Raw genomic sequence first — 144,179 nt, forward strand, 5'->3', positions numbered from 1 at the left:
GCTCACTTTTGAGGGTAGGGGAAACCTGGAAACAGAGAAGAGCCCCTTGTCTAGGGAGAGGAGGTTAGACGGGAAGATATGGTTACATGGCAAGGATATATAGACATACGGAGATATAGTCTCTAGATATGCAGTGTTTCCTTTTAGAGATCCAATATCATGACGTTGCAATTTCTTTCCTCCATGGCAGGCATTAAAACTCCCCCACTCTCTACCTTGCTCCCCTAGACTGTGTGTTCTGGGGAGATACAAGATAGCTCAGCTGGCCCTAACTAAATACTATTGCAGGGAGGGCATAGGAATGGCCATCTTCCCAAACCACCTTCTACTTTAAGGTTTTTCTTTTGGAGAGAAAATGTCACAATAGTAGGGGCTGAGGAACCAGGAAGAGTATTCAACACAAACCTGAACAAGGAGTAAAACTTCCCTTCTGGTAACACCAATTACCGTGCTGCTCTTGGCCACTCCTTCTCACTGTAGCTTCAAAATTAATTCTTTCATAGCAAGTGACTGATAAGGCACCCAGCCCCCCTTCCCTGCTCCCCAGTCCCCAAATCTGTGATGAGCAGCTACCTCGGGTCACTTCTTAACCACTCAAAAGCCTGAATGATAGAATAACTCAGGTAGAAATGGGGACTGAATTTCCTAGTTTCTGTTTGGGGGGGAGGGGAATAGAGAAAGAATATCTCAAGCATTAAAAAAAAAAGGACCAAGCGGCCAGCCGCGCCTGGCTCGGCCCAGCCTGGGTTTCTCCAGCCCCTGTCCCACTCCCTCACAATTTCTTGGACACAAAAGAAGTCCAAAGAAAGCAGCAAGCATCAACAAAGGCATATGAATGCAATGCAGAAGACTGAACTCTAAACAGCCATGTTATGAGGTTAAAAACCAAAGATAATATTTCCATCTGGCATATACAACATACAACATTAATAGGAAGTCATGGCAAGGTTGGGGTGGGGGTTGCTTCCTGGCTGAGCCTGTGTCTCACTCTCAAGCTGGGAGGAAGAGTATGGAGAGGGACCCCTGAAGACCCAGGAGAAAGAATTCAGCAGGGAGGGGGAGAGGGAGGGGAGCAGAGCCAGGATGGGGATGGGAGCACCAAGCTCTGGGCAGTGAGTGTTGGGAGGAGGAACCAAGTTCATGAAGAACAGGAAAGGAGTGGGCTAAAGAAGCTGGTATCACCCCACCCCATGGCCTAGTGGTTAGAGCCAGAGTTAAAGATCATGTGTTCATGGTGGAGTTGGTCAGAGAAGCCCAGGGAATCTTTGGGTGTATCAATCAGGCAGAAGATGAGGCAGGGTTGGGACAATCAGATGCCATTCCTGCTACAAGTCCTAAGACTTGAATTGTTGATGTGACAGTTGAAGGGCGAGGGCATCTAGGCATTCCTGATTCTTCTCCTGGTGGGAGAAACTCTCTCAGGCTCTTCTCTTCCTCCAAATAAAATTCCCTTTCATGGGGAGAGGAAGGCTCTATCTTTAGGAGTTGTGGCACCAGGGCCCGGCACTTTTCCCCTGTAGTTTCTGAAGCTTCCGGAGCTAGGCTTGCTAAGTGGGGGCCGATCTCCTCCACACAGCTATTCTGTGCCTCATCATCTCTGGGATAGCTGCTAAGCATTACTGTCTTGCACTCAGGGCCTGGGCATCCTTGTTCCAATGGTCACAGAACCCTGGGGGCAACCTCAGGCTCCCCAAGCTGCCCCAGGCTAAAAGGGAGGCCTTAGGGTAAGCAACTGCCCTTGCTTTCTAATATGGTGAAGGTGTTCCCCAACCCTGGTCCTGTCAGAGCTGTTGGCCCTCCCATGCCCCATCCCTGGAGCTCCTGTGTGAAGGGGCACTCTGTGGGTTTGGAGAGGAGGGTGAAAAAAGGAGGAAAAAGAACCCAAGTGGTACATGCGGTTGTGATGTTCCCTACTGTGCTGATGGAGTACAGGTACACCAGGATTTGGGGATGGGCCTGGGGGGAGAGGAGGGAAAGGGGGATCAATAACATGCCCCCAAACCAACCTCCAAGATGGAGACAGAAGGGCAGGAGCTACACCCTCTTCTTTGGTAAAATGAGGTGCCAGTGCTACAGAACAGACACCTGAGCTTGGGAAGATCCTCAATTTTAAAAGCATTTGATACAGGAAGCCAGACAGGGCCTATAGAGCTCCTTAGGAGCCATAAAGGCAGCCAGGCTTCAGAGCATGGCTGTCAGTGCTAAGCTAAAAAAAAAAAACAAACCAAAATTCCAAAGTAGGAAAAAGGGCCCTAATGTACTTGCTGAAGGTATGCTGAAAATGAGCTGACTTTGAGTGTCTGAAAAAGGCCAAGCCCACAGAGATGAGGAGCTGAAGGCTGTGTGACTACAACCGTGATGTCTGCAGCTTTCTGACAAGGAATTGTCCTTGACCCCAGGAGGAAGAGAAAGTTGTCTCCATCCTGTGTGTTGGCTTTCTTATCTTTGGGCCTGAAAAACATCTGGCAAAGTTTAAAAAAGAGCAGATCACATCCCCTGAATTGAGACCTGGCTTATGTGTAATATGGGGAGAAAGGAGTGAAAAGTGTCCTCCTAACTCTCCATGGCGGCTATTTCTGGAAGACAAGGTGGGAGCGGGAGTTAAGGCTGACTCCCAGAGGGCAGGGGGCAGGCAGACAGCAGCGGCGGGAGGGCTTTCTTATTGAAGGGCTCTCAGCAGGCCTTCCGCCTGTGACAAAATTGCATAGTAAGTTCATGAAAGACCAGAAATCACACAAGAGGCTGGGAGTAGGGAGAGGATTCCTCCTTGCAATCTAACCCTACCTGGGAAAGGCTAACGTCTCCTAAGCAGCCAAGTACCCTCCTGGGACAACATTCCATTGTACCCAAGAAAACCCATGTTATGCCCCAGCCCTTCAGGCCGAAGAAGCCCTGGGAGGGAAGCCAGCAAGAGTAGGAAAAGGAGGGCTGGCCTGGGAAGATGATGGTGGTGCAAGGAAGAAGCTTAGTGGGATGGGTATTTCAGAGTGCAAAGCCTCAGTGGATATGTGAAGCTGAAAGATGAGCAAGGACTAAGAACAATTTAGGAAACACAGGTTTCTGTAAACATACCAACCAACCTTGGTGTTGGGCTGCTTTTATCTGCAGACTTATGGAAAGAGAGCTAGAGAGAAGAGTGTGGATAGAAAGGAAGTGAGAGGGGGAGAAATCAGCAGATATAGACATGCACATGCATGTTGGCCAGCTAACTACTGCACAAGGTAGAGAAGCTAATATCTTAAGGACTTTGTGGAAGAAATTTTAAATTGCATTTTCTGTAGACATATATGGCTCCATCACATCCCAACAATGTGAGCTGAGGTATGGGGGGCAAACAAGAAGTCAGCCCTGGAGTCCTCTCCCTCCCCACTGCAAGGCAAGGCTGAACGGTTTAAGGCCACAAAACAAGGTTGCCAAGGCTCAGTGAGGAGAAAAAAAGCAAAGCCCATTTGGGCAACCCAAGATGCTTAACAGAGAAATATTTGGACTGGCGGTGCTGGTGGCTTTGGGGGACCAAGCTAGGCTCTGAGTTCAGAGAGGGTGCAGGCACAGGACGGGAGCTGGATAGTCAGATCCTACCCTTCTTCTCCGGGCAGTCAGACGTTAGCATGCTGCTTGGGCTTGAAAAGGTGACTGCTACAGTTTGGTAGAAGGGAAGAGAGCAGAGAAACTCTCCCAATCCAGTGGCAGACAGGTTAGTGTTAAACAGGTGGGCATGTGTACACTACAGCGGGCTTGGAGAGGTGTTATTTCCACCACGGAGGAAGACCTTTTGTAATAGGGGGATAAGAAACCACCTTGGGGTGTCAGGTGGCAGTGATTTGATGCTTTGGGCTTGGAAGCCCCTTAGGGTACACAGGTCAGATGTGTATGACCCATGCGGATGAACAGAACAGCTCCATAACTGTCTTTTACTCACTTAGAACACAATTTCCCCCCCTGCCATCCCATGTGCAAGGCAGGTAGGAGGAGAAGGTATGATGTCTCTCTCAGCTTTTGGGGGGCGAGCTCTGGCCAGGGATGTCTCTTCTGGGGGAGGCATCATCTGCCCGCAGACTGGGACTGTGGGGTCATGATCACATGCGACTGTATGGGCATGGTCAGTTCTGTCCTTTGGCTGGCCATCTGAGTGAGGACTGACGTGGCGACGGCTTCGGCGGCAGAGCGGACGCTGAGGCCATTGCTGGCAGCTGTCGCTGAGCTGTGCTGGATCACTGGGGCTGGGGAACCCGTTGGCTCTGAGCTCTCCTTGGGGCTTTCTGCTAGGAGTAAAGGAGGGAGGGAGGAAAAGGAAAGAACTGAAATTAGAACAGAGACCAGGGAGATAGACAGGGCTAGCCTCTCTCCTGTTTGCCCATGGAGGTCAGAGAAAATGAAAAGTCTATTAGGGAGAGAGACAAACATGCCTCTGTCCAGGGTATGGTTCTGAATGCCTAATAGCATTCCATGCTGCCTACCCTTAGCTGGAGTGAAGCTGGGAAAATATAAACAGGGTACAGACCAATATGGACGCTCTGTTCTAGGCAAGCTCATCTCATCTCTATTTCCGACCAGGTCACTGGTGCTGTAGTGGAGAGTGATGGGTCCAAAAATCAAGACGACCAAAAGTTTAAATCTAGCCTCCGACACTGGCTTACTAGCTGTATGACCCTGACTGAGAGAGTCACTTTACCACTGTGTATCTCAGTTTCTTCATCTGTAAAATGGGGATGATAATGATAGCATCTACCTCCCAGGGTTGCTGTGTGGATCAGATGAGATCCTAAAGTGCTACATAAGTGTTAGCTGTTACGATTATTAACAACTTGTTACCCCCAGTTGTGACACACTTGCTCCTTCTACCCATGTGCCAGTCTCAAAAGGCATTTTAAAAGAAATATGTCCTTCAGGAAACTTTTGATGACTCGATCTCGCCTGTCTTTGACCATTTCTTTACTTTTTATGTTCTCTGAAGACTCAAGTATACATTCAAGAAAAGGTAAATCAAATCACTTGATCACAAGCTGATGTTTATGTATTTGCTGGGAGAGAAGCAGTCAACATGGCAAACTTTCTTTTTAACAAGTCAAAGGCCTACCAAGATCCTTTCATTAATTATCCATTCATTAGTATTAAATGCCGGGTAACTGCTTGGGCAACTCTACTTAGAGTTAACATTTTAAAGTTTAGGATAAAGCAGAGACTGCTTATATTATTTTGCCTAAAAAAGTATCCTCAGCTGCCCAAAGATTTTCACAGCAGGACCCTGTGGTTATGGGTGAAAAGCTGAAGGCCAATAATGGGGAGTGCGGAGTGGTGGTGAATACAAAGAATTTGGAAAGACCTTTATGAAATCATGCAAAAGAAAAAAAAGGCAGAATCAGAGGAATGGAATCCATACTGATGGCACTTGGGATGGGCCAGCCCTGGGACTCCCTCCCTCTAGCAAGGCTGAAGCCTCTGCCACTTTGCTGAAAGCCCAGAGAAGATAAATGACTTGCCTAATGTCTCCTGGCCAGGATGTGTCAGAGGGAGGATAAGGGTAAATCTTCCTGGTCCAAGGCCACTAAATCATTCTGCCTCTACATATAACTTCAGTTACACAAGGAAAGATAAATGAGAAAGAACAAAATATCCTGACGGGGACTTAGAAGGAGAGACCAAAAAGTTACGTTTTATATGCTGAAATTACTTTCAATGTAAATAGCTGGTTGTACTGAAGTTTAACATTGTTTTAAGTTAATTATTGATAAAACTTTTTAAAAAAGTCTTCTTAACATGGATCTTCTGGTCAGAGAACTCTGATAAATAATTGTAACGAGAGCCAATGCCATGGGAATTGCGATGTGTATCTGAATATATGGTGTATTATTACCAATGAATATGTAAGGTCATGTGGTCAGCCTGTCTGATTTGTGTAGGAGAATTAATTGTATAAAGACAATACAACGACAAAGGCAAAATGTTCCTTGGTTTTATTAAAGAGAGCCAAGAGAACAAACCACACGCTGAGCGCTGTAAAGTAAAAGAAAGCCCCTCCGAAATTCTCCAGAGCTCTGGCCAGTCCAGAGCTGGGAAGACTCAGGGTGAAACAGGCCTCTTGCCCTCTTGGCAGAGAAGTGATGCAGGTGCACACAGAATCAGCTTATCTGTTTTCACACTTGACCAGTGTGGATCTGTTTTGCTTAACTACATTTGTTAAATGAGAGTATTTTTATTTGGAGAGGGAGTGAGTTAGTGGACAATGACAGGGTAACCAAAAAAAAAAAAAAGACAGAAAAGAGTAAGGAAACTGAAAAGGTACACAGAAGAAAACAAAACGAGTCCAATAAGGGGATATAGGGAAACAAGGCAATTTGTTATTACCTTGTTAAATTTTAAAATACACTTAAAAAACCAAAATGTATATACTGGAGATTCAGGTTCATTTTTTGTATCTTGGGCAAATCACTTAAAATCATTAGGCCTCAGTTTCCTCAACTGTAAAAAGAGGGGCTTGGATTAGATGGCCTGAGGTTCTGTCCAACTTTTGATCATGATCTTGTGAAATGTCTTTGTTTGTTTTGGTGACTAAGTTCGTAATAAGAAAATGTTACATTTAAAGCAAAAAGAGACTTTTATCTCTTATGTGTTGATGCTAACAGTTTTCTGTGGGCATCTATCTTAAAAATTTCTATGGAAGTTAATCAGAAAAGATAATCTGATGTATCAAAGTTTTCAAAATGTATCAAATGTCTTATCCAACTTTTCCAGAATGCATCCGATAAAGCTGAATGAATAAAGGAGGCCAATGTGTACATTCACTTCTATCTACTTCTGATTATTTAACACATATTTTAAAGCTCACATTGACTTCTTCCTGTCCTGTAATTCTGAACCACCTCCCCTTACCCCTAGTTTGTTTGGACTATACACTAATTTTATTATAAGACTAAGCAAAACAAAGAGGAAAGCAGAGCATGCGGGACTGACATCACGAAGGTTTACAGACACATGTGACTCTCCTTTCCTCTGCTTCTTAAACAGTCTATGCCATGCCTTCCCCCCATGATTTCCTTCCATGCTTCCAAGAATCTGGTGATGGGCTCTCCCATCATGGAGATAAATCCCCCCTTGACTTCTGAGGACTCTTCCATTAACTGCTAGCCTTCTCCCAGCCTTCTCAGATGCCTCGGAGCCAACCTTCTGGGGAAGGGCTTCTCCAAACCCAGCCAGGGGCTTTTTCTGGGAAGACAGGCCTAAGTCTTCTTCCAGCTTGGTGGGATCTGCCACATACTCTGCTGGTATAGCCTTGAAAAACCTATAGCCATCACCACCTATCCTGTACAGGGCACCAGAGCAGAGCTGTAGTGGAAGCCTCCTCCATTCTTGTAGAAAAGTAAAGTTCAACTGAATGCTGAGCCTTTTTCACGCAGATCCTATCTCTGTATATAGGGACTGATTAAAAGGAGAACTTTTAAATGTTTTTCCCCCCCTTTATTCAACTGTCTGCCTGGCCCTCCTTCCACATTTAGAAGTTATGATTCCCTGACCTTCCCTGCACAGAGAAACTGTAGACCTTGTCTACTCACCAAGGTACCCTTGGGTCTTTTTCTGTAGTGCAGTGACTGGGCAGTCTTTGTGTGCTAACAGCAGCTGTTTCAGCTGGGCTACTTCGTTGCGTAGTAATGTGACTTCATTCTGGATGTGAACAGGAAAGTAGAGATTACATCAGAGAAAATCTACCCCCCTGCACCATGGCACTATGAACATAGGGTTCTGGGAGTGGGGAATGCTATGCAAATGGACTCAGGGAAATGTGCCTGGGAAAGGATGTTCTTCCTTTACTGAGACTCTAAAGTCAGCAGTGTCTTTCAGCAACCCAGGCTCTGGATGCTCATGAATTTAAAAATGTTCCCATAGTAAATCTGAACAAAGTAGAAGCTTATAGTAACAATCTGTAGTTTTTAGGATTAAAAATAGAAAATATGAACAAAGAATGTGAAAAAGTAGCAGTGGCCAAGAGAGGCCACTCTCATCAGCAATGGTCACTGAGACTAGAGAAAACACTGTAATTTTAGTTTTGTTTTAAACACTTCAATGGAAAGACAAACCTCTGGGTTCTTTAAGTCCTCAAACACCATTATACAGAGGAAGGACAGCTTTTTGCATTATGTTTACAGCTAGGATACTGCAGATTACAAAATGAAAGGAATATCCAGTGGCCATATTTTGCTGGATTAATGAATCCATTTAATCTGGTTTTTTATATAAATAATCTGGACTACGGTGAATCCACAGGTTGGTATGCAGGAAGTTTTTACTAATTTTTTACAGGAAAGGACATGTCACCCAATTTGTGGTCTGTTATATCCTGTAAATCTCTCTAGCTGTATTTTAAACTATTTGTCCTGCCCCCATGGGACAATCACCACACACACGATATTCCTCTAACTCAATTTCCTAGTCTCCAGACTGCAATCGTCATCTGGCCTCACTCACACTTAGTTGAATGTTCTGCGATGTCAGTTCTTCTGCCTTCTTTTCCAGTGAGGACACCCAGAGTTTGCGTTTCTGCCGGCACCGAGAAGCTGCTGCACGGTTTCGTTCTAGGAAACGCTGTCGTCGCTCGTCAGGATCCTCATCCACCGTGCGCCGCCTCCGCCCCCCAGTGCTAGGAGTGGGTTGTGCTGGGGAGACCTGTTGTTCAAGAAGAGACATGCTGTTGAAGAGAACCTGGACCCTTCTGCTGCTTTTCAACACTGGGAGTCTGGTAGAGATGGCCCAGATCATTTCAGAAACAGGCAAAATAAACTTAGTTTTTTGTCACTCCCATTTTCCGAATAGTAAAGGGCTATTCAACAATCTCAGAAGTTTGCTGGTTAAGCAGATACTTAAAATATTTTTATGTTAAAAGTACCTGGGGCTAGGTACTGAGAACATAAAAGATACAAGATATGGCCTATATCCTCAAAGAACTTGCAATGTAGAAAGGAAGGAGTCAGATTACAATATAAAATGAAACAAGAGAAGCAGAATGTTATGCAACTGATACTTTTGGGAGGATGGAAGGGCAAGTGAAACACACAAGAGGAACTAGAGAATCAAAGATTGGGATTAAGACCTAACAGACACTTGTCCACTATACCATATCTCTTTGGCAAAGAGATAATTGTGTTTTCATTCATTCAGTTTCCAGTGTTAAATTCCATAAGGAGTATAATCAGATCGATTCTTTCTACTGATTATCAATTATTATCTGTTGTGAAATCTTCAATCCCTGAGTGGCTTCAACTGGCCCAGGACAGTCATCTTAGGCTATTTAATCATCTGAACCCTTAGAGATCCATGGTAATCCTTTTATTAATCTCTTACCAATAAACCCTTAATTTTTCCTAAAGAGGCTGTTCTAAACTTCTTCTTCACTTTCTATTTTATGGATGTCACCTGATTCTTGGTTGTTGGCCCAGCACCTACATATCCCAGTGCACGGCACATAGGTACTTTAAAATGCTTACTCAGGATTAACTTTCCTCCTTCACCTCTCCTTACCTCGAAAACTGCCTTTTACTGTTCTCTGTCCCAGAAGGGGTATAGTCTAACCCTAAAACTATGCTACTGATCCCATCTCTTCCTACTTTTACTAGAGAAAAGAAACCCCTTCCCTCTGCCTCTGGCCTTCAGTGCCTTCCTCTTCATTGGCCCCTTTGCTTCCCACACCTGCTCTTTCCTCAGTCCGCAAATCCCCTCAGACTTAAATTTGTTTTATTATCTTTTGAGAAGAATCAATGGTACAGTAACTTGGACTTGAGTTAAAATCCTGGCTCTGCCATTTGATCATGGGCCAGTCACTTAACCACTCTGGCTCTGTTTTTCTTGTGCACCATAAGGGAACTGGACAAGATGAACTTGTAATTTTGTATAGTATAACTATCTTAAAGAATAGTCTTGTCTCTCTACTAGTCTATAAGCAGGTACCATCTTATCTACATTGTGCATCAACCCAAGTACTTAAATACTTAACAAATATTTGTTGTATGGTTCTAGCAGTCCATTAGTACTACAGGTCTATTTTCCTTCCTTCCCTGCTGTCTTGACTCAATAGTAAAGCATTTTAACGACCTACTACAATCAGCCCTTTAAAGACTTCTCCCTTCTTCCTGGTTCTGCTATTTTTTCCTATTCTGATTATCTGGAACCTTTAGTGACCTTCTCTACCCTCTCTTTTCGCCCTGGGCTTCTTGTCCACAGATGATTAACTTCCTATCACACGTCCCATAAACACTGTTCTAACCTAGGCTCACCCCAATCCACAAGGTTCACTTCCTCCCCCAGTCAAAGACCTTATCTCCAACTTTACTGGGAAATTCAGGGCCCATCTTTTCTCCTCACTTCAAGCGCCCATGTTGGGGCCTACTGTCTATACTTCCTCCTGTGTCTCATTAAGATGAGGTAGCTTACTTTGCTGAATCCTCCACTTGGGCCCTTGATCCCACCCTTCCTATTTCTTCTCTAATCATGGTAACATTTATATAGGCTTTTAGGTTTGAAAAATGATTTGCATGTAATACCTCATATCACCATCACTATCTCCAGAAGAACAGCTGCCATTTACACAACACTTTCAAGTCTGTAAAGCACTTTTCATACATTATTTTATTCTAGTTTCCTAACAACCTTATGAGGTGGGTCCTCCAGGTATTATTGCCTCCATTTTACAGATGAGAGAAACAGAGGCTCAGAGAGGTTACATGACTCACCTGGGCATTAAGACACAAATTTCAACCAAATCTTAATTCAAGGTCTAGTCCTCTATTCACTCTACCAGGAAAGTTCAAAACCTCATGAGTTGGCTTTTCTCACCTGGCACAGCCATCCAATGAGTCACACTTCCTCCTGATTCTCTCCTCCCCCACTTTCTCCTTTACTGCTGCCATGCTGGCACAGTTCCTCACCACCACCCCCATGCTTCACTGCAACTTTTCCCCACTGCTCTTACTTTCGCCTTCTGGGACCAAGCAAAACAAACCTGATCCCCAGCTGAGTGATGCCTTTCTCTCCAGGTCTTCCTACCTCTTCATCTACTTATTCTTTTTCCTTCACTGCTTCCTCTTCAAGCCTGTCTGCCCTCCCTTTCAACATTTCTTTCCCTCTCCTCCCTCACCCTTTCCTTATTTTCTCTGCTTCCTTCCTCACCTATTCCTGACTTCTTCTCCACCCCACCCCCTACTCTCAGAATAATCTAATTTATACCTCTGATCATGTCACTGCACTGCTCAAAAAGCTCTCTTTTGCACTTTTTGCCTGGCATTTAGAACCTTCCATGACTTGGCTCTTACCTACTCCAGCCTCATCTGCCATCATTTCCACTTTGTTTTCCAGGCATGAGCCAAGCTGCATGGCTCACCAAACTGATTGGTATGAATTTCTGCCTCTGTCTTTGTCTGCATGGTCCCTTTTCCTGGAATGCCTCACTTTATCTCCACCTGTTCGAAATCTGCCTGTTCCTTAAAGTTCAGTTCAAATGTTATTTCGTCCCATAGTCTTGCCTCATCCTCCCAGCTGGAATTAGTCTTCCTACTCCACAACACTTAGCATTTTGCACACTTATCTATCAAATTCTTTTCTGCAATTCTATCTGTGTACACATCCCTCTTACTACTATATAGGTTTCTTGAGAGCACAGAATCTGTATTATTTTTCATTTTATCTTCTTTAGATTCTTACACAGGGCTTGCTGTGCATATAGTACTAAGTGTGCTGAGCTGAAATCTTCAATCAGTTGCCTTTCAATATTCCTTGTGGAATACATATTAATTTTCATAGGAATTTCAACCTGCTAGGGAAAATACATACCATGAAGCCCAAGAATAGCTCATGTAGTATACCTTACTATTTCCAAACAAAGAAAAAGATTCAAAAGGAAAGAAGAAATACAATACCTAACAGCTGGGGAGGAGGAGACATTCTGCTTGCTGCCTCTCTTACCAGAACCCTTCTTGAGGGGCAGTCTGGTACAAGGGAAGGACTACTGGCCTTGGCATCAGGAGAGAGTCAAGTCTGAATCACACAAGTACTAGGAGGCTGACCATGATCAAGTCAAATCGGTTAATCTCTTTAAGCCTCAGTTTCCTCGTTTGTAAAATGGGGAAAATAATACATGTATTCCTTACCTCACATGGCTGTTGTGATACTCAAATAAAGTATTTTGCAAACATTAAGGTGTCACTCTTTGAGATTTAAGCCTTCCCTCCACATTTTACTTATATGTATACTTGGTTCTACAGCACAGTAGACAGTACTGACAGCTTCTCTATCTTCTCACTGGCAGCTTCATTTCTCCATTAGGGTTGGGAGCAGAGGAAAAAGGAAGAGACTGATCAAGATGAATCAGTGCGGAGCCGTTTGACTGAGATGGCTCAGTACCTTTAAGGGAGGGCTTGTTTTAATCTCTCCAGGGACTGGCACCAATGCATGCTGCTAGAGGGTAGGCAGATTCCGTTCACAGAAGAGCTCAAGCCCAGGTTTTTCCCCTACAGTTTTACGGTGGTTGGGCTGAAGGGCAGCATACAGCCATCCAATGTTTGGACATGTGGTGGTAACTGACCTAACAGGTGGTGACTGGGAAATGGAAGGAAAAAGGGAAGAGAAGAGGCTGGGCAAGGTATGTAACATGAGAAAGCAGGCTCAGGCTGCCACCTATCTGGTACAGACTAACTGGAACCTGGCCTCCCTTCAGCATCCAGAGAAGTCTTACTCAAGCTAAGGATATTCCTGGATTTCCCATACTATTGGGTCTCAATGCAGAAACAACAGCAGCTGCACCCAAGTCATGATTATGTCTGTAAGAGTAGACTGGGTAGTGGGCAGAGAGGGGGGCATCAGTTATTCTCTGCTCCTGAGCCGTCCTACTAGTCCTAAGAGTCAGAAGGGTAGAGGAAGGAAGGTGCCCAGAAAGCTCAGGCTCTGGCTCCCTTTGTGTTTCTGTTTTCTGGAAGAGCCAGCGTAGAACGGCCAATCTGTTCCCCAACCCAGTGCTCTTCAGGGCCAAGACCCGGCTGACCTGTGGCTGAGCAGGGGATGGGGCATCAGGGTGCTGAGTGAGTATCTGGCTCTGCTCTGGGCGAGCGGTCACCATAGTGCTGGCAGTGCCCACTACCATCCCGCAGCCACCATTGATGGAAGAGACTTGATGGGTCAGAGTGGCTTTTAGTCTCTGCAAAGTAAGATAAGAAAGAAATAATGGTGTGGTTTATAAAAACACTGGACTTACAGAGGAGAGCTAGTACTTCCAAGTCAATTCTCCCAAATCTCCCTTAGAATACACACACCTGGATCCCCCAGTTCTCTGGCTCTCATCCTGGGCAGTTATAGGTTAGAGAGCTATTTGGTTTAGCAGAAAGCTCTTCTATGGAACCTGGCCAGGCCCTAGGCATGTATCTGTTTACCACATGGCCAACCTCCACTTCCCTCCTTCCCTCCCACGGTCTGCCCATCCTCCATCTGTCACCCTGGAACTGAAACAGCCAATGCTCCACTCGACGCAGCCTGTGCTGCCTCTTTCCTTTGGCACAGCTTGTGTACTAGGACGTTAGGGCAAGGAGAAGGCAGAAATATTGGTCGGAGGTCCTTTTGCCCAGATTGCCTGAAAAGCTTAAGTTTAAATGACCAACCATAACTCCAGAGGACTAATGGTGAACTATGCTATCCACCTGACATATTTTGAACATGGACAATACAGGAATTTGTTTTGTCTATTCATATTTGTTACAAAGGTTTTATTTTTGTTTTTTGTTTTTCCAGGGAGGGGAGAAAAAAGAAAATTTTAATTGAAAAATAATTAAATTTTAAAAAGAAAGAAACCTAAGCTTAGAGCAAACACTCCAGAGAAAGCTAGTTTTGCACCTAGCTGGGATGTACTCACCATTTTGGCTTCTGAAGGCATGGGCAGGCCAGAGGGAGAGACTGAACCACTGCTGTTGACTGGTGGACCAGGGATACCAGGAATGTTGGGGACCATGGAGATGGGTCTGGCCAGCTGGATTGAGAGAGGCAAGGGAAACCAGAGGGGAAGATAAAGCTTTTGGTAGAAAGTAACTCTTCAATATTAAATTACTTTGAGACTGAGACTTAGCAAAGCCTCCCCTACCTAATACCCAAGATAGGGACACCCATCTCCTATGTCACAGTGGAGTCAGTCAGTCAGTCAACTGGTCAGCATTAAACACTTACTATGCCCTCTGAGCTAACAGCTAAGGCAAAAGTGTGGTGTCTGCCCCCAAGGAACTTTCCTTCTAAAGGGGAAGCCAACATGCCAAAAACTGTCCATCCAAAATACATAGAGTGTAAGTAGAAGGTAATACCATGACGGCCTCAGGAGCCCAATTTTTCAATGCTATACAAATGTGCAAAACTGGGGCTGCCTCCTGTAGAACTTGATGGATGAAGAAGAAAGTGCTGAGCACAAGAAGTCAGACAGTCAGCAGGCTGGTGGTAGTCAGGTGATTTTTTGTTTTGCCTCTCCTGATGCTAGAAGTTTGCACAGGCTGGTAAGGAGGTGGGGTGTAGTGTTCATGGTCAAGTGACAAAAATGGAGACTATGGGTCTCGTGTGTGTGTGTGTGTGTGTGTGTGTGTGTGTGTGTGTGTGTGTGTGTGTGTTGCGCGTGCGCGTGCATGTGTGTGTGTAGAAAGAGAGAGAGAAAGATTCTGAAGAAAAAGTTGGTAGCTGACCTCCTCCATCACAGAGCTCACCGATATAACAGAAGGCATCTGTACTGGAGGCCCTGGCAGCACAGGCATGGTCTGTCCATTAGCAAGGTGCATGACGAGAGGGAGGGAGCCAGTGGGGGACCTGGGAGAGATGAAGTGCAATGGTTACAATATCAATTCCTTATCAGCATTACAGCTACTTGGGAGAACCCATCTAGAAGAGGTGCTTAGTAGCTCTGTGAAACCTTAGCAACTCTGGTGGGCTAAGAGTGAGAGATGGGGCAAGTTCAGCTGCCACTCAACCCTTTATACCAAGCTCCACAAAACAGGCAAACATACATTGCTTAGATAGGTGAAGAGCTCACTATATCTTCCTCTCAGGAGCTGGAAACAATTAAGTCAACTTTTTTTATCTTTGGCCTGTACAAACTGACTGGCCTTGGACAACTGAATGGCACCAAAGTAATCAGGTTCAATGACAAACTGAACTGTGCCACCTGATGTCCAAGTCCAGTCTTGCTCCTCTTGGCCATCTCCATATCTTATTTTGTCCTGAATAACAAATTACTCCTTCATTTTCCTTAATAGGCCCAGAAAACAACTGGCTACAAGTTTAAGTTTCAACAATCACCTCTTAACCCCTGGGTACCTAGAGATAGGATCTTATACTTTCTTATTAGGAAATTTGCAAGGCATTCTGGGTATAAAACTAATCAAGGATAACAAAGCCCTGGGTAGGCCAGAGCAAAGGAATAGATAGATCTGAAAAATAATCCATAGGGCTGCTGGTTGGTGTTGTCCCACAATACTGGTCAACCATCACTGTGTTAAACTTCATGAAGTTTTGAGACTCCTTTCTAAGTCCCCAACACTTGTTTAGGGTCACAGAAGTTACTAGATTTTTGCTGGGTTTCTTTAATGAAAAAGAAAAAATTAAGTCTTTTGAGGAAAGAGAACATCTCATGTCTGGATGCCTTTCTTTAATCTTTTTTAAAAAGTCAGAGAAAAACAGCCCCTCTGTTTAGCAAATAGCCCTCATCTAGGGAGCATCTGGTCCCGCTGCTTTCCTTTGACCCTTTACTTACCCCAGCTGCCTGTTGGAAGGTGGGGCCTGTGTGATGACAGAGGTTGGGGAGGGGAGAGTTGGATGAAGTGGATCATAGCCCAGATGGAGAGGCAGAGATCCTGGTCGAACAATGGTGGGTGTGGGGGTGGAGATTGCAGCAGGCTTGGAGGTGACCTCCTGAGGAAAAGAGGAGAACTGATCACAAAATGTTTTAAGGGACTGGTTAAAAAGAATTATAGCTCGTAATGTTTGGCACAGATTTACTCGATAGGAGCCAGAGGCTTCTGACAAGGTTACCAGTGATGCCCCAAATATATCATCACCTCATCCTATTGTTTCAGGGACACACACCTCACTCACCCAGTCTAGGGGAATCCTGGGATTAAGACCACTTGGCTATTTCCCTTTCAGGGATGTTGGCTTGATGAATGAGATGACAGCTGGGAAATCACTTGGAGATCTTAGAAGAAGAGGTATTATGTAAATTCCAGGGATTCTTAGAATTATTCCCAGCTTAAATACTCTCACCCTAAACTGAGGTAAACTGTAAAACCTCCTGATGCCTGAGCAACCTCAAACAACCAAAAGAACTAACAACCCTGGCCACTGGCTAGAGATAAGGATTCCCAAGATAGATCTCTTGGTGAAAGGAGCTATGGAAATACAAACTGATGATCACACATTAAAAACAAACCGCAACAAATTCACAATTCCTCATGTTAATTGGCTTGGAATTTGAGCTCCAGATCCTAGTGACATACCAGCAAAATTTAGGCTAGAGTCTTAGGTGGGGAAAAAGCGTCTTCTGATATTGCACTAGAAGCTATCTCTCTTCAGAATACATATATAATGAGTTGTGGGGGTCAGTCTCGTGCAGATTTAGGGAGCGTTCAAAGGAAACCAAGTTTGAAGGAAAATGTGGGACACAGATATTAGAATCAATAATCAGGGACCTATTGCTATTCATTTCCACCTACCAGAAGACAATGAGCTCTCCTGATATAGAATCTTACCTTTTTTACTGGTGGGGAGTGGGGACTGGAGACAGGGCTATCAGGGGGGGATGAGTCTACCTCCACTGGCTCTTCCTCTTTGATTCTGATGTCTGGTGTAGAGGGCAGGGACATATCCAAGGGCCCTGCAGCCTGCTAAAGGTAAACATGAACACAACCTTCAAGAAAAAGAAACACATCTAACCACAAGGGTTTTCTTTGGGAACAAAGTCCTAAAACTAATCCAGCAGTCAAAGCATTTGAAGTGGGGGACAAGAAAAATGATCCCAGACTTATTGTGACTCTACAAATACTGTTTAATCTTTTAAGCCTTCAGGTTCCTCATTTGTAAAATGTAGAGTAGAGCAGTGCAAAAGTATCTATGAAGATGCCTTGGTTCTCTGAAAACAAGAAAAAGCTACCACATATCCATGCTATCTTTATGACTCTTTTTGCTGTTTTTCCCTCAAAGGAGGTAAAATGATTTTGGAGCCTGACTCCTGCCTACTCCTGACCAGCTCTGTTGGCCACTGGGGAGCTATGAACTTTTTCTCCACCAAGTTGGATGATAAGATAGCCCAATTATCAAAAGTAATGAAGACAAGCCAGCTATTAAAGTTCTACAAACAAGCTAGGAAAGATCCCTTCTGGGGACTCCGCATGTGTAGCTGTGGTTCACTTGGAAGCCCAAAGCTTTGGGCTAGGAGCTCAGATAGGCAGGGGTTGGGGCAGCAAGGGCAGGAGGAGCTGATGGTAGAAAGAGAAGAGAGCCAGGGCCTGCGGGAAAGGAAGGAGGGAGGATGAGGGGGGAGGAGAGAGCTTGCCAGGCTCATGAGCTGTAAATGGCTTTGTGGGGAGCAATAAACCATCAGAGGTAATGACCCTGACATCACACCATGAGAGGAGGGTTGGTGTTGCAGGCCGTGACAAAGTGGCTTCTTTGTTCTATTTGTTTCCTACCCCTGGCTTCTCTGTGAGTGAGGGGCTTATTCTTTACTTTTCCTTTGGGATTCTAGTCCCGAGAAACCTCTTACTCTGGGGCTGAGTTCAGACAGTGTTCACTTCTATAGGGAGCAGTTACTGGTAAGTAAGTGGTAGAAGAGGCAATTCTTTTCATCTCTGCCCTTATCTTCCCATTCCACAGGTCTTCAGGTCCTCTAGGGTGCTAATTTATCTAGCCTAGGATTCTCAAAGCCAGAATGGTAAGAGAAAAGAGACAGGACATTCCAGACTGAATTTTGATTTTGGTTGGTCTAAAGCCCCTTGAGGTACAACTGAGAATGACCATGATTGAGGCAGGTCTCAGGCTCATTAAAACACTCCTGGAGACTCCACTGAGTCTTCCCATCAATGGAAGGAAGAGACCACCTCTGTACGTGCTAGTTGAAAACACATATAACAGGTTTGGTGCCTAGCTTCTCCTATTGGAAATATTTGGACTTCTTTTTTCTCCCCCCTTGTACCTACAAGTAATGGTGGGTGGTAGTGTGTAAAATCAAAGCTACAGGAATCCAAACAATAACAGATGGGTAGTGAGGGGCCTGGGTAGCATGAGGTAGGGGAAATCGGTCATTGTTAGTTCTGCTACCTTAAAAGGATGACAAACATGCCACAGAGACCATCCACCTTATTAGTATAATGAGGGGAGGAGTTAAGGGAGGCTCATAAAAAATATGGCTGTGAAACTAATGTCACTGGGAAGGTACCCTAAGATCTAGAGAAAGAATTGTGGTAGATGGCCTCCATTCATTTCTGCAGCCTACATTGGATGGAGGAATCATGTTCAACTGTTCTCATTATCTCCAATACATGTTTCCCTTGTACAAGGGAAGGACAGGCTCCAGAGGTATCAACACCTTCACTATTTTTCTAGCTTCTCTTCATATCTATTCTAGAATATACATGCTAGCCCTATTTCTATTTTATATTATTATGAAAAGTTGCTTTCTCTCAAAAACAGGGATAAGAATGTGGTTCTTGGTGAGGGATTTTATGTATGTGTGTATGCATGCATTTACTGGATAAGAGCCATATGGATGTATGGAAGCATGGAAAGAGAGTTCTGATTAGAAAGACTATAGAAATCCAATTTGTATCTAGAGACCAGTAACTCAGAAGTTAAACTGTACAGTATGCCAGACCCTGGATCTCTGATTCGTTTTTCTTTCCTCCCCTTCTACTAATTTTAACCATTACAATGTTTTCCCAAACTCCTCCAGGGATTTTTCTACTAGTCAGGAAGGCACATGTTGTCTCTCCTGCTCCTACAGCAAGCTTAGTAGCATCAACTGTGTGGTAAATCACCACAAATGAAAAGTTTGGAGTTCCAGGGCAATGAAATAGATATTTTGTCAGCAAAAGTCCCAGCCTCTCTCCCAAATTATTGACAACTTTCACTAAACAACGGCATAGATGGAATCAGAACATTGGTCTTTGGACTCCCACTGCAATATTGTTTTCATTAGACCATCCTGCTTTTCCTTACCCAAAGGATGATGCTACTGACCCACTGCTGGTAGGGTTATTACTGAGTTGGACACTAAGGTGATTTGCCCAAACCTTGCCCTGGTGCCTGTACTTGAAGATGACCTAGTTTGTGGCCACAGAACATAGTGAGCCTGGCCCACATGAAAACCTGAGCCTGCTTAGCCCTGAGCCAACAAGTTAACAAATATAGCTCAAATAAGTCTAAAACTTGCCTTTTTCTCATCATCATCTGCAGCTTTCTTGAACTCCTGCTCAAAGGAGCTGGCCAGTTCATTGAAGAGGCCCACCTCTTCACAATTTTTCAAGAATCTGGTAGGGGTAGGGGTCTGATCTGCAAAATAAGAAAGGGATAGCAAGCAGTTAAGACTTCTGTATAGATAGCAGGGTTATTTAGTATTTGTTCCACAAACTCTTATCCTCTTTCCACTCTTGTAAGGGCTTCAATAAAAATTTATAAATTTAGAATTTACAAAAGCCACATTTTCTTTACTCTATCAGCAGTGTGATGGAGGCAAATCAATTTTAAGGAGCTCCAGTTTATGTAACAGTGAACAGTAATTACTAGGTGAAGATGGAAAATGTTAAGTGTTTATGCAATGCTGTCTTGTGGCCAGAAGGGGGAGCACATCACAACGTTCTGTTCTGTGTGTGCATAAAAAATCCCCACCTATTAAAAAAAACCCACACCTCCCAGAGTAAAATTTTAGGAGGCTTCCAGGCCTGCAGAATCTAAGATAATTAAGTAGTATTTTCTCTTTTTATCTAGCTCCTTGATGAATCTGAAAGGAAAAGATTTGGTTTGGCTACTCCCTGACTGAAACGGGGTAATAAGGAAATTGTGAGGACAATGAGGTTTGGAGAAGTAAGGGCTTTTGCTAAAGTTACCTATCAAGCAATGGTGTCCTGGTATGGAGACAAGGCTCCTCCCTATTCTGGGCAAGCCTAAAAGCTAGGAATAGGGATGGAGGAACGCAGGACAATATCAGATAAAAGGACTGGTCCAGAGAAAGGAAACTGTCAAAAAGAAAACAAAACAAATCACCTCATTTCACAAAGGCATAAGGCCATGCATGGTACATGGTAGAAAACAGGATTTTGGTCCCAGCTCCTGAGGGTTCAAAGTACAATGTCACCTTTGGGGTTGAATTTGTCGTTGTTTACTTAGAAGGTGTTCAGTACTTCTGTTCTTGAGAAGGTACAGGAGGGAAGGCAGGCTCCAATTGGCCTAGTTACCTTCTGGACTAACTTTCAATTCAAATTTAAATCTCCTCCTTATCCTGACTGCTCAATTTTTTTGTTTTCAGCCAACTGGATTTAGCTAGCTGATCGCAATACCATCAAGACTTTCCCCTGTTGGATTAGCCATTTCAGAATAAATTGCATACCCCTACCTTAGGCAGCCTTCTGAAAACAGCATAGGGTTTAAAGGACAAGTTCAGCAAGACATTCCATGGATATAGCCATCTGATGTTTTTTTCTCTGAACAAAACACCTTCTGAATCTGACTGTTTGGAAATGCTGCCACCATTTCCCAAAATAGTTTTAAAAGGTTCTCCAGCACTTTCAGCTGGCCAATAATAGAGGCACTTTCGCTTCAAATCCAGGTATATGGGGTTAATAATATCCTTTGTGCTTAGAGAAGTACTTTACCTTACTACAATATACAAAATCATAACTTAAAGCAGAAGGGGTTGAGGTAAGGGAATGGCCCTCAGAAGAAGTTATGTTGGCCCTCTGCCCAAGTCTTATGTAAACTTTTCCTGTAGCTTACTGCTCATTTTCATACTTGGTTTGTATTTTGTATATTTATTACATAAATATTTACTGATACCTTTTGTTTCCATATCACCTATACTTCCCAATGCATTTCTTCCCTCCTTATCCCTTTCCCAGACAGTCAATCCTTCTGATAAAGAATAAAAGGAAAGAACAACACTTGGCAAAAACCAATCAACACAACGACAAACTGCCCAAGGATAATACACCCAGTGTTTCTCTCCTCTACATCTGCAAAAGGGTGAGGTACAAGGGGCAGTGTCATCCTCTACCTCTCTGGAGCCAAGCTTGGTTATCATTTCAGAACATTCAGTTCTTCCCATGTGCATGGTTGAAGTCCTCTAGCATACCCACCGGCCCCTTGGCCTTATCAGTTCATAAAAGCATTCCTATGCTTCTCTCCATTCATTACATCCATTGTTTCTTGTAGTACAATAATACGCCATCACACTCACATGTATTTAGCTACTCCTTACTGAAGGAGAATTATTACTACTACAAAAATTGCTATTAAATTTTGGCATAAATGAACTTTTCTTTTGACTGCTGCTCTGTCTTAGGTATATATCTAGTAGTGGTATCTCTGGGTCAAAGGCTAACAGACATTTCTGTCTCTTTCTTAGTGAATTCCAATTTGTTCTCCAGAATGGTTTCACCAATCCACAGTTCTACTAACACCTCCAAGTCGTTGACTGTTTCCGTTTTTTGTTACCTTTGTCAATCTGCTGGGACAGCTTCAGGGTTGTTTTGATCTGCATTTCTCTTTACTACTAATGATTTGAAACACTTTGATATGGCTGTTAATAGTCTGTAATTCTTCTAATATCTGTGTAAATCTCTGAACAACATTTGGGGGGGTTGGCTTTTGGTCTTATATATTTTTGTTAGATGGCTATATATCTTGGATATCAGATTCTTATCAGAGATATGATATAATAATTTTTTTCCCAGTCAACCCCTTCCCTTATCCCTGTCACATGAATTTTGTTAGTGATCACTTCTATCCCTCCATGCTTCCTTCTAACAGAAATGAGGTTGAGACCAACAGACACACAGAAACAGAAACACACAGACCCAGACACCCCACCCCCTGCCCCCGTTCTCACACCAATGAAATCATGGGTCTGGGGAAAAAAACCCAACCTATTAACCTAGGATCTCATTGTGAAGATAACATATAACCTCATAGGGTTCTTAGAAGGCTTAAATGAGATACTGGATGTCAAAGAAGTATGTTAGCTTGGAGTGTTATGTAAATATAAACTAAAGAATGCAGTCCATATGTAAATGACAAAAAGAGGGCTATCAAGAGCTCTGGGAAGGTTCTAGGTTCAAATCCCACTGGATTTGACTGGAAGTGGTCTCCCAACCTTTCTCAGCTTAGGTTTCTCCTTTTTAAATACTCAGGCTGCCCACCTGTCTTGCAGGGAGGGCATGTGTAAACACAAAGGTAACAATATGAGCAACACTGAGAACAGAGATATTTATGGTACAGGAAGACAGCAGGATGTCCAGGGTAAAGGGCAGGGGAAGCAGAAAAAGGAACATTCCTAAAAAGCACAAATCTGGCCCTGCCACTCTCCCTATTTGCTTTCAGGGTCAAACACAAACTCCTCGGTTTCTTCTAACCTAATTAATTAATGGCACCTAACCAACGTATCTATTTTTTGTTATTCTGAATTTGACAAGCACAAACAAATGTGCACATTTTCATATATAGATTTCTAGATCTGTATATGAAACTGTGAATCTCTAGCTTTTAAAGAAGTGCACACATTAAACACGTTACTTTCCAAGCTGTCCTGAGCTGTCTTTGTCCTCTTCTGTGTCTCATTAATGATGCCTGTCTCTTCTTCTGGCATCATTATCACTGGCTTCCTCTCCACCACAGACCTCCCTAATTAAGAAATACAAAAAAACTATCCTTCCTTCTAACTAATAGTTAATGCTTTAAACTGTATTTCATTGGTATCACCTCACACCTGTCAGAAATGACAAATGCTGAGGGGGATGAGGGAAAAACAGTACATTAACGAACTGCTGGTGGAATAGAGGACTGGTCCAAATTACAAAGGATTCATGACGAAAAAAATGCTACACACTTAGAGGAAGAATCTGATGAATTCTGAGTACAAATCAAAGTATGATTTTCTCACTTTTTTTTTTTTGGTGATATGGCTAACAGGAAATATGTCTTGCATGATTTCACATGTATGACTGATATGTTGTTTGCCTTCTTAGCAGGTGGGATGAGAAAGAAGGGGAGAATCTGAACTCAAAATTTAAAAAGAAAAGAATGTTAAAAGTACCTCATTTAATTCTTACAATAACCGTGTGAAGTAGGTGCTGTAATTATCCCCTCTGTACAGATGAGGAAAATGAGGCTGAAGTAGTTAAGTGACTTGCTCAGTGTTACACAGCTTCCTGATTCCAGTTCTATCCACTGTTGACAACTAGTCACCTCTTAAGCAAAACAAATGCATGCACTGCCTGTTATCTGAAAACAAATCTCAATTCTGTATTTCTAATCTATCATCTCTCCGTCAGAACGTAGAAAGCATGATCACTGATATTCTAGAGTCATGGCTGGTCACTGCATTGATCAGAATCTGAAGTCTTTCAAAATTACTTTTCTTTATAATGTCATTTAGTCAATCAGCAAACATTTTAAAAATGCCAACTATGTGCCAGGCACTGTGATAAACTCTAAGGAAAGAAAAAAGACAAAAGCCAGTTCCTGCCCTCAAGGATCTTCCAGTCTATAGGGGAGACAACATGCAAACAAACATACACAAACAAGTTCTAGACAGGATAAAGTGGAAATAATTGAGAGGGAAGACAGTAGGATTAAGACGGTTTAGGGAAGGCTTTCTATAGAAGATGAGATTTTCGCTGCTTTTTAAAGGGAGCCAGGAGGTAGAGACAAGAAAGATGAGTGTTCCAGGCCTAGAGAAAATGTCTGGAGATGAGAAGCGGAATGTTTTGTATGTGGAACAGTCTGGAAGTCAGTGTCCCTGGATCAAAGAATATGTGGTAGGGGTCTAAGTTACAAGAAGACTGGAGAGGTAGGAATGGGCTAGGTCATAAAGAGCCAAGGAGAATGCCAAGGAGAGGACTTTGTATTTCATCCTGGAGGTGACAGGGAGACACTGGAGTTTACTGAGTAAGGTGGAGCTAGCTACTGTGCAAATTGTGTTCCTGGTCTGCTCATCTTAACTTGGCTACAATCTACCTTTCTGGATGATTACATACATTCCTTGTCCCCTTGATATAATCTACATTCTAGCCAGACCAGCATGATTGTTGCTCCTCACATATATTGTTCAGACAGGTTATTTCCCATGCTTAAAATGCACTCCCACCCTACCTGAACCATGTAGAATCTCTAGCTCTGCTCCTAGTTTATTCAGGAGATAACTTCTTGAGGAGAACTTTTTAATCTGCAGGTATTTCCCTCATTCCTAAATGACTCCGTATTTACTTTCTATGTATTTTGTATCTACTTATACTTGTAAGCATCAAGTGGTTCCTTTCATGAGGACTTTCCTGATTCCCCCAATTTACAGCATCTGTCCCACCTCAAAATTACCTTCTATCTCCCAGTTCCAGGCATATAGTAGGTACTTAATAAATGCTTGCTGTTTGATTAACTGGTAGCACTAGTAATGAAAAGAAGATCAGGAGAATTGAGAAAAGGGAGTGGATTTGAGGGAGGGAAGAGTAAAGAAAAACTTCCACTTTGGACGTGATGATTTTAAGGTGATAGGTCATCAATGTGAAAATGTCTAATAGGAAGCGGGAGGCAAAATTCAGGAGAAAAGATAATTTTTGAGTTAAAAAGATTTATGAGTCAGCACAGAAGTCATAGATGAAGTTTGAGAAGGAGAAGTGGATAATTTGCTCAGAGATCTTGAAGTTTTAGTCAAAATATACCCCCAGCCCAGGGGAAGAGCAAATCTTTACCTCAAAAGGTCATGTCTGATACGATGATCAGACTAACCTCCATAAAGGCAGAATACCCAGCTATGCTTGCTTGGAAGACCCCTGTCTGGTCTGAAACCTTCCTTTGATATAAAGATAAAATCCTGTCTGGTACACCTGATATGACAGGCTGCTGTTCTGCTTGACAGCATGGTTGAGAAAGGCACAAGAAGGAGAGACAACAGCTGAGACTGACAATGCATGAGAAGCTCCAAGACACTCAAATTTGCTTAGAAAAGTGCTATTGATCCGAATGGCTTGTCTGAGCTCTGGAAATGGGCTCCCAGCCGTGGCTGGGAGAGAGAAAATGGCTGAATTTATGAACTGTCAGCTCCCTGGCTCAGGAAAACTGACACTCACAGGAGAAGTGGTAGCCAGGCGGGGTCAGCTTTCGCGCCTTCTTTTGTTCCTCACCTCATCGGCTGTAGGGAGAAATGTCAAAGGCCTCTTTTGTCTATAAATCTTCAAGAATCTTATTTAAATGGATGCAAGGAAGAAGAAAAAAAAAGAAAAAACTTTATATGCCTACCCACTAAAACCGCAGAACCTGATCTTATTACTAAAATGGGGGGTGGGGGGAAAGAGGGAAGAAGCAAAAAGGAGAGAACAGAAACTTGGGAGTTTTCAGGGTTCCTTTTTTCCTGATTAAATGCAGATCACACAAAAGCTCTTAATGGGGGAAGGGTAGAGCAGTTCTCTGTACATCTGGTCCCTGGTATTAATCTTAACTGTGGGGTGATATTGAAGCACGTGGCTTTTGGAGCGGTGAGTACCTGCAATGATGACTGAGTCTGTCCGGGCTGGGCCAAATTTCAATGTCATCTCATGCTTGTGTTTATGAACCGCCAGGTGGTCCTCGTTTGTAAATCTCTGAAATGAAACAGAAATGGAGAGAGATGAGGGTGGGGGAAGTCAGTGAATAGATGATGCCCTTTTAAAAAATGTCCTATTGGATGTCGAATAGCAGGGACAGTCCCTCTAGAGAAGGTCAAGGAAGGTGAAGAAATTTTTTTTTGTGGGGAGACATAAGATGAAGGGGAGAAAGGATGGGAGTAAGGGCTGGAAGTAGAAAGGCAGAAAAGGCAATAGATAACAGAGAGGAGAGGGGAGGGGGAAGGATAGAGCACCAACTGCTCTGCGGTATTAAGTCCAAACAAGACAAGTGGACAGATTGCTAGTGAAGTGGGGTGCAAGCTGAAGGCTCCAAATGAAAGAACCATTAAGGCCAACTTCTGGAGAACAAGGGGAAAATAATTTTTAATAATAATAATAAAGAGAGAAGCAGGGAAAGGCTGGCCATCAAAATATAGGAAATTCAGAACATAGCTCTTGGTGGTGGGGCTGAATCGGGCTGTTTTATGAGGGGCTAACAGGGAGATAAATTATGCAGGATTAGGAGATCCATTTAACTTCCTGGCCCCTGCAGTGCTACAGCAGGCATCAGTGTAGCCATTTGGCTCAGGGTTTTAATGAGCCGGGACGGAGCTGCGGAGGACTGAAGCCCAACGGCCAGCAGTAAAGGCACAAACCATCCCATCGGCCAAATGCCATCTCTTCTCATCAGGGGCAGGCATGGAGACTGTGCAGGCCGTAAAGGGGCCAATGCAATGCCACAGACTTTACAACAGTTGCATAAAAATACAACTGAAGATGGGGGGATTTTGCCTTCTCGTGTAGGGGGCTTCAATGTACGAGCAATGAGTAGGTAAAACTCAATTCTACCCTTAGCTTCTTATTGGCAGAATGGAATTACTAAAACATAATTCTGCCACTCCCCCCTAGACCTTCTCTAAAGTGGCATGTGTATACACGCAACCCTGCATGCTGCAAGAGCTTGCTCACCAGGGAGACAAGGAAGGAAACAGATCAACACTGGTAATTCAAAAAATAACACAAAAAACCCCCCCACTGAGGCTGCCTGGCTGCTCCTCCTCTATAACAAACTGTCAGCCACACCACGTTTGGAGACAGCAGTTTTCTGTAATCCCTTCAACAGAGCCACAGTTTCATCTGCCTTTTTGCTTCTAGAAATAGTGACTGATGAATTCTCCTTCTTTTCAGTTTTGTCACTGGACCTATTCCTTTTCCACCTCCTCACTTCAACCCTGCTTTTCCACACCTGCTTTTCTGACTGCAATGTTCACTAAATAGAATTTACCCATCATACCTCAGCTGCTTTCCATTTAGGTAGAAGTCTTTTCAAATCCAAATGAGTTACCTCAACCTATTTCTCTTTTTTAACCTGGCAGAGAGGCAAGAAGGAAAAAACATTTTCCAGATTCCCCGAGACCTTTCTTTCTTGGACATGGGAAGTACCATTGTCCTTCTCCTCAAAGCTACTTTGAATCCTGACTGATGGTATGAATTTGGATACGGGAGATACAAAACACTAAATTTAGTGAAAATTAGACTTTTATTGGTAAGGTCAAATGAGATTATGCAAAGGAAGTGATGTGACAATTCAACTCAAAAAGCACTTATTAAGCACCCATCGAATGCCAGGCATTGGGTTAGGTGCAGGGAATTACAGAAGCAAACAAACAATAAGAACAAAGAAAGTCCCTGCCCTCAGTGCCTGCCTCAATGATGATTTATTTGGAAAATTGAGGGCAAAACTAGAACACTGGCATAGAAAAGCCAATGGGTGATGCCATAAACTCAAAAGCATGACCTGATTTTGCTGGAAGGAACAAATGCCAAATATCTCAGAGGGACTGAGACAGGAGCTCAAGCTTCTACTTCTGTTAGGCACTCATTTCTTTACCTGTATTATTTTCCCAAAGGTAAAGTGAGGTAAATGAAAATTGCTGGCCTAACTGGGGAAGGTATGTGAACATGTTTATATAATAAGCCACCATGGAGGGCTTAGAGGGCTGTCAAGCAATGAGAGAAAAAGATGTGCCCAAAACAGATAAAAGAGCGATAAAGATACTAGTATCAGAGAAAACTAAAGCTATTTCTTTAATTGTGCTAGACAGAATTTAAAAAATCTTTTTTTCTGCTAGAAATTCCTTGATATCTTAGAAGTAACTCTTTCTTGTATGACTGAAGACTCCCTACTTTTCTTATTTGTCCTCTAGTTCTTTTTTTCTTCTCTCTGAGACACACCCACACCCACCCTCTCTCTCTCTTTCTTTCTCTCTCATATGCTCTCTCCCTTGGGCCATACATTTTCCCCAAATGAAAGCTGGGGGTTGATCCCTCCCCCACCCCCAAATCTACATCATGCTGAGCACTGCAGAAGGAGAGTTGAAGCCAAGTTAGTTGAATAACATAGCCCTGACTCTCCGCCAGCTCCTGTCATCTCCCCGCTAGTTCTCATACAGCTCTTTGCAACAAGGCTGGGAATGAAAAGGGAAATCCAAGTTTACTGGGGAAGAGTGCTACGGAGAAGAGACGGATGATCTCTTTTCTGAAGTCTGTTGGAATGTGAGATAGAAAAGCCAATGCCTCTCCTCTTCCCAGACCAATTAGAATACATCTATATAGGACAGGCTGGAAATGTGCATTTGGGGCATCTTTCCTCTGGAAATAATCTCTATTTTAAAAAATTGAGTGAGGAAGATTTTTTAGCTGCCTATATGCTACTACAAGAGATGTGCAAATAACCATTCACCTAAGGAAGTATTCATGTCAATTGAATGGTAAAGAATGTTGATCTTTATTTGACTGCTTAATTACACACACACACACACACACACACACACACACACACATTTACTGATTTACTGACCACCTCTTTGGGGCAAGGGAGAAAGTGGACATTAAAATTGAGGGCTACTGAATTTAGGGCTGTTGGAATAGGGAAGCAGCCTAAGTATCTTGAAAGGATCACAGAATCTTATGGTTGGAAGGGACCTTCAGGGCATCTGGTCTAACACATGCCTTTCTACAGTTATTTCCAGTAAGTGGTAATCTAGCTCATACTTGAAACTTTCAGAGAGAAGGAGCCCACATCGAACAGTTCTGTTAGGAAGGTTCTTTTGTTTGTGTTGAATATCCAGTCTAAATCTGCTATTCTGCAATTTCCACCCACTGCTTCTTGGTTCTGGCCTACAGGGCCAAGCAGAACAGATTTGTGCTCTAGCCTGGAAAAGTCTGAAGGCCAATCTGGTTCAACAAACACATCTGCAATATACCCCCTTCCCATACCCACTTTTAGAAGGAAAACAAATTTCCATTATAAGTGGATAATGTTTCCTGCACAAAACCTAAGAGAACTAGATAGTCTAGTTAATATGTCCAAAGAATTCCATATAGAGTTTAATCCTTTTTCAACCTTGAAATTTTTAAAAATTCACTTTCTTAAGTACAAAGCTGTACTAATAATGTAGAGCAACAGGGAAAGGAAAGGAAGGAAAAAGAATAAAAGCCGTTTTTCGTTTTGCTTGCCAAACTGCCAACACATGTTTTTGGACTTGAAAACTTGGAAGGCTTTTAAAAAGGAAAAAGAGAACAACTCTATCCTCATTTTATAAAATGGCTGATGTAGTACAACCATGCCAATAACTGGGCTGAAGAAAGGAGAGGAGAGAATAAACGTTCCCCCATATGAGACTGTTTCATGGAGTTTACGTGCTCTTCTAGTTATTCAGAGATTACACACATGAAACCTGGATGACATTTAAATGAAAATACATTTGGCTACATCTAATTTCTACTCCTCAGAGCAGGAGAGGTAGGGAGAAGAGAGCTCTACTCTCTTTAGTCTAACAGGGAAATAGTGAAGGCACAAAATTAAATGTTATAGCTATGAAGTAAGCAGCCTAAAAAAATTCAGCCATACATTTTATCTATATTGAATTTTCTCCTGGATCTAATCCCCTAATTCATTCACAGAAAGGTCTTGAGGCAGAAATCCTCTCTCTGAGGGACGTCTCTCTCCAAGAGCCTCTCTTCTCTGTATGGGAGAAATTCTGTTTCTTAGAACAACTGATGGAATCATGGCAGTCATATTAGAAATCAGGAGGTCCAGATGATCATGAAAAGGATGACCCTGTTTTTGTACACCAGGAATGTGTTAGCACGTGTTCTTTCTAAAAGGTTTTCTATTATAAGAATAAGGACTAGGGATTTTTTCTTCATTTAAGAATGATTTCTTGATCTCTAAGTCAGCGGCCAAGATAATGTTTATAATCCACTTAAAAGTTCTGTCCCCCAGAGCTTTACTGAAATAAAATCACTGTGCATGGCTGGAGAAATAAACAAAATGAAGTCTTAGGCTAACTAGAGCTGCAGCTTTGTATTGTGATACACATATCTCAGCTCCAGTTCAGGCAGGCAGGCAGGCATAGCTATATGCACATCAGAAGCTCCCTGGCTACAGTTCAGTCCTTGATAAAAGCATTGCGGCAGACAAAATTTCCGTGTGATATGCATTCAACCCTCAGAAAGATTAATTCCTGAAATGCCGTTCTTGGCTATTAGGATTTGTGTAGATTTGCCTCATGTTTAAAAATGTGCTTACATCCTTAGCTATGATTAATTTACTTCCCCTTCCTATTCTCAGAAAGACTGAGGTGGGGGTTGGAAAAGAGTGGAGCTGGGGAAGGGAGGAGAAAAATCAGATGCTTCAGGTTCCATTCACTTTGGTTACTGAGAAATGAACTCTGAATAACTAGACATCAAGGAACAAAGGGACCACAGAATCTTTGCAGGGGGGAGGGGGAAGATGGGAGACAGGACTTTTTGATAGTTTATTTTTTAAAAATCACCTACATTTCCCAATTCAGTCCTCTCCCATCTACTATCAGAATCAGTTTTTACAACAAAGAATAAAAGAAAAAAATACTGTTTATCAAAACTAACCAAAATATTGAAAATATTTGAAATCGGCAATGTTCCACATTCAGTGTCTGTCAGTATCATTGTTTCTCCCCTCACCCCTTGTAGGGGAAGAAGATACTTCCTCATGTTTCTTTTTTGGGGTCAAACTTGGTCACTATAGGAATCAATTTCAGTTGTTTTGTTATTGTACTGTATAAGTTGTTTTCCTGATGCTGCTTACTTCATTCTGTATCAGTTCAAATAAAATCTCCCCACACTTCTCTGTATTCATCATTCCTTATAGCACAGTAAGATCCCACTAAGTTTATGTTCCACAGATTGTTGAACTGGCACCAATTTTGTGAAATCACAGAATCTCAGACTAAAAGGAAGCGAAGGTGCAACCAGGTGACATGACTCACTTCAGCTCACAGACATCTAGCATCGAGGCCAGCTTACAGACAAGATGAGAAAGTCGTGACACTCCTTGTTCTATGGGAGTCCTTATTACAGCTCTGTGGATAGTTGAATGTTAAAAACTGGGACGAGAACCAGGCCTTCTCTTCCTGTTTCTAGTCCACCGTCTTTTCTTACAATGACTCTTAGCATTTTTCTTTTTATTATCGCATCTCACTTTGCTTTACATCTCATTCCTTATCAGATACATCACTCCTCTCTTCCCTATGCAGCTAGCCATCCCTTAAAAAGATCAAAAGAGAAAAAAGCAGTTTGGGAAAACCAAGCTGATCACTTGGCACAGGCAGGACAGGGGAGTAAATATGTGCAGAAACATTAATGGCTAGAAGTGGTCATGTGTGTGTAGAACTCTGTTTCCCCTTTCAGTTCTACCTCATAAAGCCAACACCAAGCTTCTGCTGTCCTTTCCAAGGTGTTGCTGTTTACCAAATGAGTCACATATCCTGCTCAGAATGCTCCATAGCTCCTGAATGAATCATTTCAAAGCACAGGATCACTCAGCAAATAAAAAACAGCCATAGTAGCAGCTCATGCTGCACATAGGAGCAAGAGAATTTATTAAAAAACAAAACAAAACAAAACAAAACCCAGCAAAATCCTTCCCAATTGCTCCAAATGAATAGACTGTCAAGGAAATAAAGAAAGAAGAAATAAGACAGAAACAAGGAGAGAGGAAAAAGAGAAATGGGGAGGTGGGGAGAGAGGAGAAGGAAGAGGCAGAAAGAGAAGGTGGAAGGGAGAGGGGGAGAAGGAGAGGACAAAGACAGAGAAAGAGACAAAGAAAAAACAGAGCTAATGGAGAAAAATCTGGCATAATCAAGCTAGGATGCATTTGTCTATGAGGTTGAAGCAATCATCCATGTTTCAGGGAGGCTTTGTAGATTATCTTAAAGTATCTCTGGCAGTTAACCAAGGCTGTCTACAATGTAAAAGGAAGAAAGAATTTTGGATTGTTAAAACTGTGCCTTGGTATTAAGAGCCGTCCTGCCTACACTCTTCTGCCAACAAGCATATTTAACTGAAATGCTGCAAAGCTGCAGAACCCCATCCAAATGCACAGTTCTGGGGTGGGTTGGCCTGGTGTAGCCATCTGTTCATCCCCCATGTTCAAGGGGGGAATTGCTACCCTGGAATGCCAGCACTTGCCTATGGAACTCAGAGCTGGGTCCAATCAGACATCAAAAATCACTGTTGTAATTTGAAAAGGATGGGATAATAAACAAGAAAATTTCAAAAGGATAAAAAAGTCAGACACTAGGAAGAGTTTCTAACTCTTTGGCCTCAACATAACTTTCCATTGCTCTCCTATGGTCTAGCCAAACTGGCCCATTTGCTATTCAACAAATACACATCCATGCATTCCCACCCTTTCAGTTTCTTCTGCTTAGAATGACCTTACTTTCAATTTTCTCCATTACAAATCCCACCTATTCTTAAAAGTTCAAATGCCATCTCCTACATGAAAAGACTTTCTTGATTTCCCACAAAAAGTAACTTCCACTCCCACCCCAGTCCTCTAAGTCCTTTAAGAAGCTCATGCTGCCAGGGGATAAAGACTACTCAGTCTACCTCCAGCAGTACCCTTTTCATATGGGTATCACAATTATAGAAACTTATCTAGTCTAGCCATTACTGGAGACCTCAACTGCATAGAACAGCAGTGAGAATGAGAGTGCTTGAAACACTGAAATTATACTTCTGTGATCCCTAATTAGAACTGCTCTTTAACCTAGAAGTATCTTTAAAACAGCTGGTTTCAGAGTCCTAGTTCCCATTTCACTGATCTAAAAGGTATGCCACCAATGTGGCAATGTGGTAAACGGACATTACATAATCAATTTGTTTCCCTGTGACACATGATACCATTACTGTGTTGTTCCAGCAAGCAGTAAAATGCTCTATGCACAAATACCCGCCTTTAAAAAAAAAAACCAAACAAACCCCTTTGATAATAACAGCTACCATTTATATAGCACCTTAAGGTTTGGAAAATACTTTAAATACATTAACCTCATTTGGGCTTCATAATAAACCCATTCCCCAACCATTATACAGATATGGTCACATAGTTAGCGAGTATCAAAAGGTTATACTTGAATGTGCCTCCAAGGCCAGCAATCTATCCATCACACCAAGAATCGATTCCTACCGTCCACAAAAGAACCAATTCTAAGACCCATCTCCTCTCCAACACAACCACCTCCACCATAAACCTCTGTAGCTTCACCCTTCTGAGTTGTCATTTGCCCTTCAGGGCAGCTATAACCTAACCATAACCTAGCAACCACAACAGTTGTTGATGTGCAGGTGCCAACTGGAAATTTTTCCTTTTCCCAGTGGAGAACATGGCCGACTTGGCTTCAGAAAGACCTGAGTTCAAATGCTACCTCAGATAATTCCTGGGTATGAGACTCTGGGTGAATCAATTAATTCTGAGCTTCAGTTTCTCATTCTTTGAAAGGAGGGGGTTGGATCTAATCACCTCTAAGGTCTCATCCATTTCTAAATCTATAATCCTGTATATAGAATTTAAAATAAGTAAATACATACATGTTGGGGAGGATGTATGCTGAAATTTTCTTTTATTAACAAGGTCAAAAAAAGTTTGGATTCCAATACTCTGGAGGCCCCATCTTTGTTATAATAAACAACATGTAAATGTTTTTAAGAACAGGAACATTTCTACATTGCTTGGCTTTCTTCTCACTTGGATTTTACATGGCAGAATAACAAGATTCTAAAAGAGTCAAACAGAATCAAGAAATGGATTCCTCCATTTGGGAAGAACCCTGAAGAGATCTGACTAAAGGAAAAGCTATGTTATAAGTCAGTAAGCCACTGAAGAAGGAATACAAAAAGAGTATAAAAACCACATATTTAACTAGTGTCTTAATTGTAATAATTTGCAATTAATTATCAACCTGTAATTTTAGAGTTTTTTTCAAGCAACTGAAGATTTTTTTTAAAAAATATCTACAAAATGTTCTTTTCTTTGCTTACTTAAGATTATTCTCAATTCCTAAAGACTCTGTTACCCCACTGAATCAATCTCTGGAACACTAGAAAAACTAGAAAACAATAAAGAAAAAATTAGATTTAGCCAACATCTATGCCATTTTCCACAATAAATTCAACATGAATAAGATGACTTGAATAGTCACACCATTAAAAAAAGAATACAAATAAACAAACAAAATGAATGAATACACTAATCATCTCTGAAAATGTACTTGCTTTATCACCAGGTCTTCTGCATTCAGGATTAGTTCCTGTCCCTGATCCAAGTTCTGATGCCTTCAGTTTCCAGTTCTCAGTCACATGGCAGAACTCATTTTCATGACAGTTTTCGTTTTGACTGGTGTCTTTTGCCTAGCCTGCTACAGGCAATAGAGAAATCTGAACCACAAAAAATGGATCTAAGTCACAGAGGCTTACCTTGACAGAAATGGACTGGGGAGGACAAAGAATGGAGCAAGTATATGTCATTAAAACTTTTTTAAAATTTTGAGTTCCACATTCTCTCCCTTCCTCCAGTCCCTCTCCCTCAATATGAACTGGTACACTATGATACCCATCATACATGTAAAACAATGTAAAAACATATTTCCATATTAGCCATATTTTTTAAAAAAACAAGAAAAAAGTGAAAAAATATACTTTAATCTGCACTCATGAGGTCATCAGTCCTCTTTCTGGAGGTGGATATCATTTTACATCATAAATTCTTTGGAATTATCTTGGATCACTGTACTGATAAGAGTAGCTAGTTCTTTCACAATTGATCACTTTTATAAAATTACTGTTACTGTGTACAATGATATCCTGGTTCTGCTCACTTCATTTTGCATCATTTCATATATATGTCTTCCCAGGTTTTTCTGAAACCATCCCCTTTATCATTTTTTTTCTTTTTAGCTTTCATTTAGTATTTTTTAGCTTTTATTTAGTATTTTATTATCTCCCATTTTAACATTCATTTTTAAAACTTTTGAGTTCCAAATTCTCTCCCTTCCTCCCTCCCCACTTCCTTCATTGAGAAGGCAAGTGGTTTGATATAGATTATACATATATAGTCATGCAAAATAGTCATGCTGTAAAAGAAAACAAAGACCAAAAAAACCCAAGCCCCCAAGAAAAAATATAAAAGTACACTTCAATTTGTATTCAGACACCAACAGTTTTTTCTCTGGGGATGAATAGCATTTTTCATCACTAAGTCCTTCAGAGTTGTCTTGGATCACTGTATTGCTGAGAATAGCTAAGGCATTCACAGCTGATCGATCACCTTACAATATTGCTGTTACTTTGTACACAGCACATTTCACTTTGTACCAGTTCATATAAGTCTTTTCAGGTTTTTCTGAGAGCATCTGCTCATCATTTCTTATAGCATAAATAGTATTCTATTATAATCATATACCACACAAGTTGTTCAGCCATTACTTTAATTGATGGACATTCCCTCAATTTTTAATTCTTGGCCACCACAAAAGGAGTGCTATAAATATTTTTGTAAGTAAAGATCCTTTTCCTTTTTTAAAAAGGCTTGGTCAATGGGTATACACAATTTTATAACCCTTTGGACATAGTTCCAAATTGTTCTCCTGAATGGCTGAACCAGTTCACAACCCTACCAACAATTCACTAGTGTCACTATTTTTCCACATTCCCTTCGGTATCTGTCATTATCCTTTTGTGTCATGGTAGCCAATCTGACAGTGAGGTAGTATCTCAGAGTTGCTTTAATTTAAATTTTTTCTAATTATTAGTGATTTAGAGCATTTTTTCATGTGACTATTGATGGCTTTGATTTCTTCTGAAAACTGCCTGTTCATATCCTTTGACCATTTATCAACGGGGGAATGGCTCTTTCAGTTCCCTATATAGTTTTAAAATGAGGCCTTTATCAGAGGAACTTGCTGTCAAATTTTTCCACCAGTTTCTAGCTTTCCTTTAATTTTTGGCTGCATTGATTTTGTTTACACAAAAACTTTTAAATTTCATGCAGTCAAAATTATCTATTTTACCTCCTGTGATCCTCTCTTACCTTTTTGTTTGGTCATCAACAAGTTCTTTATCTATAGATCTGACAAGTAATTTTTCCCATGTTCCCCTAATTTGCTGATATCATGCTTTTTGTCTATATCAAGTACCTATTTTAACCATATCTTGGTATATGGTGAGAGATATCAGGGTATGCCTAGTTTCTGCTAGAGTGCTTTCCAGTTTTCTTAGCAGTTTTTTGCTGAATACTGAATTCTTGCACCAAAAGCTTGGATCTTTGGGTTTATCAAAAACTAAATTACTATGGTCATTTACTTCTGGATACTGTGTACCTGATCTATTCCAATGACAAAGATCTCTGAAGAAATCGTGATTTTAAAGACATTCAGATTCTTTACTGGTCATCATTAAACTACACTCTTCTAATACCAGTATTCTAGAGATGGAATATGCAACAAAGGGCCTCCTTCCACTTTCCTGATGATTCTTGTCAACCCCATATACAGGGGTCTTTCACTGACTCTTCTTTTACCCATGGCTATCTAAGTTACTTACTCTAACTGTAAGAGCTCCTCTTTATCCAACTCTGAGACAACACCTACAATTTATTCTGTCACTTGGACAGGACTAAATACTGTTTGCAGGTAAAGCTTAGCTTTCTTGCCTTTGTACTCAAACCAATCAAAGCCTGAAGAAATACAGCTTTAACCCTCATGAACTAGGCAGCAGGTGGGAGCCAAGGCTTCCCTTAACCTCCTCTGACACCTTGCCTATGGTGTAGTTTTTTTTTAATTTAATTTTATTATTACTATTTTTTAATGTTTTACAATCACTGCCATAAAATTAAGATTTTATCCCCCCCACTACCTCCCTCCCTCCCCACGACAGCATACAATTCTGTATAGATTCTACATATATTTTCCTATTGAGTACGTTTTCACTATAGTCATGCTATGTAGTCGAACTAAAATAAATGGAAGAAATCATATAACAAATCAAAACTTGATACACAAAAACACACACACATATGGTATAGTTTTTTATGGAATTCCAGGACACTGCTGGGATGTGTCCATAGGGATTAATGCACACAGGCATATTAGCTTTTTTTTTTTCCAGTGGCTTCATACTCAATAGAATAAATCAGTGGCTTTAATCCTCAACAAATCTTTGAGGATTAGTGACAAATCTTGGCGACTAGTGTCCAGGCCTAAAGAAAGTATAACTGAAATTCATTAGGTTCTAGTTTGATTTCACTGTACATGACTAATTTGCCTATAAAACACGTATGAAAACCCCCCCAAAACAAAATAAGAAGCCTGTCAAAACCTCAGAGAAAGGATTACCTGAATGTTTAACAAAAGTGAAAAGATTTCTTTTTTTGACTCGTTTTTGCTCATGGTGTCTTCCTATCTGACTCAGATTTTTTCAAATGCTTCTGTTCTAAGTTTTCCCATTTCTTCTTTGTTAGTATGGGTCTGAGGGAAAAGTGCTTAAAATTTTTTACTTACCATCCTAGAAATGTGGCAATCCTTAACTTTCCAACTGGGGAAAACATCTTCACTTTAAGGATCCAGGTGATTAAGGCTAGGGAAAGCTTATTTTACTGTATTCTGCCCTGGGATATAAAAAACTAACCTGTTATAAAAATGTGCTAAAGATACCTCTTGATAATAGAGCTCCTGAAAGTAATTTTTATTGAAAGATTGAGTATAAATTATTTTTTAAGCTTAGTGCCTACTGAGTATAAACTATTTTTTAAGCTTAGTGACAAGCTAGGTAGACATACACAGGCCATATTACAACATTATTCCTGCCTTCTAAGAGCTTATGGTCATTTTTAAAGTAGTCAAGCCAATGGAAAGGCAAATGGAAAGGCAAAGTTAGATAAGACAGATGCCTCAGTCTCTGAAGAAAATGCTTAGGAGCTAGGAACAAGCTAATGGAGTAAATATGTCTTTAATTTCTACAAAAACACAGCAAGGGAAAATATTTTGCTGGGCCATAAAGGGATTAAGTCTCAGAAAGTTAGTATCTACAAAAAAGGCTGAAGACTGGTAAAGCGCATCAACAAAATCCCAATTGGCTTGGATTATTTTTCAAGTAGTCAGCAACTGGAGAGGGTACGTGCGATGGAGCACTCTGGTTCTTCCTCACTTTGCCAGATGAATTAAAAAAATCTCACCTCAAGTTGGCACACTTGGTTGACTAGTGATTTTCAAAACCAATCCAATTCAAAACAAAGAAAGAAAGAAAGAAAGAGAAAGAGAGAGAGAGAGAGAGAGAGAGAGAGAGAGAAAGAGAGAGACTGTAGCACTCTCTTTAGGTCTCTTATCACCTTAGCTATTTGATAATCAGATCTGGTTACTGGTAAAGTTGGGTGGAGGTAAAGTGAAGTATTTATCTGATTGGAGGAGCATATTTGGGGGATGGAACAAACTGGCTTACATATAAAGAAAAGCTGAAACTTTTTTTTTTAAACCATGTATTCTCTTTCTGTGTTCTTAGTCTTGAGTTATGGGTATGGTTTTTCAATCACTCCACTGGTAAGAGATCCTCATTTTAAATCTTAGTATTTTCTATCCCAGTACCACAAACTGGCTGACACAGTAGGAGATGGTAATGGAATCAATCGACCTTCACATTACATCATTTTCTCTACTTCTTCGCTGGGAAAAGAATAAACAGAAATGCCACCAAACATGGGGGAGCAGAGAAACGAGAAATCTGAAGTGTGAAATCCTAGTCCTCTGTGCACCTTCCTAACTAAAAACTGTAGGTTTCAAACATAAAATTTTTCTAACCTAAATATAATTGGGAAACAGCTATTCAGAGGGTATACAGATAAAAGACAGTAACAGGTGGCACTGAATTCCAGGCAATTATACTGTTACCAATAAAACCTTCACGTGTCTGTTCCTGAAAATAAACCTCACTTATCGAGACCAGATCAGTGACATGTAACCAAATTCATCTGGTTAACCAGATAAATAACAAGAATTTGAAAGGGAAAAAAACTAACTACAAATATTAATTTGACATTAAACCACCCAGATTATGCCTGACTCCAGACTCGATTTATTTTATATAATGCGTATTTAAAAGAATTCAGTGTTTAGTATTATGTGGAAACTTTCCTTTCCCTGCACAATCTTTTGAATTCTGAGCTCTTCCATCAGAAGAAAAATGTCACTTGAAGAACCTCATTCCCCTGCCCCTTAAAAAAAATACCTATTGTACAAAAGTTAAGCCAAGTTATAACACTGAATGAAATCCTGATAAGCCTAAATCATAAAGCCATGTGTGAAAGTCATTAGAGCTTTAAGAATGTCTAGGAATCAAAGCTATGTATAGTCATATGAAAAAATGCCTTAAGTCACTATTGAGCAGAGAAATGAAAATTAAAACAACTCTGAGGTACCACCTTACACCTATCAGAATGGCTAATATGACAAAAAAGGAAAATGATGGATGTTGGAACCGATGTGTAATGCACTGCTGATGGCGCTGTGAACTGGTCCAACCATTCTGGAAAGCAATCTGGAACTATGCCCAAAGGGCTATCAAACTGTACCTACCCTTTGATCCAGTGATACCACTGCTAGGTCTATATCCCAAAAAAGGGGAAAAGGACCTATTTGTACAAAAATATTTATAGCAGCTCTTGAAGCCCATCAACTGGTGAAAGGCCAAACAAGCTGTGATTGTAATAATATATTACTGTGCTGTAAGAAATGACAAGCAGGACAACCTCAGAAAAACCTGCAAAGACTTACATGAACTGATAAACAGTGAAGTGAACAAAACCAAGAGAACAGTGTACACAGTAACAGCAATATTGTTCAATGAAGAATTGTGAAGACTTAGCTGTTCTCAGCAACACAATGATCCAAGACAATTCCCAAAGACTAATGATGACGCATACCATCCACCTCCAGAGAAAGAACTGATATTGACTGAATACACACTGAAGCGTGCTATTTTTCACTTTCTTTCATTTTTTCTTTTATTAAAGTCATTTTATACATAATAACTAATAAGGAAATGTTTTATATAATTGCACATTTATAACCTATATCTGGTTGCTTACCATCTCAGGAAGGGGGAAGGAATAGAACTTAGAATTCAAAACTTTAGAAAACTGGAAAAAAAAAGCGTATAGGAAATTGTTTGAGTACTCAAATTAGCTTCATTTCTATCTGGGGTTCACTTCTTAGACCTCTTTCATTTTATAATTTTCCTCTTTTCTTAATTCAATTTTATTTTCAGGTCTGAATTCTTTCCCTCCCTTTTTCTCTTCCCCATAAAAAAAGAAAAACAAAACCTCCTACAAATAACAAACAAAACACATTCCTAAATTGGTTAGGTCCAAAAAATAAAAAATAAATAACCCTTAATCTGCACAGTTCTCTATCTCTAGGTAGATCGCATGTTTCATTATGAGTACTCTGGAACTGTGGTTGGTCTTTTGTTGATAAGAGTTCCTAAGTTTTTCAAAGTTGTTTGTGTTTACAATATTATTATTTTTGTATAAATCATTTTCCGGATCTGCTAACTTTACTTTATATCAATTCATACAAGTCTTCCCAGGTTTTTCTGAAACTATCCCCTTCATCATTTTTTATAATACAATAGCATTCTATTCTATTCATATGCCATAACTTGTTTAGCCAATCCCCAATTGAAGGGCACTGCCTCCAATTCTTTACCACCACAAAAAGGGATGTTATAAATATTTTTGTACATGTTTATTTTCCTCTTTCTTTGGTCTTTCTGTAATATAGGGTATACAGTTTAATTATTTTGGGGGGCAAAGTTCCAAACTGCTCTGTGATTTTCTCTTGATTCCTAATCATACATTTGATTTGTGACCTCAAATTTTCTCAAAAACACTTCAATCTAGATTTCCTCTTCGTTTCTATCCTATTTTGACTTGCATCCTTTGTGTACCTATCATCTCCCCCATATTCATTTAATTGGTGACTTTAAAAATCTCCAATCATGACAACTCACCCACCACTGAACCCTCCTTTATAAGAAAGGAAAATGATTAAAAACGAATTGATAAAACAACCACTTCTGATAATGCTTCTTTACCTCTCTACCAAGAGGAGAGATCTATTTTCCAGATTTAGTCACTAAAATTACTCTGAGTTCAGCAGCCTTTAGTATTACTTGATGGGTGAGTGCGTTTGTTTGTTTTCACTTTCTGTTTTAGTTTTTCTTTTCCTCCTCTATTGTACCCCTGCCAGGTTTTACAAGTCACCGAGATTACCCAGTAATCCCTTAAAGCCATTAAGTCATAGAAATTCCTCTAGAAGACCCGGACACTAACGGGTGGAGTGGTAGGAAAACTCTCACATGGAGGTTAGGGGAGTTAAAGTTATCAAATCTCTCCTTGAAACTTAATTCTCTTAAGATGATTAAAGTCTGAAATGATGATGATGATGGAGTTTCTGGCAACCTTAAGTATAAAAACCAGCTCACTAGGAAGCAAAAGTTGCTCACTCCCTAAGACTTCATATCAGCAGACCAGCGTGGCCAACACAGAGGCAGAGAAGTTATGATCACCTAAATCAATGCTGCGTCCTTGCTGAAAATTCATTTTCTGTCAAGGCTAATTAAGTCTTTTTTTTTTTTTAACTGTTAGAAAGTCTAGAAGTGAATGAGATCCAGTCAACAATATTCCATATGCCACAATAAACTTCAAATGAATTCATGATCTAAATATAAAGCTCAAATCATAAGGAAATTAGAAGAGAAATCTTTCACAACTATAGCTAAGGGGAGAATTTTTATTTTACTTTATTTTCAGTTTTAAATTCTCCCCTCCCTCAACTCCTTTCCTATCTGTTGCAAAGACAAGAAATAGAAAACCCATTACAAATATGAAGTCATGCAAAACACATTTCCAAATTAGTCATGTTCCCCGAAGAAAGGAAGAAAAAGAAAAAAGTATGTTTCAGTCTGTACATCAGTTCTCTATCTGGTGGTGGAGAACATATTTCATCATGAACCTTTTGGGACTGTGCTAGGTCACTGATAGATCAGAGTCTTTCACAGTTGATTATAATACTGCTATTACTGTGTAAATTGTTCTGGTTCTGTTCCCTTCACTTTGTATCAGTTTATATGTTTTCCTGAAAACCATCCCCTTCATTATTTCTTAAAGCACATGTGATATTATTCCCTCACATTGATATACCACAACAACAAGGGATATGAATCATCCCACAATTGATGGATATCCTCAAGTTTCCAAATATTTGACACCACAAAAAAAATTTTTTGTACATATGGGTCCTTTTCCTTTGCTCTCTTTGGAGTACAGATCTAGTAGTGGTATTTCTGGGTCAAAGGATATATGGACAGTTTAATTGCTTTTGGGACACAGTTGCAAATTGCTCTCCAGAATGTTTGGATTAGTTAAAAGGAAAGATTTCTAACTAAACACGGGATAGCTGATCACAGATGATAAAATGAACAATTTGTATTACATAATATTTAATGGAATATTTTGTGGAAGCATAATCAATGCAGTTAGAACTGGAAGGTAGACAGTTAAATAAAAAAAATCTTGGTAAATTTCTGATAAAGGTCTGAATCCAAGTTACATAAAGAATTGACAAAATATATAAGAACAAGAACCATTCCCTAATAGGCAAGTGGTCACAAGGAAATTTTCAAATGAAACACAAGCTATCACAACTATATTAAAAACCCTCCAAACCATTAATAATAAAAGAAGTTGAAACAATTTTTGGATTCCATCACACATTCAACAGACTGGCAAAGATAACTATGGAAGAAAATGGCAATTGTTGGGAAGACAGATAAATGAATAATAATGATAATAGTAAAATAATAGCATTTACTATTCATCAGGCACTGTGTGGTAAGCATTTTATAAACATTATCTCATTTGATCCTCACAACAACCCCAACTGGTCAGTGCCATTAGTATACTCATTTTAAAGAAGAGGAAACTGAGATTAACTGACTTAACCAAGGTCACATAAGTATCTGAACTCAGGTCTTCTTGACTGCAGGCCTAGAGCTCTATCCACTATACTATATAGCTGCCTACCGTTAACATACTATTTATTGGTGGAGCTGTGAATCGGTCCAGATGAATCTGGAAAACAATTTGGAATTATACTCCAAAAGTCACTAAACTGTACATACCTCTTAACACACTGATACAATTAAAAGGCATATATGTCCAAGACGATGAATAAATGACCTGTCTGTACAAAATATTTATAGAAGCATTTTTGTTTGAAACAAGAAATTGGAAACAAAATGGGTGCCCATCAATTAGGAAAGGCTGAATCAATTATGGTATATAAAGTAATGAAATACTATAGGAAATGACAAATAAAACTAAAAGAAACTTAGAAAGACCTATATGAAATGATGCAGAATGAATTGGGCAGAACTGATTTACAAGGACCACAAGAGCAAAAAAGAAAACTCCTTTGAAGTCCTCAGAACTTTTATCATCAAATCCGTAACAAATTCTTCTGAAGAGTTGTGAAGTACGCCACTCATTTTCAGAGGCAGTCAACATGTTGATCTCTTTTGATTGACTATGTAACTGGTGAGTTAAAAAGAAAAGAGCATCAACAAAACATTTTTTAAAATACTCAGAAAACAAGTTCAGGAGATGCAAACATACCATATTAGTATCATGCACAATCAACAAGCATTTATTAATATTTATTGATAGCTATGAAGTTCATGATTCTCGGTCTTAGATATTTTTGTTCATCCCTACACACCTTAGATATTAGTATTTGATGTAAAGATTTTCTCCAACTGTTTCTCTTCTTAGTCTATCTAATTGTACTGATTTTGATCATGTAAAATTTTATACAAATAAATTAGGGGTTTTTTTATTACCTATGTTCACACTGATTGATTCGTTTATTAGTTTGTTTAAATGATGTGACCTTTCATATTTAGGTCACTTACTCGTTTGGAGTTTTTTGTGGCATGTAGAGTCAGATATTGCTCTAAATTTAAATTCTGCCAAATCACTTTCTAGTTTTCCAATAACTTGTTGGACAGAGATCCCTCCCTCTAGTAGTAGTTTACATTACTGGATTTATCAAAAACTGCTTTTAGGTCTGTTCCAACCCTTCCCCCATTGAGCTGTAAGATCCTTGTGGGCAGGAACTGCCTTTATCTTTATGTCCCCAATTGGGCCATTTAAAAAATGAATAATTTGAACTGAAGCAGCAGTTGGGGGATATGCCAGGGCATGTGAGAATGAGAAAGAAGATGGAAAGAGCTTGAGGAAAGAAGACTAAGATGATTCGTGTTTATACTATATAGGAAAGGAAAGAGGATTATTAAGAAGAGCAGGATTCTGAGAAAACTAACATGCCACACTGATGTTTTTAATGCCTCCAGGATCACAATGTGTTAAAGATGAAGTGATTTACATGATAGGGAGGGACTGCCACAGCGAGGAAGCAGCCCAGTAACGTGGCTCTATAATAAAATAATGGGGATTCCTATCCCACCCTCTGCCACGTACTGCCTGTATGACTTTGTGGCAAACTCCTGGGCCTCAATGTCCTCATGTTTAAAATGAAAGGGTAAAACAGATGGTCTCTGACGTCCCTTCTAGTTCTAAATCTATAATCCCATGGTTGGTGAAATCACTGCATTACTTCCAATATAACATTCACTGTCCCAGTTCTCACTCCTTCTAATAGAATGCTATCCAAAGGAAAACATTCTAATCAAATTCATACCCCCAGGACCCTCATCAGAAATGGACTTAGAGCTACAGCAATCATTCCAGGTAAGAACAAAGGATGATAACCAGCTGCCTTAGGTGCTCCCTGGCAAAACATGCTTTCTTTTGATTCTGAAACACAGAGAAAAATAATGATCGTATAACAATTTCCAAATAGGATTATGGTAACCAATAGCAGCTCACCCACCTGAATTTGGGTTCAGTAAAATCAGATAGTTAGATTCTCTCTCTCCCTCTCCCTCCATCCCCCTCTCATATGCAACTTTCTACTGAGGCAAGAAAAGCTGGGAAGGGAAATATTGTAGAGAGATTATAAGCAATAATTCTGATCCTGGTGGTGTACAAACTGATATGAGATGAAGTGTTTGTAACAGGTTAACTCTCATACTATAACCAGGAAAGCCTACAGTACGTTAGAATGTTATAAAACATAAAATATTAAACCTAAGGAATCACACACACTGATGATACACCTAATTCTACTGCACAGCAGAAAATCCAAAAAGGGAAGCTGTTTCCTTGACAAAACTCCAATCTAATTATGCTTGAGCACCAGATTTTTCTATTACGCTTTTGTAAGCTGGCATCCCAACCTTCTGTTCATGAAGTGAAGAAAAAGGGAGAAATCACCTCCAAGCAAGGTTCAGTCTACAACATTTTTTTCCTAGATAAAGAAAAAACAAAAAGCCATTCCACTTGAACAACCAGATCACTGTCTATATAGAAGCAAAATGCCTCCCTCAAGATCATGAAAATAACCAATAAGGTACAGTATGTTCAAACCATTAATTGCTGCTCTGCCAAAAGCAGAATCTATACACAGAGCGTTCCCTTCTTAAGAGTGGTTAAGCGTGCATAAAAGGCACAAGAGGCGAAATCTAGCTACAGTTTAAAAAAGTCTTCTTCTCCCAGTGCCACATGCCTACTTCAAAGGCCTGGGTGTGAAAGCAGGGAAGGCTGGAGGCTCAGTATTCAAGATTGGAACGACAGCAGAGTGCTTTCTAAACTAGACCCTGGCATATGAACATGAGATTTCTGGGGTGACCCCTACCCTTAATGACAAGTCCAAATGCATTTTCTCAATGCACAGAGCATTTAGATCTCTGATAAAATGACAACTTCCATGAGATACGAACATAAAATAGTAGCTATATTAATATGCAAAGAATGCCCCTAAATCCAATAATGATGCTTAATAGCATTATAGATGTCTATTCCACTATTTCTCCACTCCAATGAACATACTATGCAAATACCACAAACGAAAACTTTAAAATTATGTCATAATTTTGGGGGGAGGAGGCTATATCTCAAAGAACTGTTCCAACAGGAAAGAAAAATCTTGCTAGTGTGTTGCTGTGCAGATAACAGAAAGGAGGTAACTTTACCATTAAAGCATAGGGTTTAATTTTAAATGTTTAAACATCCTACTAAGTTGTTACTGCTTGGTAACTAGCCTCTTTAGTAGTCAAGCAAATCTCTATTGCTTTAAACTATCATAGTATTTCTCTTGTTTGTAGAAGAACAGAGACACAGAAGTATTTGTGAAGGTAAAGAAACAAAAGACCTCTGGGGAAAAGAATAATTTTTAAAGGACAAGAAACTGCAGCAGTTAAATTCAGTGCTAAAAAGGTTCTTGGAGGAAGATTTGGCAACCACTGGCAGACCACAATCCTCAGTACTGTCAGCAGGGAATTCCCCTGTGGTTATAGTTCCCCTTCTCACTATACAACATGGCAGGCCCTTGACAAATAAGCCACACTAGCAAATGACACTATACAAAGCAAGATAATCAGATATGACCCTTACCTTCTGGGAACTGGCAAAGCAAGACAGGGACATAAAAATAAAATGGGGGAGGGAAAGGAACATAAATTAGGTTGTCGGATTTCTAACCATGTGAAGATGACACCCTTCTCAAAGCTATATGCAAGCCATTATTTCCACTTTGTTCCTTCTGCAAATAGGAGTGATGAAGCCATGATCTTGGTTGTTTTTAGTATTTTCTAACTCTTTAGATAGCACTGTCTTTTTGCTTTCTAAAAGCATATCCCAGATACAACATGGCTCTAGCTCAGAAAGCAGGCTTATCTGAAGCAAATATTTCCAAGCAAATAAAAAAAAATCATAAAGGGAGACCAAGGCAGTTTCTGGGAGATTTCTTCATTTCAGTAGTAAGTCATATCACTTTCTGCCCTGGCAGAGGTCAGTGTTAGGCCCAGCTCGTTGTGACAAGTGAGCCAAATGTCTGGGGCAGGTAACAAATCATCCATCTGAACTAAACTGGTCCATGCACAAATCCCAATATAACTAACTCACCATCCCCCTCAAATCATCAGATCTACTGGATTTTTTTGGTCTACTGTCAGAACTGCCCACCTCAGTTCCAAAGGACTTTGGGGTCAAAATCCACTTCTCTGCATATTATCTCAACACTGACATTTCCAAGGAGATGAATCCTGCAGCCAGCTCACTTCTTGGAATCTGAAAAGCTAGGTCAACCTTTTTCCCCTCTCCAGATGATGAAGGATAAGGCCACAGACCTCCTTCAATCTCTAGCTTTCTGAAAGGTGACAAGATAGACAGTAATTTGGGGAAAGTGATTGGGAGGAAGAGTAGGGTCATGCTGGCATTAGGCAAATATGAAAAGTGGAAGAAATTTGTATCCCATGGCCTGGAAATCCTGATGTCTCACTTCTCTGCTCCCCAGTTACTCAGCATCTCTATGCTGTCATTAGTAGCCCATTTAGAGTTCTACAAAGATCTGAGTTCTACTATGGATGGCATCCTAAGCTCTAAAATTGACACTACTTCTCTCTCATAAAAACTTCCTTTCTCTGTTGAGATCGAGCTGGGTATTAGGGGTGAATAAAATGATTACGTTAATTTATAATAAGATTCTAAGGAGAATAACATCATAACCCTTTTAAGAATATTTAAATTTTTAAAAGATTTGGATTAACCCTGATAACTCTCACAGAGTCTTCAGAGAAGCTCCATGATTCCCTTCTTCCCTCAAGTGACTTTAGAAATGCTCCTCAAACTTTTGCTCCTATGGCATCTTCATTCTGGCCCCCGGCCCAGCTCTTTCCTTGTTTCTTTGCTCTCTTTGGTCTCGGCTGTGACTCTTTTCTCTACTCCCTTGCTGTTTCAATCTGAGGTCTAATCCACTTTCTAGTAACATGTTCACCCAGGTATGCCCCTTGAAATATGAGGTGACAACAAAGGAGCTGGGCTGATGAGAACCCTAAGCCACTAAACTGTTCATATATGCTCATTTTTTCATCATGCATTGATCGTGTAGTAGGTCCATCTTCTCATAAAACATGGTTGTATATTCACAACTTCTAAAAAATGTAAGAGGCATACTGGCTAACACTTCTCTCAAATATATACATCTGTGACATAGCTAATGGTGAAGATCCAAGAAAGGAGGATAAAGGAGCAAGAAGCAGCTTGGAGGAAGGCATGCTCTAAATGTGAAAACAATGAAGAAGAGGAGGGAGAAAAAGACTGCAACAACATTTTAGTGACTGGCATGACCAAAATTAATTAAACAACCGTTTTATCTTTCAAAGAAGGAAAGAGCAGATCAAGATGCTTGCACTGAACTCCTCAGAAAACCATGCTAGCAGTGAAGCTCAGGTTCATTGCCAGTAATATCCTGTCTTTTTCACTGGACGGAAAAACAGAGCTTGCCATTTACAAACCAAATTCATGAGCATGTTGTACAAGCACTAATTTATGTGATAGCTTGGGAGATAACTGCCTGACACCAAAGAAAAATTGATCTATGGGAATAAGAAACTGATATCCCTTCTAAGCTCTTATCTCTGGGATAAGGCAAAAGTCTTTTCCAGAAGCCTTATCTCTAAGAACAAGGGCTACAAGGCTGGTAGCCACTGGCACACAGCAAGTTGCTTTCCATAATGACTTAAATGACAAAGCAAGGCTAAAGATTTAATCTCAAGTTTCTAAGCAGATCCATGGAAGAAGATTTTTTCAAAGGCAAATGGTTTAAAGAACTCTCTTTTTCCAACCCTGGGACTTGCAAACTCAACCTACGATTCAAAGATGGAGATTTACTTAGGCTTTGACATAGCCAGTGTGAGCAAAAGGATTTACAAGTTCATCTAACGGAATTTCAATTTGTTAAATAGAAATCAGTCTCTTTGATCTGATGGCAGAATCTGCAACTCTAGGATACACATGTGGTGTTCACCTGGGGAGACAGCTAATTAAACGAAATTCAGCATTCATTTTCTACTCACTCCCCAAATATTTCTACATGATGACTGTAGTACAGATACTTACCTGGAAAGACTACAAGAAATAAATTTTCCATTCCATTAAATAATTCTTAATGAAAACTTAAAGGCATTCTGGCAAGGGCATAATGCCCAAAGCATTGATATTTTCTCCATGATTCTCAAAATTTCTTTTCCTTTTCTTATCCCAGTATGACTATGTGAGATAAGTTTTAAAAGCCCAAATCCCACATAGTACAAACTTTGATAGCATTTTTGTTTTTTGATTTGTATGCTGCTTCTTCAAAGAAGGGTTTTGAAAGAGAGATACTTACTGCACATCCTGATGTGAAAGAAAACAGCCGTTGTGCTATGATTTAAAGAGCAATCCCTGTGGGGGTTAAATACATCAAAATCTAAACGGACAAAAGAGAACTAATGCTTGAGGGTTAGGACACCCAATTCCTGTTTTAACATTCATTTTACTTATCTTATGAAAAAAAGAAACCACTGAAAGAATTGAGGAAAGTTAGTGTTAAATTTCTAAAAAAAAAATTCAGTCATGTTTGAGCGAATATATCTTAAATGATAATGTAAGGTTTGGCATAGATATCAAAGTCATTGATCTAATGAGATAAGAGCTGTCCAATATTTCATAGGAAATTACCAAAAGAAAAAAAAGATTAAAAAAACCCAAAAAACTCAAGCCAAACTCTTCCACAGCTACTTGCCATGAAAATGCCAATGAAAAAAGGAAAAGAAATGAAAGCAATCTTTTACTCTACAGGATATGTTGCCATGAAACAGTATATGTCTTCACATTTTAGATGAGACTCAAGGGCCTCCATCCTAGTTAAGTGTGTGCCGATGCTTACGTTTGCAACCTTTTTTTCAAAAGGATTGTAATTTGGGTGTTAAAGACTTAGAAACCTGGCTCTAACCAAACTACAGGTGAAAAAAAAAGCCTTAGTTTTTATTACTTAGCTCAATTTAAAAGGGGATGAATATTTTATGTAAGCCACCGGCACATGGTTAAAAAATTTAATTCACATTTTCTTGAGGTGAATGCTAAAGTTCTCTTTCTTCACCTTTTAATGGTTTTCCATAGAGGATCACTTGCACCTTATTCACAATATACACTCTGTTGGCTTTTCTTCTATTTTTTAAAATTTAATTTTTTTCAATCAATAAAAATCTGTTTTCTCTTCCTCCTACCAGGGGTTGGGGAGACAAGAAAAACTAAACCATTGTAACAAATATACACAGTCCAGCAAAACAAATTCTTACACATTTGGCCATTTTCAAGAAATATACATCTCATTTTGCACCATGAGCCTATCACCTCTCTGGCAGGAGGTAAGTGGAGTATTTCATCTTCGGTTTTCTGGACTCATGCTTTGTCAATGCATTGATCAGAATTCTAGAGTCTGCTATGTTGTTAACTGTATAAATTGTTCTCCAAGTTCTGCTCACTTCACTCTGCATCAGTTCACAGAAGTCTTCCCAGTTTCCTCTGAAACTGTCTTGACATTTCTTATGGTGCCATAATGTTCCATTACATTCATATGTCATAATTTGTTTAGCCATTCTCCAATAGGAGGATAGCCCCTTAATTACCTATTTTTGATTACTATGAAAAGAACTACTACAATATTTCTGTATATATAGGTTTTTTTCCTTTTTTTTAAAAAATCTGTTGTTGAGTACACTCAGATATGCAAAAGACACTGAAATAAAGAGGATCATGCCAGCTGATTACTCTTGAATTTCTATTTAGTATTTCTCTTTTGGATGGAATGAGGGTATAGGCCTAGTAGTGGTAATGTTGGGTCCAAAGGTACAAACAGTTTAAGTTTAGTAACTTTTGAGGCACAGTTTCAATTCATTTCTAAAATAGGTACTTGAATTCACAATACTACCAAGAGAACATTAATGAGCACTTTTACTTAGTTCCCCCTCCAACAGTTGTCATTTTTTGGGGGTCAATGTTGCCAATCTAATGGTTGGGAGGTGGAAACTCAAGAATTGTTTTAATTTTCATTCCTCTAATTATTGGTGACTTAGATTATTTTTATATGGTTATTGATAGCTTGGATTCTTCCTTTAAAAACTATTATCTTTTGATCATTTCTCTACTGGGGTATGGCTTATTCCTACACAATTTTAAAAATTAAATTTTCTTTTTTTTCAATCAATAAAATAATCTGTTTTCTCTCTTCTCCTCCCTTCCCCCTTCCCCTTTCTAAATGGCTGAGAAGAGCTCTGCAGTCAGTGTGTGTGGGTAGTAACGGCACTTTTACTTGTCACTGTGCAAAGCCTGTTAAATATTTACAACACAGGCAGCAATAGCTAGCCCGAAACACCCAGTTGTGAGTCTGAATTTTTTTACAAATAAATCTATGACAAGTTTTCCCCAGCAAAACGCCAAAAGACTTTACTAACAGCTTCAAGAGACCTGGCGGGTCCAGAGGAGCAGTTATGGGCCATCTGGTGATTACTTATTATTATTTATACAGTGCTGTAGACATACACACAGATGTGTTATGAATCCACACACAGAGAAGGTTCTAACAAGGGCTGCAGACAAAACATTACTGCTGAGCAAGTCAATCTGCATTAAGGAAACAATGCTAACCAGGCAAAGAAGCACATTGGCCATTTTTTAATCCGTTGCATCAGCTGTAAGGTTATGTTTGACCAAAAAAAGGGGGGGGGGGGGGCGCAAAGAACCAATTTAATGATGCAGGTATCTACATAAGTAAACGTGGTTGATCTAGAACTTTGTAAAAGTAGAAAAAGTGGGAGAGGATAACAGATCTGGTAGGTAACTTTAGAAATTTGGTGTACTGGAAAAAGGAGATGGGAAACACCCCCTCTGCTGGTAGAAGATCTGAGGAAAAGAAATAATAAAATTTTATCTTTTTTTAAATTAGGAAATCCCTGATGAGAACAGTTTTGGGGTCACACTCAAATACCGCGCTGTATTCACAGATAACAAGGAATTCCAAAACTCAAACTGGCAAGCTCCAAGCATTTTGTTATACAGCTTGTGCTAAGCACTGGGGATTCCTCAAGGAACTGACATTCTAAGAGAGGAGGCAACATGTGCCTACATAAGTACATGCAGAGAGTACAACAAAATGAAATCAAGAAAATTTAGGGAGGGAGGATATTAGCAGCTTCAGGGAGGTTATGCTTCACAGATAAAGTGTCACTTCAATTGTGTTTTAAAGGAAAATCAGGGATTCCAAGAGGTAAAAAGAGGGCATCCCAGACACAGGAGACAGCCAGTGCAAAGGGGACAAGGTCAGGAGATTAAGTGTTCTGTGTGAGAAACAAAAAAGTAGAATGTGTATAGGAAATAGTGTATAAAAAGACTAGAAAGGTAAAAGGCCAGATTATGAAGAACTTTAAATACCAGAGTTTATAACTGATCCTAAAGGTGATAGGGAACCCCTAGAGTTATTGTGTAATTATTGTGTATTGTCTTGCACTTTAGGAAGACCATTTTGGTGCCTTTGTGGAGGATAGACTTGAATGAAGTTTGAGAGACACTAATTAGAAGGCCACTGAAATAGTCTGCACAAGAGATTCTGAAAGCCTAACCTATGGTGGTGACTGTATAAGTGGAAAGAAGAGGTCATATGTGAGAGATAATGTGGAAAAAGAATCAATAAGATTTGGCAATTGGTTAGGTAGGTGGGTGAGGGAGGGATGACTAGAAGGATGGCAACGTCCTTGAGAGTATCAGGAAGATTTGGAAAGGCACAGGTTTGTGGGAAAGATAAGTTCTGTTTTTGATGCTTAGTTTGAAAAATCTGTAAGATATTCAGTTGGAAATGTCCAACAGGCAGTTAGTGATGTGGACTGGAGCTCAGGTAAGAGTATGATTGTATGAATAGATTGGGAATTTATCTGCCAAAAGATAATAACTGAACTTAGAAAGCTGATGATGCCACTGAGTGAGAGAATATAAAGAAGTGAGAAGGCCTGTGATAGCGCCTTATGGGTAGATCCATAATTAGTGGGTGTGATGAGGATGATGATGATCCAACAAGGGAGAGACTAAGAGATCCAGACAGGTAAGAGAATTGGAGTAGAGCAGTGTTATGAAACACTAGACATCCATTAAAAGAGTGTGGTCAGCAGTATCAAATGCTGTAGAGGGGGCAGGAAGGGTAAGAACTGAAAAGAGATTATCAAATTTGGCAATGAAGGAAAGTTACCCATTAAGAAAGAGACCAGTTTCAAATTAGTAATGGGGACAGAAAATCAGCATAAAAGAAGCAAAACAATAGAAAGTGATTAATAAAGGACTTTCACACTTCTTGGTCATGGAACTAGAACACTGATTCTTCTCCATTTCCCAGGAATGATTTAAATAGCTACATATAACTTTCTTGCAGATAGGAATAAGAAAAAAATCCACATAATTTGCTAAATACTTGACCCTCAAAAATAAATGACATTCTACAGAACACTATATCTCTGTTCCCATGGATTCTGTCTTCTGTTCTACCTATGAAATCATGGGCAACCTTAGGCAAACTGCTAACCACCTCTTAATTTTCCCCATTCCAGTCACCATCTCATCTATATGATGAAGGTAGCTTTGTCTATATCTATCACAGTCAGAATGAAAACTGAAAAGAGATACATCTATGATGCCCTTTAAACTGGGAAATGGTTAAACAAGCTATGGTACATAAATATAATAGAATATTATTATGTTGTAAGAAAGGATGACTATAATGATTTATATGAACTGATGCAAAGTGAAGGAAAGGGCCAAGAAAACAATATACGTAACGACTACAACTATGTAAATAGAAAGAGCAAAGCAAATGAAAGCAAGTATTACATTATGAAAAGTTTATTCCCAATGGAGGATGAGAAGGTATCGGGGGAGGGGGGCCAGGAAAGAGGAAGTGGGTATACCTATGGAACACAGAACATACAAGACTTTTTCAATGTGTTCATTACTTTTGATGAACTTCTTTTCCTTTTTTAAAACTTGTTATAAAGGATGGCTCTCTGTGAGGATGAGAGAGGAGTGACACACTGGAAAATGTAGGAGATATAAAAACAATTAAAAAATCAGTAACTTTTAAAAATGATGTCTAGAGAAAATTTTGTGTGATCCAGAAAGGTGCTGAGCAAACACAACATATTATTACAGAAAAATAAGGTTAACATTTGGCCTAATTGAGTATTACACAATATATCTTCAGATGCCTGGCAACACGCAAACACTCTTACCAGATGGGGACTGAATGAATTATTGAATAGAGCATGAATTATTAAATAAAAGATTTGAAATGTGTGATGATTTAAAAAAAAAAAACTCTTGGGGGGGGAGGGGAAGGGGAAGGTGGGGAAAGAAGGCTCGCTTTTGCTTGGTGAAAACTGCTTTCACCTGTCAAAGTCTAGAAACACTGCTTACATCACGGTTTGACAAATTCCCAAAGTCAGGTTCATGTGCATTCCTTGTAGCATCCAGTATTTTTTGGTCTGATTTCACCCACTCATTCCTATCCATACTTTACTGACAATAAATGATAACTTGAAGTTCAAATCACCAAAGAGGACAGTGACAGGGTTCCCTTTTTGAACCTTTCCAAAAGATCATTGCATCCAAAGACCACTGATCCAAAAGATCAGTGATGTTTAGTTAGGGTTCTGCCTAAAAATAGGAACTAATGCCCCATTAAAATATACTGCCTCTTCCCACCCCTTTTTGTTTTTTCTTTCCTTGAAATCTGAAAAAATTAATCTGGTTTCCAGATCCTAACGCTGACTTACACTGTCACAAACAGCATTCACTCAGCAAAACTGCTTCTTTCCTTCATGCTACTCAATCTAAGGAGTCTAACATAAGAAATTAAGAAGAGGCTCCAAAGAGGCTTCCTTGCTATTATTTAACCATGCCAGGGGAAATTTGCTAAAAGGACAGAATTTCATGTTTACAATCCCACAGCACTACTTTGCTCCACTCAATGGCAGGAAGGGAGGGTGTGGAGAGCAGGGTCTAGGATAATGGGGATCATCTCTATGGGTCTGTGTTATACAGGCTATAAAACATATACCTTTGTGGCATAACAGAATTTAACCAATCATAGGTGATATTTGTTGCTTCGTATATTACAAAGCAATAGAGATTTAGGGGATAATGTTCATAGTGGCAGAGTATACGAAGCAATAAATGGCTTTGGAGGTTGGTTAAATGCCAAGTGAAGCCAGGACTACAGTGCCATAAACATTATTCCTATTATATGACAAGATAAGGTGTACAACAAGCTTCCCCCTGGCCCACTGCTACCATTGTTCTTGGCCTTGGAAGAGGGAAAAAGAAGTCCAGAGGGCTGTGATCTGACATGTTTCATGGTACAGTTACTGATAGGGCCCCAGTCTGTTTCCAAATTACCCTGAGGCCACTCTGCAGAAAAGATCAGGTGGTAGATGTCCTTAGGGGAAAAGAGACCATGTCAAGTCTGAGCATAAGCAACAATACAAAGGTCAATCAGGATTTTACCCTTATTAAAGACAATGGCAGGTGGAATCATGCAGAATGATTGTGACAGAAATCCCTTTGTTCAATGACTGATAATGGGCTAATACTAATAATAATCCATCAGTGGTATCTCCTCAGAGGCCTGTTGCAAGTGAGAAATGTGCTCCTATATTCAGAGAAGCAGACAGGTCTTAGCAATATCTTGGTGCTGTCTTTCATAGCTAACTCAAAGCTTTGAGCATAACAAACAACTAGAGAGTCAGAATGTCTGTTCAAAGCTGCCTGACCTGGATCACAACTGAATTCAGGGAGTTAAGCATATGATAGAACCTGCTGACCTGTCCAATTTGGACCTAAATTGTACAAAAATTATCCATATGAAGGATGCATAATAAACAAAGACACATGATTATACTTACATAATCAACTACTCAAATAAAATATTAGTTTCAGAAATAAGACTTGGAACTTTTTGCCTTCATATATAATACAACTTTTACATAATATGATCTCAGATGGCTGCTTCTCATAGATAACATGAATGGCTTTGGGAAGAGTCTTTCTAGGTCCATGGAACAACAGAAGGGCTTAATTATATTCCCACTATTTTATAACACTAAGGCAAAGCAATATCACAGATCTGTTATATATAGATGGCACCCTCTACCCATTTCAAAAAAATTCACATAGCCTAAACTTACAAACCCTTTGCCAATCTGGCATCTGGGGTATTGTTTGCCTTAACAACAGTACCCCATTCTCAGGAGACAGCTCCATTAACTACTCCTGGTACTAACTCCATTGAGAGGTATTAACCAGACTATTGCCTCCCTAGTTCCTCTTTGTGAAGATGAAAGGCCTTGGAGGATACAGTCTGCGGGAGAACGTAGGGAAGGGAAAGCACACACACACAAAATCCTATCACCTGTCTTTTAAGACAAGAACATAGACTGTACGACCTTCAGCAGCATCTTTTCTAAAAGTACATGCAGCACATTTAGAACTCAGCTGTGTCACATTAGACTTACTGTTGGGAAGTAGATGATGAACAGAATCCAAAAATAACATCCATTAAAGACCTAGCAACCAAAACATGTTTACGTATCCATTGAAGGCCCAGCAGTTTTGATTATATGGTGGGTAGCAGACTCTACTAGTCTATTTTAGGTAAATTTTCCTCTCACCTTCTCTCAGCATTAATCTATGGTAGTTCCTTAATACAAGGGTAAATAAGAAGAACTCTGAGAAAAGGACAGTGGTGGGTAGAAATGTGTAACTTCTGTGGATTTTTTTACAATTTGCCTTCTGATTTTAAAAATAATCCATTTTTTAAAATGTGGTTTTAAAATTTTTCATTCTGTTTTCTTTCCCTCTACAGTAGAGGTGTCAAGTACCCCCATGTGCCTGGACTAGATTAAAACATAATTGAGAAATATGTAATAAATAAAAATATAACAAAACAGAAAATGTTAAATAGGTGTTGTTCCTTTTTTAAAAAGTCAAATGTGGTCAGCAGGGATCCTCATGTACAGTGTAGTGGCCTCTGTTTCTACTGGAATTTGACACTAACGCTCTCTAGTCTCTAGGGCAACAGGCTTTAAACCTATTTAAACCTAACAACTACCTCTCCTGGAGCTTAGACGGCCTCTGTGCTTTGCTATAATTTCTAGGACAGGGAATTTGAATTATGCTCAGTCAGATGGCTTCCTAGGTTTAAAGAAGGGGCCATACATTTGATTTTATTTTATTCTTTGCTAGACTTTCGTTATTTCATATATCTAGAAGTAAGCCTGTGGAAAATCCTAAGAAACTAAAGGAGAGTTTACTTAAGGAACTATATTCTCACCTGAAGATAAAGTTCTAAAGGAGGAAGAAGGAATGTATTTCTTTTCCTAACATCCCTTGGAGCTTTGCCATCCAAGAAATAAGCAATCTGAACAGAACAGAGGGTTAGTTAGCTGTCCTGGTGTTCCACATTCACTTGATCACTGAAAATAATCCCTCGATGCCCAACCTGGAAGTTTTAATGAAATGTGACAATCAAAATATCAGTGAAGCATTAACTACACAGGAGAAACAAACCAGGGAAAGCTACACTTACATAATTCTTTAAAGGTTACAGAGCACTCTGTCCACAACAGCCCAGCTCCCACTGCCATCATCTAGGGAGGCAGGTCTTGTGGGAAAGGAGTCAGTCATCCTCATCAACTATACTGCCACGAACAGGCCAGGCAAGCCAACCCAGCTGAAGTAGCAGGATATCCCAAAAGAGAGACAGGAAGCAGCTAGTGCCAGTCAGATGAAACTGCCACCACCACCATCACTTTGACTACCATCTCCCCTCAAACGCTGATGGGCACAGCTTAGTACCCTGAACTCAGGAATCTTGGAAATAGTAGTGTTCTTCTCCTCCCCCCACCCCCACTGATCACCAGATTGGCTCCCAGCCCAGCTCCAACTATCATTGAAGAAAGAAATCATTGCAGCCAAGTGGTCCACCTTCATCACCATGCCTAACAATTGCTGACCAACTGCTATCAAAAGGCAGATAGGTACAGGAGCCCTGGGAGTGGCAGTACCCCCAGACTACCAGTTCTGCTTCCAACCAAAGCCTTACAGACTTCATTAAGGGAAGAGACTCCTGTGGGTCAACTGCCAACCAAGTGCCACACTGGAGGGCAGGTGAGCCAAAGTAGCAAGCAACTCTGAAACAGACAGGAGGCAGCATGGGGCAAGCAAGTCAAACCACCTTGACTACCATTTCTCCTGAAAGAGTTGGCCAAGTATCCTGAATCTAAGAGTCTTTGGAATAGCAATGGTTCCAGCTCACCACTCTCATCCTGGGAAGCAAAAATGTGGAGGTACAGCTTGCTGGAGCTACTGCCACAGCTCCTGAAGACCCAGGAAGTAAGGTTCTTGACATCAAAGTCCTTGGGACAGCCAAATAGTCCAACATCACAAAGTGCTATGATTTTATCTCTGGAAATCACATGAAAGAAGAGGCATGATGGTCTGCTTTGCTGTTGCACCCTGAGGACCATGGAACCTTTCCAGATAATTTGCAGCTGAAACCTTCCCTGTGTTATCTCTCCCATTAGAACATGAGAGCAGGAGTGTCTTATTTTCTGTCTGTATCTCCAGCACTAAGCACAGTGCTTGGCACATAGTAAGCATTTAACAAAACTTCACTGATTCATTCATTCAACAACATGGCAAAATAATAAGAGTGAACACTAACAGTACTACTACTAGGTAAGAGATCAAAGCAATACAGAAAGGAGGAATTACAAAAGTTGGCCTCTGTTTTATACATACAACCTATCTCTTGTCTCTCTGAGAAAGTCTTTCAGGATCTCAACTTCAGTACTATTCTTTTTCTTGAAAAAAAAAATTTATTTTTGCTGAAATCTTTTGTTTTAACATTGTTTAGACTTCCCCATAGATCTTCTTCCTTCCCTCCCTCAGAACACTGTCCTTTATAACAGAATTTTTAAAAAAAAAAAAAGGAAAAAGAAAGGAAGAAAAAAAAATCAGCAAAACTAATCAATACACTGAAAAAATGTGACAGCAAATGCAATATTCCATGCCTCTGCACTCACCATTTCTGCAAAGGAATAGTAGGAGGTGTTTTCTTCTATCTCTTCTTTGGGATCTAACTTGTCATTTATAACTTTTCAACATTAATTTTAATTGATTCTATTCTTTTGTGATCAGAGCTGGGCTTTGCCTAAATCAACTCCTTTTGCAGCTCTCTCAGCCCTGTAAAAAGCTTGGTCCTGCTTTGCCTGGAGTAGCTGGTTTCCACTTTATTACTTTGGGGGGTTTCATTTGTGAGGAGTTAAACATATATCGTATGGCTGGCCAGAGCTGGCTAGGTGTCAGAAGACCTGGATTCAGTCCTGCCTCTGTCACAGACTGGCTCCATGCCTTCAGACAACTTTCTAAGATTTCAAGTTGCAAAGGCATCCATCTGCACTGGTAAAAGACCTTCTTCTTTGGGAGCTCCCTAATCACAAACTTCCTATGTCAAGGCAACGAAGTCATGCTGGCTCTGAGGCATGAGCTTGGTCTCCAGTCCTCTTCTTACCTTGGTCACCTTTCTCTGGACCTATTCCAGTCTTTCTGTATTTTCTCTAAAATGCAGAACCCAAAAATTAATCTACTAGTCCCCGTATGATTGGCTTTCCCTCTCCACAATTCAGCCTATGATTCTGGAGTTACTCTAGAGGACCTGTCACACAACAGGCTCAAACTTCCACTTCACTTCAACAGACATTTAATAAATGCTTATTATATGAAAAGTACTGAGCAAGAGATACAAAGAAGCAATCTTGGCCGACAAGGAGATTCCATTCCTCTTTAGGATACAGCATGTACACTGAGAAGCAATCCAAGGCAGGCACTAGGAGCTGGGGGGCACCAGGGAAGGCCATACGGAGGAGGGGGAACTTGAGGGGGTATCTGAAAGAAGGCAAATGTTCTAAGAAGTGAAAATGAGGAAAGAATGCATTCTAAGCCTGACAGCCAGTCTGTGAGAATTCATGGAATAGTAGGAGCCCTGGTTGTGGAAAACGTAGAGTTCACGAGTCTAATACAACAAACATGAATTAATCCCCTACTGTGTGCAAAGCACAGCAGTAGGTGGAGGTGGCCTCCTGCCTCAGACACAGACTGGTTTTGTTACCTTATATATGACCAATAAAGTCATAGGTTCAGATCAAAAAATGTTCAAAGTGTGCCGGGTGCCTAAGGTACAAGGATAAAATGACAATCAGTCCCTGCTTTTAAATGGCTTACATTCTACTAGGGAAATACAACATGTAAACAAATAAATATATCCATGCTGCCCACAATAACTGGCATGAAGTTAAGTTGAATGTGCATTTAAGGCTTGCAGAACACTTTATGTCTATTATCTCATTTGAGTTTAACAATAGTATTGTGAGGTCCAGGGGTAATTATCCTCATTTTACAGATAGAGAAAAAGGTTACTCTGCCCAGGGTCACACGGCTAGGAAGTATCACAGGTAGGATGTGAACCACAGGTCTTCATGAAGCCATGTCTAGCACTTTATTCATTGTACTACACTGCCTTCCAAATGGTAATTCCAGGAGAAGGGAGAACTAATAATTAAGGGAAATGGCAAATGAGCTGGACTTAAAGGAAGTTAGGAAATTTACAAGGAAAAGTTTAGGAAGGAGTTCATTCTTAAGATGAGGGATAGCCTCTGCACAGTGGTAAAGACTGGGTGCCACTTGAGGAGCATTAAGTAGGCCAGTTTGCCTGGAAATCAGAGTGGGTAAGAAGAATAATATGCCATGAGCCTGGAAAAGTAGGCTGAAGGGTTTTGGACATCAAGCTGAGGAGTTCATATTTTATCACAGGGGCAGCTGAAAGCCACTCAAGGTACTTAAGCAGGAGAGTGACACGGTCGGACTTATGTTTTAGGAAGATTATTCTGTCACTGGAGGGGAGAACAGATTAGAAAGGGAAGGCAGAACTGGAAGATCACTTTGAAGTCTTGTCCAGGGAAGGGAAGATGAACTAGGATGGTGGCTGTGTGAATGAAGAGGACAGTGCAAGAGCTATTAAGGCAGAAAAAACAAAACAAAACAAGATTTGGAAACTGATTAGACACAGTGTGAGGGAGAAGGAAGAACTCAAGATGACCTCAAGGTTGGAAGTGTAAACCTGATGTTCCTAGAAGGATGCAGTGAGTGGGACACAAACAGGATTCAGAGGAGAAAATAATCCAAATGTGTTTTAAATATGGAAAGTTTGAATTTTGAGGAGAGGCCCAGAAGGGAGTGAATGAAAGACTGGCGTTTATAAGAAGTTTACGGCTGGACATATAGATTTAGGAGTAAGTCATGTGCTTTTTTTCATAAAATCTGTTGCTTCCCCCATCTTATTATTACTATTACCATCCCTTCTACCTTATCTGCAAATTTGATAAGTTTGCCTTCACTCTAAAACACCAACGGAAATGATGAGAGGAACAAGGCCCAGGAAAGATCTGTGGGGCAGTGGCCTCCTTCCAGGTTGTGATTCATTTCATTAATGACTGCTCTTTGGGTCCAACCACTCAAGCAGTTCTAAATCCCCTTAATTGTATTATGATCTAGGCTATGTCTCTCCATCTTATTCACAAGAATTAACTCTGTTATTGTTTTGCTAAAATCCATGCAAACTATGTCCATGGCAATCTCCTTATTTAGTCTAACAGACCTATCAAAAAAGAAATAGTGAAAAGGTTAGAACCTATACTGGTTCTTAATGATCATTACTACTTTCTAATAGGTCACAAACCACCTTGTTAACAATGTGCTCTACAATTTTGCCCCAAAAGGCTAACAAGGTAACTCTTATACAGTCTGAAGCCTCCATCCTCTTCCTAGTTCTGAAAAACCTAGACAAACTATAGAATCTCTTTGTTCCAAATTACATGCAGAAGCTACAAATGAGAAAAGGAGGTATTAAAACTAAGAATAAACCTGTAGTCCAAAAGAGTTAAATTTTAAATACAAAACAAAAGAGGAAAAGATCTTTTCAAATTCATATGATTGGTATACATTCTAACAGTGTGTTATAATGGAACAATTGGACCCAACTGGAGTCAGGAGAGAGCTAGGTTTGGATTCTATGCCTTATGTAGTTATTACTTATGGTCACAGGCAAGTTACATATCTTCTCTAGGGTTAAACTTCTTCATTTGTGAAAGGAGATGACAAAATCCATAATATCTTACAGAGCTATAAGGATCAAATGAGATACTAGGTATAAAAAAGCTCAGTAAACTTTGAAGCAATACGTAAATCTAAGTTAACATTTTTAAGCAGAGTATAAAGAAAACAGAGGATTTCTCTACATTATATCTTAACCTGTTGCTAAGAAGCATTATAGTACTTGACCATGTTGAACTTTTGCTCTCCGAGAAAGGGTTAAGAGGAACTGAATAAAGCTTGAGATCATTAAAGTAAGTATTTCTTGCTTTATGAATAAGGTAGTGGTTATAAAGTTAATTTCCATGAAGCAAACTCAATTTCTTCCCATTGAATTATAGAATTATAGACTTTAAAGTTGAAAGGTCCCTTAGGAAATATTTTATTGTAAACTAAAAATATAATGCCATGGAAAACAATCCCCCAAAAGTCTGAACTGACAGTTTCTTCAAGGAAAGGGATCAATATTGGTATACTAAACAAAATAGTAAAAGCAAAGGTTATGAACTCTGAACAACTTTGGGAACTCTCCATTCCTTGCTCCAATCCCTAAATGAATTAAAATTCTTAAACTTCTGATATCCTAGGTTTACCTTTACGTGTCTAGAACTTGGTTTTCCCTGGTACATGTATTATTTAATAGAGCTAGGACACATAAGAAGGGATATAGATAGGTCTTAGTTTCTCTTTCCTTATCCTTTTGTGGAATGAGATAAACACAGGGAAAAAATAAAGAACAGAAAAAAATTCCCAAAATATGATCTTAAAAGTATTGTAAAACTAAAAGCACTTTTAAAAAAAAGCATAGATCAGAATATCATAACTTAGACATGTTTTACATTATTATGTGGCAAGTGGACACTTGCACAAAATGTGTTCTGGGCTCAGCTAGAAAATGGCTGAGCGACTCTGTAGGCTGTATACAATGTTTTATATACAAGCCTTTGATGACTGATCTAGATGCCTTTCACTAATGGTTCATTTCAAGATTACACAAAAAAAGTCATGGTTACTCCCCCCCCAATTTATGAGTTCAAAATAGACAGTACTATTTTGGGGTTCACAAATGATGGCTACATTCTCAGCTGCCTCTTAGAATATGTTCGGTAGTCATATGTTATCTGTAAAAGGAGAGAGAAAGGAAAGATGTCTTTGAAATTTTCAAACTCTCTTTGTATTCATATGGGCAGTCTCAGAAGCTTAAGGGGAGGGCAACGTTTCTTCCCTGCCTTGTGTTGGGAAACAAACACCAGTAGAATAATAATATGGAAGAAAGCAAGGCAGATTTCATTACAGTAGAGTGCCTACACTTCCTCATAACTTGGATTTACACACTGCAAATCCTCTGATCTGATTACCTCCAGTGATCACGTAAAATACCGGCTTTAAACTCTTTGCCTTAGTGATAAAACAGCCACTTTGATTCACAACGAGACATTCACAATAAAGTATATTGTAAACGTACCTGTCCACAGCCTGGGGCATTGCACACAAACGGTCTGTCGTCTCCCATATTTCATATAGCTGAGCGGAGCTGGGGAGGGGGAAGGAGGGGAAAAGTTATTTTAAATACACTGGGGCAAAAAAAAAAAAAAGTATTACAAAAATATCAAGCCTAGAAGCAGGTGTTGTAGCTAGGAATGTAATTTATCAAAACACAGGCTACTCTGGGGGGCCCCAGAACCTGTTAGACATGTGCCGTGTGTTAGGTACCTAAACTGAAATTGGTGATTAGGAAAATTTAGGTTTAAATGGTCAAAGAATTTTAATCCTTTTAAAAAATTTCCCCTTTTCTAATAGAGAACAAAACACACACACGCACGCGCGCACACACACACACTCAGTCTGCTGAATTACAACCAGTGCAGTTTCCCATGTCGATAAATCCACCGAGTGCCTGATGCACAAGCCATATTTCTGACCTGGAGAAGACCAAAATTTGTCATTTAATTAATTAAGGGATTATAGGAGGGGTGCTCCATTTTACAAGGCCATAATCTGGCTCCCCGGTGTATAAACTACGAGACTGTTGGCAAGGGCCATTTATCCCAGATTATTGCCAAGGAAAACAAAGCACCCATCCTATTGGGCTGCGTGGGAAATTATTTTCATTAATACAAAAATAAAAACAAAAACCTTTCCTCCCCACTGGGAGCCTCCCTCTCCCCCTACCAATTGTCTATGTCAAATCAAGAAATATCTGTACCACCCCCACCCCCATTCTATTTATGGCTGGGTTTTAAAAAGCAGCCATAAAACAAATGTCATTTCTTTGGGGGTTTACTGGGCAAATATGTTCCGGCTGTTTGTGCTGCTCCTGGCCAGAGCTCCTGGGCGGCTCTGCTGAAGCCAACAGATGTGCGCTGCTGCAGGGGAGAACCAAAATGGCCCTAAAAGGAATCACCAATATCCCCTCTGCTCCTTAGAAGAAGCTAACATGGCTAATACGAGTTTCTGCTTCTTTCTTTCCTTTAAAAAAGTATTTAAATCGAGCCCTTGAAAAGTTGGCTGAAATTCCCAAAGCCCAATCTTGAAGTATTGGTGAGGTTTCTTTATATCCTAGCAAAGAACTAAGCAACTAAGGTGAGCTAGGCTGAACTGGAAGAGCAACTTGTACTGGAACAGATTTGAAAAGGAAGAAAAGTATTTTGAAAGGGTGAGGGAGCAAAGAGAGGGACAAGAAATATATTAGAGTAAGCTCTCAAAGGAAGTATTCAGGGATATTCTCACAAAAAAGAAAGACAAGAAAACAGAATCTGGGAAGGAGAAGCAAGCAAGCAAAGGAAGGAGAGAGGAAGCGAAGGAGAAATAAAGGAAAAGAAAGAATTAAACCTCAAATTATGAATGTATATAGGAAGGCCCACAGAACAACTAGGTTTCAAATTTTTAATCTGAGGTAGAACCAAAATGTCATGTCAGATTCAGTCAGGCTCATGTGTTAAAGTTCAATATCTGACAGATTCCTAACCATGAAGCTCAGTTTAAATATCAGAGGATAGCTGAGTAACATCTCTTTTACACTCTTAAAACTCACTCTGGGGGAAACCAGGCTTTTGGGCTGTCTGGTCAGTAAATCACACAACAAATAGGAGCTTTAAAATGTGGGGTGCCAGATGAAATAGAAATAGTTTCTTGGTCATCTTTCAGTGTGATAGGAACAGGGTCTAACTCTGAGGGAAACCGATGCCATACCACTGCTGTAATGGAATAGAGCCTGTATGTACATACGTGTACACAGATTTATACCACATTTAGCCAGGATAAATTGCTTCAATAAATTCTGTTCCTAGGAGCAGCTAGCTCAAGCTGATGATTGGGTACTAGGAGAATGAGAGCTTCATTCTTCTTCACACAGCCTCAGGACAAGAGGGTTTTCTGGTTTGTTTGTTTTAAACATGGGAGGATTTTAACACTTTCTGGAACCATAACACGGATGTGGAAAAATAATGCAAAGACCAAGGTCAATTTTAGAAAGCAGCTATCGTCTCCGGAAAAAAAAATCCTTACAGCTGATGCTTACCAGAGACCAATTTGGCTTCCCAGGCCCAGAATTTCTATGTTCAACACTAGTATCAAATGGCCAGTGTTCCTGTATTTCAATCAGGCAGGTCCTGTTGCTTACTCTAGACTAGCGAATGTATACAGTATACAATGTAAGTTTAAGCAAAAGCATTGAACAGTGCACTAGACGTCAGGATAGGATTCTTCAACCTTTAGCTTGATTCCATAATTTGGAGATATCTGCTCATTTTGGGGGGAGGGGGCTGGGGGGGTCAGGGATGGGAGCAAGGAGAATCTCAGTTTCCCTGGCAGTGGAATAGGAATAGCAGTAGTTAAGGAATGATTTGAGATCCCAGAACAAAAAGGAAACAACCCAAGAGGGATATATCAAAGAAGACACCAAAGCTCTGAAAACCAATTATCATGATGGGATAACCAACAGGAGACTACAATCAGGGAAAAAAACAAAACCCTCTGGGAAATCTGAAAAGTGATTCCCTTCAAACTAGACCAGGGGTTCTAAACCTGAGGTCCATGGATAGATTTCAAGAAGGGCATAGGACCTTGAATAGAAAAAAAAAATCTTTATTTTCATTAACTGTTAATGGAAATTTAGCATTTCCTTCAATGATTTAAAAGCACCATCATTCTGAGATGGGATTCATAAACCTTACCAGAAAGCCAAAGGACAGAAAAAAGGTTAAGAACCCCTGGTCAGAAAGGATCAAACTTTTTAAGTAGCCTCTCTAAATTATGTCATAATTCACAGCTTTCAATATAGTTTTTAAGAGAAAACAGAAAAATGTGTTTCCAAAGCAAAGACAAAAAAACTAAAAACAAACAAAAACCTATGAGAAATCATAAAAATGTAGATATGTATACACTTGTATGACTTTCAAATATTCAAATTAAGCAGCCACTGAATCCATCTGAGTAATTTTCTGGTTCCTTTCCACTTGCTGGCCTCTTATTCACTAAGTCATGAAAAGAGATCACAACGAGAAGACCTTTTATGAGTAATCACAATTACTCTTAAATCATTCTCTCATTCTTTCCCCCCTTTTCCCTTCCTAATTCCTGTATTTAATTGTAATTAAAACAAATAGGAGATTCTGTACTTTCAGAAAGCTACAGCTAATACCCAATTTAATGCTCTCAATTTCTCCTTTTTTCTCTACTCTGTGTCCTCTGATGTTGTAGCTAAAGAAATGCTTGTTGCTTCTTCATGTCTAACATTTAAAATAAAATTAATTACAAGTCAAACCGGCGCCTTCCCACTCCTTTCAAAAAATATCCCAACACAACACATTTCTGTGGTATAAACAGACTGAAACAGAGGGTGAAATCTTGATGAATAATGGTGTTGCCACTCACTGGAATTTAACTCACAACCCATTTGTAACTGCATTGCTTGTCAGGCAGATCATGTGTCCAGGCACTGCATTCACAGTCTGTCGTCTGCCTCCCGATTTATCCTTCACACAGACCGAACTCAAAACATTTTACAGAGCTAAATAATAAATGACAGGAAAGGGAGACACACATTAAGAGGCACTGAGCCAAGGGAAAAGAGGCTTTCAGCCTGGATCTTTAGAGGTAGAAAACGAAGATGTACAAAAAGGATATCCTAGAGGGCATGGTCCTCAGAGAAAGTTCTTTCAAAACCAAGTAAAATCAAAATGCACAAAATGAAAGAGCAGGAGTTCTTAACCTTTATTTTATATCATGGACCCCTTTGCAGTCTGGTAAAACCTACGGATGTTTTCTTGGAATAATGTTTTTAAGTAATTGAAAGAAATGCTAAATTTCAGTTAGAGGCTAGTGAAAATAAAGGTAATTTTTTCTCCCGTTCAAAGTCACAGATCTGATTTCAGGGTCTAACACACCCTTCAGGATCCCTGTGATCCTAAAGAGAAAAGAAAAAAGTTAACTGAATATTTGGAAAGAAGCATTGGGGGGAAAATCATGATAAGCTCAAAAAGGATTTTAATAAATTGGGATGACAACTAGTAGAATCCTAAAGTGGAAAGGTGTCAGTGAACAAGTAATAGAGAAGGGTGATGTATACTTTTAATGTTGTAAAGATATAGTTTCCATGACGAAGTCCTATGGAGCCACCTTGTTTTAATCATTTCTATAGTAACCAAAAGATAACCCGAATAAAAATTTAACTTCAAGTAAGGAAAAAAAGTGACCCACAAACCCACATCCAGGTGCCTATTTCTTTAGATTCCCAGTAATAAAAACCAGGGGCAATTCAGAGAGAAAAATGCAAGATATAGTTGGCAACAGAAGCAGAAGGGCACAAGCTCCATAAAAACTGAAGTTCATTCTTTACTTGGAAGGGACTGGAGGCAATGGCTAACCTTCAAATGACCAGAAACTTCTAAAATATCCTTGAAAAACAAAGGTTCTTTCACTAAGGATGCTTTAAAGAAGTCAGGTGAGTGATAAGAACAATAATAATAGCAGCAGTTAACATACATACATTGAGTTTTAAGGTTTACAAAGCACTTTACATATATTATATCATTTGCTTTAAAAAAAAAAAGCTTCATTTACAGCCAGCTCTATGGAGTCTGGTGGTGGGCAGCATCTCTAGTTTGTGGGATTATTTAGGTCCCTTGTTGCAGCTGCTGCTGCTCCCAGGCCTGTCATCTGCCAATTACACTGTCTTCAAGTACTTCCAGAGGGCAGACCAGGGTGAAGTGTTAACAGTCCTAGTAAAAGGCTGGCAGAGAAGAAGGTTGAGACTAATGGCCGCAATTAGATTTTTGGGTTATCCATAGTCTGTCATCATTTAAAAATTATCCAGGATCTCTTATCCAGCTCTTGTTTTCTTCTCCACTGGCTCCTTTTCCATGAATAATTGAGAACAGACCATACTTTAGGATCTCTAATCATTCTGTGAGGGAAAAGAGGGGCAGGGTAATCTTTTTTGCTTTTCATATTGGTCAACTGTTTGTTGCATTGGCAGTGTTATACCAGAATGTGTTTCTGTTGGGAAAGGAGGCAGGGAACACAGAAATTTTTACGTGGAATAAAACAAAACGTTATGAGAGATAGCAGGCAATATTTTCAAAGAAACCTGGGAAGACTTGTATGAATTGATGCAGAGTGAAGTGAACAATATGAAAACAATTTGCACAGGACAACAATATGGTAAAGGCAAACAACAACTTTTAAAGAATTAGGAATTTTTAGTGTAATGACCAACTGTGATTCTAAAAGACTCATGATGAAGCATGCTACCTACCAAATGACAGAGAAGTGAAGGATGCAGTGCATAATGACACAAATACAATGAAAAAATGAACCACATTTGCCTCCGAAGCAGCCCTGAAAATGGACCCATAAGACTTGGAAAAAAGACAAGACGACAAAAAAAAAAAAGCCAAATACATTACTACATTAATTTTCCTACTAGTGAGTTTGGATGTGGGGCAGAAATACTGGGTTTGGGTGCATGGATTGGAGAAAACATATTTAGAGGTGAAAAAACTAATGAGTACTTGCAAAGCTATTTTACTTCTATTTACTTTTTTATTTTTAAATAAGTTTCAGTGATATCTTTTCCTTTAACATCACAGTCACTGGTATATCTTCCCCTACAACTTAGGGACTTGACCCTCCTAGGAGGAGTTAAAAATAAAAAAACCAAAGGCTACTGATCCAGAAATGTCTGATAACACATGCAACATTCTGCCCTCAGAGAACCCCTGCTTCAATGCCAGGAGAATGCAGTGACACTGGGCAAGTCACTTAACCCGTCTGCCTCAACTTCCTCCTCAGTAAGATGGGGGTAATAAGAGCACCTACCTCCCCAGGTTACTGTGAAGATCAAATGAGATAATAATGATAAAGTGTTTAGCTCAGTGCCTGGCTACAGAAGCGTTAGCTCGCTCTGAAGAAGCGTGCTTGACTGTCTGCTCTCCAGGGTCAGCACTGACTTTTCAGCCACCCAGAGCTTGCTTTCTTCTTTTGTTCATTTATATTGCTGCAGTAATTTTGTATGTATTTCTCTAATGATTCATTTATTTCACTGCATCAATTAAAAGGAATCTTTGTTTCTCCAAATTCATCACATTCATTATTTTTCACCATACAATAATATTCCATGACATTGTTATTACAGTTTGTTCAATCACTACCGAATCTATCTATATCCATTTTACCTTGATACTACAAAAAGTGCAATGAATAATCTGTAGTGTCTGTCTTTCTTTCTGTCTTTGGTAAGGGTATAAACATAATATTTAAAACACTGCTGTTAATAAAGTTCAGTCCCTTTAAGGGAACTGATGAATTATGTTCTCAGAGAACTTAGTAAGATTAAATTTAATAGGGACAAATGTAAAATTCTACAGTTGGGTTCAAAAAAGCAATTGTATTAGTAGAAGGTAAGGGAAGAATGGCTAAATAAAAATTCACATAAAAAAATCTAGGATTTTTAGTGGGACAATAAAGACAAAAAAAGGATACTACAATCTTAGACTGCATTAATTAAGTCCTACTGTTCTAAACAAGGCAAATACAGGTGTTGGTCATAACATCAGACGGCTTATGTTTAATTCTGGATACCACATTTTGTCAAGGAACTGAAAAATTCGATCACGGATGGCGACCAGGAATGATAGGAGTGAAATACATCAAAATTATCTTCAGGTATTTAAAGGGCTATGCAATATTACTGATCTGAAAGAGTTTTTATTTAATTTGTTCTCCTTGGACTCAAACTTCTGCTGAACTAGCAGAATGTGAAGAAGTGAGTCAGCTTTCAGCTAAATGCATGGAAAAATCTCTTAATAATCAGAGCTATCCAAAAGCTATCTAATGGGCTGTGTTGGGAGACAGGGATTTTTCTCTCACTGAAAAATCATCCATTCTCTATAAGGGTTCCTGTTCAGGTGGAGGTTGTTCCCCATCTTTAACTATGAGATATTGTACAGGACAATCAAATATTTTTAAAATTACAAACTTACAGCTCAATGCAAAAAAATAGACGTAACTGAAACTGTAGATTATATCGAAACCCAAGGTGGGCCAAGTATTCAAAAAAAATTCCTCCTTTATCTTCCAGAACTCACTTTTTGAGTCCCACGTGCTCTGACAGCAATGAACATAGCTGCTAGATTAAATTTTATTGTGTGGCATTCAATGTCACAGGAGAAATGGACAATGGTGGAAACAGATTCAACAGGCTTTTTAGGTGTCCAAAAACAACTGAAAAAATTTACTAGCCAAGTTTTAAAGCTGCTGAGCTTTTTGCTGACTATGATACCAATAACAACGATAAAGTATCTGGCTATAGAGTGCTTTAAGATTCGCAAAATGCTTTCATTTCATATATTATCTCATTTGATCTTCACAACAACCCTGTAATGAAGGTACTATTATTATTAATCCCATTTTACAGATGAGGAAACTGAGCAGGCTGAGAGAAGTCCAGTGACTTTTCAGGGTCACATAGCTATTAAGTGACTGAGGCAATGATGTATTTGCAGTGTTTTGTGCCTCGCTCAGAATAGCGAGAAAAACAAAGGCTCTTCACACCACTCCTCTCTGCACTATCCTACTACAACGCTGGTTCTCATTGCACACAGGAGCCTCAACATCTTGGAATTATACTAGCTCTACTCAAATAAGCATGTGTGCCACAACACAGGCTATGTGAATTCCAGAAAATGAGGACTGAGGCATTTTGCTGGAGGAAAGAGTCAAGCATAACACTCTGGGATTCACATTTCTACTCTAAAAATTCTGAATTCCAAGATTCTAGTTTGTAGTATCTCACTAATATGAATGGATTGCTATGGTGATTCAAATACAGGCTGTACTTCTCCACTCTTGTCCCTAAATTTAGCCTGAACAAAACCAGTTTGAGAGTGGCCTAGAATGGTGCTGTCACAGGATCTCAGAAGCTATCTAGTCCAACCCAGACCTGACCCAAAATCTGCTCCACAAATAAAACCCAGTGCCCATACAAGCTTCTATTGAAGAAGAAAATGTTTTCTTCGGGCAGCTCATTCTACCTCAGTTTAGCTAATTGTTAGGAAGTTGTGCCTTATTTCAAATGTAAATGTGCCTCTCTGTACCTGTACCTCCTACCCATTACACAAATATAATTTCTCTTCCCTATGACAGCCCATCAAATCTGGAGATAGGGATGACATCTTCCACGTCTTTTCTTCTCCAGGCCAAAGTTCCTTCAAGTCATGTGTATATGGCAACGTCTGAAAGCCCTTTGCCACCCTGGTCACCATCCTCTAGATGTTCTAAATTCATTAATGTTCTTTCTAAAATGTGTTTATCAGGATTGAACACAATATTCCAAATCCACTCTGTCCTGTTCAGACCTAAATTGGTTCTATTATTTCTCCAGTACTGCATGCTATGTCTCTCTGAATGAGTCTAAGATAGTATCAGCTTTTTTGTTGTCTTATTACTGGGCTGAATTTATACTGAGCTTGCTGTTTACTAAAACCCCAAGATCTTTTTCAGATAAACTGGTACTTAGTCATGTTTCCTCTATCTTGTGCTTACAAAGTTGAAATTTTGAATCCACCTGTTAAACATTGCATCTTTCCCTATTAAATTTCATTTTATCAGAGCAGCCCAATGTTCTCTCTACCCCGTCAATAACTTTTTAAATCATAACTGTTGAGGTCTAGGGATGCTGGGAACCCTGAAATTCAAGGGCAAACAACGTGGGTCCTATCTTGAAAGAATTTTAATCAAGCCTTCTTTCAGTCAGAGAATTTTATTAAAACGCTGGTTGGGATGAGCAATATTTTAAGAATCCACATTATTGGTGATATTTTAAGAATCTGAGCAATCTAATTGGGGAGAGGAGGACATTTATATACAGTGGTCAAGGAGTGGGTCTGGATGGAATCAAGAGGGCATTGATCTGGAGGGAATAGATAGTGAAGGACTGCACTAGGTTAGAAATAACAGAGAATTGGAGATTGGGCATGGGGCCACAATGAAAAGCCAGCTGGAAGGATTACTGGAAGAAATTGACTTGGCCATGCAGGAAAGTTTTTTTGGGGGGGATTTCCAGGGCCATTAATAACTGCCATCCAATTTGTTAGCTATCTCTTTTTGTCCTTTACAAAGTCTTTAGTATGACATTTATGCCTTCATCCAAATCACTGATAAAAATGTTAAACAAGGCATGGCTAAGCACACCTATTCCCAAAGCACTCAAGAAAGACCACTATTCGATCTGACAACGAGCAATTACTAGTTTTGAGGTGTGTCATTCAATCAATTCTGAATACTCCTGACTGCTATTTCTTAAGTCCACTCCTATACAACTTATCCAATAGAGTAAGTTGCTGATGTCATTGTTTAAGTCGTTTTTCAGTCATTTCCAACTCTTCAAGATGACATTTAGGGTTTTCCTGACAAAGATACTGGAGTGTTTTGCCATTTCCTTCTCCAGCTCATTTTTCAGATGTGGAAACTGAGGCCAACAGGGTTAGATGACTTGCCCAAGATCACACAGCCACTAAATGTCTGAGGTCAGATTTGAACTCTAGATGATGAGTCTTCCTGACTCCAGGCCATTGTGCTGCCATAAGAATAGGACTGTCAAACTGATCACTCAAATTGAGGTAAACTATAGTCAAACTATTTTCATGAGCTACAAACCCTGTCAAAAAATGAAACGGAGTTAATCTGGCATGACCTGTTCTTGCTGGCCGGTGTTTTGTGGTCACCAATAGCTTTTCTAGATGTTCTTGGCTATTCCTTTAATAATATATTATAGAATTTTGCTAGGAATAAAGGTCAAGCTCACTGGCAGCCTACATTCGCTTCCCTTTTTTGAAAATCAGGACTTCTGTCCTTCTCCAGGCCTATTGCCTCTACAATCTGTTACAATCTTTCAAGATACCTGAGAGCGACTTAGCAATCACATATGCCAGTTCTTTCAGTATACAAGGATGTAGTCTGTCTAGGCCTACTGACCTGAATGCATTAAGGGCAGGTAGGCATTCTCTTACTATCTTCCTTACTTTCTTGATAGATCTGCTTTCTTTTCCAGACAACCAGATCAACAAGCATTTACAAAGTACCTACTATGTGCTATGCATTATACTAGGCTCTAGGGAGACAAAGACAAAAATCAAACATTCCTACCCTCAATGAGTTTATACTTCATTGGGAAAAACAACAAACACACATGTTCGCATAAAGATACCCAGGATGTGAGGATGGTTTGATAAGAGTAAAACAATCAATATAATTAATCACATTAAAAACAAAAATATCTAAAACTATATGATTATCTCAAAAGACGTGGAAAAAGTTCCTGACAAGATACAACGTTTACTTATGCTAAAAACACTACAAAGCATAGGCACAGAGGGACCTTTTACTGATATCATAAGAAGTAGCAAAAACTAAAAGCAAGCATCACATGCAATGGGGAGACACTAAAAGCCTTCCTAACAAATATGGGAATAAAACATTCATTATTTTCTGATGTAGTTCTAAAAATGCTAGTAATTAAGCAATAAGACAAGAAAGAAAACAATTAAAAGTATAAAGACAGGCAAGATGACTAACTTAGAAAATCCTAGGGAATCAGCAAAGATAGTAATTGAGACAAGTAATAGCTTCAGCAAAGTTACAGGCTAGAAAATAAACCTTCAAAAAAATTTCTATAAATCCAAGAGGCAATAATAGAAAAGGAAATCCCATTCCAAATAACTCAAAATACATAACTAGGGATCAATTTAGCAAATTGACTAGATCCTATTACAGAGTGCTCTTTACAGAAATAAAGACCTTAAATAGCCAGGGGAATAGTTAGTGCCCATGGCTGGGCTGTCTCAATACTACCAAAATTAATTTACACTTTTAATATTACACTTCTCAAATTACCAACGCAGTACTTTACAGAACTCAATAAAACAATAACAAAATTCACTTGGAAAAATAAAAGATCTAAAATATCAAGGAAAATTATGAAAAGAGATGAGGACAAAGAGGAATAGCACTTCCAGACCTCAATCTTAATTATAAAGCAGCCATCATTAAAACTAACTGAAACTGGCTAAAAAATTGAAACTGCTGAATGGTACAGGCGAGACAATTTGAGAATCAGAAGTAACGGAATTCAATAACCTGGTGTTTCATAAGTCAGAAAACACAAATTACTTAGGAAAACTCCCTATTTGATAAAAACAGCTAAGAAAACTGAAAAGCAGTCTGGTAGAAATTAGGTTTAAACTAGTACCTATACCATGCTCCACATGCCATTTTAAATGAATACATGAACAAAATATCAAAGATCATACTATTAGAAAAAATAAGAGAAAGAGGCCTCTCACCACCATGAGTAGGTGGATTTTAACTAAACAAGGGATAAAAGGCAAAAATAAAAAACTCTGAATTGATAATACATAACATGCCATGGAAAAAGTTCTATACAAACAAAATCCATGCACCTAGGATAATGGGGTGGGTGGGGGGAAATTGTATCAAAATTCTTTGATAATGCTTTAGTATACAAGATATGTAAGCAATTTATACGTATACATGCATATATATTTACTATATATACATACACATACATAAACACATATCAGTATATACGAAATCTATACAAAGTAAAGACAAGGATACCACAGAGATGTGCACACATGCATGCACACACACACACACACAAATAAACACAAAGTAATTTTAGTGGGGAATGATAAGGGAGAGGAACTAATATTTGGGGTAGAAGAGAAGAGGTATTCCAGGAAAGATTTCATGCAGGATATGGTGTATGAGTTGCATTTTGAAGGAAGCCAGGATTCTAAGGTGTTTGAGATGAGGTGAAAATAAATTCTAGACATGAGGGACAGTCTGCAAAGGCATGGGGACAGAAGAGGACATTCTGTGTTTGCCAGGGCTATGGAGTACAAGAAGGGAAGTAATGTGTGATTTTTCTTAAAAGGTAGGCTGGAACCATGTTGTGGCTGGCTTTAAATGCAAAATTGAGGAATATATATTTGATCCTAGACACTAGGGGGCCATTGGAGCTTCTTAAGCAAAGGAATGACATGTTGAGACCTGTGCTTTATGAATATCATTCTGGAGGCTGCATAGAAGATGAACTGGAAAGGGAAATGATTTGAGGTGTCAAGAAGAAAGGACACAAACACTTATGAAGCACCTATCATGTGCTATGCACTTCACAAACATTATTACCTTTGATTCTCACAACCCTGGGAGATAGGTACTATTTATCCTTGTTTTATAGTTGAGGAAACCCTAAGTGTCTTGAGGATAAAACTGAACTCAGATCTTCTTGACTCCAGGCCCAGGGCTCCAATTCATTATACCATCTAACTGGCGGGGAGACCAATTAGGAGACTACTGCAATAATCCAGAAAGGGGTGGTGAAGGTCATGTGAGGGGGAAAAGGTGGACTCAAGAAACGTGGAGGATGTAAAGTCAGCAAGACTTGGCAAATGACAGTTTATGTAGGGTGAGAGAGATTAAGAAGTGAGAGATAACTCCAACACTGCAAACTCGGGTCACTGAAAGGTGGTATCCTTCGCAGAAATAGGAAAATTAAGAAGTAGATGGGTTGGGATAGAGGAGGGAAATAAAAATGAGTTCCATTCTGGACAAACTAAGGTTACCTACATGAGAGGATATCCAATTCAAAATGTACAACAGGTAGTAGGTAAAGTTAACAGAGTGGAAGCTTAGAACATAAGGAAATAGAAAGCAATAAGAGAATCAGGAATGGAAGCAGAGACAAGGGCCAAACCAAAGAAATATGACATCGAGAGTTCCTCACTCATAAACAAGATTTATTGATACACCTCACTTTATGCAATATATATGTTTCACCATAAAGTTATATGAAAATCTGTTTTTTTCCAAATTGAATTATTTTAAATACAAAAGTTGGTTTATGAAACATTCTATCACCTAGACATCTTTATTAGCTGACCCTCTATGCATTCACATTGTGACAGCTGATGCTTCTAGAATGTAAGTTTTTTCAAAGTAAGTCTCCATCAATACTTAGTACGGTCATATTAAGCTCTCAATAACTATTTGCTGAATCAATGCTAGAATGATGATGCTGAGGGAGAAGATACTTCCTAAATTAAATAGATCGTTATTTTTTTGCATAGCTTAAGAATTCAATTTTTTAAAACTATGTTTTAATTTTATAAATACTGGCAATGTCTTATATGATTTCAAATGCTTACTCTGTTAACCTGAATGAATTGATTTCCTTTTGTTGTTTTTCATTCATTTTCAGTCCTGTCTGACTGAAAACTCTAGTAAGTTTGCCCTTTTGTGTTGTTGTTCAGTCGTTTCAGTCCTGTACCACTCTAGGCAGAGTTCCTGGCAGAGATATAGAATAGTTTGCCATTTTCTCCTCCAGCTTATTTTACAGATGAGGAAACTGAGGCAAACAGGGTTAAGTGACTTGATCAGGGTCATACAGCTAGTAAGTATCGAAGGCCACATTTGAATTCAGGAAGGTGAGCCTTCTGAACTTCAGGGCTGGCATTCTATCTATTGCACTCTGCTGACATTTCCTTACTGTATAAGATAACATTTTTCACTTGAGGAGTTTGATATAAATGTGGTGAATCCTTGTACAAAGTGAAGAATCTTTTCACAATGGAACTGGCCAACCACAGATCTACCTGTATTCTATATTCAAATTTTCTTTTCATACACAATTTTCTTCAATTAAGATATACCTGAAGTATCAATTAACCTATCCAATTTGAGAGCTTTTAAGAATAAAGAGTACTCTGGTACCCTAAACAGAACAGTTAGAGAAAAGGTTGAAATGAATTTTGGATGTATAACTCAGACATGTAGAGACAGGCACCAAAGACAGGAGCTGGTTTAAGTAGACTAAATCATTTTTGCAGTAAACAACTGAAAACCAGGAAGACAGAAAAAAAAATCAGACCAAACCAGAGAACAAATGATTTAAGTATAGATCTATCTGGAATAGTTTTGTACTTTTCACTTAGGCATCTACTCAAGGAGAGATGAAAAACTCTCTCTAGGTAAGGCTTTTAGAATATACAAGAATCAGTATAAGTTGTTCTCAAATAGTTTGGAATCAGGCAAGAGCAAAAAAGAGCAGGAATTTATTGAAATAGCAGCAGGAAGCTAAACTATAAAAAGATTACAGAACACTAAAATGTTGAATACCTAGTTTGGTCTCCTTATACAATTTAAAAGCAGAAAAATTCCTGGAAACTCGTAATACTTCATTCAAATTCTGTTCTTTTTCCTCTTGCTAACTTTTAGATGAATTATATTCTCTAAAACAATAGAACAGTGGCAACTGAATCCAGAGTCTTGGTGTGTAATTTCATGAACACAGTCTACCAAAAAGCTTAAATGCTTTTAATTTAAACAGTTTGTAAACTAAAAACAAAAACCCTAGTTAAAAATCCGTCTCAAACTTCAGGAATAATCAGATGCCCTGTAGAGGACATCTGCATCATCACCCCAGAGTGGCAACCATGAAGGTTCTGACAAGTTCTGAAGAAGAAAAGTTCCATTTTACATCTCTATCCAGACAAGGACCACACAGTACCATGGATAAACACATTACAGTGGTCGATCTGGCAATGTTCCAGTTCTCTCTGATGAAATCTTACCAGCTCCAAACATAGATTTGCAAAACGAGTGGACTCTTGCTTGTGCAGGACTTAAATGAGTGTGGTTTGAAGGTAGGTCAGTAGGAGGTTATGTTAGTACCAGAAAAGTATTATGGAAAATAAATTCAGATGAAATCTAAGAGGAAGCAGAAAAAAAAGGGTGAAAAAATCTGGCTTATCAGCACAAGATCCTAGTGTCATTCAAGTCTGAATGAATATTAGTAAAATATTCAAGATTCATATGAATAATGTGGAACATCAATACTGCGCTTAACAAATCATAGATTTTACCACACAGAACATTCCAATTTCAAGACAGAATTGTGCTATGCTCTAAATCTAACATATACAATATTAATATATAAGACCACTCTTGCTATCATATCCAGATGGAAGTGGAAAATGCCCTACATGCAGATATCCAGAGGTAATTTCATTCCCAAAATGAAAGAAGGTAAGATTTGGTTGAGAAGACTAGGGTAGGAATTGGCAGGATATTTCTGCTTCCAGATAGGCTCAAGTCATAAGCTCATCAAAAGTTACTTCTCATCAAGAACCTCCACTGTTGGAATTCAGTCAGCTGACATCAGTAAGGAAAAAAGCAGAATTTGATAGAAAAGATAAACTTTAAAAGCATTTATAGGGAAGGGAAGGAAATAAGCGTATATATGTAGCATCTACTATGGACAAGGCAACATGCTAAAGAGCTTCACAAACATTATCTCATTTGATCCTTACAGCAATCCTAGTTTTCCCCAGTTGAGACTACTGAGGCTGAGGTTAAGTGACTCATTCAGGGTCAAACAGTTAGCAATGTGTCTGAGGCTGGTTTTGAAGTCAGGTCTTCCTAACTCCAGGCCTAGCACTCTGTCCACACTGCTACCTAGCTGCCTATAATAACAACTTCAAATGAACAAAAATATTTAGATGCAGCAACTGCTACACAATAGACAAAAAGCTAACAAAATGAATCCGTGACAGTGCAGTGATAGACTTATTCTCTAAAGTGTTCTTATTTATCTTATTAGACTCAGTTTTGGTATGGGGATCTTTCCTAGATGCCTGTTGTAAACAGTCAGCACTAACAGAAAAGAGAATAATAATAGCACCTGCTTCTCATCGTGGTTGTAAGCATGCATAATTAGGCAGCATGCATAAAGCACTTTATATATCTTGAAGTGCTATATAAATGCTGGTTGTCCTTATTAAAGGTGGCTAGAGCACTAGTGTGGAAGACCTGACTTCAAATCCTGCCTCAGGCACTTAGCTGTATGACCTTGAGTGAGTCACTTCACCTAGGTTGGCTTCAATATTGGAATGAGGATAATAATAGCCCCTTATGTAGTTATACTGAGGACCAAAGGAGACGACACGCAGAATGCTTTGCAAAACTTACAGTGTTAACTATTACAGAAAGTAAAAGACACTAAAATTATCTTCTATACCTTTTTTAAAAGAGTTGTGATACCATGTTCCTTCCTCAGAAAGTGTTACACAGCATATATAAAAAACTTATAAAAACTAATTAGTAGCCATCTTTGAGTTAAGTAGAGCCACCCTAAAAATTTCCAAAACAAAGTAAGAAAAATCATTATTTTAGGCAGGACTAAAAGAAAGAGGCACGAATTCAGAAACAAAGAAAAAATTCTAAACAAAAGGGCAAACAGAAGAGAAGGGAAAGAAGTTACATAAGATGATTTAACAGAATAAACTACTCTCTCAACACAAAAGTGTCCATGGGGAAAATGCTGGGACAGAGAATGTCACACTAAAAATCTGAACATGCGCAATGACCCTGATGTAAAAAATAAAATGATGTTTTACAATGAAATATATATGTATGCACACATATATAGTGCTGTACTGTGTATTTCACTGTAAACATAATTTTATTTTTTGCATCAAGGTCATTTCACATCTTCAAATTTTTTAGCATTGACATTTAGTTCAAAGGAGGAGTTATTCCTCATCATTTTTGTTGCTTATTTTTTGCTCTCTCATTCCCATTGGGTCAACGGAACTATTTCAATTTTATTTTCCTTACAGTCTATTTCTCTTCCTGGTTCTTCTTCTGTAGGGACCTTAATTTGAGAAAGTCTCTATGAATCCCAGGCCTGGAAAAGGACCTTGAGAGGTCATTAATCCATCTTCTTGCTTTCCCCGAAGAATCTCACCTAAACAATGTCAGATTTATGAGAATTTATCAAGAGAAAATACCTCTTTCTTCTGCCCTTTATCTATACTACATCAAATTGTACTTAAAATACCTTCATTCACAATCTGCAACATTAAGAAAAATAAAACTTAAAAGGTACCTTAAAATTGCTCTTATCAACTAAAATACTCAAATGTAAATTTGACAATCTAAAATTAACTCTCATGCAATCACTGTCATAAAGAGATTCTGGTCCATAATTACCAGGTTGAAGAGTAGACCTTACTTTCATTGCAGAACTAATAACTTCTAGCTTCATAAACATATTGCATGATAAACTTAGAAAAATAGGAACAGCTAGGTGGGAAAGTATGCAGAGTGCTGAATCCCGACTCAGGAAGACCTTTGTTCAAATCTGAACTCAAACGCTAGCTTCATGACTGGGTAAGTTACTTAACCTCAGTTACTTCAACTGTAAAATGGGGACAATAACAGCAGTTACTTTGAAAGGTTTTTGTGAGGATCAAATGAAGTGTTTGTAAAGTTCCTGGCACATAGTAGGCACTTATCCCTTCCCCCTTTCCTAAGCAAAAAAGCTTTCTTTTGTGATGTTTTGCCTTCCTAGACCTCAGTTTACTAATCTGTAAAATGAGGGGATTAGGCTAGATAATCTCTAAAGTCTCTCCTAGAGAGGTCTAGGATTAATGGTTATTTTTTCCCCAGCCATTTTTGGGGAATAAGATTCACTGATGAATTCTTTTATTTAATCTTAAAAGGATTTTCAGAATAGAACTGATCAAGTGACAAGAAATTTTAGAAGACTGTAAATAGAAATATAAACTGTTTAAAACTACAATCAAAAGCTGCAGGTTATGTTTTAAATATGAAATATGTTCATAATTTTCAGTCACTGAAATTTACACTGTCACAAAATAGAAAATTGATTAACCTGATAAAAGAAGGTACAACCTAAAAATGGGTGCTGGTTAAAGAAAACTGAGAAATTATTTTTCTTGAAATGTTTAAAAAACATCGTGTCTCAGACTTCAAAGTACTGTTACCTGAGATACCAAAACCGAAAAATTCCATTTTTTTCAATAAAATCAACTTTTCACTTCAGCTTTATTATTTTTTAAGAAATTCAAGAGCTGTCTTGCATGCCCATTTCCCTTCAGTTTTATGAAGAGTACTGAATCTTTTGTAAAAATGTAAGAGGCTGTGAGTTTTGTTCTTTCCGCTCCACCTCAAACTTCTTTGCAAGAAGGCCCCTCCTTATCAGAGTTGGATAGGAGGCTACTGTACCTCTGGCTCCCTCCCACTGCAGCCAAGGAAATATTTAGTCTTGACATGCATTGAACAATAACTTGTGAGAATTTCAGAGCAGCTGTGCACAGACAGAGCCAAGGACTTTACTTGAGGCAAAGTTGTAGCTTAATACCTAGGTTTTTTTAACCCCACAATTTTCGGTGTGTGTATGGTGAGGGAGAGAAAAAGATAGAGTAGCAGTATCTATTAAAGTTTAAAAGTCATGATGAACAAAGGTTCTTAAAAATCACAACACAGAAATCATTTCAGGGTATAAACTTTGATCTAGAAGTTGAAAAAATGAGTAATATTACACTCTAGTAGTTTTGACAGGTATTAACACCAGAAGCTGAAAAGTGAATTGTCTCATCCCTACTAAGCCCAAGTCAAAGCTTATCATAATTTGAGATGAGGGAATAAAATAAGAAACATTTTTCTTGTTCACTGAATATTTTTGGTATTGTTGCTGGGCAAACTGGTAAAGTAGTGGTAATATTCAGCATCTACTCGATCCCAACTAAATAATTAGAAAACTAAGCCATTAAATGTGATCTTATTTTACTATAATGGCAGTTTCCTGCAAAGGAGGAAAAAAGTTTCAACAAGAGTTGCAGAGGCTACTGGAATCAAATTTGGAATGCTAAAATATTTCTATGAGAAAAGTACAATTGTTATTGTTTTCACTAAAGCTGTACCTTACCGGCAGAGTGAAAAAGGAATTGGAAAAAAGAGATTGAAACTAATTGGATGCATTACTCCATTGAACTGTTAAAAGATAGGCAGATACTGAAAAAATTTAAAACTTCTGTGTTCAAAGCGCTTTTAAGAACAAACTGGTAAAATTAAAGTCACTGCCAAACATATTTTTTTTACCCAAATTTAGTTTGCAATAAACTCCATTTACTTTAAAACTTCCATATTTAAGAACAAAATGTTTGATTTCCACTAATCTTGACCCAAATTATTAAGATTTTATGACATTTTTAGCCTTGCTATAATAGATAAAAAATTTTAAATTTAAATTTTCAGTTTTCTCATTTCTGGTGAAATCTGTTATCTGCTTGCAGTCACCACCTTTTTCTCCAAGCCCATGATAATTCATTTACAGGATTCAGAAAGGCATGATGATGAGGGTATTTAGTACAGAAGTGTCAAAACACTCAGCAGCATGGGGCCCAGAACACCCCAAGTGCCATTAGAACCAGATTAAAATGTAGTCCCTTTCTGACTTTTATATGAAGTATTAATAAAAAGAGAAATATATAAACATGTGTGGTTTTCCAAGTCAATATGCAGCCTGTAGGGATCCTTACGTACAGTTTAATGGACTTCTTTTATTTTGGAGTTTGACAACACTATTATAGTTTGATAGGGAACTGGCCAAGGAGTCAGAAGACTCAAGTCTCACCTTGGACAAATACTGGCTGGTGTGACCCAGGGCAAATCACTGAACCTTTCAGCTCTCTAGGCAGTTCTTTTGAAGAGGTCACCACCGGCATGAGTACTGGGAATTTTCTCTACTGGGAATATCCTATATCAATAAAATTAAGATCCAGTTTCTATCCCTAAACTCTAAACATCTTCCCATTTACCATTTCTTTGAGGATAAGTGAACAAAGTTTAGATTTCATAAAACAAATCCATTCGGGGCTTTTCTTGTGTTAATTGGAAGAATACCTAAAAATCTGCCGCCTACTCAAGAATTGTAACTACTGTACTTTTTTCTTTAAGTCAGTCAAGTCATTGCTGAGAAAACACTGCACACTCACAAATTTTCACTTGTCTGATATATACCACCAGAGAAACTAAAACTCTCCTAGAAGTAGAAAATGAACTTTTAAATGGGAAGAGAGGAGCTTGATTAGAAGTGGATGGGTAGGTAGGTGGGTGAGGGGACATTCTAGGATAAGGGAAAGGTTTGAGGCACAAAGATAACATTAACAATTCAAAGCAATATATTCCTTCCAAAGAAGCCCCACCTAGGACAGTACAACTTCCACCTCTAGATCTGAGTGGGATGAGGAGGAACAAATGAAATGTATTCCCATCTCAGCATTCACTTCTGATTCACTGCTTAACTTCTCCCCAGTTAAGCCCACTCCTAACACACAGACCTACACACACCCCTCGCCCCACTCAGTCCTAATTGCCATCAGAACCAGAAGCCCTAGTTCAATATTCCAGCCTCCGCACCTTTGACATCTACCAAACGCCTCCCCACGTCCTCTAGCTTTTCATTTCTCCTGACTCCTCAACCTAAGTCCCATATCCCGTAGATCACCCAAACCACACCCTGGTCTCCTCTCCCACCCTTCCCAAACTTCGTCTCTCAGTCCTACACTTCCTCCTGGATTGGATGCTCCGGACAATCTCCCCGTCCCCCAAGCCACCCTCTCTCCATCCCTCCTGTCAACCTATCGCTTCCTCCTAACCCCACAGAGGCTCCCCCGCAACCCTCCCCCAACGGTCCCCAATACCACATCTCCAACTCTTCGCAATCCCGGGCCACCTCCCCTTTTCTGACTTACGGCTCCACCCGCAATCCATGACCCCTCCACTAACTAGACATCCCCTTCTCCCAAGGATCGCTCCCTCCACCCGGACCCCGGCCGGCGTCCCAAGGGACCACTTACCACCCCACTTCTCCCCTCACTTCAGGCCCCTGGCTCCGCCCCCCACAGAGGGACGACGAGGGGAGGCCTAAGGGAAGGGGGCATCCCGCCTCAGCCTAGAGACCGCTTTCCATTGGTCTACACCGCCGCCAATCCCTGCTACCCTAGCGCCCATTGGTTCGTCCTTGCCCGTGGCCCCACCCCCACTCTTTAGACAGGCCCGGCCACCGCCTCAGCGCCCCCCCGTCCACTACAGACTTGACTAGAAGATCCCAGCCGAGGGTAGCAGGACTTGCTCGGGGTCAGGAGTACACTGTTATCAAGGCTCCGGTCCAGCGGGCACTACCGGAACTCACCTGCCGGTAGCTCCGCCACCTACCGCGCTCAGTGCCCGCGTTCTCGCTCTGGGCTCTTCTCCCACCTCAGCGGAGCAGACACTTTACTCTCGTCCGGCCTGGCGCGCTCACCTCTCGCGAGATGTCCCCAGGGTTGGGAGGGCGAAGGAGGCGGGGGGGGGGGGAAAGGGCGGGATCTGCGGGGGCCGATTCGGGGAGCCACCGGAGGGGCGGGGCCTCGGGTAGGGTGGAGCGCGGACGCCTAGCACGTGCTAGGTTGCTTGGGGAGAACTCTATAAAAAGGGGCCTGCGCCCGCGGGTTTGTAAATTTCAGAGATCCCGAGGGAAGCTTAGTGGTTACAAGGAATGCACTTTTGGAGGTTGGAGAGGATCGCAGTCTGAGTTACCACAAGACCGTAAAGAGCCTAGGCACATTTATCTCTGTTTTAAAGAGTTACCGTTATCATGAGCAAAGTATCCCCAGGTAGACTTGGGATAGGAGGAGTCTTAAAATGTGTGCATTTCCCACCCTTCTGAATTACCGATCATAGCGCCTGATTTCAAATCAACCCAGGGCAAGCCACTTAACTTATGCCTCAGTTTCCTCAACTATAAAATGGGGATGATAAATGGCACCTAGCTCCCAGGATTGTGAGGATACGCTGAGATAAGATTTGTGAAGCCTTTAGCGTGGTGCCTGGTCCCTAGTAAGTGCTTATGTTTCCTTACTTGGAAAGTATTTTATTAAAAGTCCGCAGCCCTAGAGTAAAGACTAAATGCTGCCCAAGGAAGAGATGGAAAGTCAGGGACATCCTGAATGCCACACAAACAGCTTACCGAAGGGGGTAAAATATGAGAGTAGGCATCAGAAAATCTGGTTTTCTGGTCTGGCACGTGACCTTAGAAAAGTCAAAATTTTTAAAGCCTCAGTATCCTTAAGGGTGAAGAGGAACAATTTGATTCAGTAAACATTTTATTAAGCACCTTCTATGTGCCTGGCACATAGATGTTTTAAATGTCCTAATAAGAAATGTGGTGCATTTTTTGGGACGGCAAACTGGGTGCCACTTAAAGATCTTAGCTAAAGAGTGACATCCAGAGCTGTGCTTTTAGAAAGATGGATTTGCCAGTGGTAAATAGGATGAATTTGAAGGGGCAAGTACTAGAGGTAAGGAACTGGGGTTGATGGAAAAGAGGGGACAGATAAAGCAGGCATTTTGAGCTATAATCAACAGGATTTAGTTGAATATGGGAAGTGAGGGAGAGGGAACCGTCAAAGACACTGAAGTTTTCAAGCCTTGGTGACAGGGAGGTTGGTGGCACCATTACGAAATAAGGAAATCAGAAAGAGAACACGTTTTAGGAGGAAGAAAGTTTAGTTGGTATGTTGAGTTTAAGGTTCTGACAAGACATCTGGATCCTTAACAATTCAAAATGTAGGTCAGAAATTTAGAAGATAGGTTCAGGCAGAAGCACAAATAGTTTTGGTGAGGTTGAGGGGTGCTGGGGACCCCGAAATACCAACATGCTGGGTCCTACTCGAATGAATTCAACACAAGCTTTCTCAAAGCAAAAGAAAAACAAAGTTTATTAAAGATTCACCATACTGGATTGACTCTTAAGGAACCTAAGCATGTGTAACAAGCGGGCCAGATAGAATCTCAACTAGACAGAGTCTGAGCTGGATTGAATCTGAGCGCCTTCATGGAGGCAAGATGGAATTTAAATACAGAAAAAGACTGAGGGAAGAATCCAGGTGTTGGCAAGGTAGTCTGGGGTCCCAGGGATGGTCTTGATAGATCAAATGCAGGGAGGATCCTGATGGAAGTGGCTGGTAATAGGACTAAAGAGAGGAATATCAAAAGAATGCTAAATAGAAGATAGGGAGTATCTGGCCTGGGAGAAATGGAAGGGGAATCCAAGGAGCCTCAGCCCATCCCCCACCCTTGGGGCCTTTCCAGGGCCCTTCAGACAAAAGTGATGACAAAAGCTCTCCTGATCCAAGGGAAAAAGGTCTTGGCTTCGGTTTGTACCCCATCAGTTTGAATCACAACTGTTTTTGGATAAAACACTTTTAACTTATATGGGCTTCAGTTTCCATGGGTAGATTAGAGTGCTGGACCTGGAAATCAGGAAGACATGGTTTTGACACCTAAAAGTTTGTTATTTCAGGCATGTCAGTTAAACTCTTTGAGACTTATTTTCCTCATTTACAAAATAGAATAACACCTGTTGTATTGACTCCACAGAGTTTTTGAGGCTCAAATAAAAAAAATATCATTTATACATGTATACACACATATATATTTGTGTGTATATATGTGTATGTATACGGATGCATGTGTATATATTTATAATAATATTAATATAATATATTTATAATATTATATACATATGTATACATTTTCAACCTTAAGGGCCATATAAACCACTGATCAAAGACTAGAGTGATTGTCAGAGGCCACCTTCAATCCAACATGCTCATTTTACAGATAAGGAAACTGCGACCCAGAGAGGTTAAGTGATTTGATCATACATGTAGTTGTGTCAAAGTGAAATGTGAACTCAGATACTCTGACTCCAGCATTCTTTCTATTGTATATATAGCAGTTTTTATAATCAGTAAAATGAGGGGAATAACCTTTAAAGCTAGAGGACATTCTAGCTCCAAATCTGCTATCATATGATACTTCTTTGGGAGCCATTTGCTTAGAGGTTAGTTGAAGTTATGGGTGTGATTGTAGTGGCCAAAGGAGAGAGAGAAGGGTTCAAACACTTTACCACCCAAACAACTCCAGGCAAGTCACAACCTCTCTAGACTCTGATTTCCGTATCTGTATCTTCTAGCTCTAAACCCTTCTTTGGAAAACAAAAGGGCTTAGAGCAGCAACCTAGAAAATGCCAATATTTAGAAGGCCAGATAACAAAGGGGTCCCAGCAAAGGAGACAGAAGAGGTAAGGGGGAAAACTAGAAGGATCGAGAGAGGAGCTGGAACGCTCCACCCTCTGTGGCCTCCTCTACCCTCAATACAATGCAACTATTTCTGGGCTGGAACCCCAGATCAACTACCAACAGCATCTGAGGGCAGGAAGAACAAGTCTGACTGACATCCTGTGGGAAGGGAAGGAGGTTAACAAAGATAGAGAACAGGCCAAATACCCTCAGACCTTTGGGGTCTCTAGCCCCCCTGCCTGGGCAGGATACTTAGAATGAAAGTTGTCTCCTCCCCAACCCCACGAGGAAAACCCAATGGGAGGCCTCACAGGCTCCGGAATGCCTGGTCCTTTCAGGCAGGAACCCTTTGCCAAAGCAAACAATCCCTGCTCTGCGATTGTGCTCTGACTGGGGTGGGGGAGAACAAAGCTCCCTTTCTTAGCTTCCTCAACTCTGTGGCTCCAGCCAAAGGCGCTGTTTACACAATCTTCCCTGGTGAAGGATTTGTTCCCTTTCTCTGGGTTGCAGCTAAAAAAGAATAACTCCTTTTCTGCCTACTCCTTCTCTTTGACCTCCCCCCCCCCCCAGGCAGGGGAGTCCCCTGAATTTCTCAACCACCTTCCCCCCCCAGCAAAATGTCAACATGTTTAGGAATCCCTCTAGCTTCTTGAGGATTTAGATAGGACATGAAATCTTAGTAACAGGAGAAAGATCAGGCTTGGCTTATTATTTGGTTAAGAAAGGGGGGCTCACTGGCAGAGGAGGGACTGGAGAGATCAGGAGTGTCCAGGTTTGAATCTGCTCTGTCTTCATTTTTTGTCCCATTTTAACTTCATTCAACACTCATAATTGCTCAGGTTTCTCCAAACTCAACTCCAGGACAGAATTAGCTAAATTAGTGAACCTCAGGACAAATTCTAGACTTCTCTTTGCAGGAGATAGGGTAGGAGAAAATGAATGTGTTGGGGTGGATGGTGTTATGTTATTATTTAGAATTCCGTTGACTAATTCCCATCAGCCCAGATGTTTCCCTGACCCCCCACTAATCAGTTGGGCAAGTTTTGTTCATTCCACCTCAACATCTCGTGCACCTGTCTTTTTTTTCATATCCTAGTCACTCTAGTCCAGGGTCTCATTACCCTCTGGACTATTATAACAGCCTCCTGAAATTGGTCCCCATCTCCAACATCTACCCTGTCGTTTCCTTGCTCAAGAAACTTCCAGGACTCTCCATGGCTCTTGAGATACAATACACTCTTCTGTTTGGCATTTTAAGATGTCACAATTTGGCTCCAGGTAATCTTTCCAGGCTGATTTTCCATTAGTTCTCATGCACTCTGATCTCCAGCCAAACTGACCTAGCTGTTGTTCCTCATACATACCATGTCCTGTGCCTGGAATGCTCTGTTTCCTAGCCTGTACCTCTTGGGAGCCCTGGCTCTTTTCAAGGTCTAGTTCAAATGCTACCTCCTTCAATAGAACTTTCTGATTGTTAGTGCTGTTCCCCCATTGCTGGGCATTTTTTGGTGAGAAAACGTATACACACATGTATACACACATGTATTACTCATATACATGTATGTGTGTATGTATGTATGGTAAAGGAAGAACATTAAGCCTAGAGTCCAGAAGACCAAAATCAGTCTCAGACTGGATGACCCCCTGGCAAGTCATATGAACTCTGCATGCCTGTTTCATAATGAGTAAAATGGGGATAATAGCTCTTGAGTTGATGTGAGAATCAAATGAGATATTTGTAAACACTTAGCATAGCATCTGGCACATAGTAAGTAGGAATTTAATAGATGCTTAGTCCCTTTGTCTTCCTCTCTACCCCCATATATCCTGTATAACTATGAAAATGTATTTTCTCAGATTGTATTCTCCTTCAAGAACTTTTCTATTTGTACTCCCAGTGTCTGCCACATAGTAGGTATTTAATAAGTACTTGATGGTCAAGAAGAAGAAACCCTAGAGAATTTCTGAGCTAAGTTCCAACTGTTAAATAAATTGTTAAGTGAAGAACAGCAAAGATAGAAGGTATGAACATCAACCCCTCTGAGTGCTTTCAGGACCTGATCCCAGTAATCCCTGGTAGAATTGCAGAGAGGTGAGGATTCTCTGTTCTAGTCTACCCAGAGGCAGGAAATCAAAGCATGGGAAGGGAACCAGCTTCATGTTTGAAGTCTATTGGTGTAACGAGAAGTCCTTGATTCCCATTCTGGTCTCCTCTGTCAGGCTCAGCCACTTTCCAATACTGTAGACTTCCTTTCAATTGGCTCCCCACTGGCTGTTGTTGCTGTTGCTAAGGGTGCACTGAGCTCACCGTTACCCTTTGAGCTGGTGTTTTGGAAATTCAGTCGCTGTTCAGCTGCTGGGAGATGTTGACGGAAAAGCTGTGGGGGGCCTGGAGGGGCTGCAAGGAGAGGAGTCAGGAGGCTGTCCTTGGGCTCCACACACGTGCTCCTCCCCCTGCCCCTGAACAGGGTCTGCAGCACTGGTTTCTCTGAAAGCAGCCACAGTTCCTGGAATGCTCCAATGCTTACTGGTTATAAATATCCATGACAGGAGACAGAGCTGGGCTGACTCAGGAAGGAGCAAGACTCCCAAATTTACTAGGTTTAGGAGAGGAGAGGAGGCCTTAAACTTCCCTCGTAACCAGCAACAGAATCAAAAAGAAAACCTAGCAGTGGACCAAAATGAGCTTGGCAGTGACTCAAAAAGCTGCCAACTTGTAAAGATGGCATTACGTCTAATGGAAAGAAAGAAAGTAGAATCTACTTTACTAGTGAATTTGAAGTACTATTTAGCTTAAGGAAAGCTAAAACCATCCTCATCTTCCCTTTTGAGCCTACTTTCCCTTTTGCCCTATGTTTCTCTCTGGGCTGGCTTACCTGTGGAACTGTCAGAAAAAAGGTCTAATGTCAGCCTTCTTTCTAAGGTCTAACATTTAGATGGTGAAATGATAAAAGCATTGGACTTGGAGTCAGGAAGACCTTGAAAAAAATTTCATTCTTTAAACTCTTTCCTTAAGTGTTAAGAATTTCCTATATTTATTAACCATTCTCTTTTGGGTTTTTTTTACCTTAAAATGCTCTTCTCACTTCTCTTCGAGAAGAGAAAGTAGTGCTACCCTCCAAGTCTTTTGCAGCAACTGGAGCCCAAAGCTTCAGTGTTGATCCTGAATATTCTTCTTATTCCAATAACCTTGAAAAGACCTGAAACTCATACACACCCAGGCAGGGGGATTGGGAGGGATTCCTCCTGCTTAGCATATAGATCATTTTCAATTATAATCTACTTTTAATTAGGATGACAGAAACTTAATGACACTCTTCCTGGCACATGACACCTATTGAAAAGACTGGAGGAGGAGATATTGTTTCACCAGAAGCTTTCATGGATTCCTAACCCTTCCAGGTCCAACCACTATCTGGTTTTATGAACTGGGAATAGCCTGCTCTTATCTCAGAAACTGGGAAAAGCTCTCTGTGGAATACTGAACCATTAATACAAAGACAATTACAAAATTAAAGTATCGGAAACAAAAGGGTCTTTAGAGACTATTTATTGTATGATATGGAGTGACTAGATGTGACTTTAAAAAAAAAACCTCTAATCCAGAAGTGTCTAACTCAATGTCAAAACTTCAGGGTAGGCCACAATTAGATTAAAATGTGATTGGAAAATGTTTAACAAAATAAAAATACAACCCAACACAGATGATGTCAATTTCTGATTCTATTTGAGTCTGACACCACTGACCTAGTCCAACCCTTCTTTTTAAAGCAGTAGAAGCTGCAGAAAGATTAGTCACTCAATAAATGCTAAGTCAGGATTTGAACTCAGGTCTTCTGATTTCTACTCCAGCACTCTTTCTAGTGTTGTTTTCCTCCTCTTAAAGTAAAAAAAAAATTTTCTTTTTCTAAAGATGATAAAAAAGAAACTACTGCTCAGTTTTAGTGATAAAATGAAATCTGGATTCTTAAATAAAAGTTGCACAAAGGACATACTGTAAAAGATACATAGCAAAATATCCTTTTGGGATCTCCCTTCATTGTCTAACACTCGCTTTACAAATGAGAGAATCAAGGCCCAAAACAGTAACTTGTAGATTAAAATGCTGGAGAAAATCTGGCTCAGAGAGCTTGTTATCAGCTCACCAGATAGTTTGTGGCAAAGCAAAGACTAGAACCCAGGGCCCATTAATCCTCAGAGGGTTCTTGGAGCAAGTTTATTCCCATTTTGTAGATATGGAAACCAAGGACTACGTACTTATCAAAGCTGGTGGCAGAGCTGAGATTAGACCTCCATCTCATGATTTCCAGTCAGGTCATCCTTCCCACAAGGACAAGTTAGAAAGTATAGCAACACTTCACTGTGGATCAAAGCTGAAGAGCGACCCAGGAAAACCTGGGGGCATGTACAGTTAACCTTAGACCTAGCTCCTCTGATAGAAGAGCTTTCCCCTTCAACCTCAATCTACTCAAACTAGGACTGCTAATATGTATCCCTTGAGCCCAGGCACCTGAGGACTGGGGTTGTCCAGGATCCTCCTACAGGAATTCACATCTTGCAACACCATCTCATCATTCACCTTAGAGAAAAGTAAAGTCTTCAAGTCACTAGCCAAAGCAATCATGGTGTTAAGGAATCAGGTGTTGTCCCAGCCAGGTAAAGAATTAATGTGGACGTAAATTAAAAAGAATTAAAGGGTAAGAAAATCAGAGAAGTCGAGGATATGTTGCAGTTAGAGCAACACTGACATCAGAGTAGGGCAGAGACTAGGGTCTCAGAGGGCCATGAGTTTACAGACAGTACCTGGTATCTTTCCTGACTAATGGCTCAAAGGTAGTTGATGGAAAAACACCAGAGTCTATATTCTATTAGAAATCATTTGAGGATCTATAGTCTATACCAGACACACACAACCTGGCAGGACATGGGAACAAAATTAAAATAAGCTAAACTTCTTTGGACTACAGATAGGTTAGACAGACTGACAATGGTTGGTTGCTGAGGGTCACATGATAAACAGGAGAGTGTGCAGTGGCAACCCTACATTTTTCAGGGTTGCCTGAAATCCTTTGGCCAGCTGTAGGTGGCCTCTGGGCCACATACTGTGCAGGTCTGGTCTATACTAACATTATGCCTAAGTTCACAAGGAAGTGTTCTCTATCTGAAGACAATGTAATACACCTTGTAGCCCCAACTCCACTAGGAGTACTAATGGTGAATGATCCAAGATTGGATTACCCTGTTTACACGTTCTTCTCCAGTCACCTCCTACCCCAAATGTGAAAAACTGTTACCTTTAAAAATTTTTGTTTACCTGGCACATGAAAGATAATTAATGCTGGTTGAACGAAACTAGATTAGAAAGTTACTCCTACTTCATGTTTTATCTTTAATTTTAAATTAATTTCTCCTATTTTGGCCTCTATTTTTTCCCCTCCTACCAACCCATCTCATGATTTAGGAAAAGAATCCTGTCTTCTTACCCTCATCTAAGGAAATAAAAGAACAATAACTAAAGATCCTCGGATCATGAAAAAGCCTTACAAAATAGAGCAATGAGGTAAGTTGCCAAAACACCAAAGAGAAGATCATTAGACTTGGTTTTGCCATTACTGAATTGTGGTTTTACAAATGTTATTTCGTCTCTTAGACTTCAGGTTTCTTATTTGTAAAAGGTTATTGGCTAGGTGATTCATTCAACAAACTTTATCAAGTGTTGTCCTGCATGCACGTGGCTCAAAGGGGATCACAAAGACAAGTGACAATTAGGGAGGACTTTATGAGCATTTATCAGGCAGTGGTGTATTAGACAGAACAGAGATGGGAAGTGACCAGAAGTCTATTGTAATAGTTCAAATAATGGGGGCCTTCCTTAGGTTAAGACGGTAGGAATGGGAAGGAGGGACAGTAGTTACCTTATGCTGGCATTATAAAGTCACTGGCCTAAGCATTCAAGGCAAGTAGCAACCTGTACTAACAAATAGGAAGAATACTCTCTAAATTCGGATTCATTTTTCCAAGACAGAAAAAGGAATCCAGGAGATGCCAAAGTCTAGAACTTTGGGACTGGGGCCCACCCTTTTCCACCACCATCCTCTAAGTCTCTCAATGAGGTGTATTCAGTTAACAATGGAAAAGAAGCATACACGGAGACCCAAGAAGCAGCTTATTAATACAGTATTTATTTGTCTTCCCTCTGTCAAACCCTGAGCCTGTGGCTTTCCCCAGGACCACCTGGTAAGATGGAGGGGGAGGTATTCACAGGCTGCAAGAGACATGAAAGGACCAGGACGAGGAGGAACATTCAGAAACGCTGGGGGATAGAAATGGCTCCATCACATGGCGAAAAGGATGAGGAAGGCCACCATCAGGCAAAAGAGCCCCATGGCCTCAGACAAGGCAAAGCCCAGGATGGCGTAGGAAAAGAGCTGCTGCTTCAAGGAGGGGTTCCTGGGAGGAGGAAAGGTGGGTGAGTCTGGTTCCTTGGCCACAAAAAGGATATGTAAAGATATCAAGGGTGAAGAAACCTGTCTGGCAATTCTCTCAAATATTTAAGTAGTCATCCTACTGATTTGTCTTTTAGGGAGAAAAAGATCAGACCCAAGTCTGGCCATGTAGGTGAGTCTTAGCCCAGTTACCAGCTTCATATGCTGCTCTTCAGAGATTTAATGGGAATCCTAACAATCCATGGTTCATTAGCATTTTTAATTCAAATATTACCACCTCAAAAAGGAAAAAAAAAATCCATTATCTGTTTCCATTTAGCACTGAATAGCTCCTGGCTTTAGTCACATAGCAGCTAGAACCCACAATAAGCCCTCCAGAATGGAATGGACTAAGCAGTTAAGAGGACAGACAACCTTCTTTCATTTAAAACATGACCAGAACATAAGAATCTCATACACCTACAAGAGGTAATTAGGTGAGGAAACAGTTGGGAAGATAGGAATGCAACCAGGAAAAATATACTCCCAGTTTCAATGATGCTACCCATTAATCCAGTTTGCTCAGTTCTAGCCATCAGGGACTGGCACATCAACACCAGACTGTACTCTTGTATTGTATCTATGCCAGGACAACTAGGTCTCTTTTGGAAAAATCCAGGAAAATAACCCTCTATCCCCACGGTACTAAGAGAACTTACTGGCCTCTGGAGGGTTAATTTAGTTCTTACAATGAATTACCAAAAGTCTGTGGAGAGCAGATACTCTCAGGATCTCAGTGTGAACTGAAGTGGCAATAAGGTATCCCCTGGGTTGTGGGATAGCAACAGTGAAAGGTGAGTTGAAAGACTGAGGGAAACAGGAAGCCAGAGGACCAGGATCCATAAAACCAAACTTTGCTTTCATTTCATCTAAAGGTTTAAGGTTTTCCTGCTCAGAAAGTGCCAACTAAGTTCACATCCTGAAAATCCCATCTTAACCAATGAGGTCCCCACCTTACCTGGCATAACCAATGATGAGACTTCCAAATACCGTCCCAATACCAGCTCCAGAGCCAGCCACCCCCACAGTGGCAGCCCCAGCTCCAATAAACTTGGCTGCTGTGTCAACGTCCCTTGAGACGGCGCTAGTTTGGAATCCACATCTGGGGACAAGTGAGGTCAAAGGACCTGATGCTGCCAAAATGCTGAGGTTCTGTAAGAGAAAGAATTAGGTTGTAGGAGAAGGCACCTTGAAAGATATCGTGAGTTTCTGCACCACAGCAACACTGTAGCCTGCCCTACCAGGTCCTGGTGATTGTTCCTTAAAACTGTAAAACATTCTTCATAGCACTGGAAAGTTCTAATATGTGGATAAAGATGCTGAAGAGATGAGATAGGAATGTATTCATGTGTGGTCAACTACCAAAGCAACAGGATGCCCGAAAGCTTGAGACCCATCAGGGAACTGAGTCAAACCCAAGAGCTAGGTTGGCTGGCACAAGACAAGTATCAGTATAAAACAGAGGCACTCTTCCTGAATGTCACTAAAATTCAGGAGCAGGAGTTTTAAACCTTTTTTGTGTGTCTAAGGTCCCTTTGCCAATCTGGTGAAGCTTATGGACCCTTTCTCAAAATGTTTTTAAATGTATAAAATATACAGGATTACAAAGGAAATCAATTATATTGATAGCTTTCAAAATTAAAAGTTCATGGACCCCAGATTAAGAACCTCTGGTCTAAACAGTGGACAGGATTTACTATCTTTTCTATCTCCATTTAAAATCATTGGCTACCCCCCACCCCGCCACCTTACCAAAGTCCCACTCATCTGGCTTGGTGTCAGTACACCCCCTACTGGCCTAAGCAAGTAAGCACTCTTTCCTCTGATGACCCCTACTGTCAAGGTTCAACTTTACTGTTAAGTTACCTCATCTGTCCGAACCTCTGGCCGTTTTAGTACCACTGCAGATAAAGGTCTACTCAGTAGCTGAGAGCTGCTCCTCACCTGGCAGAAGAGAACAAAGCAAAAATGTCATGGGAGTTGCCTGGAATACTCCTGAAGGCTGGCTGCCTTACCAGAGGAAGGTGATTCCCCTTCCTCGTCATCCAGTCCCACCATACTCATCTCTCCCAGAGCTCAACTTCAGGTTTTAGATAACAACTAAAATATGTTTCTTCCCCTATTCTAGGCCTCAGGCTAGAAAAAGACCCTACTACTCCCTACAGACTCCCTGCCTCTGGGAACTTGGAGGCACATTCAAATCCCTTTTCCACTTACTCTACAGGCAGGAAGGGCCAAGGCTGCATCATCATGTAAGAAGAAAGCCAGGGATTAAGGCAAAAAAGGGGACTTTCTCTTAAAGATACTCCCTAAGAGAGTTTAGATTGCCAAGTATCTTGCTCAAAATTCAACTCTCCTGTGCAGTCTTCACAGATTAATACACCACAAATCTGAACACTCTTTTACTCTGCATGTCATGAATGATTTGCATAGAGCAGACTCTGTAAATGTGGATTAATTAGTGAGCACTATTTTTCGGCAACTTAGGTTAGATGACTTGTCTAGGGTCACAAGTACAATATATCAAAAGCAAGACTTAAAGCCCCTTCTAAGCTATGCTTATTTGCTTTACAAGCATTCTTAAATATTTTAAATATATGGCCTGTCCCTAATTAGAATGTAAGCCCTCCAAGGGGAAAGAACTGTGTCTCTTTCTTCTAGTTATCCTAGCATTCATACAGGATAGGGTTCTGTACATGGCTTCATCTACAATACTGACTGAATCTGGGAGACACAATACTCCCTGGAGAGTTTAAGTACTAATGATTTCACTGTTGTGGGTACTTTACTGATAAAGATCATACCCCTCTGATAACTTAGTTGGAGAGATTCCTTTATCTTTAGCCAGCCTGGTGTGCTGAGCCTCTAAAAACCTAGCAAGGTTGGTCCTTGCTAGACAGACATAGGTAGCTGCTGAGCCAGTCATGGATGCCTTTCCTTTCTTCCTTGGTGGCACTTCCAGATTGTGCTTTGCTGGCATAGCTCTGGAGAAACTAGGGTCACAACCTTCACTGTCACTTCTATAATACAAAAGGCATAAGTGCTGGACTTTAAGAGGGAAACAAAGTGCACTCAACTGCCACCGAGTGGTTAGGTTCCATACCCAGATTCCTAGTTCTATATCCACTTTCCCCAGGGAGCTGCTTGAATGGAAATAGTCCAGAGATTTGAGACTCAAGTGAACATTCACTTACCTTGCTGAATTCACTTCCATATCAGACTACCATAGCAAGGAAGCCCCAGAGGGTGTCACTTCACCAGGTGAAAGTACCCCTCCCCACAGCCTAGCTGTGAGGGACAAGGTCTGATGAAGTTGTAGATGGACGGATAGAACAGATTTTGTTCCTTTCCCCACCCCCTCCCCCATCTGACTGTCTGGTACTCACAAGGGCAGGGGCAGAGATGAGCTTGGTGCAGGCATACATTCTCAAGGGGTGAGGGGCAAAGCTGAAGAGCTGAGGGCATAAAAGCAGTATTAGAAATCAGAATTACTCCTCACCTATTACACACTAAACTAACGAGAGCTGAAAGGGTACTCAGAAAATTCAACTGAAATAAAAGGGGGGCTTCAGAAGAAGTAGCAGTGCTCATTTCAAAAATGAAAAAACAAGAGAATCAGAGAGGGGAAGTGTCCCATTCTAACTTTACTGAAGTTAGACACAGAAGTATAATTAGAAACTAGGAATCGATTACCCTCAGGAATACCAAGATTTGGTCCTTATAATTTAAAGCATCTCTAGTCAAGGTTCACAACCCTTTGAAGACTTGACTTCAGTATGAGGGAAACAATGTCTCCAAATTCAGGATAATATACTTCTTATTAATAGAGCTTCTGATAAATGCTATTTCATCTCCAATTTTAAAAAGCATTTTATCAAAACTTCCCTCTAGCCCAGATCCTACTACTCTTAAATTACAGTTTAATTAAGGACATTACCCAGAATGCCCTTTAACTAATTCTTTTCCAACTATTGAGCACAAGAAATTCTTCACCTTACATATATTAGAACTTTGACTCCTACAACTCTGAGGCAGATAGCATAACTAATCCCATTTTTCAGGTGAAGAAACAGAATCAGAGGGGATAAATAAGCCAGTGAGTAGAACTAAAACTTGCACCTTTGCAAGTCGTGGACAGAGATGAGCTTATGGGCTCCTTACACAGTTCTATCACTGTGTAACCTGGAACCACTTGCTTACCTGGATTCTTCAATTTTTAAATGAAAGGAGATCCACAGTGAGGATAGGGCAGATTAGTGCTGGAAAGCTGACATTATCATAATAAGCAAACTCGGGCCATTGCAGTTATCCCCTCCATACCCTAAAAGGCTATCCAAATCCAAAGTCTTCACATCTAAGTTTTGTTAAGGTCCAATTCTGTCCGGCCTCACACTTCAATTTAATCAAAGGTAACTTCAAGTTACAGGAAAAATAATAAATGCACTGAAATGATCAGAAATTCCTTAGGGGATTTCACCTCCTAGTTTGAGGAAATAGCTACTAACATGCCTTCTCTAACTGATCAAGGCTCAAAGTTGCATACATAATAGCTATTAAAAGACTTCACAGCAAGTGAATTTATGTAAGTGATAAGAATTAGACTTCAACAATACTTACATGGCAGGACTTTGACTTTAAGGTAGGGATTCTTAAACTTTTTTTTTTTATATCAGGGTCCCTTTGGCAGTCTGGTGCAGTATGGACCCCTCCTCAGAACATTCTTAAATACATAGAATACATATATTAGAAAGGAAACCAATTATATTGAAAAAGTTATCAAAATATTTTTAAAAACTCCAGATACTGTAGGTCTCTGATATTAGAGTCATGTTCTCTTTCAAGAAACAAAGGTTATATAACTAATAATCAAAGAGTTTGCTCCTTATAACAATGGCAACTATTCAGCATTAAACTGCTATAATTCCACTCTAACACAAGCCACTTCAATGCCTTCCCAATGACCATCTCTCACATTTCCCTTGGTTTGAAACTTAGTCAACGTTCTGCTTAGGTATATTGTTCATATCCACACTGGCTAGTCTCCCTGTTTAAAACCTGACCTTAAAGATACAACGGTGTATCTTCAAGGCAATGAGCCCTAAAAAAAGCAAAGGTCATCTCCACTGGTCTACCCAACACAGACTGGATGCTCCCCTTCGGGGTGGAGTATTAGCCTGTTTCTTTCCTTCAAATTATAAGATTTGATTTTATTTACCAAGGACATTTAGAAGCTGAGAACATTCACGGAAGCCGAGTAAATAAAAAGAAAGTTACAGTACAAGGGGACAGGACCATGAGGAGTTCCATTTAAGTTCTGCTGCAGAATGACCTTGGCCTTCATCCTGGACAAGGCTGTTGGGGGTGGCAGACATCATCTTCCGATAATTTTTAGAATAACCCTGAGGGAAAGACGCCTGGTGCGCTGCTACCTTGGTCCTTCCTCTCACAGAGAAATAGGTTGGTAAAGCAGAAAAGAGCCCTGGCCTTACAATCTAACATACAGACTGGGGCCCACGTCCTCCCATTCTACCTGTGGGACTTTAGTCACACCTCCGCGGTGGCCCCAAGTTTCCTCATGCAAAAGGAAGGGTTTTAACGAGGTAACCTCAAAGGTTGCTAACAACAATCCAGCCCTCAGATCCTAGGTCCTCTGTTTTACTCTCAATTTCAGCCTGACCGTGAGGAGGAAGGGAACTGGGGGGAAGGACAAAGGCTGGATCACTTGGAACATCTCGGGGCCGGCTTGGGAGTTCGAACTAAAGGACAACTTGGAGAGTCCCGTCACCTCTTGACGCAAGGCCACGAGGTTTGGCTGGGGGTGGGGGGGAGGTTCAGGTGGTCTTCTACCTGCTCGGTTAGGGAGGCTCCGCGCTGGGGAGGCCTCGGGAAGGGTGAGGCTGCAGGGGAGCGGTGCTAGGGAAGGAGGAAGCCTGCCCCCCACGTGGACGCCTGCGAGGCCGCTTCCGGGACTAAAGGCCATGACCAAGTGGTATTTGCATAGCGAGCTACGGAGGCCTGGGAGGCCCAACCGGCGCCGCGGAGCGGGGGAGGCGGTGGGCCTCGGGCCTGGGCCGCAGAGGACGGCCTCGAAGCGGGGCCCAGGGCGAGGGCAACCCAGAAAGGTCAAAGGACCCTACCCTAGCCTACTCCCTGTTTTTCCTTCTCCCTTCCCACCCTCCCCCCGCCCCATGCCTGAGGCCCAAGATGGCGCCGGCCCCGCGCGGCTGGAGGTCACCGGCGCGCGGGAAAGGGAGGTCTCGGGACGCCAGGATCGGAAAGGCAGGGGTAGTGTTAAGAGTGGGGTCGAGGGTGTTCCGGGGAAGGCTCCGCGAAGCAGCGGCGCGAAGTGGGATCCTTCGCGGGCATGTACGTGGAACCAAGCGGGAGCCCGGCCTTGGGCCTTACCTGCCGGCAGAGCAGAGGAGACAGAGAGGGGGAGGGGAGAGAGGCGTGCGGCTCCACGCATGCGTGTCTCTTGCCAACGAGTGGAGTCGGTGAGGACAGAGTGCCATAAACCTTAGAGGGTTGGAGAGACGCTACAGCGCCGCCCTCCAGCCACATCGAGGCAGACGGCCCGTCACGCCATCTGCTGTTCGCAGGCTGGAACTACAACCAGAGGCGGCCTGGTATAGACGCCAGGTAGCTGTGAGTTGCATACAAAACGCGGACTGCGACTTGCTCTACACTGCAGCGGGAATATGGACGCCAGGCCCATTCCCGAGCATGCGCAGAGTCAAACAGTTGAAGCACTGCCTTCGAGACTGGGGTACCGCATACACCAGGACCCCTACATCCTTAACACTTCTGCAGCTTAGGGAAGCCTCAGCGTCTTGGAATCACGTGTCCAGGAGTTGCCCAAGGGGAAACTCATTAAATGGGCAAATTGGTTGCAAAATGCCAAGTTCTACGTGACAGCCTCATTTTTCGTGTTTTTCCTTTTAAGTGGGAGGAAGAAAGGATGGTGGTGGTTGCTCTTTTATCAAATGAGATGGTGTATGTAAATGTAATGTGAAAATTATCAAGCGAGCTAATGTACGTAAAGCTTTGCAAACCTGAAGCTGTGAAAATGTCAGGAATCAGCACTCTTTCCTCCTTGGTAGTTACTGGCCACATGGCCTGCTGAAAGAGCAAGCCTTAAACCCAATTCACTCTGGACCTCCTAGACTGGACAACAAATCCCCACCCACCTAGCACTGAGTGAATGGAAAACTAAATAGTCATTGTTTCTCTTTTACCCAGGAACGCTGAGGGTCTTCCTTTCTCAGTTTGATTTTTTTTTTTTTATTAAAGGGGTCATCCCTTGAATAACTTAAAGAAGCCTATTCATTAAATGGGTGTATCTCACTCAAAGTGAGAATGTGGTAAGACTTAGCCTGAAAAGGCCAAGGTCTCCCAGTGCATCCTGGGCCATCTCCAGTTGTCCTGATGAATATCAGGCCACTGGACCCAGATGGCTCAGGAGAAGAAGGTGAGGCTGGTGACCTTGCCCAGCCCTCCCTCACTCAAATCAAAGTCAACTGCAAGTCATGTCATCATCTTGATGTCATGGTCCTCTTCAAGAAGGAAGGACAAACACAAGTAGCCACTAGAGAAGGGGCCTTCTGCTCAGTGACCCAGCAAATGGGAGAGTAGGGGGCTCAGTTGTTATGAACTTGAAGTCATCTAAACCACCTGCTGGAGCTCCGTCCTCCCTGCTCTCTACCTCCCCCCTTTTTCTCATTTCCTACACACATTCTGCCATCTCTCCCCACACCTCATCTTCTCCCAAGATGTGCCATCTCTAGGTTCCACTCCCATCTCATCAAGGCAAGTACTGGCTGGAGTGTCATCCACCATCCCCGCTCTGGGCAGCTCCTCTGCTCCCATAAGGTGCGGCACCCTAGCTTCCCTTCTCCATCTCCACGCCAGGGCACACGCACCCCTTGCTTGCCCTGTGCCAGCTCTTGCTCTCGATTCCCATCTCATTTCCTGAGCGTGTCCTGTGGCCCTCGCGTCCCCCGTGTCCCATTTACCGCTTCACTGCGGGTCGTGTTTCTTCCCCTTACCGCCTCACCTCTGGACCTGCCCTCCTATTCCTTGGCTCTCTCCCACCCCACACACCCCCTGGGATGGGGAGGGGGGTGCCAGCTCCCCTCTTCCATCTCCGACTCCACTTGGTAGCACCCGCCCCGCGCCCGGACCCTCGTGTTTCCAGGAAAGCAAGGAGAAAGATGGGAAACACACACTCGGCCCCCACGAAAGGGGAAGGAGGGAAAGAGAGGTGGAGGGGGGGCGAGCGGAGAGTGAAAACCCGGGCTGTAAATAAAGGCAAATCCGCCTCCCTCCGAGGGGCCGTTTGTCCTCCCTCCTTGGCCCCGTCCTTCCCGCCGCCCCCTCCCGGCTGCCTGGCGGGCCCCGCGGCGCCCCGGCCCCGAGCTCCTCCATTTAATCGGATTTGGGAGAAGGGGAGGATAAATCACGCCAGCAGCTTTACGGTCCCGGAGGAGAGGCGAGCCGCAGCCAGGCACACCCCGGCCGGCGATAAAACCGCCGCTGAAAGCCCGCCGAGCCATTTCCCGGGACCCCGAGCGGCGCCATTACAGCGAGGTAATTTTGCCCGGATGAGGCCCCGAGTTTAATTATCCTCGCGGAGGAATTTCAATGCGGCCAATCCATCTTGCAGGCGGGCGGCAGAGGGATTTATATGGGCCCGTTATTTCACACCGATCCTCCATCTGCATTTTTATGGCCCTCCGCTCCAGCCCGGGAGGGGAAGGGGAGGAGGCCCCCGCCCCGCGCTCCGGCAGCCACGTGCCCAGGCGCCGCGGCTCTGCCCGCTCCCCCTCTCTGCGGGGCCCCGCACCCCCGGCCGCACCTCCCCGCGCCCCGACGCGCGCACGCTTCTGCCTCTGCCGCTGCCGCAGGCTGGGAGGCAGCCCCCCGGGGCCGCTCGATCCACAGGTGGGAGCAGCCCCGCACCCCACCCCCGCTCGGAGGGCTGCAGGCCGGAGAAGCCGGGGAAAGCAGGGGCCCTGCCCTCCGAAGGCCTCCAGTCTGCGCCCGCTGCGCCCCTCCGGGATGGGCAAGCCCCCTGCACTGGAGCGCTGCGGGGGAGCTGCGCCACGCCCCGTGTGTGTGCGTCTGCGAATATACACATACAAACGAAGAGAACACGTGCACACATGCGGTGTGTGTGTGTGCACACGGCTCAGTGCCCGGCCCTGGCTCGCTTCTGCACTGGAGGGCTGGCCCCGTTCTCTCCCTTGCACACTCCTCTCTCTTCCCAGTCATCCCTAAGGGCCAGGGGAAGTCATCCAGGCCAGTCCCCATCTTCAGATTGAGGGAGCCGAGGGCCAGAGAGCTCGCCCAGGGTCACACGGCTAGGCAGGAAGCACAGCCAGCGTTTGAACCCAAGACCCTGGGGCTCCAAAGCCAGGGGGTCTTCTCCCCATAGGATGGTCTTTTCATTGACCTCTCCATGTCCGCATTCCTGTGACCTTCCAGCCCCATTCCCCGAAGCCAAAACAAATCCAGTTTATGCCTAGGAGTTATCCCCCATAAACAGCTGCTGAGTGCTCTGTCACTGCAAATTAATTTGTGCCAAGCAAGGTGTCTTGAACTGAATATATGTTTCTGAAATTGGCTCTTAAAGGAGAACCGAGAGAGTGAAGGAGAAAGGAAGCGGATTCCTCTTTTTGTTGGCATGGCTTTCAGCGTTCCACCACATCTAGTCAGGGTCCTGTAAACAGGGGGTTCTTAACCTATTGTGTGTCATGAACCCCTCTGGCAGTCTGGAGAAGCCTACAAGTCACATTTTAAATATTTGAATAAGTGAAGGAAATGCTAAATTTTAGGGAAAGGTTAGGGAAAATAAAGATGCATTTTTTCCCCATCCAAGTTCACATCCCTCCTCGCCCCCATCTATCCGTGGACCACTTGGGAGTCCATGTACCCCAGATTAAGGATGCTTCCTTCATTGGTACCATCAGTGGCAGCCTCAATTGTCGGCTCTGGCAATTTCCCCAGAGTGAATCAACATTCATGCCAAGGGTGATTAAGGAGGCTGGAGGTCATTTATTCTTTCTTACAGGAATGAGGGAGGAGGAGAGGTTATTAAAATAAAATGTGTTTGTAGATATCTGGCCAGTTTGGTAGGTGGTCAGTGCTGAGATCAGTTTTGAAATACTGGCCTGTTGAGAGGAGAGGTCAGAAGGGGAAAAATGGAACCACAAGCAATAGACTGGGAGATAAGGAGAAAAAAAGGGGTGGGGATGATGAGAAGAGGGTAAAGACAACAGTGGGGAGTAAGGAGAGAAAGGACTGGGAGTGAGATGCCCATTGTTTGGTCTAGGGATCTCTCTGATCATGGGTTTGAAGAAAAGCCTGTCTTCCATTTTACCAAGGGAAAATAGAGCCCAGAAAGGGAAAAGTGGGGGCCAGAGGCATTCTCTCCAGTCCCCTCCTTCCACCAGATCCTGTAGCAACACCTTATGATATAGCTGTAAAACCAAGAGGTTTCAGAAGGGCCAGAGAGATAGAACAGTCAGAAGACCTCGGGGTGCTAGTCTCCTCACCTCTACTTCTCATTTCTCTAACCCTTAGGCAAATAAATCACAACTCCTCTGAGCTTGTTTTCTCATCTGTAAAATGGGGATAATAACGTGCTGCCTATACCTTACCAGACTATTGAGAGGAAAGGGTAGCTGCTATATAATTGTGATTTATCCTTAGCATTATTAGATGCCAGTTCTAAAATCCTATGATTCAAAAACCAGTAGCTGATTGGCTGGTTACCCAATGCCTACCATCAGTCTCACAGTCTGTCTGGCTAATAGCCTCATAACCCAATGGCACTAAACTGGGATTGGGCTGTTAATTCAATCCAGCAAATATTTATTGAGGGCTTGCTTATGTGTAGGGTATGGTTACATGCTTCAGGGATAAAAAAAAAAAAAAGATTAAGAAAATAGAATTGAGTGCTGAAAAAGATCATAGAAGTCATCTAGCCCAACTTTTTCATTTTATGATTAGAGAAACAGACTTAGAGATGTTAAGTGACGTACTCAAGGCCAGGCTGGTAAATCCAAGAGCTGGGATTCAAACCCATGTCTTCCAACTCCAAATCCAATTCTCTTCTGACCATACTATGTCCTTTGAAAACTTGAAGCTCTAGTTATACAACTGATAAATAGTAAGACAAATATACAAATAATTAAATGAGGCAGTACAAAAGTACAAGATTTAAGAATTCAGGGAAGTTCCCGCTGAAGAGATCAGGGAAGGCTTAATAGAGGGGACAGCATTTGAACTGAGCCTGGAAGAATGGGTAGGATAAACTTAAGGTATCTAGGTGGTAAAGTGGTTAGAGCTCTGGACCTGGAGTAAGGTAGATTCATCTTCATGAGTCCAAATCTGGTCTCAGATACTTACTAGCTGTGTGACCCTGGGCAAGTCACTTAAGCCTGTTTCTTCATCTGTAAAAATGAGCTGGAGAAGGAAATGGCAAACCATTCCAGTATCTTTGCCAAGAAAATTCCAAATAGATTCAAGAATGTTGGGGGTGTAAGCTCAGTTCCATGTGGACAGTCTCGGGCAGGTAAAAGTGAGGACTTCTAAACCTTAGAGTTCTCATGAGGCCCCCCAGGGAACAGCTGGGAATTGAGGTGTGAGACCCCAGCTATCTCGTGCATCTCCACCTCTTCTCCGTGGGATGCGTGCTGGGGAGAGCATCCCGCCCTCGAGATTGGTCTGAGCACACCTGTTGTTGACTAACAAAAGTCTGAGAGCACGCCCAGTATTCACGTGCAAACTCTGAGGCAGGAGAGCTTAAGTAGGGTCAGGAAAGCCTGAAGGAGCTCTTAGCGCTGAGGGGCCCTTAGAGGACAGAAGGCCCCTCTTCCCTCTCTCCTCTCTTCTCTCTTCCCTCTCCCCTCTCCCTCTCCCTCTCCCTCTCCCTCTCCCTCTCCTTCTCCTTCTCCTTCTCCCTCTCCCTCTCCCTCTCCCTCTCCCTCTCCCTCTCCTTCTCCTTCTCCTTCTCCTTCTCCTTCTCCTTCTCCCTCTCCCTCTCCCTCTCCCTCTCCCTCTCCCTCTCCCTCTCCCGCTTCCATTCTCTTACTGTAAGATCTTTGCCTCCTTGGGAGATTCCTCTCTCCTCAGGAAGAATTCCCCCTGCACATGTAACCAAGACCCTGAATAAAGCCTAACCCTTGTTTGACTCTGGAAAGTCTCTTCTCTCATACGTTTATCCGGTTTGGCCAGCCGAAGACCTGCGATAGGTAAGGTAAGACTTGGGTAGCCCTTAGGCCTCTAGGCCTGACACAAGAAGAGTTGGACAGGACTGAAATGACTGAACAAAATATGGGCAGAATTAGTGGAAAAGTCTGCTCTAGGAAAAGCATGAAAGTAAGGAAGCCCAAGGAATCTTTGAGGAGCAATATTATAACTTGACTGGACTATGTGGAACCTACATGACATCAAAGTAGAAAGGTAGACTAGGTCAGCATGTAGCAGGCCTTGAATATCAGAATATAGTTTGGAGTTAATTCACTAGCAATGGGAATTCATCAAAAGTTTCTATAGGGGAAATATACAATTAGAAATCTTCTTTGGGAGTCTTAATCTGGCACATCTTCTGGATAGCTATGGGGTCAAAGACTTTGAGCTAGAAGGGTCATGAAGTATAATCCTCTCTTTAACCAACTGAGGTAATTGAGGCCCAGAGAAGTTAAGTGACTCGTTCTGGGTCTAACAGCTAAGAAGTGCCTGCTGTTGAGCCACAGACCCACATCCCCAACTGAATGTATAATTGACATCAACAATGAACTCAATGTGTTCATCTTTCTCATAAACCTCCTCCCACCTTCCCCATTTCTGTTGAGGGTGCCACTGTCTTTCTAAACACCCTTGTTGAAAGTCTTGGAGTCTACTTAGACCCCTTACTTTTCCTCACCCTCCCAACTAATCAATGACTAGTTTTTGTGATTCTACCTCCATAGTACCTCTTCTATCTGTTCCTTCCTCTCACTTACATGGCCACCACCCTAATTCAAATTCTCATCTCTTCTTAAATTACTGCAATAGCTTCCTAAATGTTCTCAGGTGTCAAGAATTCCCCTGCCTCCAAATCTTCCATGTAGCTAGTAAAACAGTTTTCCAACTGTGTCACTCCCTTGCTCAAGAAGTTCCAGTAACTCTCTGTTGCTTCAGAAACCAAATACAAGCCCTTGCATTTAAAGCCTTTCACAATCTGCTCCAGTCTACTCTTCCATGCTTCTTATGTATTACTCCTCTTCATGCAAGCAGCAGTCTTGTGGAATTGGCCTTGTTTATATATATATATACATATATATGTATGTATACACACACATATATGTATACACACACATATGTAACACACACATATACATATATGTATACATATAATATGTATATTTATATACATATATGTGTGTATAAATAGATATATGTGTATATACATATGTATATATTAATAAGGCCATACACATGTATAGTATATATTATATTTATATATGTAAAACACATACATATACATATACATGTATATATACATACACATGCCATGCCATGTCCTCTCTCCATGACTACATCAGTTCTTCCTCCTGCCTCCTCTCTGCCTTTTAGAATTACTATCTTCCTTTCAAGTTCTGCTCAAGGCCTACCTCCTTATTAATGCCTCTCTCTCTCTTAAAATGACTTTGAATTTATTTTGTACCTATTTTGCATAAAACCACATGTATATATGTACACATACATACACATATGCTGTTTTCCCTTCTAGAAAGTCAGCTCCTTGAGGGCACAGATCGTTTCCTTGAAGTCTTTGTAGTCTCAGCACCTAGCACAGTAAGAGCACCTAATTAATACTTAAGAAATGCTTGATGGATTGATGGCAAGAGAGACTGGCTAGAACAGGGCTGCTTAACCTTTTGTGTTTCCTGGATCCCTTTGGCGTAGACTCCAGGTTAAGAATTCCTAGGCTACACATTTATTAAAATAGCCTGGGTGAGGGATGGGAAAAGGAACGGAGAGGAGGGGACAAATGGGAAAGATATTATGAAAGTAAGATTAACAGGACTTGGTGATTGATTGAAATTGGAGGGTGAGGGACAGGAAGGAAACAAAAGATGGCCTTGAGGCTTTCATTGCAAGTTACAGGAAGAATAATCGATATCATTAAAGGGAAGCTGGGAGGATGAGCTGGTTTGGAGAGTAGGATCACAGAATCATCAGTTTAGACTGAAGGGCCCTGAGAGGCCAACTAATCCAGCATTCTCGTTTTTTGGATGAGGAAACAGAGGCACAGAAAAGTTAAATGACTTGCCCAAGGTCGCATAGGTTCTCTGACCCCAACTTGATCAATTTTGATGTGTGGGTCTTGCATCCAAATGGAGATGTCTACAAATATGTCATTTGATCTTCACAACAACCTAGAGAGGTAGGTGCTAGCATTATCCCTATTTTTTGATTGAAAAAACTCAGGCAGACAGAGGTGAATTGACTTGCCCAGAGTCACATAGCTTGTAAGTGTCTGAAGCTGGATTTGAACTCAGGTCTTCGTGATTCTATGGTGAGTACTCTATTTACTGTGTCACCAACTATCCCTAGTGAGGCTAAGTCTAGGGTCTACCCCATGTTTCCTGGTGGGGCTGGGAAGGACCTACCTCTAGGAAGTTGAAGCCAGTCAAGTCTCAGGGGCAGCTTTATCTTATCACACACATATAGGGTAAAAAACATTGCTGTGATATCTAATGTGGTTAAGATCATTTCCAGTTGGAGAGAGCAGGAAAATCTTCAAGTAGAACATGTGATTTAAGCTTGACCTTAGAGCAGGAATAGGATTTCAGGTCAGTTTTACCACACAATTTCTGATTCTCTACTAAAGTTTTGTCCTCTCTTTACTCCAAAGAAATCTTTGCAGAGGTTATTTTCACCTTCTGGTTGCCCTTCTACCCTCCCTCGTCTCCAAACTCGGTTTCATACTTCCTTCTCTCTGGATAATTTCGCTAACTAACCCCTTTCTCCAGGCCTTACCCCTTCTGATTTCCTTCTCCAAATTGATGTCTGAAGGTCTGACCAAATGTATTTCATTCTGGTCCTATTTCTCTCTCTCTCTGGGTCTGTATCCTTTTTGTGTGTCCTGATTCAATTAGGATCTCTTTGAGGGCAGGGAATCTATTTCCTCCTTTTTCTGGATGTCCTTATAACACCTAGCACATGGTTTTGACATGGGAAGTGCTCCATTAATGTTCTGAATTGACTGACAGCATATTCCTCTCTGACATCTCCCATGAGGAGACAGACCAGACAGATATTAAGGAATCAATATGTGTGAGAAGTGATGGTTACTGGGATCCCTGCTATAGAGGCTAACCTTTCCTGAATTCATACTATTTCCTGCCCTCTCAAGGATAGGTTAATTTTTCCTCAGGGAAGAAAAGGAATAAGCATTTATATAGTGCTAGGCACTGTGTTAAACACTTTACAAATACCTCATTTGAGTCTCTCAGAATAACTCTGCAAGGGTACGCATTTGGCAGATGAGGAAACTAAAGCAAAGGTTGAACAACTTACCCAGGGTCTCACAGATAATTAAATATCTGAGGCTAGATTTGAACTCAGGTCTTCCTGACTTCAGACCTGGCACTTTATCTACTATACCATCTAGCTGCATCTCTAATCTTAACCCTTTAAAGGTATTGAAACTTTCCTGAAGACATTATTGATCCAGAGGAACTAAGGCAGGTTCCTGGTGGCCTAAGTGCAAAAACCAGCATAGGGAAGAGTCAGGGACTCTTCCCTTCATACCAGTAGGCCACTATAGTGAACGTAGAGGTTGGGAAACTGTATTCAAATAAATCAATACTATGTCTTTGTTGAATATCCTTACCATGCATTCTGTGGCTAAAATCGATTTCTTTGTGTTAGGTGACCTGACTTAGACACACAGTTCAAGAGAAAATTAAACAAATGAGATGATGTAAGGTATTTACATGCTCTTTAAGTCAGTATTGAGGATATCACTCAGGAGGGTGAAGATGGAAGAAGTCAGGAGAGCCGTATGCTTAGATGGATCAAGTTTAGGGAAAGTCAACACTTTTTAATGGAGTAATCTAAGAAGGTGTCATAGGAAAGGGAGCAGATGGGCCCAGGTATACATTGTTCTAGGTGTAAGGGACAATTCCTGGGGAAGGACAAGAGATGAGAAGAGCTAGCCAAGGATACTTGGTGTAGATAGAAAAATGACTGGAGCAAAACTGAATAGTAGGAGTGGGACTGAAGTAAGAAGGAAAAGGCAGTAATACAAGCAAGTGCAGACTGGGACCAAGACAGTTCAGGTAAGAGAAATTATATTGTATTCTACTGTATTCCATCTAAACTGGGATACTAGTTTTCTCTGAACTCTATACATTCATATATACTGTCCCATATGCCTGAAACGTACTCCCTCTTGACTTCTCCCTTTCCCTATCCTTCTTTCATTCAGGCTCAGTTTAGGAGCCAGCTCTAATCTGTTGCTAGACTTTCCTTCTTAAAGCACCTTGTATTTACTCCTCTGGGTGCCCATTATGTCCACCCAGTAGAATATAAGGTCTGTGAGGATAGAGATGATCTTTTTTGGTCTTTATATTTCCTTAAGCTAGCAGACTGTCTTACACATAGTAAGTGGCTTAAGAAATGTCTTTTCAATTGGATCAAAAAACAGAAGTTGCTTTCTGCCTAGTTGATCCTTTATGCCATACTTGCACTTCTAGCTAGTTTCTCTCTATTTATTCTCTTTCCCCTTCAATTTATCCTATTCAGACTAATCTTCCTATAGTATGGCTTTTATCCAGTTGCTTGCTCAAGAATCTACAATAGCTCCCTCTTATTCATCAAATCAACTCTTTTCCTTGACTTGAAGGACCTTCACAATTTAATCTTGCTTTCATCTAAATAATCCTATTTCTCTTTACTTCCAAACATGAACCTTCTGTTCTATTAAAGTTGGTCTCTTTATTGTTGCTGAACATATTATGTTCATTCCCCATCCCTCCTTTTGCTTCAGCTCCTCCCCCAGTCCAGAACACTCTCTCATTCCTCTCTACTCTTCCAAGTACTTACTGTCCAGCCCTTAACACCTAGTTCAAGTTGTATCTCTTCAATGACAGCAACTGCCTAGACATATTCCATCATCTAGTGATCGCTCCCATTTTGGGACTCCTGTTATACTTACAGCCTGTACCACCAAATACTTTATTGTTTATGTTTTGTACTAGTTATATTTCTCCATTAATATCCTCTTCCAATGTTTGTGCACCTGCATGCAGCCCAGGGGGCCTCCAAAGGGAACACACAGAACCAGCATCATTCTTGGAGAGCTGGATGAAGAAAAGGGTCAGGTGCTCTCTCTGGCTCTGCCTGCAGCCCAGAGTAAAAGTACAGGGAACTCCAAAGCAAAGCTAATGCATGGGGTCTCCCATATTCATGCACAATATAGGTATCAAGTATAGCTAAAACACCTGGTTATTGCCTCAACCACAGAAACTGCATAAAACACAAAGAACTCAAAGGAACGCATGAATAAATACAGGAAATAGAAAATACTCAAAATAACACATGAAATTCATTATAATCCCCCAGAGGGTAAAGACCTTTTGTGGGACTACAGAAAAGCTATTTCTCATTTACCTGCATTATCCAAGAAACTTACGGCAATTATCATGGAGTATTGGCAAGATCTCCTGGCCCTTTATCATACAACTTTAGTCCTACAGTAAAGGATGGTCCTTTCAGTGGGTTTGTTTTCTGAGAAATGTTCTTTAAAGGAAATCTTCTCTTCAGCTAATGCTTCAATGTTGAACTCAGGAAATCTCTGATCCTGCCAAGGAGGGAAATATATATTTCTTAAGATTGTTAGTCATTGGGCCACAAAAGAAAGAAAGGAAGGAAAAAAGGGAGTTTAGAAGGAAAGAAGACAAAAGAAAGGGAAAAAAGAGAGGAGGAGAGACAGAGAGACAGAAATGGGGGGGGAGAGAGAGAGAGACAGAGACAGAGAGACAGACAGAGACAGAGACAGAGAAAGAGACAGAGACAGAGAGAAAGGCAGAAGCAGCAGCCAGAAATCAAGTCAATAGATTATATTATACTCACCTAGTTAATCCCTGTCATGTGTTTCTGCTGTCAGTGACCATTTTCTGCTGGGGATGGAAGAGAAATCCCTTTCTTCCTCTTCCTCACCTTACTAGAAGATTGAGGAAGAGGAAAGTATGTAACAAAAAAGAGTCCAACAATAATGATGGAGATCACAGCCATCAGATTAGTAATGATGACAGTTGTTAGAATAGCTGTGGGCAAACACACTAATGTACTATTGAGCTGTGAATTGGTCTAACCATTCTGGAAAGAAATTTGGAACTGTACTCCAAAAGTCACTAAACTGTTTAACCCTGTGACCAGAGATGCCACTAATAGGCATGTGCACCCATATGATCAAAGACAAGGAGAAAGAACTGAATAAGATACAAAAATAGTTATAGCTTCACTTTTTGTTGTATCTAAAAACTACAAACAAAATGAATGCCCATCAATTAGGGAATGGTTGAACAATTTGTGGTGATTCAATGAAACAGGATATTATTACACTATAAAAAGTAATGAAAGGGACAGATTCAAAAAATCTCAGAAGATTTTATGAACAGATGCAAAATAAATTAAACAGAATCAGGAAAACTGGTTATAAAGCAAGTATGATATTGTAAAGGAAAGCAGCTTTGAAAGACTCATGAACTCCGATCAGTGCATGAATGGTTATGCCTCCAGAAGACTAGTAATGAAGCATACTTCGCATTTCTTGGAAGAGAAGTAGTAGGTTGTGGGTGCAGTCTGAGACATACATTTTTAAACATGACAAATATGTACATTTGTTTTGCTTGTTATGCTTATTTGTTATAAGAGGAGGCTTTTATTTGGTGCGGATAGTTAAGGAAAAGAGTGGGGGCAGTGATATTGATACAAAAAAGAAGAATGTTAATGAAGAGTTTATTAAATATACAAAGGGACAAAGAAGGAATTTCAGAAGGGGACACAGATAAGTGGAGCTTTGTGGTACTATGTTAAATTTAATATATACTTAAAAACCCAATAAGGGTTATGTAATAGACACTCATAGCTTTGTATGCAAGGCTCTTTTTCTGTATTTCTTTGGTTCATGTTGGTTATTCATATGTGTTGACATTTATCAAGTTCATAATAAAATAAAAGGAAAATGAAAATGACAAAAATAAGGAGACAGCTAGGTAGTACAGTGGATTGAGCACTAGCCCTGGAGGACCTGAGTTCAAATCCAGCCTTAAACATTTGCTAGCCGTACAACCCTGAACAAGTCACTTAACTCCAATTGCCTTCCAAACAAACAAAAATAATGGTGAAGCCTCATTCTTATGGGCTTCACTAGAGGGGAAGGGAAAAAGATTCTTCCAACAATAGTCCCTTCTCTTGATCCTCGGTTGCCAACTGGTCACTTGGTACCAACTGGGGATGCATTGTGTGAAGGCCTGGAAAGGTAAGTGTCCCCCAATGAGGAGGTACGGTACATGACCATCACCTCCATAGGAGGTTCTGTCTTCTAACAAAGGCTGATGCCTTCAAAACTCATCAAATGGAATAATGGAGAGGAGGGGAAAAGGAGTATACTATCAAACTGATCAAGGGTTCTTGGGTCACTTCCCAAGTGACCCTTCATTCTGGGGTAGAAGTTACCCTAGGATTTTGAAAACCATGCCAAGGAATCATAATTCCTTGGAGTTCCTTCCAAACTGGAAAGGTTTTGAGTATAGACCCTGAGAGAGACTATCTCTTGTCTAAGGACCTGTTTAGATAAATATAGAGAGGATAATATGCAGGTTGCTTTCAGGGTGGTGAGTTTTCCTTCCAAAATAGCTCTCAGAGACCATCTTTTAAGTCAGAAAAGAAGCAGAAGCAGAAGGTAGGACCCATGACTGGAAGTTGCTGAGAGGTAGATTTAGGCTGGATGTGAAAAACAAAAATAAAACAAAACAAAAAACCCTTATATCTCTTTTTCTGAGGACTCTTCCAGCTTTGAGATTCTGAGTAGCTATGTTAATACAATCACAAATCCTTTATCTTCTTGCTAGATTAATATTCTTTAGGTTTATGACCATAACTAGGTTGGAAGCTCCCTGAGAACAGAGACCATGCCATATTCCTTCTTTATCCTTCATAGCACATAGTGCACTACTAGGCCTGTAGAAGGGACCAGTTGGTAGTATGATGGACTTGCCACCTTCTAACCACCTGATTTAATCAGATGGAGAACTCTTATCTTTGCTCTTTCCTAACAGCCTTACTCTGGACAACAGAGGATCAAATTGGAGAGTATGGTAAGAAAATCTTTAGAAATAATTCACAAGGGTAACTCTTTCATAGATGTTAGAACCATACCTAAAACTGTATTCACTCATTTCCTTAAAGTCCCATTGCATGGATCTCAAAAGCATCCTGTGGACATTAGTAACTACCCTTTTCTCTTAGTCCACTTAAATGGCCTAAGGGGGTTATGACAATTGAGTCCTACCCTTATGCCTTCCACATTTGATGGCAATAAAGTTGTCAACTTTCCAACCTCTACTGTAATATTTAGAGCCACTGATGGGTTATTATGTCATCAGATAGGTTTGATACTTTGTTGGACACTGTGTGAAGTGACTTCAGTGGCTCATAGAAAGAATAATTTATAATAATAATATTAGCTTTATTTATATGGGCCTCAAGGCTTGCAAAACAGTTTATATATATTATCTCATTTGACCCTCACAAGAACCCAGTGAGATTAGTTGGCCAATCAACAAACATTTATGAAGTGCTTGTTATATATAGAGGAAAAAAATACAGACCCTGTCCTCAAAAAGCTTACATTTTAATAGAGGAGATAATATACCAACAATGATGTACATACAAGATAAATGTAGAATAGATGGAAGGTAGGTGGTATATTAGCCCCATTTTAGAAATTTAAAAAAAAAAAGAGAGATTTAGAGAGGAAGTGGTTTGCCCAGAGAAATACATCTAGTGTATTAGGTGGGATTTGAATTGAGTTCTTCCTGATTGCAAATCTGGAAGTTAATTCATTTATACCAATATTTTGGGGAATTAGGGAGGTCCAGATTAAAAAAACCCCAAACCACCAAAAAACCATTGACTCCTAAATGAATGGAAGAGAGATTAAGAGAAAGGGAAAGAAGAGTCAGTATCCTGATTCCTTTCTGAGTTCCCCAACATTCTCCCCCTTAAGGATAAAAATGTACAGAAATTGAGTAGGGCAGTGGAAAAGGCAATGGATGTAGAATTAGAGAACCTGGATTCAAATCTTGATCAGTCATTGCAGCTCTAAATATATGATCCTGTTACCCACTGAGAGGTTTTAAGTTTAGGGATCCTTTTAATGTCCACCACCACATTTTGTCCATCATGTCACTCCAGCAGGACTGGACTTTGATCTCTCATTCCTAATTTGTCATGGCTGCATCTATCTATCTATCCATCATATTTCTGTATTGTTTGCTTCTGTTTCAACTGAAAGGGGGAAAAGAAACAGAGAGCAAAGGACATGAAGATATACTTATGAATTAAACAACATTTAGCTGCTCCCCGTTCTTAATCTCCAAGTATTGCAGAATAATAGATTTAGAGATGAAAGGGATTTTAGAGATCATTTTATCCAATTCCTTCATTTTATAGAGAGGAAACTGAGACCCAGAGAGACGAAATGATCTATCTTAGGTCATACAGTAATAGAGATGGAATTCTGCCTCCAAAATCAGCACCATTTTCATGACACTATTTAGCTCCTCATGGCCGGAGCTCATAAATCAGGGTTTCCAATGATCCTAAGAGCCTATATGCAGAAAGCCCAGTCTTGACCACTGAGGGAATAAAATTTACAAAGCAGCATGAATTCAAATTTTATCTCATCCATTTCAACAAGCTATTAAGGAGATCGAGAACAGTTCATGCTCACCAAAAACTTACATTCTACCAGAGGAAGCAGGATGTTCATAGATAAATAAATACAAAATATATACAAAGGAAATACAGGAGGTATAGGGGAGCGCTAAAAAATTGGGGAGGAGGTCTGATCAGAAAAAAGCCTAGGTTAGGAGGTGGCACCGCAACCGTGCCTGGAAGGCAGCTGGACTTTCAAGAGGAAGAAGTGAGAAGGGAGGGCATCCAGACTTGGAGACATCTTGTGCAAAGATAAGGGGTGTTCATGAAAACATCGGCAGGCGAATATCCCATTAGCTTCTAAATCAGGCTATGACGGCGGAGGGATGGCAGAGTTATTCTGGGAGCAGGTACAGGTGTATAATCAGGGAAAGGAGTTCTTGATGGAAGGGAGTTCTGAACCGGGATTTGAAGGGGAGAAGGACTGTGTAGACATTCATCTCATCCAGCAAATGGAGTGACCAGCTGGAGAAAGCGTCCCCCTTCCCCAAATGTGGGGAAGTGGCTTGTTTCCTCTCCTCTCGAGTCTCTCCCACTGACTGACCTGCTCCAATCCCTCCTCCTTCCCTTTTCCAGCTCCTCAGTCTGTTCCCCCGACTCCCCTCCCTTGTCTTTCTCGATAATCTTCTGACGTCCCTTCAAATCCAATTACTGGATTAATTGACGTGCGAACCGAGACACAAACAGAAAGAAGCTGCAAATAAGGGGCGGCTCGGATTTATTCTCCGGCCTCCAGCAGGTCCCCGGCCGAGGGAGATTTACAGGGTCTTGAACACAGCGACAGTTCAAACCTTTGATTAATCATGTTTTTCTCCCGGCCCCATAATTTAGTTGCTCTTTTTCCCTCCCTGAGTTTTTTTTTTAATCAGTGGAAACGGAGACTGAGTCCTCATCAGCTTCAATTACAGATATTAAGCCCCTGGACAGCACTTTTGACAGAGAGGCAATGCTCACCCCCTCTCTGGCCCGCCCCCCTAAATCATCCCCGAATTAACATCACAATCGGCGGCTGGCGGGCGCTCAGATTTAAAAGGTGGCATATTGTTCGCGGACAGTCTGGTTCAGTATGGCAAGCTTAGCTCTCTCTCTCTGCACCCCCGCCTTCCTAGCCTCTGCTACCCCGCTCCCGGGATCCCCAAGGCGACGGTGACTCAGGAGCTGTTGGCGGTGTATCAGCCTTCTCCTCTGCGGAGGAAGAGAAGGCTGAGGTCGGGGAGCTCTAAGAAGGGCCCAGAAGGGTGGGCATGAGCAGAGAGTGGGGTGTATACAGAGGTGGGGAGCCAGCCCCACCTGTCTGTGGGGCAGGCTAGGCCTCAAGGCAAGAGCAGGAACCCGGGGAGTCTAGAGCCGGGCAGGGAGAGAAGAGCAGGGAGCAGCAGATTATTTCTGGGCGCTTGGGCCTGTGGAACAGATCAGATGCAAATTAGATGCAAATACAATGCAGATAAGCCGTGATTGTCTTGGACGCAATGGCTGAGCAGTTTCTGGGAAGGAGAACATCCGCTGCCCCTCTCTGCCCTGGGACTGACGGAGAGCTCTCTACTGACTAGCTCCTCCGTACTGTCGCCGGATGCGGGTTCCTCGGGTCATTTATCTCAGTATTATTGGGAGGGGGGCATTGAGCTACATTTCTCCAGCCTCACTTGAGGATTTGAACTAGAGGAAGGTGACTCCTAGTTGCAACAGGAGGGGATGAGGTCAGGCCGCGACAAGGTCTTCCAGGCAAAACTCAAGCAGGTGGTAAAGGCTTCCCGGCAGATTTTTCGGAGCAGGAATTAATCTGACTTTAGAAGGGGGCATCTGGAGGCAGAGGGAAGACTTACTGGTCATTTGGCTCTGACTTACTTGCCCCTAAGAATTGTTCCCCCTTCTCTCCTAAAATGAAGGCGAGAGATAGGGAAAAAATGTCAACCCAGGTATCCAGGTTTCCAGTTATTTTCTTAATCACCTGTCACAGCCTGGAGAACATCCATCTCCAGGCTCTGAGTCCTGCCTAGCAACATATTAACCAATCAAAACGAAAGAAACCAGGGCGGCCCGCCCATCTCGGACTCGGATAGGTTCACTCACGCTGAGTTCTCATAGGCTAGCGGCCACCTGTATGGAAATGAGAATTACCCAGGAATCCCTGTCTCGGTCTTTACTCCGCCCTTCGCTCTACGGACCTGTAGCTCACTGCAGTAAAGACAGGAAGCAGGAGAGCCATTTCTCTTGGGCTTATTGGTTGGGTTTTCTGCCCTCTACGCCGCGAACTCTCCCTGACTCCCCCTAAGGGGAAGCCCTAAAGCAAATTTCCCCGTCCCCGCTGGCTCTTTTGCCTTGGCCCGCAGATGCCTAAACTGAAAACTGAGACAAATGACTCGCGTGTCACTTGCACTTCTTTTGCACGTGGTTTACCCAATGTCAAAATTCCACCCTTGCCTTACAGTGCCACCCCAGCCCAGCCAGGTGGTCCAGGTAGCCCAGCTCCATTCTTCAATGCCCACCCAGGTAGTCCTGCTCTCCCCGCAGTATCTCAGAGCTCCCTCCCTCCCCACCCTCCTCCATCTCCCGCCTTCTCTTTCTTCCACGAGCCCTTGCCACTCTGGATCCAGGCACTTCACCTCGGAATCTAAAGGAGGGGGCATTTAAGGGAGAAGCACCCCCCCTTCCAAAAAAAAAAAAAAGCACCTCTCCATCCTCTCTCCCCATCCATTTTCTCCGAGGGAGCCGAGTTTGACAGCGAATTCATTCCGAGCGGGGAGGGTGATTTATTCTTCAAATATACCGACAAGTGCGGGCATGATGGAGCCCATTAAAATGTTGGGAGATTGTTTTTATGATTGAAGTCTGTATTACTCCAACCATAAAGAAAGAGAGCAAGGAGTCATTAGCATTTTCATGATGGTGTATTTCTGCTTGTCTCCGCGCCATCACTCATCTTTACTGCCCGTCCCTTTGCTCTCGCTTTGCTACAACGAGGAGAGACTGCAGCCTGAGTTGGGGTGGAAGGGGGTGGTGGCGGCGTGCTGGGCGGGGGGTGGACATCCCCGAGCCGCTCTGCCCTTCACGCCGAATCCGCCCGGGCCTCCCCGGCACCTGGCTGAGGCCGGACATAGGCGTGTGTTCCACCTGTCCGGCCCGGCGGTCTGCTCTGTGGATTCTTTCACACCTTCTCCCCCAGCTCAGGTGGCAAGGGCCTGAACGGTGCTTGGAGATCCGTGTGTGTGTGTTTGTGTGTGCGTGCACTCTCCTCAGTCTCATCAGCCCAAACGACACCTTGGAAATTCTGACTGGTGTACGTGTGTGTATGTCTGGGTTGTCTCTCTCCAGTCTCATCAGCCCAAATGACTGGTGTGTATTTCAGCTAGTGTGTGTGTGTGTGTGTGTGTGTGTGTGTGTGTGTGTGAGAGAGAGAGAGAGAGAGAGAGACAGACAGACAGACAGACAGACAGACAGACAGATAGACGGGGGGCTTGTATGTGTGCATAATGTTTTTCTCTCTTTGGTCCTTCTGGTCTCCTGAACCTGAAAAGTACTTGAAGAGTTCCACTGGTTTGGAGGAAGTGATGCTAAAAATTCCTTGACAAAGGACTTTAAGTGCAGGAAGCTGGGGATCAAAAGTAGAAAGGTGAGAGCAGAGGTAGAGGGTGGGACTGAGGGAGGACAGGGAGGATTCTTGGGTTTTAGGGTCATGTTGGCAGTGTTGGGAGCCAGGACACCCGGATACTGCCTACTTTCTTAGCCAACCACTCCCTCTCCCCAACATAGATCTTACTCTGGTCACTTTTTTCTCTTGCTCTTGGTCAAGAAAAAAGCCAAGAACTCAGTTCCCTGTCTCCCTCTAGGTTTACCGCTTTTTATCTTTGACTCCTTTCTGCTCACAGTGCTAGTTGCTACCTCTGGCTTCCTCCCCTTCTCTAACCTTTTGCAACCCTCATCCTATCCTAGGCTCCACTTATCCGTCCAGACTTCTCTAGTGAAGGATAACGTTTAAAATGGCCCATAGCTAGTGAAGAAGAGAGCCTAGGTCAAGATCAGAGCCTGGAGGTCCCAGGGCATGTGGCATGGAGCTATTCTAAAGCCAGTAGAGAACATCTGGGCTTTCTGTCTCTGCTTTTCTTACTTTTTGATATGTTCCCACCCATCAGATGGATGGACAACCATCTCCCCTCAGGTTAGCCTCCACATGTTGGGAGATCCCACAGGACCAACATGTGTTTAAAGCAAAGGATGGTTGGGAGTCAAGACAAGTCAATAAGCATTTAATTAATCACCTACTCAGTACTCGTTGCTGGAGACACAAAGGAAAGCAAAAACAACACCAACAACCAAAAAACCAACCAAAAAAAAACACAAACCAGTCCTTGCTGGGGAGAGATGACATGAAAACAACTATTTATGTAAAAAAGGACATATATAGGAAAAACTGGAGATAGTCACAGAAGGTGAACGATTGTATTTTGGGGTAGGCATGGGGGATAGAATAGACATATTGGCTACCGAGAATTTGAGAGATTCTAAAATAGGATCCAAGATAGTGAATACCCCATACCCTCAGGGCTCCCTTCCCTCTTTCTCCACTCTAGGTCCCTCAAAGTAGAGAGGAGGTCCAGTCTGGAAGTGCTTAGAGATCCCTAGAGAGAATTTACTTATTCTGGGGCTTAAGATACTGGTTGATTTTTTTTTTGTGGGGGGGAACTGGAGATATGCAGTTCCCACCTCCAGCCTCCACCTTAACTAATTAATGCCCCCTCCAGCCTCTTGACCTTGAGAGTGGCTTAGAGAGAGTGAGTGGGTAGGTTCTTTGGTTCTGTAGGTAGGAATCTAGGTTGCTAGGCAGAGGCTGAGGGAGAAGGTAGGTATGGAGGTGGTACTCTATTGCCACCCCCACCCCCCAGTCTTTGAAATGCCTGGCGGCAGTGGCGGCAGCAGCAGTAGCAGCAGCCCCAGATTTACAGCTGCCCCAGCACTGATGCCATAAAAGCAAACGATCCTTCTCTGTACTAATTTCTGTGTAATTAGATCTCTCCTGGCATGGAAAGTGGGAAGTGGGGGCAGCTGGGAGGGTCGAGAGAGAGGACTCTGTGCAGAGGGGAGAAGAGAGGCCAGGGGGCATGCATAGGCACATGTATGAATAAGATAGTCACGTAGGTCTAGGTACTTGGAATGTGGTGAACATACATCAAAGGGATGGGGGGTACTTGGCACATCAATATGAGTAAATAGGATGGCACCTCTAACTTAGCACAATTGAACACACATCTGCAGAAGTGACAAATGAGGGCTCATGGCCCCACAGTGTTGCTGGGAGAGTCTGTATATAGGTTTGCAGACATACCAGGGATGCTCAATGCCTCCTCCTCCTCCTTCTCCTCCCATCTTTGGCTAAATGTGAGGGAGATATGAAAACCCTTTGCAGGAGCCAGAAACAGAGAATCAACCCTGCCTTTCCTTACTGCCTAATCTTGATAGGAATCCAGGGACACAACTCTTCTCCACTGACAATCCCCCAAAAGATCCAGGCACACAAATTTCCCCAGAAAGGCCCAAATGCAGGTATCTCCCCCTGGGGGCAGAAATAATAGTTCTTCTGAAAGAGCAGAAACACATGAATTCCCCACAGAAGAGTCTAGATATCCAGACACCCCCCAGAAAGGACAAATATACAGATCTCTCCTCACCAATAATCAGACAGCCCCTTCCCAGAGAGTCCAGCCACAGAGACCCCTCTAACATAAGTAGACATTCCCCACCCCTTACTACCACCAAGAAAGGCTAGATGTACATACCTTTCCAGAAGGGTCTCGACACATAAACTTATTAGGATGTGCCAGACATATAGCCCTTCACTCCACCCTCCAGTATCCAGACATACCCACTGCCTGAAGGCCAGACATACATGCTCCTCCCCTCCCCTGGGATCAGACACACAAAATTCCCTAGAGGAGTTGCATGTACAGAGAATTCTCTGAGTTGTACATATTGACCTCTTAAAGGGTCCTGAATAGCAGACACATATTTCCTTTCTATATGTATACACAGTATATGTACATCTATGCATAAATACACATATATACATTATCTTATCTCCCCTCCCCAACCCATTCTGTTAGAGACAGACAGTGGGAAAATAGATGAAGCTCTCTGGTTGTGCTGTCTAATATACTTGGAGTCAGAAATAAGTGAACCCTGGGAAGCCATGAAGGACAGGAAGACAGGGTGGATATAGAGGAAACAGAAGGAGGATGACTGGAGAAAAAGAACTTTGTATCTGATGGCTTGATTCCTTAGGGGTATCCATACCTAGAAAATGAAAAAGTTAAAAATAATTATCACCATTACCAGGAACAATCACTTTAAAAAACTAAGGATTTATCAAATGTAGCTATGTATTTACAGGTTCAAAATTAAAAGTGTCTTACACAGTCAATTTGGTCTAACCAGTGATTCATTGCAATAGGGAACTCTAGGTAAGAAAATTTCCTCCACTAGTGCAGCCAATTTGTTTGTATCTTAAACAGCTGTCAGGCAAAAGAGGTTAAGTGCCTTACTCATGTTCATGGAATTATTATATATCTAAAGTAGGAACCCCTATGGGCTAGGCTAGTTTTTCCTCCAAAAGGCAACAAAAGCATCCTGGAGACTTAATCTAGGAGATTAAGATTAGAATAACTGACATGATTTGCACAAAAGTCTACCATACTAGGAGTCAGGACGCCTCAGGTTTGACATCCTCTGTTGACCAGAGATGCCATTGTGGCAAATGAGGCAGGATAGTTAATTGAATCAATGCTGTATCTTTCTGAATATCCTTACCATTATATGGTTAAGTAAATTTATTTTGCTACATGTTGTATAGTCTATGAGTTGACTCATTTCATCGCAATCCCAAACCTGAACCACTAGATTGGCCCATATCATGCCTGCCTTAGAACATTTAGTGTAGTGGTTAGAATTGTATTGAAATGACCTTGTGGCTGACTTTATGGTTTAAGTGGAGGAAGGGCAGATTTCTGGCAGTGTTTCTGGCCCTGTTACATGATTTCTCTCAACTAGAGAGGGTGGGGATCTTTCTTGATATGATGGGATTAGGAAGTAAACTGTCCTCAATCATTCAGTAACTAGAGGTAGGTGTGAATTTGCTCTGAGTCTTTGTAGACTAGGAATTTTGGTTTTATCCAAGTACTGTGCTAAATTAACTGGTCAGAATTCTTTAGAAGGCCATTAAGAACTGTCCTATAGCTTATGCTATCTACCTCCAGAGAAAGAAAAGATAGAGTCTGTATGCAGATCAAAGCATACTGTTTTTCACTTTTTTTCATCTTTTTGGGGTCTGTGTTTTCTTTTACCACATGACTAATACGGAAATATGTTTTGCATGACTGCACATGTATAACCTATATCAAATTGCTAGCCTTCTCAGTGAGGAGGGAGGGAGAGAGAATTTGGAATTAAAATTTGGGATAAAATAAAAAGAAACTCACAAATATTAAAAATTGTTTTTACATGGAATTGGAAAAAATAAAATATATTAAAAATTGTGCCATAAGAATCTTTTTGAGGCTTTCTTTCGTGCAAGGCACTCTGGGAGCACTTGAAATGTCAGTGTTTGAGGCTCTACAGGACTCCAGTGAAACTGTCAGAGATATGGAGATATTGAAGAGATTGACAAAAGTTCCAAACGTATCTAGGTAGATTTGTTTAGGAAAAGGAGGGAAGTTGTGCCAATCTAAAAGAAAATACAGTCTCCACTATTGTTCTAGAATATGTAGCATGTAACTTTCTCTGGGGCCTCTAGTGAGGGGTGGGAAAGGGGGATCATGGTAGAGATGGAAGTAATTGTAGGACCCCAGATCCCTTCCCCTACCTCAGTAGAAATGGAGCTGTTTAAGACTGAGACTAGACTTCCTTATCTGCTTTGTTTGTCTTTCTCTGCGTGAAAGTGAGTGAACAGTGATCCTAAGATGGTTGTACCTGGCTTTAGTATCTATCTCATGAGTCCAAGAACTCTGGGGCTCCTGGGTCCTTCAGTCAGAGCTGATTGGCAGCAGGAAGACTTGCTTAATCAGAAAGGATGATCCTTAACAGAAGGAGGTGCTCAAGCCTGTCATGGCTTGACTTGAAGACATAGATTTTTAAGTAATTGTTTGGATAGTGCAGAGGATACCTGGCAGTTTAAAGTAGATTACAGGGTTCTGAGGAGGTTTTCACAATTATTGTTTGGCCCTATTTCTGACTCTGTCAGAATGATGAATGAGCTAGTAGCAGTGATGCCCTGCCCCTCCACCCTCGAATGGGACATGTTTGATATTGAATAGGTGAGAGGCCTGACAAAAGCCCCACCTCTGGAGGAGGAACTTAGTGTCGGGAAAAACAAAACAGAAAGAGAAAAAGTCAGTCAATGAACATTTAATAAGTGTACATGATATGCCAGGTGCTGTGCTAAGTACTGGGGATAAAAGGCAAGACAAAAGACAATTTTTGCTCACAAAGGAGTTCACAGTCTGATGGGGGAGATAACACTATGTACAAACAAGATGCAGATGGGATGAATTGGAAAGGGAAGGCACTAGAATTAAGGGAGATGGGAAAGGCTTCTCACAGAAGAAAGGATTTTAGTTGGAACTTGAAGGAACCAGGTAAACTGGGAGGCAGAAATGAAAACATTCCAGGTACTGGGTATAGCTATTGAAAATGTTCAGAGTTGGGGGATGGGAGCATCTTGGTGTGAGCAAGAGCAAAGAGGCCAGCATCACTGTATGTGCCAGGTGAGGAAGATGTAAGAATGGAAAAGTAGGAGGGGGCCAGATTAAGAAGGGTTTTGAATGCCAAGCAGAGAATTTTAGGCTATAGAGAGTCACTGGAATTTATTGAATGAGGTGTGTGTGTGTGTGTGTGTGTGTGTGTGTGTGTGTGTGTGTGTGTGTGTGTGTGTGACATAGTCAGAGTTGTGCTTTAGAAAAATTGCTGTGACCGTTGACTCGGGGATGTACTGGGATAGTGAGGGACTTGAGGCAGGGACCCACCAGAGGGCTATTGTAATAGGCCAGGCATGAAGGGATGAAGGTCTGCTCCAGCAGGATGGTGGTGGTATCAGAGTAGAGAAGGGGACGTATGCCAGAGGCAAGAAATCAATGAACAAACAATGAATAGACCCCTGAAAGAGTGCCATTTTTGTGATGAGGGTGATAGTAAGAGAAGTTCAAAGGGAGTCTCTCCATGTAAAGTGGTGACAAGGAGAAGGAGGAGTACCAGGAATCTGAGGGCATAGCCCAGATGATGTCACTTCTAGAACAATCATTTATCCTTATCAGGGGTCAAGGTCAGCAATCTATAGTAAGGTGACTAAGAAGTGATTACTCTCTTGTGTGCAATGTGTCATGGTGCCAGGGTTGACACTGAGAATTGCTTTGTACCACCTACCTATTCAGTATGTCCTCCCTCACCGTGGAAGCTCCATTTACTGGGGAGGAAGGTGATTCCAAATTTTTGTCTCTTACAGGTCTCTGTTGAGGGACTGTCTTCTTCTTTCAAGGGAACTGAGTAGTCATTAAGAAACACTTTTACCTTCCCTGTTGTTAAAACAAAACAGAAAACTAGATCCTTCCAAACAATTCCAACCCTTGGTCTTTAGGTAAAGGGCAGTTATGAGATTGACCACTAGGTATTGTATGGGAAGGACCATATCAGTTCTAGGTAATAGAAAATGAAGGATTATGATAATGCCTATATTTGGGCCAGGGAATCATGGCTCCCTATTACATTGATAAGACCAGTAATGGTCACACATGACAATTTCAGCAACTACAAGTTGTTCTCGTCAGCCAGATCAGGACTTGGGCTCCTCATCTTGTTGGCGGACATTCTTGCTAATGTAAAAATTATTTCTGCTGCTAGTCACCTTTGATTAGGGACTCAGGAGCTCTGGACCCTTTGAACTCATGAGACAACTGTCAAGGTTAGGAATGCCCATCTCAAGATCTTTTCTCAAGGAGATACAATGTAGATGAGACAGTCCAGTCTCTGACCTTTCTAGGTCAGTATACAGGTTTTTTGGCTTGACCTTTCACTGGAAGTAAAAGAGAAAAAGAGAGACAGATAAGACACAAAAAGAATCAGAGACATACACACAGACACAGACAGATGACAAAGATAGAGACAGACAGAAAGAGAGAAAGACAGAGTTATATGTCAGGTGACCTGGAGGAAGAGTGGAAACTGTCTTTTTTTAAAAACTGATATAGCATCTCCTCCCATTGGGCTATGGACCAAAAGATCACCTAGGGTTTACCGTGTCATCCTCAAGGGTCAAATACTTTACTACTAAATTCCATACATGATTCACCAGAAGTAGCCCAGTGTCTTGTATATAGGCTTATCTGTTTGCCCCCATTACCATTTCTTTCCATAAATACTTGTTCTCAGCAAATCAACTGAAGCATGTTTCCCACAACTGTCTATTTTTCCAGTTCTGGAAAGCTTACTCAGGCACTGGGGAGATTAAAACATTGTGTTTCCCATAGTCCCTTGCATTAAATTCTCAACAAGATCCATGTGGCACAGTTCTTCATGACTTCTCCAGTGCCATATAAACAGTGCCAAGCAATTGATTCAGCATAGTTCTTAAACAATACAAAAATTAACAGTCTTCAAGGAAGGCCCAGGCCTACCACAACTGTTGGGCCTGGAAATCATAACAATCCCCAAATTTGAAGCTATACAAATTCCAGAAATACTAACATTTTACATCTTTAAAGCATAGTTTTTAAAGACTCAGGGTCTGATTGTTGAGTTCTTGAGGGCAGTTTAGTTCTTGATCTCACAAGGTCAGAGAGGATCTCTTCTCTTTCCAACTAAGAGGATTGACCTTGCATAGCCCTCCCTCACGCAAAACAAACTCAAGTGCAAGTCACGTCATCTTTTCTCTGATGGCATGATCTTTTTCGGCAATGAAGGATGAATACAATAATCTGTAAGTAGACAAAACTGCCTGAATGAGGGCCCAGTTAGATGGGTAACTCAGCTCCTCCTTTTCTGTCTGTCTTCCCCTCCCCTTCTTTCTCTTCTCCAAAGGAAGGTAAATTTGGATGTCCAGTTTCCTTACTTTTTTACGGGAAAAAACCCTGGTCTGGATGGAGTAGATATTGCTCTTACTATAGCCATAACAGCTTTGCTTGAACACTTCCAGAGTTTATTCACTTTGTTCCATTGTTAGCTCTAATTCTGAGAAAGTTCTTTCTTCTTGTAGGGAAGACTAAACTGGCTTAGAGGGATCATTTCACAGACATCTGAAACTCCCCTGGAAACTTTCAGGGGCTCCAAGGACATAGTAACTCATCATTTAGAAACACTGAAAACAATAAACTTTCTTACTGCTTCTGGCCATGTGATGGTTCAGTACTGAAGGATGCTGTTGGGCTTGATGAAGGCTTTGAAAGGATGAAACTATCCTCTCATTGGCTGCTGAGCTGGAGGAACAGAGGACTGACTCAGTGACCCTTTATAAAAAAGGAGAGACTGCTTCTGACTCATCCTCTTACTTTAAAACTCTCATATGTCCAGTGAGAGCTCTGTCTCTAGATTCTCCATGGCAGGGGGGATGGTTAGGATGATTGGGATGGTGAGGGCTTTTTCCTGAACTTCAACATGGATCATGGATTCATGTATCTGAGGGCTTGTATCTGAGTCCCTGCTTTGTGTTTCTATGCTTTCTCTTTAAAAAGGATTCCCCTCCCCCCAGTTACATGTAATTTCCCCTCTAGTTACATGTAAGTTGTTTCAATTCTTGAGTATGGGACCAAATGCTAGCCTTGTAGTACGTGTGCACAGATTTGGAGGGAATCTTTAGAGTCTGAGATGTAGTTTTACAATGAGTGGCTCTGTTTTTACCAGCAGAACCCAGGTGAAATGTAAAATGACCACAAATTGCTTTATGCTCTAATGAGGTTTAAGTCAGCCTCTCAGCAGAAGTGTAAGTTAAGTCACTGAATTCTCTTTTAAATTTATTTTGGTCAAATGTGAGCTCAGCATTCTGTGGTTAGCATTAATTTTGTATATAGGAGTTAAATACCTGTTGCATACTAATTTTTATTGTACATTGAGTCCTTTTGAAAACCTTCTTCCCTTCTGGAGGAAACTTTAAACCTAAATTTTAAGTAACTTGTCTCTGGGGCACTTGGGTAGAGGTTTAATGAGTCAAAGAACATTAAAAAAAGGGAGTTTGTCCTTCCTCCTTTGATTAGAGGCTGGGCTCCCTTAGGACTGAACCCAATATAGAACATATGCTTTGACCCAAGAGTGGTTTCCCAAAGTTAGATGATATTGAGCTTAAATTAGCCACTCTGCAACTCTGTAGTTTTTAATAAGTTAATTTTTTTTTCAAATAATAAAAGTCCACCTGGTTTCCCTTCTCCTTCTTTTGCCTTACTCCTTCATTGAAAATGAAAGAAAAACTTACAATAAATATATATACTCAAACAAAATAAATCCTCATATTGGCCATGTCCAAAGACATATGTACATACATACATACATGCACACACATGTGTGTACACACATATACATTCTAAGTGCATCACCTCTCTCAGGAGGTGAGTAGCATGGTTCATCAGAAGTCCTCTGGAATCATGGCCAGGCATGACCTTGATCAGATTCTTGAGACTTTCAAAGTGACTCAACTTTATTATATTGTTGTGATTATATAAATTGTTCTGGTTCTGCTCCCTTTTCTCTGCATCAGTTCATGTAAGTCTCCTCAAGATTCTCTGAAACCATACCCTTCATCCTTTCCTGTATCATAATAGTATTCTATCAAATTCATCTATCATAATGTATTCGTCCATTCCCTAGTTGATGTGTACCCCCTCAGATTCCCTTTCTTTGCTACTGTAAAAAGAAAGGAAGAGCCTATCATATCTCTAGCTATTTGACCAAGAGTTTATTATTTTGTACTTGGCTCTATCATCTGTGCTGGTCTAATGCCTAGTTTGCTCTGATCGATAACGACAACAACAAAACTCCATTCAAACAATAAAAATTACAATCTGGATACCTGATACAAAACCAGGAGATTTCTATTCCAATAGATAAAATTGTCACACACTTGGCTAAGCCTTCTCATTATTCTCCTGGACAGCTCTGCATAGAACATTTTTCCTTATGTTTCATTGGGATCTGCTTCTCTGTAACTGCAGCCCATTTGGCCCTGGTTCTTACAAATGGAATCACACAAAAAAACGAGTCTAATTCCTTTTCCATATGACAGCTTTTAAAATACTTGAAGACCACCATCATGTGTTCCCCCAGTTCCTGAAACCAATCCTCATATGACCTAGTTCTGAGTCCTTCTCTTCATCCTAGTTACCTTCCTCTGGACAAATGCCATGAATAGCCTTAAAACACAGTGCTTGGAATGGAATGCAGTGGTCCAGGTGTCGTCTGACCAGGGCTAAGTACTGTGGGATGAGCATGCCTTGCTTCTGAATTTCATTATTTCTATTAATACAGTCTAAGATCTCATTATATATATTGGCAGCCTCATTCTTCTGGCCCCAATAGGGTTTTTTGGAGCATAGCAACAGTACTGATATGATACTGAAGGGAGGTCAAGGAAGAAAGAGTTAGTTGTCCTGGTTACATTTTCACTACTTTTATGCTTTCATAAGCTAAAATACATATAAGTAGTGGCAGCCACATAAGCATGTCGTGTTACACAAGCTGCTATTGTGTATTGTGTATCTCCTGCACACACACACACACACACACACACACACACACACACACACACACACACACACACACACACACACACACACACACACACACACACACACACACACACACACACACACCTTTCCAACCTGTCCTCAGGTAGCCAGCAGGGGTCGCCAGCACACCAGGAATTAATTCTTGCTGTGCTGATATCTTACAAGTTCCTTGGGTTACTACTTGGAAACTCCTCCTCTCCCTTCTCCGCTCTCTTCTCTCTTCCTCCTCTTTCCCTCTAACCCTCCACCAACCCTTTGGAATATAGAAGTCTCTAAGTGGGGGCTAGGCAGCTTTCCTGAAGATGTCTCTCTTCCTATTACAGAGAACTCTGTCTCCCAGGCCAGGGACCCAGGAATCCTGGCTCCTGGTCCCCTGCCTTGGGGGTGAGAGAGTAATCAAAATCTCAGGTCAGGTCCCTGACTATTCAGGATTCTTTCTCCCTTTGACTCTTTTCTTCTTCTGTGTACCCCATTTCCCAAGACCTACCACTTATCCATAGCCTCCTCCAAGCCCAGTCTCTGACCATCCTCTCCTAGTCCCCTCCCCTATGCAGAATTTGCTCCCAGACTCTCCTGGGGTCCAGTTGGGTAGGTGGGGCAGATAAGGATGAAGGATAACGCAAATCCCTTGCTGGGGAGATTCTAAATTTTTTTTTTTTTAGCGTGGATATAGTTTAAGAGGGGCAAAGTCTGCTGGGAGGGTGGGATACAGCTGCACCTTCTTTTTAAATAAGAATAAAGCCAGTTGTCCTGCTTCCCACTTATAAAGGGACCCAGGCATCCAGATTTCTGATTGTAATGGGCACCTTAACTGGGGAAACAACTGTGGCTGCCATCTGGGAGGGGCTGCCTTTGGCCCTTCACTCTTCTGCCCTCTGTGACTATAGCAACAGCTCAAAGCTTTCAATTCACTCCCTTTCTACCCCCTCCCCCAACACCACACATTCCCCGTGCCCAGTGATTGGCGGCTGCCTGCTGCAGGGCCGGCTGGGTTGGGTTTATGGCTTTGCGGCAGCTGAGGAGAGAGGCTGAAAGAGAGAGATGGAGACAGGCCAAGACTCAGAAACAGAGACTGACTGATAGGAGAGATGGAGACATAGAGGGAAACCAAGACTGACTGAGAAAAGCAAGGATACAGAGTCAGAAAATGATGAGAGGAAGACGGATAGGGTAGAGGAAGATAGAAAGCTGACAGATAAATAGATACTAAGAATTTTACCGGCACATAAACTGAAGGGAAAATTGAGGAACTGAAGAGAGGGAGTAGAAGAGGTAAATACTAAGACAATAAAGGGTCTGGATCAAGGACAAGAAGAGACCAGTAGAGGCCTGTTAAGTGAGAGGAACTATTGGGAGTAAAGTGTGTAGGCTGGAAGAAAGATTTCCCAGTGATTCTGGTTTTTCCTTAGTTATTTTCTCCCCCCCTAGCCTTTCCCCATCTCAGGACATCCCAACTCTTTCCAGATCCCCATCTATCCATGAGGAAAAATGGCAGAATAAGTTCTTCAGGAACTCATAAAATGTCTAGGTTCTCCCCTTCAATACACCTGTTGGAACCTGGCTGGGAGAGAGCTTGGGTACTAGCCCTCTGAGATGAGTCAGTGATGACATCAGGTATCAAACTGTCCCTGAGCCTAATCCAACCACTAGTCTCTCCACGTGGGCAGCAGACCCAGTGGCTCAATCTCCTAACCAGGGAGAAGTTTGGAAATAAATGAATACTAGTTAAGATTTATATAATAACATGGTTTACAAGCCTCTTTACAGACATTATTTTATTTGATTTTCACTAGGAACCCCTATGACATAGGTAATGTACGTATGATTATCATTTAGTATTATAGTTTTTTCCATTTTACAAGTGAAAACTGAGGTTCTGAGAGGTTTAAGTGACTCCTCTGTAATCTCAGCTAATACTCATTGCCAGTAGGAGTCAAACTCAGATTTCTCTTGACCGGTCTTCTTTCCAACATACCATGCTGTAGGATGACTGGCTGAAGTCAGAGGAACAGGTCTCTACTTTTGCTCTTTATGGCTCATTTCAAAAGCGTCAGGGAAAGGAGGTGAGGGGAGGGAGCTAGAGGCCCAAGCTGGCAAGGTGATTTGTCATAGTGAATAGGGTGCTGGATTTGCCGTTAGAAAGATCTGGATTTGAATCTTGGCCTTGACACTTATTAACTGTATAAGCATGGTCAAGTCATGACCTGTCTGCTTCCCTCATCTATAAAATGGAGGTAACAATCCTCATAACAACTATCTCACAGGGTTATTGTGAGGGTCAAATGAGATAATGGAACCAAGCCACTCTGAAAACTTTAAGCACCATATAAAATGTGAGTGAGAACCTGGGATGAAGGAACCTAGGGCAGAGTTCCTAGAAATAGACTAGGTCTAGGATTGGCAGGGTCTTTGGGTGATCAGAGATGCTGCTGATGGTATACCTGGCATTGAGGGAAGGCACTATTGTTTATCACTTTATTTTCCTTGCTGCCTGGCATATAATGAACGTTTAATAACCAGAACTAAATGAAAAGTACTGCAGTTGGGCTAAAAAACTCAAGAAAAGGATGGAGGAATGGTGGTCTAGCAACAGTTCATGTGAAAGAGAACTGGGCATTTTAGTGGATTGTAAACTCAATATGAGTTGATAACAACATGATAATAAAAAAATATGATCTTAGGCAGCATTGTTATCATCATTACTAATCATAACACATTTATAGGTTGATTTAGGTTATAAAGTATATTCTCTATAATAATCTTTTGGGGCAGGTAATACAAGAATTGTGAACCTTATTTTACAAATGAGGAAGCAAAGTATATGGCCATTTTGCATTAAACTGGAAGCTTCCTGAGAGCAGGGACTGTCTTTTGACTTTCTTTGTGGGCCAGTGATTAGAACAGTGCCTGGCACTTAGTAGGTGCTTGTTGAATAAGCATCTTGTTGGCTTGATTTTCATTCTGCTGTGTTCAGACCACATCTGGAGAATTATGTTTAATTCTGGGTGCCAGATTTCAGGAAGCACATTGAAAATGAGGGCAGTCAGTATGGTCAGAAGACTGGATAACTATGCCAGATGAGGCTTTAGCAAAAGGAAGCCAAGGTGCTTAACCAGAGAAGACTTCAAATATTTGGTGGGTTTATCATATGAAAAAGGGCCCTCCTGAGTACATGACTAGGAGCAATGGGCACAAGTTGCTGAAAGGCAGATTTAAAGAAATGTAAAGAAAAGAAAGCTTAACAAAAAGAGTGATTCAAAGAAATTAGTGTCCAAGATGTCACGGATTGAGTTCTTGTTCAGGTAGGGTTGGATTGGGTGACCTCTGGGTCCTTCTCTAACCATGAGATTCTATGATTTGACCAAATATTTTTGAATGAATCATTTTGGACTCTCAGACAAGAGAGGGCAGTAGGGAATTCTGGGGAATTTGATAGGGGCTTAGTCATTGACTGATTAGATAATCAAGATCTTTGCATCTCCTCTTCTGGGAAATGTTCTAGTCTTCTGGTTATTTAGATCTCTTTTCAAACCTGTTGGGGTAGAGTTCGCAGCATTCTGGAGCCTAGCGGTTTGTATACTTCAGTTCCTACGTTCTCAAATATTTCTTTCAATTCTCATTAACCAAAAAAAAATGTGACTAGTGTAGATAGAGTTCCTCCTCATGTAATATTATGACAGAGAGGAATCAGGGCTCTGGAAGAATAATGGGGTCTCTGTGAAAGACCCTTAGGAGATTTTGAAGAGTTTCTGAATATATAGTAGAAAGAAGTATGGATCTGGGCCTTCAAGCTTTGCCTCTGACACTTAACTAGTTTTTCTGACATAAATAGGGACAATAATATGTGTAGTAGCTACCTCACAGGGTTGCTATGAGGATAAAATAAGGTAATATATGTAAAATATTTATCAAACTTTGGAGCACCATATATGTCAGTTATTGATAAGCAGAGAATCACTGCCTTAAACAGAAGTGTAGTGGAGACTTTGTTGGGAGAGAGACCAATGGTCTTCTATCCTTTAAAGTCAATATGCCACAGTCTGAGAGTGGGGGACCAACTCAACCCCAATTGCCCCTGGGGACAGTGACAGTGAGTGTTAGTTATTACAGGGTCAGTGCCTCAATGTTCCTCCCCACTTTCGTTTTCATTCATCTGACAGTTACTGTGAAATATTGTATCCTCATGGCAACAACTCTGGCCTTGGCATCAGAAAACCTGGGTTTGACTTCTAACTCTATTTAATCCCTCTGTGACTTTGGGAACATCACTTAACCCCCCAGGTCACAGTTTCTTGATCTGTAAAATGAGGTTGGAACAGATGATCTCTAAGATTCCTTCCCTCTCTAAATCTATCATCCTTCAACAATATTACCATATCATCTCAATATGTATCTATTGTTCAATTGTCTGCATTTTTTGCTACCATATGAAATCTTTCTCACTTTAGTATTTCTAAATGCTTTCATTTCTATTATCTTTGTTGCCAACACAGTGAAGAAGGGAGAAGAATAAAGTATTTATTTCCATTTTAAAGATAGTAAAATAGGTCAAGAAATTGATGATGTAAACTACTGGTGCAGAATGAGACATACACTGCCAAATGTGGTCAATGTATTAGTCTGATTTTTGCTTAATTGTAATTCTTTGTTACAAGAGAGGATTCTATTTTTTGCAGGGGGGAGGAAGTGAAAGCAGTTTTTAAAAAATTAAAAAAAATTTAAAAATTTAAAAATTAAAAAAAATCATTAAAACATCTCTGAAAAACAAAATATAGGACCCAAAGAAGTGAGTCTCCAGATGTCAAAAGCAATCAGTTCCAAGGCCAGTCATTCACCTTGCCCTGAGCTTCCACAGTTTGTAGATTCTGGTCCTTGATGCTTTGGGGAGGTCAGGAGAAAAGAAGGGATATACAGCCCTTTACCCTTCTGGAAGTCCCAGACTATTGCTAAAGATAGACCACAACGACATACAAAGAACAGAAATGGAGCAATCCGTCCAGGATCTAATGGGTACAGCTTGGAAGAGAAACCCAGATTGGGTAAGGGGTTTCCTGGAGGAGAGCCTGGAGTTGGGTTGAAGAGGGCAAGGACAGAGCTGGGGAAGAGGAAACTTTTGTACAAAGCCTTGGCAGTGAGCAAGGGTGAGGTGTGGATGGGAGTGGAGGGTCCAGGAAGATCAGAGCCTCCATGTGTGGGAGACACCCCAACTCTGCTCTGAACCCCCCACTTCCAAGAAGCCTTCTCTTATTGCCAGCCTTTCTTCCAAGTGCTCCTTGCTCCTCCTATCGTGGGTGTCTAGGTCTCTGTTCTCAGAGACTTCTCTGAGGGGGGAGGGGAGGCTGGGTCTCCATCAGTTACTTTATCCAGTTCTCTGCATCATAGCATGCTTTTGAAAATGATGGTTTTTCAGACTGGGTTAGGATTTCAGAGTCCCCTCCCCCTCATTTTTTCTCCTATTCCCATGCTGAGCAGGCCACATATTAAGGGGACAAGATGGCGAGGTTCCTGGCTCTCTCCCTCTCTAGACTCACTGATTACTTCCTCAACAGACCCCATACTGGTTTGGGCTCATAATTCCTCTCTGATTAACCCCTACTATCCCAGCAAGTTTATAGGCCAAGGGAGAGTGGCAGTGGGGGCTGGGGGGAGGGAACAATGAGGGGGGGAATCCCAACTGGTTGATGGATGCCTCTGTCAGCCTGGCTCGTATTTATTAATAGTTTTAATACGGGAAGCAATAAAGGAAGAGAGGGATTCTATTAATTAAATCATTGTTATAATTAACTTTCATTAAAGGGGGATCAATAAAGAGGGGCTGAGATGGAGAGAGAAGAGATCCATTATCTCTAATTTCCTTGGAAGGGATTCAGGGAGGGAGGTGAGGTTGCTAGGAGACAGAGTAGTAGGAGAATGGGGAGGATAGAAGTCCAGGTGAAGCTGGGAGAGGAGGAGGGGGCTTAGGGGAGTTTCAGGTGGGTAGGGGTGTGGGATGGAGGATGAATTGGCCAAAAGCTGACAGAGGGTCCACCGTGGGTGTGACTATGATTGGGGGCGAGGCAATCATGTGCTCATCTGTGTGCACCAAATTCTTTATATCTGGCTGTTTTCATGGCTCTCTCTGTGTGTTGTTTGTACCCTATTTAGTATGTTCATGATGTTTCTGTGTCCCTTCCAGCAGGTGAGTGCTCAGTAAATGCTGTAGGAGGTGTGTGCCATCTTGAACACATTCTCTTGTTGGGATTGATGTGTGCATTTCTAACAGGCATTGGTATGCACAACTGAGCATCATACAGGAGCTGGAAAAGTGGGGGAGTCTAGAGCACTGGGGGAAAGAAGAAAGGGAGGGCCTAGGCAGGGGCAGAGTGATGAGGATGGTACATGTCTCTGTCAGGTGGAAGGATTAAGGTAGAGTCCTTGGGAAAGAGTGCTAGGGAATAAGTAGAGGTTTGAGGGGTCCCTGAGTGGTCACCGGGTTGGGAGAGCCACTTTGGCAGGGAGATGTATGACATTTTTAAAAAAGGAGAATTTTAAAGTAAGTGGATATTTTAGGTCATAGTACAGTAGATTTTGAACTGGAAGGGGCTTAGAAGTCATCTAGTTTTAAGACCTTCATTTTACAGATGAGGAAACCAAGGCGTAGAAGGTTAATTCATGTGCACAAGATGACACAGGTGGCATATTTCACACCTAGCCCTTTCCCCACTGCACTACTGTTTCCTAGGTGTTTCTCACCTCAGACACTTGATACTCACTAGCTGTGTGACCTTGGGCAAGTCACTTAACCCCAACTGCCTCATTCTGGGTCATCTCCAGTCATCCTGATGAATGTCTGGTCACTGGATTCAGATGGCTCTGGAGGACAAGGGAGGCTGGTGACCTGCACAGCCCTCCCTCATTCAAAACAAAGTCAAGTGCAAGTGATGTCATTTCTCTGATGGCAGGGTCTTCTTCAGCAATGAAGGACGAACACATACTCACTGTTTCCTAGCTTTAGATGCTGTGAAGGCAGCTAGAGCCAGAGCCTGAGCAGGACTGGGTGAACCTTCCTGGGTCACCAAGCTCTGTCTCCTTCTGAGACAGACCCGTAGCCTTCCTCCCTCCTCACAGGTCTTTTGGAGAGAACCCAAACCCTCTGTTAAAAGCCAGAAAAGTGAACTGCAGCCCCTTGAGGAGTCAGGTTCAGTGTTGGCCTGGCTACCTTTTCCTCTTCCCACTGGGAATTGGCAGCAGTGTGGGACACACATCTGGAAGTCACCCAGCTCCTTTTTTCCAAAGGACTAAATTCAGCTTCCCACCAAGATCAGAGACTAAGGAGCAAAGAGGCACTTGTTCCCAAATACCCAACCCCTTTACCTTAGTCATGGCTTGTGGTAAGAACACATTTTATTAGAATAGTATACATGTCATATAAATATCTCTGCCCATGCTACACAACTTGAGGTGGGGGAGGGGAAGGGAAGGGAGAATGTGGTGGTGACAGGGAGAGTAGGAGGGGAGAATATCTTATTGCTGTCAAGGGGGATGGGGATGAGGGCAGGTCAGGAGATGGAAATACTGGGTTTCAGCTGCTCCCCCTTCCCCCAACACAAAAGGCACAGATGAATTTTTCTTTCTATGTTGTTCATTCCATGTGGGGTAGGAGGGTACTCCCAGGAAAGGGATGAAACTGGGGTATAGGGGGCCTTCTTTACTCCCCAAAGAAACCACAAAACTTAATGTCTACTTATATGGACAAGCTAGGGAAAGGGAGTAAGGGAACAGAAAGAGATGAAGCCTAGAACTGGGAGGGTTGTTAAAAAGTCATTAACATTGATTTCCCTGCCTCCATGCAAACCCAGAGACAGAAGAACTCAGGTAAACAAATATGAACCTCAAATGGGAACAAATGGGGAGGAGGGTGTGCTCCGTGAGTTGGCTTTGGAACACCGACACAACAGAAGCCAGGTGGTTTGCAGGGATAATCTTGACTTTCAAGGGCAGGGGGGCCTGGCGGCTCCAGTGGATACTTTCCCAGGAGCCCCTAGTCTGTCACAAACCGTTGGGGGTGGTGTCTTGTTTGGTTGGGGGAGGAGTGCTCATTTCGATCAGTGTTACACAAGTCGTTGTGGATTCAAGGTCAGACTAAGTGGAAATGAAGTGGGAAAGGGGATTTCTTAGGGGTCTTGATGGCCTGAAACTCAGTCTGCCACAAAATGGGTATGTGTGTGTGGGTGGGTATGTGTGTGTGTGTGTGTGTGTGCGCGTGTGTGTGTGTGTGTGTGTGTATATATATATATATATATATCACTCAAACGTAAAAGGATCCTGGGTGCTGAAGAAGAAATGTCCATCCACATGTTCCTCCAAGGCATCTTTGTCACACTCAGGAAACTGTTCCTTACATATGGGACACTCCTTCCAAGGAGGGGCGGCAGGGCCCCCTGGGCTGGCCTCGGAAAGGGGGCCCCCAACAAAGCCACTATGGAGAGGCAGATGGTGGGGGAGGTGATTTAGTCCTGCTGTCCTACCCCTTCCTCCTTGATCCTAGGAGCAGAGATCCAGATGCCCAGGCTCCTAGTTGCTCTTGCTCTTGGCCAACGGACCCAGGTGTCCAACTTCCTAAGCTGCCTGCCTCACTCACTCTCTTGGTTCTTCTTAAAGCAGAGCCCATTGGGGCAGAACCAAAGAGGCCTTGTTTTTTCCTAGCTCTCAAAGATACTGGCATCCGTTACCTCCCCAGCCTCTCACTAGCCTCCTCAGCCAAGTTTCCAAAGCCCATCCCCCAACACCCTGCTCTCCTCCCTCCATCTCTGTCTGCTGCCTAATGAGGCCGAAAATGAGTCTGACACCGTCCTTCATCTTCCTGCTCTAGGCAAGGAGGAGATAATAGCATTCTCCCATCTCCTCTGCCCTGAGTCTGTCCCAATGTCTGGGACAAAGCTGGGGGCCAGGTGCCTGGATCTCAATCTTTTCCCCTTTGCTGGCCAGGGGGAGGCACTTATCACTCAGATACCTGGCTCTCCCCCTTTCCAACTCCACCCCTTGCTGAGTCCCCAAGGGAGTTGGGGAAAGCCAAAGACCAACGTTGAATCAGATGCTGAATCCCAGCTTTCCCATCCCTGAGGTCCTTGACTGCTTCCCTTTATCCAGAGGTGTGGGCACCTACCTGCCAGCGTGGGGGGGGGAAAGGGCAGGAGAGAGGGGGTGCAAGACAATTTGGGCTCCACGGAAGATGGTGCTAAAACAACACAGAAGCTTGTTATAAGTACAGCCTCTGATGCTGATGGAACATTCTTAATTTGAGTGAAATTTAGAACTCAAAGGCATCTAGGACTTTGGGGGTAGCAGGTAACCTTGTGTGCCACTAACCCCACCCTGGGCCCTCTCTCCATCTTGGCTCTGATCAAGAAGACGGGTCTGGGGAGGGGCACATTGACGTTCGCACCAGATATAGCAATGACTGAGGGCTATCCCTGGTCATGGGGGCTCCACTCTGCCCTTGAACACCCCTGGGAGTTTCCCACCTCACCTGGCCACGTCATAAAAGGCACTGCCTAGTTCAGGAAGCAGCAGGCTGGCCTCCTCCCCTCCGCTCTGCACTGCTGCCATCAGTACTGCCTTTTCATCCTCTGCCTCCTGGGCACTCAGACACAGGGTAGAGGAAGGCAGCATTTTAGAAGTGGGGGGGATGGGGAAGGGAAGAGGCACGAAAGGGGCCTGACAAAAGTGAACCAGGTCCTGGGATGAGAGTGGAAGAGAAGCCAGGGCATGGGACAGAGGGAGGGACCAGAATATGGGACCAAAATGAAGTCTATCAGAGATGGGGAGTGTGGATGGAGGCCAGGAACAGAGCTAGTCTGTGCTCAAGTATACGCTATTTGAAGGGTGGGTGATCAAACAGACTTGGATAGGCTGGGTTGGAGGGCAAGGACAACTGAGTCCCTCTCCAATCAGGGAGACCAGAGTGACCCATCAGGCTGAAAATCTGTCTGGAGGTTAGGACATCTGGTATAATCCTCTTAACCCTCCCCTACCCTCTTCTCCCTAAGACTGTCCTGTATGTTCTACTCACCGAGTCAGAGCTACTGTCATCATGGGGCCCTGTCATGTGAGGAGCAATAGGGGATGGCTGGCTGATGACCACAAGGGCAGGGGTGTCTCGGGGTACAGAGGGATTAGAGCCAGGGCCTCCTCGCTCACACAATCCATAGGAAGGAAGCCTCATGTCCTCTGGAGATTCATCCTCAGAGTCTGTCAGAACTGCGGCAGGGCAACCTGTGAGTGGGGAAGAGGAGAAACTGTCAAGGGCCTGAGGTCTTCTAAAAAGAGGAGAGAGGGAGGAAAGGATCTGGAACCAGCCCCTATTGGGGGCACATGGGAGAGGGGGTCAACCCCTAAAAGAAGAGACGGAAGAAAGGCCCTGGGACTAATCCCCATTGGGGGACACATGGGAGGGCAGTCAATCCCTAAAAGGGATGCTGGGGGAGAGGGCTGGAGGTCTGAAGCTTTCTTGCTGGGCACTGAGTGGTGCTGGGGGTTGGGAAGGGAAGGGCTGGATTGGAAGGGGCTCAGGGATGCACGGACTCAGCCCGGGAGTCGCTTCCTCATCCTCGGTGGCTGCATCCTCGCTCCACTTCTCGTCAGCCACTTTTTCCAAGCGGGCCTCCAGCTTCCTCATATATTCGAGCAGTTCCTGGATTGGAAGCAGATGGTAAAGGTGGAGAAGGCCCCTACCCACCTGGGCCATGAGGATTCCCTGGTGCCAGGGATGAGTTCTGCCCACACCCCACAAAGGGAACGAGGACATCTGGGGAAGGGGGAAAGAAGAGAGGCAGCTTCACCCCTGCCAGTTTTGACCCCAGACCCTCTTGTACCTCTCCCCCTGAGCACACTGCCAGTTCAACTTATCCCTCCATTAACATCACACTAATGTCACACCAATGCTATTAGGTAATAGAACCATGTAATAACATCTATATAATGTTCTAATGTTCAGGGAACATCCTTTTTCAAAGGCTCCAAGTTCTTATATTATAGAGTTAAAGACCTAAGTAAAGGAACCTCAGGGCGCCCTGGTCCAAATTTGACAGATTTTACAGGTGAGAAGCCTGGAGGTCACACAGCTGGTAAGGAGCAAGCTGTGATGTGAACCCATGTTCTCTGACTCTGAAGGCTATCCTTCTGCCCCTGTCCCACACAGGCCCTAGATGGAGCTCTGGGTGCTCAGAGGAGGCAGCGAAGCTGGCCAGACTATGCAGAAGCCAAGGCTATGGGACCCAGGGCCTCCTGGGCACTTGGCACGGCTCACCTGCTTCTCCTCCTGCAGCTGCTCCTTTTCCTTCTGAAACACTCGGAGGGCTGAACGAAGCTCCGTTAGCTCCCTTTTGCTTTCTGATAGCTGCACCTGAAGAAGGACCACGGACAGCATGGAATCTAGAACTTCTCTCTTAGAACATGACCTTTGTGACCTGGAAGGGAGAAACCTGGGATCCCAAAGTCAGCCTCTTCCACTATGCTCCCCCTTAATACTCCCCCTGACCCACAGATCCCAGGCTAGCGAGTAGACCTGGCTCCTGTTTTTTGAGGATTCAGGGTCTGGGAGACCATAACTAGGCTGAGTGTGGGTTGCTCAAGTCCTGATCAGTGTTTAATCATGATATGTTTCAACTAGTTTGTCAGCCTGGGTCACCTCAAGTCAAACTGAGGCCAAAGGCATATATGCTAATGGTAGAAAGAGGGATTCTAAACTTCAAATCAAAGTAGACAAAGATGCTCTTAAAATGTATGTGAGCATTATCATTGGCAAGTCATCTACCCTCACTGGGCCTCAGTTTCTTAGTCTGTAAAATGAAGGAGTTGAACTCTATGGCCTCTGAGGTTTCTTCCAGTCCTAGATCTACAATCCTCTCACCTCTGGCTTCTGAGCTGACATTCTAGGTGTTTAGGGAGAAGGGACAGCGGGCTCCAGGGCGGCTGTGGGCAAAGACATGAGTGACTGAGATGTCTCACCAGACTGGAATCCTTCTCTCGAGCCAGGTCTGCTTTGAGCTCTTGTCTCTGGGTCCTCTCCTCTTGCACAGCCTTCTCCAGTCTCAGGACCTCTGCACTCAGCTTCAGGATCTTATCCTTCTCTGCCTGGACATGGGCAGGAAGCAGAATGTCACTGATGAGAGCCCCACCCTTGCACCACCTCCCTATCCTTTGAGTTCACTGGTCTTACTTCTCTGGATCCTCTTTGCTGCCTCCCTCACTCAACTTTCATGGTCCCAGAGTCCATGAAGAACAGGGGAAAATGGAAAGAAGGTTCAGGAAGGTCAGGAGCAGGGCAGGAGGAGAAGAGGGCTCAGGGATTAGGAGTGGGGTAGGAGGAAGAGGCCCTCTATGGGTCAGGAGTAGACATGACAGAGAAGTGTGGCTCAGACCTAACCCCCACAAAACCCCAAACCAGCTGAACTGGCAAGTGCCAACCGTCTCCTTTTGAGCCCGGGATCAGGCTCTGCCCCGCATGCAGCAGACGTAGCCTCCCAGTGGCCTGGCCCCCGTCCTCACTCCCCATCTCTGCACCTCTACGTTTTGCAGAAGTCCTGTGCGTTCCTTGCTCCATGAGCTCTTGTCCTCTCTCCACTGCAGACTCAGCTCCACCAGCCTGTTGTTGGCCTCGGCTGCCTCAAGCCGGCTCCGGTGGAGGTCAGCCATGGTTCGGTCTCTGGCGCTTGCTGTGCTGGCCAGCTCCTCCCCGAGCAGGGCGGCCTTTTGCTGGCTTGAGACCGCGAGCTCCTGGGTCCCCCGAAGCTGCTCTTTCAGGGGCTCCAGTTCAGCCTCCAGGGGAGAAGAGAGGCATGGAGTCAGTGAGCTAAGGTGGGGAGCCCTAGAGCTCTCAACCTGCAGTTTCTTATGTTCCATTAGATTCTACATTCTTCCTCCCCTCAGGACCCCAAACCACAGCTTTCCCCTTTCCCTTCTCTGGATCGCTCAGGTGTCCTCTACACTAGGGGTATCAAACTTCAGTGGATCCCAGAGGGCTGCATACTGCCTTGGAAAGCCACAAATGAATATGTCATACTATGGTTTCATTTGCTTTGCTCAGCATTGCCCAGGAGCACTGTAAGCTGGTTCAGGGAGCACTGAGAGTGGCCTGCTCTGAACAGGACCCCTCGGTCCTACACCCTAGGCCCAAAGACTCTTCCAGCTCCTCTTGCCCAAAGCAGGCGCTCAGGCCCTTACTCACAATCCGATTCTGGGCCTTATCCAGGAGACCTTGGATCCTGGTGACCTCCTCCTGCAGTCTCTGGAGCTGAGAGGCCTGCTCCCCCTGATGGCTTTTGGCCTTCTGCAGCTCTGCACTCAGGTGACAGAACTCCATCTGTGAGGCCCGCAGCTCGGTCTGGTGGGAATCCCAAGGTCACAGATTCAGAGCTGGGCCTGACACCGTCTCAGTCCAACCCTCTCACTTTATAGATGAGGAAATGAAGGCTGGGGGACGTTAAGAAATTTGCCCAGCTAGTATATATCTGAGCCAGGATTTGACTCAGACCTTCCTGACTCCAAGCCCAGTACTCTATCCACTACTCTACTTATATTTGGGGACAATGTCTGTGAAAGAGGTCTCTGGACCATAAAGCACGGTCTACTCTGTAGGCCAATAAGCCAGACCAGAACAAGTCAGTTTCCCAAACTTGAAGGGATTTAGCCTCAGAGCTCAAGAGAAGCCTGAACCTAGGTATCTCTGCCCTGCTAGACTTGGCTCTCTAGCTTCCCAGCCCAGAGTTCCCAGCAATACATGGGTATGAGGAGACCACAGACAACTGCAAATTTAGACCCTCTGCCTCTTGTTCTCTCATTTGTCATGACGCCCTGGCACTGCCCCATTCCCATATGCCCCTCAGTGGGCACTGCCCAGTTCCCATTTGGCCCCTCAGCTGGCACTGCCCCATTCCCATTTGGCCCCTTAGCTGGCACTGCTCCATTCCCGTATGCCCCTCAGTGGG

At 41.8% G+C, this 144,179-nt stretch overlaps 3 protein-coding genes across 21 annotated transcripts in view; all 3 read right to left on the reverse strand.

Moving 5' to 3' along the window:
* Positions 1-3,897: 3,897 nt before the first annotated feature.
* On the reverse strand, positions 3,898-85,219 carry LOC140534157 (cyclic AMP-dependent transcription factor ATF-7). 10 transcript variants are annotated; one of them, XM_072654860.1, is made up of 12 exons: positions 85,049-85,219; positions 63,932-64,000; positions 25,745-25,841; positions 19,427-19,545; positions 16,749-16,883; positions 15,755-15,912; positions 14,712-14,811; positions 13,883-13,996; positions 13,022-13,174; positions 8,461-8,658; positions 7,551-7,659; positions 3,898-4,262 (listed from the first exon to the last, which is right to left on the reverse strand). In XM_072654860.1, the coding sequence occupies exons 2-12, from the start codon at positions 63,977-63,979 to the stop codon at positions 4,042-4,044; spliced, it is 1,452 nt and encodes a 483-aa protein (XP_072510961.1). In that variant the 5' UTR covers positions 63,980-64,000; positions 85,049-85,219; the 3' UTR covers positions 3,898-4,041. The 10 variants fall into 10 exon arrangements, with proteins under 10 accessions (XP_072510961.1, XP_072510965.1, XP_072510964.1 ...); XM_072654864.1 differs by having other exon boundaries at positions 16,749-16,880; positions 85,049-85,166; XM_072654863.1 differs by having other exon boundaries at positions 3,898-4,259; positions 85,049-85,166.
* An 8,923-nt stretch (positions 85,220-94,142) lies between these two features.
* On the reverse strand, positions 94,143-101,179 carry ATP5MC2 (ATP synthase membrane subunit c locus 2). 7 transcript variants are annotated; one of them, XM_072654878.1, is made up of 6 exons: positions 100,871-100,935; positions 99,083-99,185; positions 97,852-97,920; positions 96,332-96,409; positions 95,424-95,617; positions 94,143-94,430 (listed from the first exon to the last, which is right to left on the reverse strand). In XM_072654878.1, the coding sequence occupies exons 3-6, from the start codon at positions 97,888-97,890 to the stop codon at positions 94,316-94,318; spliced, it is 426 nt and encodes a 141-aa protein (XP_072510979.1). In that variant the 5' UTR covers positions 97,891-97,920; positions 99,083-99,185; positions 100,871-100,935; the 3' UTR covers positions 94,143-94,315. The 7 variants fall into 7 exon arrangements, with proteins under 7 accessions (XP_072510979.1, XP_072510981.1, XP_072510982.1 ...); XM_072654880.1 differs by lacking the exon at positions 100,871-100,935 and adding an exon at positions 100,313-100,443; XM_072654881.1 differs by lacking the exon at positions 100,871-100,935 and adding an exon at positions 99,681-100,404.
* A 36,398-nt stretch (positions 101,180-137,577) lies between these two features.
* CALCOCO1 (calcium binding and coiled-coil domain 1) overlaps positions 137,578-144,179 on the reverse strand; it is a 17,504-nt gene continuing 10,902 nt past the window's right edge. The window contains exons 8-16 of one of the 4 annotated variants that reach the window (XM_072654883.1): positions 143,420-143,575; positions 142,756-143,010; positions 142,201-142,326; positions 141,500-141,595; positions 140,776-140,884; positions 140,264-140,466; positions 139,721-139,827; positions 139,358-139,429; positions 137,578-138,670 (exon numbers count right to left, since the gene is read on the reverse strand). In XM_072654883.1, coding sequence (XP_072510984.1) covers positions 138,496-138,670; positions 139,358-139,429; positions 139,721-139,827; positions 140,264-140,466; positions 140,776-140,884; positions 141,500-141,595; positions 142,201-142,326; positions 142,756-143,010; positions 143,420-143,575 — 1,299 coding nt within the window. In that variant the 3' untranslated portion in view covers positions 137,578-138,495. Of the gene's footprint in view, positions 138,736-139,357; positions 139,430-139,720; positions 139,828-140,263; positions 140,467-140,775; positions 140,885-141,499; positions 141,596-142,200; positions 142,327-142,755; positions 143,011-143,419; positions 143,576-144,179 lie in introns of all 4 variants that reach the window. The other 3 variants (XM_072654886.1, XM_072654885.1, XM_072654887.1) reach the window with 3 other exon arrangements.

Source organism: Notamacropus eugenii, chromosome 3, assembly GCF_028372415.1.
Source record: "Notamacropus eugenii isolate mMacEug1 chromosome 3, mMacEug1.pri_v2, whole genome shotgun sequence".
NCBI lineage: Eukaryota > Metazoa > Chordata > Mammalia > Diprotodontia > Macropodidae > Notamacropus > Notamacropus eugenii.

Coding starts and splice junctions, on each gene's coding strand:
- LOC140534157 (XM_072654860.1), bottom strand. CDS start 63,979: ATGGGAGACGACAGACCGTTTGTGTGCAATGCCCCAGGCTGTGGACAG. Junction 19,546..25,744: donor AGACTCAGTCATCATTGCAG/GTACTCACCGCT, acceptor CTTATTTTGCAG/ATCAGACCCCTACCCCTACC. Junction 15,913..16,748: donor ACTCCCCACCAGTAAAAAAG/GTAAGATTCTAT, acceptor TCTTTTCCTCAG/GAGGTCACCTCCAAGCCTGC.
- ATP5MC2 (XM_072654876.1), bottom strand. CDS start 101,026: ATGTGGCTGGAGGGCGGCGCTGTAGCGTCTCTCCAACCCTCTAAGGTT. Junction 97,921..100,870: donor CTCCTCTGCTCTGCCGGCAG/GTAAGGCCCAAG, acceptor TTATGCCCTCAG/CTCTTCAGCTTTGCCCCTCA. Junction 95,618..96,331: donor CAGAGGTTCGGACAGATGAG/GTAACTTAACAG, acceptor TTTCTCTTACAG/AACCTCAGCATTTTGGCAGC.